Genomic DNA, 143,825 nt, shown 5'->3' with positions numbered 1-143,825 from the left:
TTTGTCGAGAACTCCTACCTGGCCGGCCTGACCCCCTCCGAGTTCTATTTCCACGCCATGGGAGGGAGGGAGGGGCTCATCGACACGGCGGTGAAGACGGCGGAGACAGGGTACATCCAGCGCCGTCTGATCAAGGCCATGGAGAGCGTGATGGTCAACTACGACGCGACGGTTCGGAACAGCGTCGGACAGGTGATCCAGCTGCGCTACGGAGAGGACGGACTGGCGGGGGAGTTCGTGGAGTTTCAGGTGAGGTTGGGTGAGTCTGCCAGGGCTTGGGGGGGCTGAGGGGGGTGAGAGGGGGGATTTCCGACACAAACCACGGCATTAGTTTTATTTTATTCGGGTCACCATCAGAATTTTATGAAGTTCAGGATGATATTTTTTGGTAATTTGGTGGGTTAAAAATCACCTCTAGTCACCTATCATCATTCTATCTTTATTCTGCTTAAAAACACGACTCGCTCAAAACCGTACATACATAACATCACCCCTTGTATAGTAAACACCCCAATTTATGTGGTTTATGAGGAAAACATCTGCTTACAAACACGACTCGCTCAAAACCATAAATACATAACATCACTTTATGTGGTTTATGTGGAAAATATCTGCTTAAAAACACGACTCGCTCAAAACCGTACATACATAACATCACATCTTGTATAGTAAACACCCCAATTTATGTGGTTCCTATCCCCCCCCCACCCCCCCCAACCCACCCACCACCCAGTCCCTGCCAGTGATCAAGCTCTCCCATCGACGCTTCGAGGACAACTACAGATTCGACCTGACCAACGAGCGCTACCTGCGGAAGGTCTACACCGAGGGGGTCGTCCGGGAGATCATCGGCTCCCCTGTGGCCATCAGCACCCTGGAGGAGGAGTGGCGGCAGCTGCAGGAGGATCGCGTGGCCCTCCGGCAGATCTTTCCGAAGGGTGACACTAAGGTTAGGAAGGGTGAGAGGTGCCAGGAGGGAAAGAAAGGGTGAGGGAAAGACTCGAGAGGGGTGTGGCAGAGGGAGGGAGGGGGAAGAAGGAAAGGAAAGGGTGAGGAGGTAGAGAGACTGAAGGAGGGAGATAAAAGGGAGGGATGGGAGAGAAAGGGAAAGGGAAGGAAAGGGTGAGGGAGAGAGAGACTAGAGAGGGGTGTGGTAGAGGGAGGAAGGGAGAGAAGAAGGAAAGAAAAGGTGAGAAAGTAGAAACTGAAGGAGAAAGAAGGAAGGGATGGGAGAGAAAGGGAGAGAGAAAGAAAGGTTAAGGAAGTGGAGAGAGGGAAGGAGAGAGAAAGAAGGAAGGGATGGGAGAGAAAGGGAGAGAGAAAGAAAGGTTAAGGAAGTGGAGAGAGGGAAGGAGGGAGAAGGAAGGGAGGGATGGGAGAGAAAGGGACCCCTCCAGCCCTTCTCCCTCCCCTTCCACCTCTCTATATCCCATCACATACTCCCACAACCTCTCCATGCCAATATAATCCCTCTCTCAACCCCTACAGCCCCTCTCTCACCCCCACGTAACCCCTTCTATCCTCCACACTCCCTAACTTATCTCCTATTCCCTCACAGCCCCCAACCTCTCAAACACTCCCTCGTACCTTTCCCAGCCCTTCACGCATCCCTCTCACAACCCCTTCTGATAACCTCGTCCGACCCCCATCAACAGGTCGTGCTTCCATGCAACCTCGAGCGCATGATCTGGAACGTGCAGAAAATCTTCCACATCAACAAACGCTCGCCCTCGGACCTGTCCCCGGTGAAGATCGTGCAGTCGGTTAACGAGATGCTGGCGAGGTGCGTGATTGTGTCAGGCGAGGACCCCATCAGCAGGCAGGCCAACGCTAATGCCACCCTGCTCTTCCAATGCCTGGTACGCTCCACCCTCTGCACCAAGAAAGTGGCCGAGGATCACAGGCTGTCCGCAGAGGCCTTCAACTGGCTCATCGGGGAGATCGAGACCAGGTTTTCCCACGCGTTAGTGAGTATTAGGGTTCTGGGGTTTTCTTGGGGGTCTTTTCTGCTGGGGTGAGGCTCGGGAAGGAGTAGAATGGGCTAGTTATGAGGAGGTGAGAGAGGGAAGGGAAGGGAAGGAAAGGAAAGGAAAGGAAAGGAAAGGCAAGGAGAGGAGAGGGAAGGGAAGGGAAGGGAAGGGAAGGAGGATGGATAGAAGAAAGGACAGGAGAGAAGCAAAAATAAAAGAGATGAGGAGTAGAAGAAAGAAACAAAAGAGGAAGAGTAGAAGGGAGAAAAGATAGAAGAAAAACTAGAGAAAGAGAAGGAAGGTAAAAAGAGATGAGGAGGAGGAGGAAGAAGAAGAGAAAGGATTAACAGGAGGTAGCTAAGAGAGGGAAGGAAGGAGAGAGAGATGAGGAGGAGAAGGAGGAGGAGAAAGAAATGAAAGGATTAACAGGAGGTAGCTAAAAGAGGGAAGGAAGGAGAGAGAGATGAGGAGGAGAAAGAGGAGGAGGAGAAGGAGGAGGAAACAATGGAGTAACAGGAGGAGGCTAAGAAAGGGAAGGAAGGAGAGTTGAAGAGGAGGAGGAGGAGGAGGAGGAGGAGGAGGAGGAAGAAAACAATGGAGTAACAGGAGGTAGATAAGAGAAGGAGGAAAATCAAGAAGAAAAAAAGACGAAGAGGAAGAGGAGGAAGAATAGAAGAGGAACCTAATCACAGTATCAACCACACTCATTCTTTCTCTTCCCCTTTTCACCCCTTGCATCATCCCCCTTATCTTCCCCGCCCCAGGCCAGCCCCGGGGAGATGGTGGGGGCCCTGGCAGCTCAGAGCCTCGGGGAACCAGCGACGCAGATGACGCTCAACACCTTCCACTTTGCCGGGGTGTCGTCGAAGAACGTCACCCTCGGCGTGCCAAGACTCAAGGAAATCATCAACATCTCCAAGCGGCCCAAGGCTCCCTCCCTGACTGTGTTCCTGACGGGCGCAGCGGCGAGGGATGCGGAGAAGGCGAAGAATGTGCTGTGTCGCCTGGAACATACCACTCTGAGGAAGGTATGTGTGTGTGTGTGTGTGTGTGTGTGGGTGGGTATGGAGGAGGGGGATTCTTAGGCTGGTATTATAAGGCACTTTCGCTTCTCATGTCAACTATTTCTAAAGGTCAAAGAGGGGATTGATCGGGTTCTAATGAGTGTTTTGTTAGGTTCATGCTACTGAAGAAGGGTCAGACTACCACCAGGGTCATAAAACTCCTCCTGGAAATGCCCTAAACTCATACGAAAGCCTTGTCAAATATGTGAACTTGGGCGACGAAATGTTTTAAAATACGACCCTATTAGTGTATTCTCAACCCATTCTCCCTTCACCGTGTATCCCCCCACCACTGACGCCTTGCCCTGCTCTCCGTCAATCCTCAGGTCACCTCCAACACGGCAATCTACTACGACCCAGACCCCCAGAACACCGTGGTATCCGAGGACCAGGAGTTCGTCAACGTGTACTACGAGATGCCGGACTTTGACGTGAGCCGCATTTCGCCCTGGTTGCTGAGGATTGAACTGGACAGGAAGAAAATGACAGGTAGGAGACACTCAGCATTCCTCACTTCTCCCTAGTTTCTAACCCTCCAGCGTATTATGTTAAAAATTCACCCTCTGTTGGGCTCCTTTGATCATGCCTCCGTTCATGTAGCTTGGTTTGGTGATGTCTTCTTGTAGGAAATCCGCAGTCTCCACCAATTAACCTTCCCCCCCAACAGACCGGAAGCTGACCATGGAACAGATATCACAGAAAATCAACAGCGGGTTCGGTGACGACCTCAACTGCATCTTCAACGACGATAACGCAGAGAAGCTGGTCTTGAGGATCAGGATAATTGTAGGCGACGACAAGCTGGGTGGCAGTGATGACCATGAAGAGCAGGTGGGTGATGGTGGTGGTGGTGGTGTGGGTGTAAGGGGGAAGGGGTGTGGAGGGGTGGGAAGGAGGGGTCTGAGGTGGTGGGAGGTGACAGGAAGGAAAGAACTGGATGGGTTTTGAGCATATGTGTGTGTGTGTGTGTGTGTGTGTGTGAGAGAGAGAGAGAGAGAGAGAGAGAGAGAGAGAGAGAGAGAGAGAGAGAGAGAGAGAACTAGTTTCTCTCTACATGGACAATAGACAAGAATCTAATCAATTAATATGTCCTCATCTTCCTCCACCTTCTCCTCTTCCCCAACCAAACTCTACCTTCCCTAACCCTTCACCCAACCTCAATCCACCCAAAACAGGTTGACAAGATGGAAGACGACACGTTCTTACGCTGCATCGAGGCTAACATGCTGAACGACCTGAGCCTGCAAGGGGTGGACAGCATTTCCAAGGTGTACATGCACTTGCCGCAGACCGACGAGAAGAAGAGAATCCTCATCAACGAGACGGGGGAGTTCAAGGCCGTGGCGGAGTGGCTGCTCGAGACCGACGGCACCGCGCTCATGACGGTGCTCAGCGAACGCCACGTCGACCCCATACGCACCACGTCCAATGACATCCTGGAGGTGTTCACCGTGCTGGGTATCGAGGCCGTCCGCAAGTGCATTGAGAAGGAGATGAATGCCGTCTTGATGTTCTATGGCCTGTACGTGAACTACCGACACCTGGCGCTGCTGTGTGACGTCATGACCAGCAAGGGGCATCTCATGGCCATCACGCGTCACGGGATTAACCGTCAGGACACCGGAGCGCTCATGAAGTGCTCGTTTGAGGAGTCCGTTGATGTCCTAATGGAGGCGGCAGCTGCGGCGGAAGTTGACCCAGTCCGGGGGGTGTCCGAGGCGATCATGCTTGGGAAGTTACCCCGCCTAGGGACAGGGGCGTTCCAGCTGCTTTTGGACGACGAGAAATGCAAGCTGGGGATGGAAGTGCCGCTCCCCGGAATGCTGATGTCCATGCCCGCCCTCCCCAGCGCCTCCCCAGCCACCTCCCCGACCACCCACACCCCCGCCCACACCCCCTGGACCTCTGCCTCTACCCCAGTTATGTCCCCATACGGCGGGTGGACTCCTGGGGGTGGGGGGATGACTCCAGGGGGGCCGGCCTTCTCCCCGACACCAACCCTAGACACCCCAGGGTATTCCCCAGCTTGGAGCCCCCAGCCAGGTTCCCCAGGTTCCCCAGCCCCGAGTCCCTATTACCCCTCTCCTTCCCCAGCTCTCTCCCCATCCTACTGCCCCTCCTCCCCAGCCTACCAGCCCACCTCTCCCAGCCTCACCCCAGCTAGTCCAGGATATTCCCCGACCTCCCCGACGTATTCCCCGACCTCCCCACAGTACTCCCCAACTTCCCCAAGCTATTCCCCGACATCTCCTTCATATTCCCCAACCTCACCTTCATATTCCCCGACCTCCCCATCGTATTCCCCAACGTCCCCATCCTATTCCCCGACGAGTCCTTCTTACTCCCCGACAAGCCCCTCCTATTCCCCAACCTCCCCAAGTTACTCCCCTACCTCTCCATCTTATTCCCCAACCTCACCTAGTTATTCCCCGACTTCCCCAAGTTATTCCCCAACATCCCCAAGCTATTCCCCAACTTCCCCTAGCTATTCCCCGACATCCCCGAGCTATTCTCCAACCTCCCCGAGCTATGCCCCGAATTACTCCCCGTCCTCCCCTGGATATTCCCCGACTTCCCCATCGTACTCCCCAACCAGCCCCTCCTACTCCCCCTCCTCCCCACAGTACTCCCCGGCATCCCCAACCTACTCCCCAACTTCCCCAAAATACTCCCCATCCCCTAAATACTCCCCAACCTCCCCGACATACTCCCCCACCTCCCCAAGCTATTCCCCAACCTCCCCAAAGTATTCCCCAACCTCCCCGACATACTCCCCCACCTCCCCAAGCTATTCCCCAACCTCCCCAAAATATTCTCCAACTTCCCCAACTTACTCCCCAACCAGTCCTTCTTACTCACCTACATCCCCGTCCTACTCCCCGACTTCCCCGACATACTCCCCAACTTCCCCAAAATATTCCCCGACCAGCCCATCGTATTCCCCAAGCACACCCGGTTACTCCCCCTCCTCCCCAACCTACTCCCCTAGTCTGAGAGGTGGGGAGGGGGAGGCAGAAGAGGGGGAAGAGGAGGCAGGGAGGAGGAAGATGAAGAGGAGGGGTAAGCGATAAAGGAGGAAGAGGAAAAAAGTAGGAGGAGGAGGAAAAGAGAGGGAAGAACGAAAAGAAAAATAAGATGAAGAAAAACAGGAGGAGGAGAAAGAGGATGGAGAAGAAAAAGTAAAATACGTAAAATAGAAGAACACTAAGAAGAGAAAAAACGGAAGGAGACAAAGATGATGATGATGATGATGATGATGAGGAGGAGGAGGAGGAGGAGTGTTTTACAGTGGAACTAAAAAGATTAAAAAAAAAAAAAAAAACCTGAACAGCTGACACAGAAAAAAATGTGTATATGTGTTTTTGTTTAGAAGAATGAGAGAAAAATCACACTGAAGTGGTCAGCATGTGGGCATGTCATTCTAGAGGACCCAGGTCCAAGTCCTGCCTGTTAATTGTTACAAGCTGACAATTTTTAATCATTGCTGAGTGGCCCAAGACTATCTACGTGATGTCTTGATGACCACCAATCAACCAAAACTCAAGTGAAACTCTTTAGAGGATAAAGTGGAGCTCTGGGGGGCAGCATGAGCCAAGCAAGATTGCCCGCACCATTAATGGGATGAGGCCAACCAGCATATGAACTAATAACTAAATAAGGAAGGGCGTAAGTTATTACAGAAACTCCTCCTTGACTTATGCGTGGGTTACACTGCCAAAATCTCTTGCTTATAAAACGATCAGAGAGAGAGAGAGAGAGACAGACAGAGAGAGAGAGCAGAGAGTAGAGAGAGAGTAGAGAGAGAGAGAGAGAGAGAGAGAGAGAGAGAGAGAGAGAGAGAGAGAGAGAGAGAGAGAGAGAGAGAGAGAGAGAGAGAGAGAGAGAGAGAGAGAGAGAGAGAGAGAGAGAGAGAGAGAGAGAGAGAGAGAGAGAGAGAGAGAGAGAGAGAGAGAGAGAGAGAGAGAGAGAGAGAGAGAGAGAGAGAGAGAGAGAGAGAGAGAGAGAGAGAGAGAGAGAGAGAGAGAGAGAGAGAGAATTGCAATATGTAAGATGTAAAAATAAAAAAAGGAGAGAGAGAGAGAGAGAGAGAGAGAGAGAGAGAGAGAGAGAGAGAGAGAGAGAGAGAGAGAGAGAGAGAGAGAGAGAGAGAGAGAGAGAGAGAGAGAGAGAGAGAGAGAGAGAGAGAATATTGCCTTATAGTGTAAATTCACTTTATAGTCTCCTTCAACATTTGGAATGTTGCCATGTTTGAAAAGTTGATTTAATCATTTTGTTTTCCTTATTTTGAAATTAATAAAGAGTTGTGTTAATTTGAGAGTTCACTTATCCTTGCCTTGATTAATTAGTCCTTCAGCATACCGATGACAGCTTTGGCCTTCATCAGCCTCTGAGGCTCAGACGTACCAATGACCAAGCAGCCAACCTGGCACACTTACATCCCCAGCCAATAGACAGGCCACCAGACCACAGTGACCTACTGACTCACGTAAGATGGATATCCAACAGACACTGAACCCAGATTGACAGCCCACCTATGACAGATTAACCTTGGACTTTATAGATGGATTTTAACCCCCCCCCCCCCCCAGCCATCCACTATACACACCCATCACCCGCCTGAGAATTGGACACATGCCTCAATGCTATCTTCACCACCTGAACATGGTACTGGACCCACACTGCCCATGGTGCCCCACAGAGCCTGACACACCAGAACACTTCCTGCTTCACTGCCCAAGATTCCACTCCCTCCACACCAACCTCAAAGCATCCCGGTAATACTTTACAAGAAGTCCGCCTCCCCCTCCGCCACTCCAGCCCCCCTACCCCCCAACACTGCTTTCCGAGCCCTCAAGTGTACGTGGACCTTCCTACTGTGGTCAGGTCAGCTCGACTGGATCTAATCCCTTCCCTGGTGACAAAACAACAAACTAACAACAACCACTAGCATTTAACGCTGGCAGGGCTCTGGAGGCCGTGGTCCCACAGCCTAACTAGACCCCTAAAGCACTCCAGAAGAACCTCATACAGGATGGCTACCCTTATTCCCTTATTAGCCCAGCACCCCGCCACAAGGAGACACACAAAGTCTCACGCAGTACCAACTTTGATCCTTATGATCATATTTGATATAACAAATTGGATAAATTTCCAGAACGTCACCCGTGAGACACTGTTAAACAAAACCTTTATTCTGGTAGTTTTTGGTATGTTATGAAATAATCTGCAAACTATTTGTCGCAAAACATTAAATCACTAAATGACAGACAGACTTTTGGTGCACTTGCCACCGCAGACGCAAAATAGCTTGCAAAGAGAGGTTCAACTTACTATAACGTACTGTTTCTATATTTCACTCACAGCTCACAAGTGGATAAACTAGAACAAAACCAGGCAAATTAATGTTTTTCCTGCTGTGTATTCCCTCAACACACATGCGCGGTGGAAGTCAGAGCGGGATCAAGTGAAGTCGGCACATCAACTCGTCGCAGTCCCATCCTGTGCTAGGTATTTCTGGCGCCCCACACTGCGTGCCGAATAAATTTCAACCAACCAAACCTAACTTAACTCCCCTCGACCCCCCTTCTACTTACCATGGATAAGCAATATGGCAGTGTTGTATGGACACAAAATACATTCATATAGCACCAAGGAGTTCTTTGCTGTGAGATGGGTGACGTTCTGGAATAATACCACAATGCTGTTAATACCACTACCACTGCTGCCCCGCCCCTAGCTCTTCACCACAACTGCCGGAGGAGGTTGTGAGTAGTGAAAGTGTTAATGCATTTAATAACAAATACGACCGGCATGATCATAGCCAATTGAGAAGAGGCAACCCTTATGAGAGATACTATGGCTGGTATTACAAGACACTTTGCATTCTCACATCAGCCATATCTAAAGATCAAAGGGAGGATCAGTCTGCTTCTAATGAGTGTTTTTTTATGCTCAGGGTACAGAGGAAGGACGAAACTACCACCAGGTTCATAAAACTACCCCTGGAAATGGCCACAACTCCTACGAAAGCCTAGTCAAATATGTGTTCTTGGACGGGGAAATGTCTTATAATTCGAGAAATGGCCACAACTCCTACGAAAGCCTAGTCAAATATGTGTTCTTGGACGGGGAAATGTCTTATAATTCGAGAAATGGCCACAACTCCTACGAAAGCCTAGTCAAATATGTGTTCTTGGACGGGGAAATGTCTTATAATTCGAGAAATGGCCACAACTCCTACGAAAGCCTAGTCAAATATGTGTTCATGGACGGGGAAATGTCTTATAATTCGAGAAATGGCCACAACTCCTACGAAAGCCTAGTCAAATATGTGTTCTTGGACGGGGAAATGTCTTATAATTCGAGAAATGGCCACAACTCCTACGAAAGCCTTGTCAAATATGTGTTCTTGGACGGGGAAATGTCTTATAATTCGAGAAATGGCCACAACTCCTACGAAAGCCTAGTCAAATATGTGTTCTTGGACGGGGAAATGTCTTAAAATTCGACCCTATCTCCCTTGCCTCTTATGCTATCACTAGGCAAGCAATGTTACTCTGCTAGGGCTGCACCACCATCACCACACCACTCTCAACAGGTTTTACCACGGCCACGATACCTTCCCCACCACTGCTTGAAGGGAAAACACAGGAAAAAAAAAAATCATGAACGTTCCTACCTTACCTTTTCGTGTTTGATGCATTGGAACCTCGGACTCCCACTGCAGGCTGCTCACGAGTGTTACTGTTTGTGATAATATTATGATGACGTGCCTCTGGAGTGGGGCCTAGAGTCTGCTGAGCCGGAAAGACTACTGTAGAGAGGGTTATGTGCTTCAGGGAGTGGAGGGCGAGGGAGCCGCTTCCTCCTCACCGCCGCCATGATGTGTTTTGAACCTTGACATATCTTGAAAACTTGAATCTTATTACTTGTTTATGTCACCAAGTGCGGCCTTTATAACGCTAACTCATGTGAAATAACAGATAAAGCATAAAAGATAGTCCTCTGTACATGAAATAAGATGCTACATTATTTCAAAGAGCTCGTTCACTGCTTCAGTCACTCCGAGTCCCGGGATATGCCTTTGCAACGGGTCCAGGATTTCTTTCAAGCAATCAATCAATCTTTTCACTCAATGTCAATGTTCTCGTGCTTTAACTCTTATTTTCTTTTTCAATATTCACTTGACATCGTTTTTTTTCACTGGTTTGCCACTTGTGTTTTAGCCTTCTGAATTCTTTGTCTTTCCTTCCAGAGTTTTTATTTAAGTAATTTTTCCATTCTTCTATTTTCTACTCGATCGTCCATTCATTCCGTGACTCGTCCCTCCACCCAGCCAGGCACCTATCAGCTCTACTCGGGCCCTCTCTTAATTAATTCCCACTCATCCCATTATCCCAACAAACACACGGCCGTAATTTCTGGGGGGCTAGGTGGGGGGGGGGGTATAGGCCGCCAAATGTGTTCTATATATCAATTTTTTTTTTTAGTTACCCCAGCTGCGCATCCTCTCTATCACCCTTGGAGGAAGAATGGAGTCTATTCTTCCTCCAAGGCTTCACCCGCCACCCCCAATCATGAACCTATGACGTCATCTAGCCCACCCCCAAAAAATAAAATTACCAAAATTGCGGGCCTGAAACAGATTGATTTCACAATCCCAGCCCAGTCAGAATCATCTGCATAATTTTTATTCTCCTATATATTTCTCACGTTCTAGCTAGCACATGCTCCACAATCTCATCCACACTGACCCCGGTCACACGTGCATGTGGGCTACCTATGTCGATCCTGCTCCCCAGGTTGTTTCTGTACGAGACAACCTTAAATGGAGGAGGCCAAGGGGACGCCCACGTAACTCATGGCTGGGGCAAGTCAGCCGATTCTGCCGGGACGGACAGATCCTCTCAAATCTTACGTTTTTTGCGTGTCTTACATAATTTCGGTGATTTTAAAGTCTTACGGCATAAGTTGAAGATCTTACATTACATGAACATGTTTCCTGATGATGACATAGAGCAATAGAAAATCCGGAGTCAGTGTATGAAATTACAAAGTATAAAAAATCAATAAGGAGTCATATATGGCAGGTGGAATTCAATGAAGAAAAGACCAAGTAATAAAATTTGTAAAAAATCTTGAGTGGCAGAGATTCATGAGTACCATAACAGGCTGCCACCAGACCATATAGATTAAAAAGTTGAGTAGCCTTTGCATACTTCAATGAAAAAATGGTAATTATATCATTCAGAAGACCAACACTTGAATATGCAGAATCAGTATGCACCCCACACTTAATTAAATGAGGGTTGAAGTCAAATGAGCGAATAACAAACATGAGATTTTTTATTATTTTTTTGCCATATAATACAACAGATTTGATAATAATAATAATAATAATAATAATAATAATAATAATAATAATATAAAAGTAACATCGCGAAACACTCCACAGTTGTTGTTGCTGTTTGTAATTTGTTATTGAAAGAAAAATATATAACTAAAAAATGTAATAATAATAATAATAGGTAAGTAGAAGGAAGCTAACAGTAGGATGTTAAAATATATTAAGACAAACTAATAATAATAATAAAAATGAGAGATAATGATAAGTGACGCAGCCTCCTCGGTGAGCCAACTCGAGGGAAAGTTAAGTAAAAACGCTTTACAGGGATATGTTTGTGGTCGAGCGAGGACCGATGGGAGGCTGGAAAAAAAATATATAAGTAAAAAAATATATATGTATTAATAGACAGAAGAATAATACCTACTTGTGAAAATAAATAAATTACTAAAATCCAGCCCGACAAAAAATACAAAAAATGACAATTGATAATAATAATTCTCTGTACCTGTATGTATAATATTTACAAGTCCTTTACACACACAAACCACTTAGACATACTCTGACTTGTGCTGAGAGAGAGAGAGAGAGAGAGAGAGAGAGAGAGAGAGAGAGAGAGAAACAGGTTGTAATACTGGTGAAGTTTGTCAATAGTAATAATAATAATAATAATAATACAACCTTTAGTCAATACAACATTTAACATCATTTCAGTTCTCTCCCTCTATCTCTCTCTCTTTCACTTTTCGCAAACCTACTTTCATTAACATTTATCATCATAATCATAATAATAATAATAATAATAATAATAATAATCATATCAAAACACTCCCTTCTGTTAGTGAGGAAAAATCATTTATATTATCTTTACCATGACCAAAAAAACACACAAGTCTTTTCATAACTTTCATTTTTTTTTCTTTGTTACATTCATGGCCACACACCAGCATTTGTTCTGGCATCCCTTGACGTTGTTCTGCCAGAGGAAGGATCTTTGGGTGACTGTGTAGAGTAGTGGTTCTTAAACTTTGGGGGTTGGCAAATTTTAGGGTGGGGGGAAGCCTTGGGGGAAAAGTTTAAATATCTTTTGGTGGAATATTCATCTTAAGAGCGTGGGGTAATATGCAAGAGGAAGGATCTTTGGGTGACTGTGTAGACCAGTGGTTCTTAAACTTTGGGGGTTAGCAAATTTTAGGGTGGGGGAAGCCTTGGGGGAAAAGTTTAAATTTCTTTTGGTGGAATATTTATAATCTTAGGAGCGTGAGGTAATATGCAAGAGGAAGGATCTTTGGGAGACTGTGTAGAGCAGTGGTTCTTAAACTTTGGGGGTTAGCAAATTTTAGGGAAGGGAGGGAGCAAGCCTTGGGGGAAAAGTTTAAATTTCTTTTGGTGGAATATTTATAATCTTAAGAGTGTGAGGTAATATGCAAGAGGAAGGATCTTTGGGAGACTGTGAAGAGCAGTGGTTCTTAAACTTTGGGGGTTAGCAAATTTTAGGGAAGGAAGGGAGCAAGCCTTGGGGGAAAAGTTTAAATTTCTTTTGGTGGAATATTTATAATCTTAAGAGTGTGAGGTAATATGCAAGAGGAAGGATCTTTGGGTGACTGTGTAGACCAGTGGTTCTTAAACTTGGTGGTTAGCAAATTTTAGGGAAGGGAGGGAGCAAGCCTTAGGGGAAGAGTTGAAATTTCTTTTGGTGGAATATTTATAATCTTAAGAGCGTGAGGTAATATGCAAGAGGAAGGATCTTTGGGTGACTGTGTATAGCAGTGGTTCTTAAACTTTAGGGAGGGGAGGGGGCAATCCTTGGGGGAAAAGTTTAAATTTCTTTTGGTGGAATATTTATAATCTTAAAGAGCGTGGGGTAATATGCAAGAGGGGCATGGAAGGGAAGACCCATTCCTGGAGGGGGCATGAAAAGGGGTGGTAAAAAGTTTAAGAACCAGTGGTGTAGAGTCACTGCATCACTCGCCTCTGTTATCGTATTGTTTCATGCCTCTAGTTTTGCCAATTTCAGGTCTATGGGCCAGTTCGACAGTCCAACACCGAGTGATTGTAAGCGCCCAAACCAAACTCTATTCTCCTCAATGATCCGTTATTTCCACTCAAAACTAGATACTAATAGAGGTTTCCTGATGTGTGGTTTCCTAAAATTTCCTCCTTTCTGTATCAACGCCAAACAAGGGATTTTCGTTGTATTTTGTGTTTGGTTGGGGAGCTCACAAACTTCCTGTATTGGACTGTGAAACTGGCCCACTGTCATTATGAAGTATGGCTCTGTGCATCTTTCGTTTCTCCCGCGACAATACACTTACTTCACCAGTGTCACAAATTGCTTCCTTTCTGTAATTTAAATCGTATAGTTACTCCACACTGTTGTCCTCTCTCCCATGATTATATCTACTTTATCAGTGTTATATATTGCTTCTTATTTCTAGATTAAATCGTGTGGTCACCGGACTTCTTTCCTCTCTCCGCTAATAATATTTACTTTACCAATATCACATACTGGTTACTTTAGTTTAAATTGTGTGTAGAGTTCCCCAGCACCTTCCTTTGCCTTACTTTGGTATTACTGGAGCCAGGCCCCACGAACGCAAACCACAGCATGTTTTACTATACTCTGGATATCATTAGATTAGACATCCTGGTAAACTTAAATAAGTGAAGCAATATATGACCGCCTGGTGAGAAAAATATCAATCTGAGATGGAGGGAAGAAGCAAGGAGCCATTCTTCATAAATGCTTGAACCTTAAACTGGTAAAATTATATAAGTGAAGTGTTATGCGACATTAAAGAAAGGCAAATAACATCGTGAGACAGAGGAATAGTGCAGAACTATTCTTTATGATTACAACAATTTGAAAAAGGTAAAATTGGAGATGTGAGGCGGTAGGAGACACTTTGGTAAGGTGAAGCTCAATATGAGGATGAAGTTCAGAGCGAGTCTTCAAAGCCACTCAAAACACCGTCAAGCTGGTCGAAACATACAGAGAGATGCCGTAATATGCAGCGATGAGGTCGTCTTTCAGGAAAAAAAAAGTATTAACAATAATGATAAAAATAAGTAATTTTTCACTATTTACAAAGGAACCACTCTTTATTTTTCTTGTTTCTTTTCTTCTACGACAACAAACGTCAACGAGCGAGTTCCTTTAGCGTTTCAAGTCCTGCATTTCGTTCCTTTAGGCCTTCGTCTCACAGCAAATGCCCACACACTTGTACACACTCACACGCACGCACACACAAATCATCTAACAAGCAAATCAAACAGACAAACAATTCACTTACGGCATTTAAACTTCAGGGAATAAACCGCTCTTCTTTGTCTCCCTCTGTCTTCCTATAAAACTCACACACGCACACACACAAACAAACCATCTCTTGATCAAAAAAGCAAAACAAAACAGACAATAATATCACTACTGCCGTTTAGAATAATGAGAAAAGTCGCCTTTCTTCACATCCCTACGATTTCCTACAACACAAATACACATAAACGCACATACAAACTATCTATCGGTCAAAGAAGCGAAACAAACAGACCGCTACTGCCTTTTAGAATACAGTCATCCCTCAAATAGTACGGTTTTGGTTTTATGTGGATTTTCTAAGAAGTTTTTAGGATTTTTAAATTTCCCGACAAGCAGGAAATTTTAAAATCCTGCAAGATCTTCCATGACAATCAGTATAAAACCGAAACCAGACTATTGGAAACCGTACTATTTGAGGGACGACTATAATCAATTTCCATCATATCACTCAAATTCTCTATAAGACAAACACAAACACTCATAAAGGTCCATTTCTTCAGGGTCTAGCTATCATGTTTTTTTCCGTCCCAGCAGAATTTGAGTTTTTCTTTTTTTTTCAAATGCAAACAATAAAATGCGAACACACACACACACACACACACATGCACACTCCGTTTTCTTTACTACTCAAATCACTTCCTCTGTTGTATTATTATTAATATTGTTATTATTATCATGAATGTGTTGTGTGTGTGTGTGTGTGTGGGTGTGTGTGTGTGTGTGTGTGGTCTGTGAAAATGTATGTATGTTGTGTTGGTATATATCCGTGAATGTGTTATAAATGCATGTGTTTGGTTCTGTAAGTATGTATGTATGTATATAACTGTGTGTGTGTGTGTGTGTGTGTATGAATAATATGTATATGCATGTGTGAATGTTGGTATAGTTGTTTAGGTTTTTGTACTGAGAACATTCCTTTGGACAACGTCTGTTTTCAAACACAATGTAGAGGGGAGAAAAAGGCAAAAAATCAAGCGATGCGTTGCTACTCTAGGCTAGGCTAAACACAAACCTCGGAGAAGATGCTAATAACCACAGTATTAGTAATGGCAATAATGATGATGCTAAGAGATAAATGACTAAAGGCTTGATTTCAATATGCATACAAGACATTAATATATGCAACAAATTCATGAAAAATACGAGAAAACAATTGTCTGGATTTTAACTTGCAGAAAAAATAATAAAACAAACAAAACTAATACAGCCGTCCCTCAAATAGTACGGTTTCCAATAGTTCGGTTCGGTTTTATACGGATTGTCATAGAATATTTTATTAGGATTTTTAAATTTCCGGCTCATTGGGAAATTCAAAAACCCTAAAAAAAATCTTCTATGAAAATCCACATAAAACTGAACTATTGGAAACCGTACTATTTGAGGGATGACTGTAATAATACTCTTCTTTTCTTTCCTTTCTTCTTCCAATCATCTCCGCATCATTTTCCCTCTTTTTCTTTAGTATATTTTGTACAATGAGCTCTCAACCCTCTATCCCCCGACCCTCCAACACCCCGCCCCCTCTCGAAAGCAAGCAACCACCACCACCACAATAATAATAATAATAATAATAATGATAATAGTAATAATAATAATAATATAATGATAACTGAATTTTATTATGAGAGCAGCAACAACAGGATTCAAGTTTGTCAGTTAAAGGAAGAAGAGAAGAAAAGAAATAAGGAGGGAAAAAATAGGGAAAGAAGGGAAGGGATTAAACAAGGAAAGGAATGTAAAGAAGGGAGGAAGGAGCGGACAGAGGGAAGGAATTGAGGAAGGAAGGATGGAGAGAAAATTGGGGGAGGGGGGGGAAGGATAGGAGAAAGGAAGGAAAGCAAAGGAAAAGGAAGTGATCAAAGAGAGAGAGAGAGAGAGAGAGAGAGAGAGAGAGAGAGAGAATTAGAAAAAAAATAAAATAAATAAAATCAATGATGATATTAGACTAAGAAAAAAAAAAGCATCACATCAACTTAGACACACACACACACACACAAACACACACACACACACAACCTATGTAGGGAAGAAGCTTTACAACCTTAAATTATTATTAATAGCAATAATAATAATGATAATGAAAATAATAATAATAATAATAATAATAATAATAATAATAATTTCTCTTGCTAATTACTTTGTTATTAATTCATTCCAAAAAAAGCAAAAAATTATATATATACAGAGAGAGAGAGAGAGAGAGAGAGAGACTTAAGTACACTCTGGTTTAGTATCATTAGGAGGAGGAGGAGGAGGTGAGAGGAAGGAAAGAAGGGAGGTGGTAGAGAGAGCAGAGGAGGAGGAGGAAGGAGAGAAGGGGGGATATGTAGGTACTGGTTAGCTACACACACACACACACACACACACACACACACACACACACACACACACATAAATGCTACTACCACCACCATCATCAACAACAACACAATCACTGCCATCATCATCGTCATATATCATCAATCATCTATCAATGCAAAAATATCATCATCATCATCATCAATATCAGCTGACGCGTAGCACAGACATACGTACACACGCACACATCATAAAATGCCTATGTCTAAAATCTTATGTACACAAATCATCATCTGCCACCGTGGGGGAAGGAGGGGGAGGGGGGCAGATGGGAGTGTGGGGGGGGGCTATGTTACAAAGGGGAAGGGGGTGGGGCAGTGAGTGAGTGAATGAGTAAGTTGAGGGGTTGGGGGGAGGGGGGATGAGTATGTATGTGAGGTGAGGGGGGTGGGGGCTGTGTCAGTGTTGGGGTGTGTGAGGGAGGGGGAACATATGAGTGAGGTGGGGGGTGGGGGGTGTAGGGGCAGTGTTGGGGGGTGGGAGGTAGCCCTTCCCCCCTATGAGACCATTACAGGTGGCTGCTTCTTGCTACCCTGTGGAGGAGAGAGAGAAGAGGTATTAGTGTTTACGTGCAACAAAGACCGCTTAGGCCTTAGAGGGACCATTAAGAAACATGATCCCTGCTGCTACCGGGTTAACCACTTTCTCTCCTTTCTCCAAACCCTTTCCATACTATTCCCATTCCCAACACTAATTAACTTTACCCCAATCTCTTATAACCCAAATTTTACTTTACACCTGCATCTATAGCTTACGAAATCCATCCTAACCTCTTGTCAGTCCATTTCCTCAACCCACTACACCTTCCTCAGCCATGCCCACTCACCGCACACAGGGCAGGGTGGACTATCATAAACCGTAACCCACATTTCCACTTAGAACACAACCTACACCTTGCCAAATGCACCCTATATACTTTTCCCTTCTTTTAACCTCTTTGTCAACTCCTCACACCTTGCCTAGCCATGCCCACTCACCAGACAGGGCAGGGTAAGCTACTATAAACTGTAACCCACATTTCCACTTAGAACACATCCTACACCTTGCCAAATGAACCCTATATACTTTTCCCTTCTTTTAACCTCTTCCACAACCCCTCACACCTTGCCTAGCCATGCCCACTCACCGCACACAGGGCAGGGTGGACTATCATAAACCATAACCCACATTTCCACTAAGAACACATCCTACACCTTGCCAAATGCACCCTATATACTTTTCCCTTCCTTTAACCTCTTCCACAACCCCTCATACCTTGCCTAGCCATGCCCACTCACCGCACACAGGGCAGGGTGGACTATCATAAACCATAACCCACATTTCCACTAAGAACACATCCTGCACCTTGCCAAATGTACCCTATACAGGGTGGACTACCATAAACCATAACCCACATTTCCACTAAGAACACATCCTGCACCTTGCCAAATGTACCCTATCTTCTTTTCCCTTCTTTTAACCTCTTCCTCCACCCCTCACACCTTGCCCAGCTGCAGCTACTCACCATGGGCAGGGCAGTGTAGGCTACCATAGGCGGTGGAGGTGGAGGTTCCTAGAGAGGACGGAGCGCACGTCGGCGGTGAACCTGAGGGCGTCCAGCACAGGCAGCAGGGACAGCAGGGAGGTGTCCAAGGGGTCGCTGAACCAGGACTTGATGGGCACCGCGTTGTCTGTAGTGGACAGGGGGAAAAATGTCAGGGTATTTCCAGGGGGTTCTCTTTTTCTCTTCATTCTCCTATCATTTTTTACTTTTCTTCTTAATGCCTCCCTTCTCTGTTGTTCCTGTGTTGCTTGGGGAGGCATGGGGGGTAGGGTGGTATTTTAGTTTCAAGGGCAGTTCTTGCATGGTGGGGTAATTGGTAAGTCTCCTAATTTCTTGTATTATTGTTTCCTTTCCCTCTCACTTCTCCCCTAGCAAGGTGTTGTCATCACCCTTCACTGGTCACAGGGAAGTGATGTGGGACTGGGGCTGCAAGTTCCCAGTGACCTCAAATTAGGGTTTTGCCTTATGGAGAAAATTAATCTTTATACCAACACACTAAATGGAAATTGTGGAGGTCGTACATTGTATACCTTGCAACTCAAGCTCCCTACTTTTCAGTCCAAGACCTCTCTCTGACAGCAGACCCCAGCAAGGCCACTATAGACAAGTGGGACAGAGTATTACTAGCCAGCCTCCACCCTGGACACCATTCATTTTAAGCACATAGATACCAAGAGTCTTGTAGATTCTCCCACTAACAAAAGTCCACACAACAACAACTATAAGATGCACCACACCTAATAGACAACTCAGACAGCTACACAACATCTCTCTTCAAGACCTGTGGCCTTCGTTGAGGGTGTTGGGGGCTTTTGAGGGGGCTGCTGGGTTACCATGGGAAAAGAGTAAAGCATGTCCACCTTATAGGCTGGAGAGTATATAATCTCCCTTCCTTGTCTTCCTACATTCCTTCTCTTACCACATCCATTACTTTCCATATATTTTTCCATACCTCACCAATATAGGCAAACATTTCCTTGACCATAAACCAACAACAACAGAAGTCCCTCTTACTGCCAAAACACTACAGAAATCACAGTCCCCCCCAAAATAAAACTCCCTGAACCAGCCCTTAAACAACCCACAACAAAACCACGCTCACACACACCAGGATACTGTCGGTAGGCCCCGGGGGAATTATCAAGGATGAAGATGGACGCCAGGTCGGGGCAGATGGCAGCCAGGTCCTTGGTGTAGCTGCCGTAGTCCAGCGTGCAGTGCTGGCGGTAGTACCTCCGCCGAAGGATCCCGCGCCCACCGTCCAGCTTGTCAGCCACCGCTGCGCCATAGATCTCCATGCTGGCTGTAAACACCACCAGGTCGTACCACTGCGACACCTGCCGACAGGGGATGTGTTAGGGACAGGTCTGGGACAATGCCTCAACACACAGGTACAGAGAAAAACTTAAGAAGGGAAAGAAAGAATAAAAATAAGAATGTAAGAAAAGGATAGTATTTTATTAAAGGTCACTCATAAGATTAAAATATTCTGACCTTAACGAGCAGAGTTACGAGCATCTTGTGACATCTGGTGTGTATAATACCACTCACAAATTCCTGATAAAGAAAGGACTATAACACATTGATGGAATGCCACAAGCTGCCGTGATGGCACTGCTGCAGGGTGGGAGTGGGTGTTAGGGTAGGCCAGGGGATGGCAACCCATAATGCTACAGGAGCCATATTTTTGTGTTTCAAAGGAAAATATTTCACACTGAGCCACAACACGGAACTTTGGCTTTCAAAAACAGAAATATGCCTCAGAAATGACAGAAAACTTCAAAACAACAAAACATGAATTTGCCTCTATGAAGCATCAAGATCTTTCCAAAGTTAAATAACACAAACTAATGTTCCCTGGAAGTGCTACAGTGTATGATGACCTCATTTTGAAGACTTAAATCACTTTAATGAATATCTGGGAGCAGCACAAGTGTCCTGAAAGATGCAGGTTGCCAACTGCTGGGCTAGGATTCTATGTGATGAGCCTACAGTTTAACTCATGGAAGATAAGTGACTCTTTACATGCGTTTAGGTTATTATCCTGGTTAGCTTAATTGGGATTAGTTCAAGTTGGATTAGTTTATTTGTTTTCCAAGATGCTGCAGCCCAGTGCTTTGTGGAGAGCAGCAAGCACGCGAGGATGAGCCGGTGCACTCATTCTTTTAACCAATAATCTTTATGTTTATTTGCGAGGGAAATGGTTTTCAGATTCTTTAGGATGTGTCAAAACTTCTCTCACCACTGTACTCACTGACCTCACGATAAAATAACCGACATGCTGGTGAGTGAGCTTCCGACTACAATTTCGATGAGTTTCCCGTGAAATGCAGCCGACTTTGAATCTCTGTACAAAATTTCCGAGAAACTAGCGGTTGGGTGACCGTGTTCACACATGCTGGGATGAGATTCACAGAGATGTGCACTAATGGCCCGCGGTAAAAGCTACGAACTAATGATTTAACTATCAACGTTAACTTCAGATTCACAAAGCTTTCATTTCGTCATGGTCAGAGGCCGCTGATTGGATGAGCGCCATCGATGACATCATTGGACTTGGCAAATCACAAGCGTGTTTTCAGAACTGTCAGCCAATCGTCAGGCAGCCAGCCGCCTTCAGCTGCGGCTTCAATACGACCCGTTCTCTCTTCACATTTTCTTCATTTTTACACAGTACATATTTTAAAATAGCAAGGGAGTAAAGTGGGAAAAAAAGTCAGCTTCTCCACAAGCCGGAACAAATTAGTACCTTGAGTTTCGCGATCCGCGAGTTTAGCGCTATACCTGCGGAACGAAGCAAGCGCGAAACTCGGGAGGGTACTGTAACTAACTAACTCACCAGCTACCTCACTAACTAAATAACACATGAACAAACAAATTAACTAACCGACCCACTAACCAACTCACTAACTAACCAGCTAACTAATTAACTCACCAACTAAATAACACACTAACTAACAAGCCAACTAACGAACAAAGTAACTCACACTGCACCCCCACACACACACACACACACACTCACGATGTCAAGGAAGAAGTCAACGTGCGGCCGCTTGTGTACGAAGAACCTGACGGGATGCCTGTCGATGGTGACCTTGAGCACGAAGTCTGGCGGCGTCCCTGGCTTCACCATTTGCCTGATCACCCCGTCATGGTGCGAGTGTATCAGGGTCTCGTCAAGGTCAAGCACTAGGACCTTGCGCTTCACCAGGCCTAGATGAAGGGGGAGGAATAGCAAGGGGTTAGCAAAGAGGGAAGAGGGGTAAAATGTGTGTTTCTTATCTTCTATTTTATCACTAGTATCTATTTTTTTCATATATTCCTATTTTTTTCTCTATTTAGCTTTACACAATATTTCAGCACTAACAAACTTTCTCTCTCCTTCCCCCCCATCCTCTATCTGTCTGTGTCTCTCTCTCTTCCACTTACTAAGGCGGTGTCTGGAGAGTGGGGAGAGGGGCAGCACCTCATACTTCACCGGCTGGTACTGCAAGACCTGTGGGGGAGAATAAAATGAATGGGTGCGTGAGTGAGGGAATGGACTAAGATTTAGGCCTCTCTTTCACTCCGTCACATGTGTCTAAGAGTAAACAAATTATCTTGTAAAATATTAATAAATAAATAACGATTCAGATGAAGAAAAAAGAAAGGACACGATGGCATGAATGAAGAATGTTAGCTCATCACTGTCATGCTGTTTGGTACCCACGCTGGACATCATATCTATGAAAATAAAGTTGCTCATCCATTACAATTGTATCTGTTTATCTAGTTAACCCCTAATGACCATGCACACAGTCCAGGCATTTTTGCTTAAACTAACATGTTTCCCACTTCTAATTATTTGAAAACTACTGAAGCAGTATAAATATGAAAAAAATGTCGCTTGAATCCTTCTGCATTGAACAGGAACAATCTGGTTTCCTAGGTGCCTTTGTTTCACCACAGTGAGGTGATGATATCAAGTGTTTTTTGCCCTGCTGCTGCTCTGAACCTCTGACTGATTGACAGGTGTTTGAGGGGTTTGTTTTCAACACCACAAATTTATCATCCAATTTGAAATCTATACACATATAATGACTGACTTACAATTTACACTACCTGGCCAAGTTTCATGAGTATAAATGCATAAAAAAAAAAATTATGAATTTGTTTAGCTAATTTCCTTACTTTAAGCTCTAATATTTCTCTTTTAACTGCCCTATCCAAAGCTACAAACAGATTGAAAAAGTGAAAATGTTTCAAATTTCTTACAAACTGCAATTATAAAGTTGGGAAAACATCATTTTGTGATACGAGTGGTTAAATGTATGAAGTAATGTACTGGTACTCTATTTCATATTACAGCATTGTACCATGTCCAGATATCAACATTATTTTCAAATGTTATTTACAATTACAATTATCTGAGCACCGCTGGCACTTAAATGCCTCCTGCTAAAACAATGCTATCCACCCTGTGGTAAGGGCGTAATGTGGTGCCATCACACTCGTTGCCATTTTTGCAGTGCCACATTGTGCCTTTGAGAGAAGAGGCATATTCATAATGAGCTTAGTTTTTTTTTAAGATTATAGGGCTTCATTACCTTCTACTGGGGTCATCAGTTGTAAAAGTTTTGAATTAGTTTCATGATGGCTGGCACGCTGGATGGGTGGAATGACCCGATATTACCTACTTGCTTGCGTGTTTGATATCCGACCAGCCTGCCTCTCCTGTCTCACCATTGGGTTAGTTGAGAAATAGTTCATTTGTACTTTATTAAGCAGTGACAGGTATCATTTTGTTAGAGGTCACTCAACAAATATGAATTTCTTGAACCACATTCAACACCACCACCTCACCAACTAATTTTTTTTTTCATGTGTTGAACCAATACAGTGGATGAAACTATTATCTATTAATATGCTTTGATGTGTTTTCATTATTCTGCTGTCTGTTTCCCTCAGATTTCACTAGACTTTTGGGATGCGAGAGGAATGAAAAAAAGTGAGTGATTTCTGAGAAAAAAAAAAAAAAATCAGAATATGACAAAACCGTTCAAGAAAAATACCTATTAGTTTCATTATAAAAATTATGACCTCAGCTAAAAATTGTTTTTTTTAAATCACTAGTTATGAATGCGGGGAGGCAAAGAAAAAAAAAGTGATTTCCAGGAAAACCTATTGCCTGAATGATTAAAAACTTATCAATATCTATCAGGAAAAAATAGTTCGCTAAAATTAGTAGGGAGGCAACATACAAATTTTTATCTGCATTTATTTACCCCAATAACACAGGGGGATCACTAGGGTAAGTAAAAGTTTCATGTTCATCGGGGTAATAAACAAATCGTGCTCATTAGGGTATTTACACCTTAGCATACACTGAAGTAAAAAGACATCACACACACACACACACACCAAAACATACATACAAACCCACATATACACACACTTGCCAGCCTATCCCAAGCCCTGTGACCCCTGACCCCAGAAGCTGTACACACACACAAGCCTATTCCTAAACACACTCACGCACGCACATAAGCCCTACCTACACACACACACACATACACGCAAACCCATACCTACACACACACAAACCCATACCTATACAAACACACATACCTACACATACACACACACATACCTACACATACACACACACACACAAACCCATACGTACACACACACAAACCCATACGTACACACACACAAACCCATACCTATACACACACACACACATACACGCAAACCCATACGTACACACACAAACCCATACACACACACGCATCCATACCTACACACACACATACCTACACACACACATACCTACACAAACACACACACACACGAACCCATACCAACACACACACACACACATACCTACACACACACACACACGCACACACACACACACACACCGCCCTCCCCACGCACCGTTCTGGCTTGTTTCCGCAGGACGTAACACACAAAACTCCATATCTTCTGAGCTAACAGAAGAAAAGCACGCAGGCCCATTTGGAGTTGCTTATACATCTGGCCCGTTTTTGTGTGTGTGCGGCTGTCTGGCGGGGCTTTGCGCGGGGCTGGGGGGAGCAGAGAACCAGGGGAGTCCGCCCGGCCTGCTCACACCATGGTGGAGGGGCGGAAAGGCGGAGTTTTTTTGCACTTTTTCGCCGAGACTTTTCCCTACTCTGCCGTCCACATACTCGCCGCCGCCATCGACCCGCGTGTTTACTCCCGCCGCCGCCAGAGGGCCCCGCGCCGCCGCCATCCCGCCTCGCCAACGGGATTACTTTTCGAGGATTTGTAACCGTTTTTTGCAATTATGTAACACGTTGATTCATTGATTGGTTGATTGATGGTTTATTGTTGCAAAAGACCACAACACCACAACAAAGAAGAAGGGAGGAGCATGGCAATTTGATATGAGTTACATTTTTTTCCCCCATTATATTTTTTTCGTATGTTCCTACCTTGTGGAATACATACATATCTGCTATCATTATAGATATGCCTTTCATAATTTCATTTATATATTTTTTTCTTTTATTTCAGTCTTTTATGCTATTGTGATACGATATAAATCTAAGCATCTCAACACTCTAGTTACCCCTATTATCTTTATTTTCATCGGTAACTAATTTTGTCTAAATCGACAGCTTTGCCAAGATTTATATAAATGTCCGCAAGTGTTCCGCTATCCCTTGTGGCTTGTATCCACCGGCCCGTTATCCCTTAATTCCTCTCACACTTGTCGGAAAAGAAGGAGGAAGATGAAGAAAAAGAAGAAAAATAACCTGTAAGTATTTGGAGGGACGTACCTCAGTTTCTATATATAAAGACATCTATATTAACAGATGCAACACTCCACGATGTCGATAAACAACCCACGAAGCTGATAAGTAAACCCACAGAACCGATAGAAAAATCAAGCAGCTGATTAATCCAACACGGCCGATAACCACCTCAGGGAGTTGATAAATAACGCTCAAAGCTGATAAAGAATCCACCAAGCCGATAAAGTGAAACCAGATCGAACGTTGTATGTGTCCTTGCCTTATCACCGTGGAGCATATGTTGGCAATACCCTGGCCCGGGTCACTGCCCCTAGCTGTTTTTGCCGATGATGCAATAATGCGCGGAGTCGCTGGAATTATATGATAGATCTCGAGGTACTGAATGAGGAAAGGAAGAAATATGCACTCATTATATAGTCGTCAAATCGAGGTTTTTACTGTACTAAACCGTGAACTATCGTCAGGAAACATGTCTATAGTGCGAAGAGTGGAAGATCATTGATAAGAGTAGGAAGAGAAGAACGGGAGTGCCTCGTTTGACACCGGAAGGTACAGATCGAGATGAAGACCCATTAGAGATAGGCGGTGGCTGAAGTGGTAACGTGCTGGGCCCACATTCACCACGTAATGAACGACACGAGTTCGAATCCCCACGCTACCACCTCGGATTTTTGAGTCACCGCCGAGTGGCTTAAAACTACCCACATTGCTGTCCTGAAGACCACCCATCAACCCGGACTCTAGAGGAAACCGTCCAAGAATCAAGGACGAGTTCCTGGGGGCAGCAAGCCTACCGGCACAATAGGCGGAGACGTAGAAAAAAAAAATCAAGAGGCACGCGTTGATCGAGCTGTCTGAGATACTAGATTCTGTGATCCAGTGAAAAATTGGTCCTGGAATATGCCTTCGTATTTTATTCAAAGAATAACTTGTTTGTGTGGGACTATACAAAGGTCCCACTCCTTTGACACCAAATGTTACACCACTGCCCGTGCTTGGAGTGTGGTGCGCGGGCAATGGTGTAACAATACTTTTCACTAAAAAAATACCTTCTAGACGTAACTGGGCACAGTACTATTCTAAAGTCTTGCAACAGGAAAATGAGCTTATGAGCAAATGGATGATTTATGACTGGTGCTACCGTGCTAGTATAGGTGCTGTGCACAACGAAGTATATTCAGAGTTGCCAGCCAGTGGGTAATGGGTCACGGCCCACGAAGCTTGAACTATTCTTTCAATTATCGTAAATTATCTGTCTTTCTCTGGGGCTTGTAACAATTATACTCCAATATAATAAGTGACACTATTGTTAATAAAAATGTAGCTGATCATTCTCGTTGTTTTATATTTTGATAAACGAGAGAAAATATAAATGCTGTCCGACAGCCTGTAGCTCCTCATATAAAATCGTTCTTGCATGAAAGACCTGTGAAATCAAGCAAAATTTGAGGTCTTTAAGAAAAAATTATGTTTACAGTATACAATATTTGTTGAGTAGGCTACCTGCCGTGGGTGTATCGATCAGTGTCGCCTTCGGTGATATTTATCAAAAACATTAGGGCGTCAGGTATTTCGACAACCCCCCCCCCCCCCCAACATTAGGAAAGCCAGGTAATTGTGTCTCAGTGAGGTCACCCGCTTCTGCTCCCAGCATATTATACCCCGCCCTCAACTGACTGCTGGTTGTTGTGTGAGATGAACCAAGACCTTGGGTGGACTCCTTCTGCTACAGGAGCGTGGGCAGGTCGAAGGTGATGACGTTTAAGACCGGGAGGTGGACGCTATTGGACGGAAGCCAATGTCGCACACGGACAAACAACAAAGGAGGCTCGCTTTCTGTCGAGATGCCTGACGCCCAAATTTTTTTATATGAATTTCGTCGAAGGCGATACTTATGCACCCACAGCAGGTAGCCTATACCCCACGAGTCAAGTTCATGCACGGGCCGAGCTCTGGAGGACCAACAAAACAATCCTCTCTTCTTCTTCTTTTGACCTGTTCCGCTTTGTATCTTCCTCCTCCTTATAATTGTGTGGTATGCTGGGATGTGGAAATATCTGGAACAAGTTCCCCGATAAGTCATTCTACAGACTACCAGCTGTGGACAAGAGACAGGGATTGAAAATAGTAGAGAAAATAACACAAGAACACTGAGGGCAATGGTTGACCAGCTGTCGAAAGGTCGCCAACCACTGCATGCCCTCAGTGTTCTCGTGTTCTTTTAAATTCTCGGTAAAGGTCCAGTATAACCCCGGCGCCTTAATTTTGGTCTATTTTCTTCCAAACCTTCACAAAACCCTTTGTATACATATAATACATTAGTAGAAAGTGGCGGACAAATGCCACCTACCCTCAATTAACCCCCACCAAGCTTGGGGACCTGTGGGAATGCGTGGTGGACCTGGCCTCACATGTGTGGGCTAATCGCTGACCAAGCGTACCATCGCTAACCCAGCGTACTGTCGCGCTAACCAAGCGTACCATCGCTAACCACCCCGAGCCCCGAGCCATGACTCAAGGTCATCCGGGGCTCGGGCTAAAAGGGCCGGGGTATACCCGGCCCTCAGCTCGGCAGCCGTTGGGCTGGGTGTTCTTAAAAAAAAAAAAAAAAAAAAAAAACACGCGTGCCGAACGTGGCACGCACGCGCGTGGTCTCACGTGCGTGGGCTAATCGCTAACTAAGCGTACGTACCATCGCTAACCACCCTAAAACAGCCCCGAGCCATGACTCAAGGTCATCCGGGGCCCCGGCCCTTTCAGCCCGAGCCCCGGGGAACTTGTTTCGTTTATTTCCACACCCTAACATGCCACACAAGGAGGAGGAAGCGATGCAAAGCGGAACAGGTCAAAAGAAGAAGAGCGGTTTGTTTTGTTTGTCCTCACTGGCAGAGCCCCGTTGCGATGTGTGAACAGTTACTCTCGTAACTCTCGATCGTGAACGACGGCTATAGCTGTTATTTCTGATATTAAATTTTGATCGTCAGATTATTCGCAGGATACTCGCATACTTTTCCCTTGAATTCGAATATACTTTGATTTATATCAATAATTATTCGAATACGAATACACCCAAATAAATACGGTATTCGATTGATTGATTGATAGTTTATTGTTAATGTATTCGAATAAGAATATACGTACCGAATACGAATTTAATACTCCATCCCTGTATATCCAAACATGTGCACAATATTCAAACGTGTACAAAACCCAAACATGTGCACAATAACCAAACACACGTGAGGGAGACGGTTTCCAAGCAGTCAGTTTTCCATCCATTTCTCCGGGCAACCAACCATCCGTTTCAAACACGCACAGAAACCCCCCAAAACCTTTACGACTTCTCTCAAAAACGTTATCTGCCCAATCACAGTGCTCATTACCACCACCCATCGCTCCAGACCTGACCTTTAACACCCCAAAAGAGGTCAGGTGAGTCATGCGTGGGTGGCGGTGACCCTGGGGGAGCAAGAGACAGGTGGGCAGGGAGCGAGGCGGCGGCGGCGGTCACAGTAATGGCTTTTTCCTGTTGATTCTTCGCCTGTTCGTGTGTCCCTTCTTGCCAGGTGGAGGTGATGGCTGCCACACTACCCACGGAGAGCGAGGCATCCCAGCAGGAGGCCGGCAGGAGAGGTGCACGCAAGCAATGGAGTGTGCACGGTGAGTGGTCAACCCGCACTGCCTGTCACCTTGCACACACACACACACATACACATACACACACACACCTGTCACCTCGTCCCCATCCCAACAGCCCTCAAGCCCCTGGTGACTCATTGCAAACCCAACCATCTTCAGCATTTTTACAGAAGTACACCCGTCTCGCTGCCAAGGACATGATGGTGCCATAGGAAGTATTATATTCACATGGGACACACTGATGTATTGCTTTACTGTTGGAAATCACTTGTTCATGAGATAATCTAACCATATGGTCTGGGGGGATGTATCAAGGGATTTGTTTGTGTTAATCGCATTTTGGCAGCAGAGAATGGGTCAGGTTGGGTTAGTTTAGATTGATTTATTTAAGTTAGGTTAGGTATTGTTAGATTTAGTTTAGCTAGATTTGATTGGGTAAAACTCCAGTCTTACACCCACCTCACTCAGATGGTTGGCACTTTTTTCCTATAGAATTAATATGTAATCTAATCATCTTTTGTTATAGCTGAAGTACATGTTTCTGAGATGATAATTGTTTTTACACTTAATCTTACTACTGTCTGACACTTCACACCATGTTTTGCTGAGTTACCAGTTCTCGCTCATCACCGCAGCAACACGTCGCTTCTACTTGCGATGGAACGAGTTACAATCAAGTATCAAAATTAATTAAATAACAAATCTAATCTAAACTTGACTAATTGGTGGGGGACTTCACTCCCCCTTGACCTCCCCAACATTTTAGTGAATGAAAAAGAGTTGCAGAAATGATTAGCTTGCGAAAGAATCAATTCAAAGAAATGTTGAAGAGCACATTGAGATCTATCAGGAAAAAAATTAGTATCAATCTCCTAAGTATGGTTGGTGTTTAACAAATAATACTTTTAGTTGTTTATAATAAGTATACAGTCATACCTTGGTGTACAAGCTTAATTCGTTCTGGAATTTTGCTCGCATGCCAAAAAACTCACAAAACAAAATGAACGTGCACTGTAGTGCTGAAAACACAAAGATTGCACACTAGAGTAGAAACGCAAATGGACTTGTGTATGCGGGTGCTACCTCTGCGAGTGTACAACGTGGAATGGGATCCCATGGGGCCCATTCCCATTGTTTTCTACTCAGAGCGCTCTCGTCTTGTGTTGAACATAGGGAACCCATGCTCGCGTCTTTAACTTGTACAAACAGGATGCTCATACACCAAGTCACCGCTTGTAAACCAAAGCATTTTTAATGATTTTGTTTTTGCTTGTAAATGAAAACACAGACCGCCGCCATGTTCCGTCCTGCGCTGCGTCTTTGCGCCGCCCCACACTGCATGCCAAATAAATTTTAACTAACCATACCTAACTTTACGTAGCCTACCTAACGGGTGGGCTTCGCCGACCTCGACCTACGCTCATGTCTTTGACTTGTACAAAGGGACACGCCAGCCCTTGTCGAAAGATTGACTTGATCGACCAGGCTGACATCAGCCGACAGAGTTGGTCTATCGGCATCCTCCCCTCCCCTTCATGAGCCGTTACCCAGCAAGTGTCTGTGGTCCCTCCTCGGAGGGACTGTATGCGCTTGACCCTGAGAGCCTCCATATAGCCCATGTCCCCACCCTTGAGATGGCGAAAAAAAAAAAGCGTCATGTCAGCATAAATTTTTGTTTGGGATTTGAGAGGTTTTTGGATTTTGGAATTTTGGATTAAGGATTCTCAACCTGTACTTAGATCTTATCATACTATTCACCCTTCAGTGCCTTTGAGTGTGTGGTCTGCTTTGCCATTTACACTTTAATGAGCAGTTTACCTGGCCATTTACACTCTGGCGTGTTGATTACTTCAGTGATATAAACTTCATCATCATAATCAAAATCATAATTAGATAATCATCACAGTAAAAGTATTGACAGTCAGAGCCTTCTTTGACAGCAAAGACTCAAGGACCATCAATTCTACTCCATGATTCCTTTTTTTGTGCATTTGTATCATCTGCAGAGAGAGGAGCAGTGTTACCATACAGTATTCTCCTACCATTGTATTTCTATTGATCAGTGATTCTTGCCTTGTCAATCTGAATGGGCTTATTGTTATTCCTAACCATCTCACTTTGTTAACGATAAAAAACAATGGCTCCAAACACCTCTCAGCACGTATTTTACCTGTCAGTTATATTTCTGGAAGTCGTCCCTGTTAGTCGCCCCTCCACGGTGAAGTATTTAGCATGCCTAACTATGAATCAGCTGGCATGTGTTTGATTCCTTCCCCAGGCAGTCAGTGTGCAGCTCACCCAGCTGCTCATCCTCCCATTTGGGCTGGTTGACAAATGGGTACCCAGGGAAACATGGGGAAGGTAAACTGTGGTGTCCCAAATGGTATGTTGACCCTGTGTCTCAGGGTAATGGGCTATTTTTCACTATGGGCTGAAGGGCCAATGCAATGGATATGAGTATGTAGGCCACATGGAGCTTTAGCATATGCTCCAAACTTTATTTCCAATGAGTATGTCCATTACTAAAAGGAACATCAGTTTTAAACGTTCACACAATCAGACTGCAGTGTAATTTTTTTGTTGATATCCATATAATGGAAAAATGGGCTTCCTTTCCAAACAGAACATGAAGTTTGGCTGCCCTTTTGAGGACAACAAAGTATGTACCTGTGCTCCTGACTCCTGTCATGCTTTCGCTTTTCTTGCATGACTTTTCCACAATGATGATAAAGGTCTGCTTATTGTGGTTGATCCAGAAGATTGTTTTCACATAAAAATGCAACTGCTGTTTCTTCTGTCAAAGTGACACATCTATAGAAATATTTTAACAGCATTGTAGTGGGTATATGTGTTACAGGTAACTCTCGATTTATGCGAGTATTGTGTCCTTGAAGAGGTCGCGTAAATAAAAAAACAATGTAAATCAAACAAGAGGTTGGTTTCTATCGAAAAATAAATATTCACTTCATTCAGTGGAGAGAGAGAGAGAGAGAGAGAGAGAGAGAGAGAGAGAGAGAGAGAGAGAGAGAGAATATCCATATCACCAAGATATCCACTCAGGCACTCAGCCTCACTCATATAAGGAAGAAATGAGGGACACCATGAGCGACTGGCTAGTATTGGTACTGGTACTGAGCCGTTTGGTACTGGTACCGAGCAGTCTGGTACTGGTACCGTACCGTATAGTTGGTACCGGTACCTGCCCACCCCTATTGTTGAGTAGCGTGGCAGCATGGGTACTGTATTGTTGTTCAAGTGGCGCACGGGAAGAACTGAGCTCAGCTGTGTGGCTGCGGCCCTGTGTGAGTCCAGTTGCGTGAGACATCTGGTGGCCACTCCATAAAATATTGCATATTAGTGAAAAAAACGTGTAAAATTAACATTTATTTGGATTTTTGACCCCGCGTTATTTAAAAAACGCGTAAACCAAATTCGCGTAAATCAAGAGTTACCTGTACGCTGATGTTATCAACTTCAATTTGAGGAGGGTTCTGGTGCGAGTGTTCGTTGATTGCTCTTTTATATCGACAGGTCAGGCGCACTCAGGTCTAAAGGGTAAAAAAGGTAAGCCATTTATAACCATCTATCTCTGCTGTAGTATACAGTCACTGTTATACCCTTAAGAACCATTTTCCCAGGACACAGGGCCGGTGTAAAAGCCGATTCACCACAGTTTACCTTCTCCGAATTTCCCCTGGTACCCATTTATCAACCATCCCACAAAGGAGGATGTACAGCTGGATGACCTGCATGCTATCTGCCCAAGCTGTGATTCACACTCAGGCCTTTGGTTTCATAGCTAGGCACGCTAAGAGCCTAAGTAGAATCATGTGATAACACTGGAATGACTTTGTGTCAAGCCAGTGATTATTCCATGAGACTGATTCAATTACCTGCATTGTCCACAAACATGAACTCTGGTTATACTGGTATGCAGCACGCTACCCAGAAGCTGATTCTGCTCACCGGGTTGTTTCTGTAAGAGGCAACCCTGAGTTTGTAGCTTGAGCAAGCTGATAGATCCTGCCATGAGATACTTTGGTTGGGAAGCGGACCTGCATGGAAATTTGCCTGGAGGGACCCTTGGTCTTGGCATCTTAGGGTGGGCACGGTGCATATGCCCCTTATTGATTCATTGATTACTCTTCTGAACTTGCTAACTGAATGCCTCCACCTATCCCTGACTTTCTACTTTTGATTATCCCTAAACTATCTAAATCCCTTTCACAAGAATTAACCAGCATCTTAATTCTTTCATTCTTTTGCTGGTAAACTCAGGAAAAGCCTTTGTCTGTATTTCCTCCTGCCTATGACTCAAGAGAGGAGTACGTATTAAGACGCCTCTCCAACCGATATTGACCCCATCTTTTTGCCACTCCAACTATCTGCTTTTTACAGTAGTGCCATGTAGTACCATGTAAGGTCACAAAGCTATAATATCAGCAGAGGTCTTGGTAGACAGGTCAGGTCATTGCAAAGCATAGACTGAACACTGGTAAACTGCACACTTAAATAGCACTCATGTTTGTTTATACATTATTTCTGTTGAAAATGACTCGTTTGTGAGATTTTAACGGCTAATTTAGTGCTGACAGGTTATCATATCAGCTGTTATTACTTATTAGTTTAACAGCAACAGATTCCTATCCTTAATAGTGAAATGTTATTTTAGTAGCGATAGGTTACTATCTGCTAGGTTCAGGTGGGGCTCTGCTAGTATGAGAAAGGTTACAGCACACAGATTCAGTGGTGGTGAGGTTTGTCATCTTGAACTGGGTGTAGTTCTGAATATATACCAAAATGGCTACTTTGTGATTCTGCTGTGTTGTATTTCCTCTTACCTTCGACTTGAACTCTTTCAAGAGGGGGGTATCAGGACACCTCTCCTCCCGAAATTGATCTCTCTTTTTGGCCACTCCTCTGTACTCTATTCAGGAGCAGTAAGTAGCGGGCTTTTTTATTTTTCATTATAGTTTTATTTTTGTTTATGCCCTTGAGCTGTCTCCTTTGCTGTAAAAAAAAAAAAGCTCATCACTTTTGTAACTTTTTTCAGTTCATAAGAAAACTCAGTATGTACAAGAATCATGTTTAACCAAAAATTATTTGTCCGTCTTTCTAAAATAGAGCACTCAGGTCAGCCAAATTTTTATTGTTGGGCCTAGGTTGATGATTTGGTGGGGCTAGTTTAATAATCTGGTGAGGTTTGGTTAATGCTATGGCGGTGATAAGGAACTATTTGGTAGCTACAGGTTGCTGACTTACTGCTCTCTGTTACTAATTCAGTGATCCTCGGTTACTATCCATTAGGCCATGTTAGGCACTCAAGTTTGGGAACTTTAAAAACTTCTTACTCTCAAAGGCAAGGGAATTCATAGTCTCTCAAAACACACACACACACACACACACAAAGAAAAAATCATCATTAAAAAAAATATAGAATTTGTGATGGGATGACTTTCCAAAACTAACAACCAGCTAAGATAAATGAATAATTGAGAAAATTGTAATAATTAAAAAATTACAGAATATAGTTCAAAAACTAAATTCCTCCCTTGATGCAATGCTTGGAGATGATGCTTATATACTTATTTACTTTCCAGCCGGGGGACCGAGGGGCTTACTGAGACGGATGCGGAGTCAGCTGGCAGAAGATGGATGTCCGGACAGCCAGCTGGTGATGGGACGCACCCTCCTTGAGCAGCTGGGCCAGGGTGAGGCGATGCGTGGGGTGCAGATAAGAGAGAGGTGTTGGAGAGGTGTGGGTGATTGGTGCAGGTGATGTGCTGATGGGGAAGTGGCAAGGGACCATGAGAGAGAGAGAGAAGAGAAGAGAAGAGAGAAGAGAGAGAGAGAGAGAGAGAGAGAGAGAGAGAGAGAGAGAGAGAGAGAGAGCACTGATGAAAAGCTAATATTAGTAACAACAGTAACATGTGTTTCTCTCGCCATCCATGCAGACGGGGATGGCGGGGGCGGTGATGAAGAGGAGGACGGACGTCTGGCGGTGTTCTGGCTCACCCGCGCCTCCCTCCAGGGCAGTGCAGAGGCCACACACCTCCTGGAGCAGTGTCTCAACAACAACATCGGTGAGCTAGAGTTTAGTCTTGCCTTAATCTTTTTTTATTATTATTTGTGTATTGTATATGGCTAAAGTTTGTTAATCCTTTTTTTTTTCTCTTCACACCGGAGTTCAGAGCTTTATTTCAGGTTATAGACAGTCCTCACGTTACAACATATCGTCACCCTCATAAAATAATCGCCTAAGTCATTTTTCAGCAATTTCCAGGTTTTTCTCTACATCAATTTTTTAACATGCGACTGACATTTTTGTGTAGTTGCCTTCGTCATTCAGGGTTTGAGTGTTCTAGAATTGGCCTTTTCGTTTCTGCCCAAATCTTAAATGACAGTTCTTTTCTGATTTCCTGTAAAGTAGAAAATAATGACAGGCGGTTTGTTTACGTAGGTGACGATATATGACTTATGACCGCTTTTAGTTATGACAACACCAGTAATATTAGTAATTCTTGGTAAAGTAATATGTTGATGTCTCAAATATCCCGCCACAAGTAGAGCAGCTGTTTGTTCGCACAGCACTCCAGCACCTCCCCTCCCACCCCCACCCTGCCGCCATCCTCAGTCCTCAAGTGCTGGTCCCACCGTAGCCGGCCTTGGGTAAGGCAGGAGGGGGGAAGGGTGGGTGCAGTATGCCCTCATATAGTGATTGATTGATAATTTCCCACCTTCAGGAATTCAGGCTTCTTTTTAAGTTTAATTTCCTACCTTCAAAAACTTAGACTTGTTTTTAAAGTTAATTTCCTACCTTCAAGAATTCAGACTTGTTTTTAAGTTTAATTTCCTACCTTCAAGAATTCAGGCTTGTTTTTTGGGGGATTTATTTCTTCTTTGCTTGAATTCAGAATGTGTATTTTTCTAACATGAATTTATTTCTCTCTCTCTCTCTCTCTCTCTCTCTCTCTCTCTCTCTCTCTCTCTCTCTCTCTCTCTCTCTCTCTCTCTCTCTCTCTTTTTCCCCCCCTCTCCCCCTTTTGTTCCCGGGTCAGGTATCTGCGAACACAACTACCACGAGGTCCAGGAGTGTTTGTCTATGGACCTGCAGGAGAAGCTAGCAAGAAGGGCCGCCCGATTACTATTCGCCAGGTAGGTGATAATTGCAGCAGTAGTAATAGTGGTAGACAGGAGCTGCCTTGTATAGCCCAGCTGGCCTCTTGCAGACTCCTTACGTTCTTATGTTCTTATGTTCTAATGCTTGGTGCCAGGGTGGTTGGTATAGTGAAATCAGATTGCCGAGACCGTCTTAGCGTTAGCTCTGGCTCCTGCGGTCCCTTTCCTTCTCGCCGGTCTGCCACACAGTCCCAACACCTATCCCATCTTCTCATATGTTACTTATAGCGTGGTGGGACTGTGTAGCTGAGCGTCAGGGAAGGACAGAACCACCGGGAGACACTGCAAAAACAATCCCGCCAACCTGGTTTCGCGATAGAGGCGGTATAAGTGAGAGAGAAAGAGAGATTCATTTACCTCCTGACCCACCTCCCCACCCACCTATCTACCTGTCTCTTGTTTTTCCAGTATAAACGACGGGAACGAAGCTGTGACCTCCAATGCCCTCGTTAAGAAGGTGAAACAGGTGCTGAGGAAAGATGACGAGGGGTGCCAGGAGAGCAAGGAAGAGGTGAGGGTGAGGAGAAGAGAGGAGGGGGGGGGATGAGAATGAAGGAATGGGAGGAAAAAGAAGAAAGGAAGGGAGGAGGTGGAGGGAATGGGATGAAGAAGAGAAGAAAGGAAGGAGGAGGAGGAGGAGGAAGGAAAGGGAGGCAAAAGAGAAGAAAGGAAGGAAGGAGAGAAGATGAGGAGGAAGGAATGGGAAGAGAAAGAGAAGAAATGGAGGAGGAGGAGGAAGAAAGGAAGGAAAGAAGGAGAGAGGAGGAGGAAGGAATGGGAGGACGATGAGAAGAAAGGAAGGAAGGAGAGAGGGAAGAGGAAGAAGGGAAGGAAAGGAGGAGGAAGAAGGGAAGAAACCAAGGAAGGAAGGAGGAAGAAGGGAAGAAACCAAGGAAGGAAGGAGGAAGAAGGGAAGAAACCAAGGAAGGAAGGAGGAAGAGAAGGGGAGAGGAGGAGGAGACAAAGAAGTGTACCAAATCATAAGTCAAAGAAGGAAAAATAACGTATATAATAAAAGTAATAACAATAATAACAATAATTATAATGATAGGATTTTTTTATGAATGATTCCTCACCACCAAGAAACCTGAGCCAAGAAGCAGCGGCAAACAGAAATGACAATAATGGCGTACAATTTACACGCATAAACGTACCCCCATCTCCCCCACCCACTCTAGCCGTGATACATTTGACTGAAGAATACACTTATGCCCCCAAAAAGGTAGTTAGCATCCATGTCAAAGTCAACCTCTTAGTAAACCTGTCAGGAGAAAAATAGCTGGAAGAAATTAGACAAGAGTATTAAATGGTATCGATAATGAATTTCTTTCCAACAGAAGTCCGACAGTAGCAGCGGCAGCACCCTGGAGGAGCTGTATGGGGGCGAGCGATTCTTAGAGGACCACATCATCTCTGCAGCTGTTCTCTACCACCAGGGCCACATCCCCCCCCTCCATCACCTTCTGGACCTGCCCCTCACCTTCACATGCACTCCTACCCCGCAAGGCACTCTGGCCAGGGCGGTCCGCTGGCCACTCGACCTACTCTCGGCTCTTTACATCGCTTGGTTACGCTTTATTGCCATTTCGTTGGCTAAGCACAGCAGGAAATGTGTGGCGACGTGTGGTCCAGTGGCCTTAGTGCTCACGTTTGTGCTGTGTTATGTGTCCGGTCCTTATGTGTTGGCTTGTGGCCGTGCACTGCCTGTTGTGATATTCTGTGGGTCATTTGCTGTCATGGTTACCTCAACAGCCCTCGTTCTACTTGACCGACAGAGACTTGGGTGCCTAAGGGTGTGGTCAGCTGTCTTCTCACACTTCTGCCCTGAGCTGGATGTGGCAGGGGCTGAGAGGAGGTTTGAGTCTCGCTGTTGGCGGCCTTACGTTCTTTTATGTGCGTCTGTTCTCGTGTACGTAAGTGCCACGCCGCTGGTGCCACACACGCTCACGGTTGCCTTTATGCCAGTCATGTGCCTGTGTAGCGGCCTCATGTTCTTCTTGGGTGTTGAATGTGTCGCTGTCTGGCACTTCATCTCCCTTGCGCTGTACCTTATGGCTCTCAGGCCGGAGGTGTATGGGTGGGTGGGTGCGGCACTGCAGGGCGTGGGTCTTGGTGGGTGGTGGGTAGAGGGGGCAGCCATGCAGGTGTGGGGGGCAGTGAATCTCCACTTGGGTATTGGCACACTTCTACACCTGCTCTGGCTCAGTTTGCAGGTGTGTGTAGGAGTGGTCAGAGGCCCCAAACACTTGCCCTCACACCTGGCCAGCCTCATGTGGGCTCACCTGGCATTTGTAGGCTCAGTTGAGGTCACGGAGCCACAAGATCTCATTTACCCGGTGGTCTCATGGCTGGCACTCATTTTGGTGCCAGCATGTGTGTCTGTGGGTGTCGTTGTCCTGCCAGTGTTGCTCTGTGTTGCGTTGGCCAAACTCGGTGTTGGTCAGGACACATTAATGCTGGCGTTCATTTTGGGTGCTTGTGTCACGGCCCTGGCGCAGCGCATGTGGCCTAGGGTGGTTGGTGGAGTGCTCCGTGTTGTGGTGGTGTGTGCTGGCGTTGTGGTGCTGCTCAGACCCAGTGCTGTGTTGGCCCCAGTCTCCACACCATCACAGCACTCCCCCCTTCTCTGGGATGCGTACAAGAATGTGTGTCTGCCCTCCAACAACGCTCAGGCTGAAAACGTGCATGTGTGTGCGCCTCTGCTGGGCACTGCGGTGAGGTGGCGAGGCTCAATTATACAGACAGATGTAACACAGGTCAGAAACTTGCCCCAAACAATGATCTTATACTTACCGTCATTCCTGGAGGTCCCAGTGAAATGCTACCTAGGCCAGAGAGCACCCGAGTGTCCAACTAAGGTTAAGGAAGACAGAACAGAACTAGACGAGAGGTGTGAGGTGATTCGCACTGCTCTCGGTCCGAGTGGCTGCTCCCTGCATGAGTGGAATGAGTATGAGTTTGTCATCGCACTCAAAATGCAGTCATCCTATTGGAAGTTCGGTAGAGGCGAGGGAGAGGTGAGCCTACGCGCAGATGACACCTTTACGCATTTTGTTCTGGGTCTACGAGAGGGTGACATGGTGGAATTTACAGCAACCATGTCAGCTGGCATAGGGACCAGCCGCCTCACCCTCACGTTATCAGCCATCAAGTGCATAACCTGTAAACTTGCCCCTGTTGATGCCGCCACCGCCTCCACGACCAACACAGCCCTTCACTCCGACAGCCTAAGAAAAGCTGGGAAATACGCCTTCAACTTCTTCCTCGCTCCAACACTCACTGTCTGAGGTACCTGATCATGTTTGTGTTGTGCAGTCCTGTTTGGGTTAGGGTGTGTTCTGTAGTTTGCACTCTCCATCTGACTAGTACTTACATTGGGAAGGACTAGAAAACTGAAGTATCTGTCTGTGTATCTATACTCTGATGCCCAATCCTTCAGCTTCTTCAGTAGGGGTGGTGATGACAGAAGTCTTTCCATTTGCTCTTATCTCTACACTCAGTCCTTGCATTCTCCAGTTCTCTCATTCTCCCATCCCCTCCTTCTCTCTACTTATTCCTCCCTTTTTACTGTGAACTGTCCTCTGGCACTCACAATATCAATCTTACTCTCGGAGACTTCATTCTTTTCCACAGACTCCACCTTTGTATTCTTCAGTTCTTGCATTCTTTCATCCTCTCTCAAGTATTTCATCCCCATATCCTCACTGGGGGTCATGCTGGACCAGCCCAGGTTGAGAAACACTGCTTCAGAGAATTAGATAGGGGAGACAGGACAGGGTTTGTGTTCGTGGATGATTTACTTGTATCTTCACGGAGCTGGTGTGTTGAAGAGCTGTAGAGAATGGTTCTGTGTGTGTGTGTGTGTGTGTGTGTGTGTGTGTGTGTGTGTGTGTCATACTAACTAACACAAGTGATATATGTCACAGGCTTACCTTTTGTAATGAAGGTAACTTGTATGTGTATATAAAAAAGCTTTAATACGCTTCACTAAATAACAAAATAACCCCTTTACTGGAGGGACTGGTGCAAAATAGAGCTTTAACAAAAACTCAAAGAACCACTTCAACAGCCACACCATCAGTTACCTGCCTCAAGGCACAAACAGACTAATGCTGTAGAACCATGTGAATTATGGCTAAACTTTAGTCTTTGAGTGTTGGACCAGAAAAAAGGGGAAGGAAAACTGGCAAACAAACCTGAAAGGATCTTAGTTTGCAAAATCGAGTCCTATATGTATATTTATAAATTTGATGTGATGATTTTCCTCTATGTCCCACCAGAAGGAAAGAAATCATGGGCTACAGAGACGTGGAGAATGAGAGCACAGCACAAGATGTTGATACAGAGAGATGAGCAAGGGGTCTAAAGAGCATATGAGAGATAGTGGTCTGTCCCACAGGTCTTGGATGGAAGTCATGCTGTAGGAAGGTGGGAACCCAATTTGCCGTGCCATTTCCAGTTATAGAGTCATCCCTATGTATGTAGAGGTTTGGTTCTAAGCAGTCACTCGCAAGTCCAGGATATATACATGTAAGGTGGAACAATTCATGTTGTACAAATTGGTGACATTCACTATCTTTTCACCTTGCTCTGCTTTCTCTATTATGTCTACATGTTTTTCCGTTGTGAGGGCCGGCACTTCTTACCACTACCACCTGTACTTAACATCAGACATATCGGGGGTATAATAATCACAAATAACACTGAATTTGTGGAGTGAGCAGAAGCACAGGTATGAATGATGCCACTAGAGTAATGTACTGTTGTTCACAACTCGGCGCTGCCCGTGCTACATTGTCGCCACCACGCCGTGGACTGCAATCTAAACCTTAAGCCCCAAATTTCAACGTCAGGGCAAATTGTTTGTATTAACGAAAGTTCACAACACAAATGTTTGTATATAAGGGAGTCTGTACCTTCTGTCATGTGATAAAAAAAAAAATGCCTCCGAGTCTTCTTGTGTGTTCGAAAACTACCTCTCAAAAACTGGCTCTATTTTGTCTTATTCTGAAAATTATCTCGTGTTATTATATGAGGCGGTGGGTGGAGGAAAGTCGCACAAACCCGTTGTGAGAATTTCGTTTTCTGTGTTCCAGAAGTCCTCACTCTTTGGTCTGTGGTCACTGGACACTACATTTCTTCACTGAGAAAATCACAGCCAAAACTTGTCACGTCAGAGCCACAGACTCTTGCTTAACTCTACCCCCTTTCAGAGGAGAATCGTATGAGGCTTCTCATGTGTGTAAAACGTGGCTGCGTTCAAAACCTCCACCTTCTGAAAATATAAAGCTTTCTGCAGCTTTTGACAACAAAATGAAGGAAACATCATGACTGGCTCCTGAGTAATGGCTGAACAAAAATGAATAACTGGTGACTAGAAATGAAGGACAAGTGATCGGAAATGCAACTGTAGTGTGTGTTCCTATAAATGTCACTTTGCCTCTCATGTCACTCCTTTGCCCTCTGTCTCATATGTAGACTAAAAAAGTGCCATCATTCACCTTATGCTCAAAACTGCCTTATAGTATAGTTTGCTTGTATCCTCAAATCTGTCTTTTACTTGAGCCCTGAGAAAATTGGCTGCATTCTAACTCACTCTTAAAACTAATTCACAGACCCAGGCACCACAAACGCAGACCACGCCATCAGTTTAATTTCATTCTGGGTACCATTAGAGGATTTTATTTAGTGTGTAGTGTGACTGTCCTCATAATCAAACACTTAAAAGTCATATCTATCTAGTTACTCATCCACTGCTATGATACCTTTATTTATTGTATTGTGGCTAGCAGCAAATGATCTTACGAGTTTTGCCAGAATGAAGTAAATAAAGATATGATGGTAGTGGAGCTCTTTGCCTCTGAATAACAGCTTCCTTCCCTTCTGTCGCTGCCACACACCCCTTTCCCTCCATGCACCTTGTCCCTCCCTCCCTCCTCTCACCCTCCTTCCCCCTTATTCCCCCCATTCATCTCATCTTCAGGACAGAATGTAGGTAGTTTTAAGCCACTCAGCGATGATTGAGAAAACACGTGATTCACTTAAACAAACTCATCAGCCATTTCCTCTGCCTTGACGTTCGCCGAGACAGAGATGCAATGTCATGGCGGCTGTTTGGTGATGTTTCACTTAGATTTAGGTTCCGAGCATCTAGTCTGGTCAAGAGTCTGTGGTCTGATCATTTTTCTTATCCTTCCCTTCCTCCATCTTCATTTCCTCATCTTCCTCCTCCTCCTTCTCTTCCTTCTTCTCCTCCTCTTCCTTCTCCTGCTTCTCCTCGGCCTCCTTCTCCTCCTCTTACCCTCTGCAAACTCAAACGCTTACCGGTATATTATTCTTATTTGTATGATAAAAAAACGCATTGTGTTTTGCTTGTGTGCTCAAAACTAGCTTAATTTTACTTGTATATCCTCATAATTGCAGCTTATATTTTCAAAACCATCTAGAATTAAAATTTGTGAGCTCAAAAACTAACATCACACTAACATATGCTCAAATACTATCTTCTATTTTTTGCTTGTAGTACTATGCTCAAACTGGCCCAATTTTACCTGTGTTCTCTAAAATCTGCCTTTACTCAACTTTCATTCCCAGTGTTATCTAGTATTATAGATTTTGTAAGCTTGTACACTCTAAGCTGCCTTGCAATATGTATTTTATAACTTCTTTGTCTTAGGTTTATGCAACGACTGAGTTGTTATCCTTATTGGTGCTTTGTGTGTGTGTGTGTGTGTGTGTGTTCTGCCTTTCTGTGTGTCTGTCTTTGTTTCTGTCTCTGCCTGTCTGTCTCTTTTCGTTTCAGTGATAGGTTGTCGACTTCGGTAAAAGTGGATGTTTTTTGGTCTCAAAGCGCACACACTCAAATACATACACAAACATGCAATCACTTGTGTCCATACCAACCTAACGTACAAATTCAGGAGCTCGGAGACGAAGGTAATCTCGGAATACTCTCGACGCTGATGTATCTTATCTCACGGCACGATGTATTGGTGGTTGTGTGTGGCTTGGTGATGTAGTGTTCACGATCTTTGATACTGAAGTAATTGTAGGTAGTGGCTGTTTTTTGTTTCCTTTACTTGATATTTTTCTTTTATGTTCATTTTATTTTTTACATTCATTTTTTTATTTATTTTTGGTTCAGTGGCATTGTTTTCCTTCATCACTATTTATCATGAACATTTTTTCTATATACCCTTTTTTTTCCCTCGTCGTGTTCTAAATCAATGACGTTTTTGCAGTTTGAAGTTTTGCTTTGTTTAGTAAAGTCTTGGAATGCGCATTGTTTTCCTTCCACATTTTTTCTTGATGTTTTGCTTCAGTGAATTTTTGCTCTGCTTTATTTTTCTCTTTACAGTCTCTTTTGTGTCTCGGTTTAGTGAAGTCTTGGTCTGTGCACTGTTTTCATTCCTTCATATTTCTCCTTCACTTGACATATTTCTCTTTAGGTATACATTTTCAAATTTTACTTATTTTTTTGCTTTGTTTTTTTTTGGGTTGGTTTTGGTGTGACATTGTTTTTCATTCATCACTATTTATCGTGGAATTTTTTTAAATATATAGTACATTATTATTATTATCATTTTTTTTTTTTTACATTTTCTCATCATGTTCCATTGATCTCGTTTCTTCTGCAGCTCGGCCTTGTTTTAGTATATCAACAGTCTGGTCTGTGTACTGTTTTTCCGTCTACAGTTTTGTCATATTGGGTTTTACTAACATCTTGGTCTGTGGTGTATTTCCTTCCTTTATATTTCACACATAATTTTCTGCTGTTTATTTAATTTTCCATATTCTGTTTTGTCATGTTTTGGCTAAGTTATATCTTGTGGTCTTTGCACTGTTTTTTCCTATCAACTTTTATATTTTATTTTTTTATTTTTTCAGTAATGTGTCAAGCTAACTGCATATATTTGTTTTACCTTTGTCAAAATTATTATATACTTATGTTTTGGTTTTGTGAGGTTGATATATGCACAGTTTTTCCTTCTTATGTTGATTTTCCATATTTTTCCTGTCTGTGTCAAGGCCAGCGTCACCCAGCACATGTTCTGGCATCTCTTAGTGCTCTGCCAGTAGGAGAGCATTTTTGGGTGATGTGTCGGGTCACTCTGCACCTCATTCCTTTGACTCACCATGATACTCACCTTACAAAAGTGTGTCACAATTAATCATACTTTCCCTGTTTACTCACCTTACAAAAGTGTGTCACAATTAACCATACTTTCCCTGTTTACTCACCTTACAAAAGTGTGTCACAATTAACCATACTTTCCCTGTTTACTCACCTTACAAAAGTGTGTCACAATTAACCATACTTTCCCTGTTTACTCACCTTACAAAAGTGTGTCACAATTAACCTTATTTTCCTTGTTTACTCACCTTACAAAAGTGTGTCACAATTAACCTTACTTTCCTTGTTTACTCACCTTACAAAAGTGTGTCACAACCATACTTTCCCTGTTTACTCACCTTACAAAAGTGTGTCACAATTAACCTTACTTCCCTAGTTTTACCATTTTCAGGTCATCAAGATTATGAAGAATAACTGCATTTTTCTGGTTCTCACTAAGACATTTAGCCAACCTCAGTGTCACATAATACCTTAGTCCTCTTGTTTAAATTGTATAGTCACTGCACATCTCTTTCTTTTGTCCCATCTTGATACTTACCCGACCAAAGTGTCACAGATTACTAAGACACAGTATGAAGAACATGCCCATAGAACTAGACAAATGAAGCAAAATTCAAGTAATACATGACACCTCAGCAAGGCGAGTATCACTGTGAGTCATGAAATAAAGAAAAGGGGCACAGACAGACTAACAGACATACACACAACAGACAGATAGATAGACAAGAAAGCATATTCATTGGTCTGCACATTTATCTTAACCCGGTAGCTGCGGGGATCATGTTTCTTAAAGGCTCCTCTAAGCGAATTAATGAGAGAAATCATCACTCATGTAAATCATTATATAACATATCAGCACATACGTTAGCAGTTTATGCATCCTCTATTTTGGGGGTTTATGCCAAGCCAATAATTTGCCCTGTCGCTGGTACACACTAAAGTCACAAATTTGGCCCGTTGCTGCTACCGGGTTAAGAAGCGTCTGCAGGCATAAAAATACCAAGAGAGGCCAGAAAATGTTCTTGTGTGAAACTGGCTTTACTATTTTCAACCTTACTAAAATGTCTTGTGTGGATAATTATTATTATTATTATTATTATTATTATTATTATTATTATTATTATTATTATTATTATTATTATTATTATTATTATTATTATTATTATTACTTCTAATTATTACCATGTACAAATGTGATATATTTCTACTTTCTAACAGGGGATCACTAAATGTTTCAATAGAATAGTAAGTCATATTTTTATAAACAATATGAAAGAGTGATAATATTACTGTTGACGCAGGTATAATCTCATCAACGCTGAAAAATCTTGCTAGTGTCCAATCATAGTTTGGCAGCTTGTATTGTAAGTCCATCTGTGCTCGGAAGTTTCGCCGATACTCAAGTGACGTTTCAATTTTTTTCTTGTAAGTTTACTTGCTTCTTCACACCTTGTAATGTGTGTTCATCAGTTCGTATGCAGCCATCAAGTTTGCACTCGTATCAAGAGAAAAAGTACTCTGGAAAACTTGAGCTGAGGTGTATAAATTGACTAACATCAAAATCATTATCATCATCATTCAGTATGATTTCACAGCAAGACAAAGGGCCTTTCTCAACACCTATCTGGTTCGCTTGTCTCATGTTAACCTCTAAAGTATAATTTGGAAACTTCAACTTTTTGTATGAGAACTGACTGGAAAATGGCATACAAACTGACAAACACACCCCATTAACCTTGTGTTTCAGTGTGTGTCCCTGTAGCCTACGTGCCAGGGGGTTTCCGTATGGGTGTCATTGTTCCCTACACCCACCTCTGTCATCCTAACCCAGCTAGTCAGTCGCCCAACGCTGCCTCTGTAACAACCAAATAACAGCGAAGAGAGAGAAAGGTTAGTTTTTTCTTTATCCTGTCGAGAGAGAGAGAGAGAGAGAGAGAGAGAGAGAGAGAGAGAGAGAGAGAGAGAGAGAGAGAGAGAGAGAGAGAGAGAGAGAGAGAGAGAGAAAAGTTTGAATTTGTTTAAGTAGGAAAATATTTTAGTCCCCCAAACTAGGTGTACTCTTGAAGGCAGGAAATTATACGACGATTTGTTGGGTCATTTTATTATTGGCTTTACTGATTATTATGTACAGGGCCTTCTCACTCATCACTGCTCTTCCTCGACCTCAGTTCATTTACTTGTCCTCTCATTACTTTCATATTTTCAAAAGATTCCTCAAACATTTTCTGTATATATATATTATTTTCAATTGTTTACATTCACACAGGCTTTTCTTCATTATTGTTTTTCTTTTTCTTTTTGCCCTTGAACTGTTTCCTTTGCTGTAAAAAAAACAAAACACCCAGGAACATATACAGACATAGTATACAAAATTATATATGCATGAAAGGAAGAGAAATGCTTAACAATAATGAGTGTACAGTACCCAGACAGTCATATTTAACCCGGTAGCTGCAGAGATCATGTTTCTTAAAGGCCCCTCTAACCGAATTAATGAGAAAAATCATCACTCACGTAAATCATTATTTAATATATATCGGTGCATTTGTGTTCAGTTTATGCATCCTCAATTTTGGGGGATTTATGTCAGGGCAAAAATCTGGCCCGTCACTGATACGCGGTAAAGCCACAAATTTGGCCCGTCGCTGCTACCGGGTTAAGAGTGCACAGCAAAAAAAATATAATAAACAAGGTTGAGGAGTGATGTCGGAAAACTCGGCTTTCTAGACGGAACAAGGTCTGGAATATGTTGCTGGAAGAAGTCATGTGTGCCAAAATATTCACAGTTTTAAAGAGAATATAATAAAATAGTTCAGAGATGACCAGCTTGACTCAGTCACGTAAAAATACAATTAGGTAAGAACTCACACAAACAAGGCAGAAGGCACTGTTTGTAACACACACACACACACACACACACTAGAGAATCAACAGTTGGTTTTCAAGTGTAACAAGCGAAAAAACAAACAAACAAATTGCTTTACACTTCATTACCACAATAGAGAAACTTGCAAACAACCCTAGCACCCCCCCCCCCTCCCTTACCCTCAGCCCTACTTATCAACAATTACAATCACATTAGTTTGTCTACACACTGAGGTCCGTAAACAAACTCATCCTTTCTGAAAGTCAAAATCACACTTTTTTTTTTTTTACCCCATTACCTGTCAACAACTGCACCTTTTCCTTTCCAAAATTGTCAAACCCACCCTTGTCTACACACTAAGATCTGTCAACAATCACTTAATCCTTTCCTGGATCATCAGAATCATCCTTCTTAACACTTAACCCTGTAGCAGTGGGGATCATGTTTCTGTATGGTCCCTCTAAATGAGAAAATGAGAAAAAATCATCACTCACACAAACCATTTCATAATATATATCAAAGCATTTGTGATCAGTTTATGTATCGTCTATTTTGGGGGGTTTATATCATAGCACAAATTTGGCCCGTCGCTGCTACACAGTAAAGCCACAAATTTGGCTCGACGCTGCTACCGGGTTAAGATTTGTAAACCTGCATCTGTTTTTCTTTCCTAAATCCAGCCAAAGCCTTTCACGCCTACACTAAGATGTGTCAACAACGATATTGATCTTTCCCAAAATCATAATCATTCATGTCTACAGTAAGATCTGTAAGCAACCTGATATGTTTTTCTTTTCACTAAAGAAGTCAGTCAGCCTCATTTACAGTAAGGGCCTGGCAGACAACCTTCCTTGACACCTCTATCCCTAAACCTGGTTAAAATCACTTGCCGGGACACTAATATCTGCGAATAGCCACATTTCTCCTTTCTTACAGACATCTTTGTATACATTGGGATCAGTAAACAATGTACTTTTTCTTTCCTTAACCTGGTAGCAGCGGGGATCATGTTTCTTAATGGTCCCTCCAAGCGAGAAAATGAGAAAAAATCACCCCTCACACAGACCATTTCATAATATATATCAAAGCATTTGTGATCAGATTATGTATCATCTATTTTGGGGGGTTTATATCATGGCACAAATTTGGCCTGTCGCTGCTACGTGGTAAACCCACAAATTTGGCCCGTCGCTGCTACCGGGTTAAAAGTAAATAAAAATTTGTTTATGCCATAATACATCCTTACAAACTCCACTTTTCTTTTAAATATCATCAAAATCACTCTTATTGATGTTGAGATTTGAAAACTTTCCTTTTTCTAGATCCAGCCAAAATCACAATTACTTACACTCTCAAATCTGTAAACACTTTCCTCCTTTCCCAAAGTCAAAATCATACTTGTTTTCACTAGTCTGTAAACAACCTCTTCTCTCCTTTTCTAAATCATCAAAATCACTTATTTACATCAAAATCCATAAACATCATCTTCTTTCTTAAATAATAAAAATTCCTTGTTTACACTATATCTATAAACAACCTCATCTTTCCTAAATTAAAATCACTTGTTTACATTAGATCTACAAACAACCTCATCTTTCTTAAATTATCATTTGCTTACATTAAGATGTGTAAACAACTTCTTTTTCACCATCTTAAATAGTCACAATCATTCTTGTTTACTCTGGACATCTGTAAACACAACCCTTTCCCTAGTGGTGACACAAGAGTCTTAATTGTTTACAATCAGACTTCTAAGGAATCCCTGCTTCTGCTGCTGATAATTAAGTTTAATTTATCTATTTACAGTAATTATAGTATGCAAGTTTGAATACGTAATTATAAGCTTTCTACGGCTATTCTTCTTTCTCCTTCTCCTCCTCCTCCTTCTCTGCCAAACTAATTGCAGTCACTGATGTACATTAACCCTTTCCATACATGACGCAGACATCGGCATCACAGTATAGAAAGGGTTAAGAGGAAATGGAAGATGATTAATCCTCTTCTAAACCTCTTAATCCTCTTCCATTTCCTCTTCAGGGGTTAAGAAGAGGATTAAGAGGAAATGGAAGGGGATTAAGAGGTTTAGAAGAGGATTAACCCTTTCCTTATGGTGACGGTGACGCCGACGTCAGTGTCACCGTATTGAAGGGGTTAATAAGCCATCTGATTACAGTATTGATGCACAGACCTCTTCATCCATAGATTCACCCCCTGCTCCTTCAATCCGTCCATCAACAGTTAGCAGTATGGATGATGAAACCTCTTCTACACTCACAAATCTTTCTCCTCCTTATCCAAATAACAGTTCTGTTTTAAATCTTTTCTTTAATCACCATCAAAATTATTTCAACTTTTTAACTTTTTGCTCAAACTGTTACTCAGTCCAATGGTGCAGTGTAGGGCGGGCACGTGAGGGGGCCCTGAGGCATCACTGGCCATTCAAGATTATACGCTTATCTACATCACAGTGAATTGCCTTTTTTTATCAGAATTTTATTTAAGGGCCCCTCATTCCCTGGCACCTTTATAACCATGTCACTAAATCAGTCATGCTGTATATGCTCATGTACACAGTGGCAGCAGCAACCAGTTAATTTTGAAGCTAATTACTGTTCCTATCTCTTGGCACAGCCTCTCCAAGAAAGATACACGTACATGTAAAAAAGATTAAATTTTGTAGGTCAATTTTTCCATGGATACTACTGTTGTGGGGCTTCAGTTTATTGTTCAGTCCAACACGTGACAACCTTTAGGGAGTCACCTTGCACACAAATATATACAGGGGTTATTCTCCTCTTGCTTATTGTACAGCAGCAACAAACACCTTCATTCCACTATTAACATTTCCTTCAGTCAGTCGCTGTACATAGTCACACACCATCATTCCACTTTTAACATTTCCTTCAATCACAGTCACTTAAAATTCTTCACATCCAATCACTTGTAATCATTCTTTGTTTATTTTAAAGATGAATAGACCATCTATGAATAATACCAATTACAGTTGCTATTTTTACTTATTTAGTAATTGACTTTCAAATAATTTATCTTAGTTTTCTTGATTTGTTTTTGTTTAAATACATAAGCTTTTTATTAATTCATGTATAAGTATTTTCAATCAGTCCGTGGTGCAGTGGTTAGCATGCCTATCTGAATCCTCAGGCCCAGGTTTGAATCCCAGCCCAGGGAGTTGGTGTGCAGATCACCCAGCTGTTTATACTCCCTCTTGGGCTGGTTGATAAATGAGTACCTGGGGAAACCTGGGGAAGGTAAACTGTGGCAACCCAGACGTCACACTGTCCTGTGTCCCGGGGTAATGGGTTACTGTTACTCCCACCATGGGCTCAAAGGGCCAGTGTGAAGGAGATGAGCACAACAGCCATATGCAGTTATAGCATGTCCCCAACTATACCTTTACTTTTAGTCATCAGTCAAGCAAGCAATAGGGGCATACACTGAGAGAGCACGTCACCTCACCCACCTACAATGCCAACTCTAGGGGTCCCTCTGATGAAGTCTCCATGCAGGTCCACTTCCCATTCTAAGTACCTTATGGCAGGATCTGTTGACTTGCTCAATCCACAAGCATTGTGGGCGGAATATTCCCTTGGCTTTATCCACTTGGGGTTACCTCTTATAGAAACAACCTGGTGTGCAGGGTTGGCCATCTCCAGCTTTGAGCAGCTCCAGTGATGTTACAAATACTAGCTGCCTTTCCATCTCTCAACCTTGCCTCCTTGACCTCGTCAAGAGGGGGCGGGCATTTGTCAATGGGTGGATCAACATCCACTATTTGTAACCCAGCTACTGGGAGCTGCCTGCTCAGAGGGTCTGCCATGAACATCTGCTCAAGTACTCAGCCCAACGAGCCTTCTGTCCATCTGTAGCAGGTTAGAGATCATATGCTTTGAAATGGCCCTTGACATCATCAAGACTCCTGACATTTTATCTCTCCTCAAGGGAGTTCTTGTCCCCCCCGAATATTAGTCCTACTTTCCAGCAAGCCTGGCGGCCTCAGTATTCTCCAGCATTTCCCAAGGAAACCACTCCTTGGCTACAAGTGTTCTCTAATACACTTCTTTGCATCTTACAGTCATGTCACACTTAGCCAAACTTGTTCCTGAATCAGCTGAATGTCAAATTCGGGCATCATCTGGTTGAATCAGTGAGACAGCCAAATGTAAGCATTAAACACGAACGTCAGATGCATGACTTACGAATATGTACATACAATGGAAGTGTGCCACACGCATATAATGAATGCAACACACATTTTTAAATGCATCAAAGATGATTAATCCACATACAAGACAACCCAAATACCCGCGCTGTGTGTAGGTGACATGCACCAGGTGAGCCACACACGCAAGCGTCAAAAATACTCACCTGTCAACCTGCTGCCCTCGGCCCAATATATAAAAGGGCGGACCTTCCTTCACAACACCAGTCCCCTTCTTGCCCCTACCAGAGGAACATTTACAACATGGAGCTTCACAACCTCCTAACCACAGAAGAGGTTGAGGCTATGGTTATACTCACCCAGTTTCAAACAGTGATTACTTTTTTAATCATAAATTACCTGAAATTGATGCATCTGCATAGATGCCGGCTGGATTTGGGAACAAGTAATAGCTACCATTCCTCAACCTGACTTGCCTGGCCTTCAACATCCTGGCCATGTGCCATATGTATCTTGTACATTTTCTATCAACCTCGTACACACAAACACGCTGAACGCAAAAAATAATTCATGAGCTAGCCAAAAAGATATTGCACTCAATATTTTTTCGGCAGCCTCCATGAATTCTGCTGCATTCGGCAAAACACCCCAAGTTGCACCAGATTCTTTTCTGAACTTGAGCTACATTATAATTTTTGTAATTCTCTGAACTTGAGCTGCATTGTAATTTGGCTGGATTTGGGAACAAATTCGGCTGTGACACTGCCCATAGAGAACTTCGCATTTGAGGTTTCCCACAACTATACAGAGTTTTCAAAGGTGCTGAGCACATTAAACTGATTTGAGACGGTCACTGCATTTTCATGGGCACATATTTTGCGCCAAGTCTCTCAGCCTCAAGATGAAACATAATATGGTTACATCTTGAGTTATCATTCTTAAACTATTAAAATTTGGTTTCATTTAGAATTCTGTTCTATAGAAAAAAATCCTTTGTTCATTCTATGAATGCATAATTTTTTCTCATATCATTTACAAATATTACAAGTCAGAGTCAGTTAGTATCTTTATATATATATTTATTTAGAATCATTTATAATCATTATTCTTTTGTTTATTGCTTGGGGGCATAAACCTTAATTCATCCATAAATTTTCCATTCCTCCTTTACTGCCAACTGTTTCTCTCCTTTATTACTCCTACATTGACAAAAAAAAGTTATCCTCTAGATGCATAAACCTCATTAAATTCATCTATAACTTTCTCATTCCTATACGCCAACCTTCTTTCTCCATTAATTCTTCTGTATAAAAATCTTCCTTTTATTCATAGATGCATAACCTTTCCATAACTCATCAATAAATCTCTCATTCCTATACTGCCAACATTTCCTCTCTTATAAATCTCCTTAAATTCTCCTACATAGATAAGAGAAGTTGCAGGCAAGTAAAGGAAGCAACAAGAATAAGAGAAAACGAACTGACACTCATCATACGGAAACAACTTTACGAAACTGGCATACCAATGTTATTTATTTCCAGCACCAGGCATCAAAACAAACCATGGCACTAGTTCATTTTTATTCTGGACACCATTAGAGGATTTTATAAATTTCAGAATGATATTTTTTGTAGCCAGCAGTTAAAAATCATGTTATTTATTCATTACATTATATCCATCTATTCTATTCTAACAAACATCATAAAATCATCTATTGTTGTTTGCCAGAATAGAATAACTAAAGATATAATTGCAGTGGATGATTAACCAGACAAGACTGTTAACTCCTGAGCAACAAAAAAATATCATCCTGAACTTCATGAAATCCTCTAATGGTATCCGGAAAAATATAATCTTGTGTTGTGGTTTGCGTATGCCGTGCCTAGCTTTGGTTATTTAAAAAGCAGCAGATTTTTAAACTCTCGATTAGCGAAGGAAAGAATCAATCACTCAGCACCAATTGTGGAGAAGAAAGAAATGAACAGTAATAATAATAATAATAATAATGATTCTCAGAGGGGGTGGAGGTGGGGGGTTATGTAGAAAAAAAAAATTATGCATCAGAAAAAGAGGGAGATAAATGATGTAGGGAAAAGGGAGGGAAAACAAAAGGGGGAGAGAAGGAAGGGAAGAGGAAGATGTCAATCTCTCTCTCTCTCTCACACACACACACACACACACACACACACACACACACACATATTTATACAGGACTCCCTCCAAGTTTGTGAGAATTCAGTCGACATTGTGGGTCGCAAAATATGAATTTGCAGAATTGGAACAACTAACAAGTAATATGATATGGTTATGCACCTAGTTTGAAAATAAATGGCCGAGACTTCATGACTGCCACCAACAAACACAGCCTAGCCTGACACCTAGGCCCTGCCACCCCTTACCCTAAAAACTAGTGCGGAAAACCCCACTCCCTTATGGCACCACCCGGAAAACTCAAGTTACATCACAAAATTAGGTTTTCGTCAAAAATGGCATTTTGGGGGGCTGTCACAAAACTGCAAAACCTGAACACGCAAAATTACAGGGAGTACTGTACATATGGACAGACACATAAAGACAAACAGAACTGCACACACACACACACACACATAGGCCTATCATGTGCGTTATTTACTTGCGTACATGCGGAAGGGGAAAATGCATACATTGCAATTAGTGTGCGTTAAATTTGGAGCACAGAGAGAGAGAGAGAGAGAGAGAGAGAGAGAGAGGACAGTAAACATAACTATATATATAAATCTATCTTTCTTAACGTTATAATGGTAAACAAATGCTCGCCGTCACATGATTCTATATACACAACAACAACCACGAAGAGGAGGAAGTTATAATTACACAAAAAATGGAAGAAAAGAGATGAGAGGAAGAAAGAGCTGTGGATATTTATAATAATAAAAATAAAAAAAAACAGGACCTCGCATTTGTTCCAGGGATATTCTGAAGACCAGAGTATGGGGAGTCAATCAAGAGCGAGAAAACCGTGTTGATATCAGTGAAAAAACAAAACAAAAATAATTACATATGAAAATAAACTGAGAATATGTAATTAAACAGCATGGGTGGGTATCATAGAAAACCAGGACTTGGCTATACTTGGAAGGGGAGACTATGAGCTTATACTAACATATGGAAAATGCTACAAATTGGTGGAGTCCCCTGTTGAGAGATTGTCGGACTCCTCTGTAGCAGTAGTAGTAGTAGTATCAGTGGTAGTCGTTGGAGTTGGAGGAGTAGTGGTAGTGGGGTCAGTAGTCTGCGGCGGCGGCCAACAGAATTTCGCTGATCCGCTCCCACTGCTGCCGCTGCTGCTGGGTCGAGGTGCGGTGCCTAGGGGAGGAAGGGTGTGTTAGGGTGTGGTGTTAAGTTAGGGTTAGTTGGTTGGTTGGTCTGTTGGATGCACTTCTTTTCCAGACTTACTTAAACGAATTTTCACAACAGCAAAAATCTACACTATCTGATATATTGACTGAACAATTTCTTTGCTCACTAACTGACTGACAAACTAATTACCTGACTAACTTATGAACTAGCTGCCTGACTGACTAACAACAGCAAATTTCTCGACTGAAGATTGACTGACTAATTGCCTGACTAACAAAACAAAAAACATTGATTGACTGACTTACTAATTACCTCATGGACTAACTATTGCTTGACTGGGTGACTGACTAACAACTTGCCTGCCTGACTGATTAACTGACTGACTAATTACCAAACTAACTAATTGCTTAACTGATAACTGACAGATTGGAAAGTACTGACTAAAAAGACAAAAATAGATGAGCAATAATAATATAAAAAATATATATACATTTGAGTAGTGGAATGAGTTTGAATAAAGGGTTTTTATCTGCACCATACTTATTAATATCTCTTAACATGTGTGGTGATTGTGTTAGCGCGTCTTTAACTTAAAATATATAGAGAAAGTAATTAGTTTTATCATGGATGTGGGTTATAATGAAGGTAATCTGTCAATACTGAAGTTATTATTATGGTTATTTTTAGTATTATTAGTATTAGTTTTGTAATATAAAGCTTGGGTATTAGTATAATGTACACACACACACACACATACACACACACACGGATATACAGGGTACACACACGCATGGACTTGCGGACGCAGAGACACATGCATGCACGTACACACACGCTTATGCACAGACACACATGTTCTCTCTCTCTCACTCTCATGTAAGGATTAGTTACCCCAGACTAAGATATACTATTCCACCATCATCCCCACCACCACTACAAATAACAAACATGAAGGAGATCAAATTGTAACCAACTGAATCAAACACCATTACCATCACCAGTTAAGGAAACATATATTCACTAATCTGTACGACCACTCCATTCCGTACCCACGTCAGGAAAAACCTACTCTGGGAAACTACACTCAAGGGCAAGGAATGCGCTAGGAAGAGTCTGTATAGGTAAGGGTGATGCTGTGAGGGCCAGAGGACAACAGGGTGGGGAAATGCTTGAGAGAAAGAGGGAACGGAAGAATGGGAGGACCGGAGTTTGCAAGGATGGAGTGTTTGGATAGGAGCAGATGGTGACTCTTTTCTTATGGTCATCCCCTCACGGAACGATAGACAGACAGAGTAGATAAGATGGCTAGACAGTACAGAATGACAGATACACAGACAGATAGAGTAGATAAGATGGCTGGACAGTACAGAATGACAGATAAAGTAGATAAGATAGCTAGACAGTACAGAATAACAGATACAAAAACAGAGTAGATGAGCACGGACTGAAGTGACACGTACAAACCCCATAAACCAAACGAATCAGGTAAACGAAGCCAAAGATTCCCACCACCAATTAACACCACCACCACCACCACAGTAATCCTAGTGGGGCGGGACCAGACCTGTTCCGGCGCCAGGGCTGGGTATTCTAAGGGCATCGAGGGCTTCGGGGCTTAAAGAAACAGGTCTTGGTAACACGGATGGCTTCTCTGGCTTGGCTGGCTTGGTGGGGCGGAGGGCGGGGCAGGCTGGGGCGGGGGTAGGGGGGTCTGGGGCAGGGCAGGTGATTGTGACTGTGTCTGATGAGGAGGTAGGGGGTGGGTGGAGAATAGGGATGGAAGGGTAAAGGGATGGGGGATGGGGAGGTAGGGTGTGTGTGGCTATAGAAAAGGATGGGTAAAAGAGGGTGAAGGGTGAGGGAGGCAGGGGGTAGGTAGGGAGTAGGGAAGGTAATGGGAAAAGAAGGGAAAAAATAGAGGGGAAGGTAGGTGAAGGGAAGAGGAAGGGGGGGTGGTAGGGTGAGGGGGAGGAGTAGGGAGTGGTGGGAGTGGGGAAAGGAAAGGAGGGTGAGGGGAGGGGAGGGGGGAGGAAGTGCAATTGATGAGAATACTACAATCAACCAGACAACCGAAACACACACACACACATACACACACAGGAACTACATTAACCGATTTAACCTAAACAATGCAAATTTTTAACATTTTCAACCTATTATATATATGATAGTGCTTTTGAGGAAGAAAGGAAGGGAAGGGTAGAGGAGGTAGAGAAGAGGAAGGGAAAGTATGGTAAAGGAAGGGAAGGGATAGCAAATACATTATCACAAATCTCTCTCTCTCTCTCTCTCTCACCTGCCGACGGATTACTCCCAACGTGGATGACTGTCGGCTGTTGTTTATCCACCGTGTACAAGTGAATAGTGTCCACCTGCACCACTCCTCCTCCTTCCTCCTCTCTTTTGTTCTCTGCCACCACTGTTGCTGTCACTACCCCTGATGATGTTGTTGCTGTTGCTGTTGTTGTTGATGTTGTTGTTGTTGACTCTTGTTCTAGAGAGAAAGGAAAGGTAGTGGGTTTTGTGCACATGACTGAACTGTTATAGATGTTCTCACACACACACATACACACTCCTCCTGTTTGGGCATCCTCTATTAACTCCTTGACGGAGGATTTCCTACAAGAAGACATCACCAAGCTACAGGAATGGAACAAAAAGTGGCTTCTACAATTCAATGAAGAAAAATGTAGTCATTCACCTTGGGAGGGGATATCCAGCATACCAATACTACGTGGGAAACAGTCCACTATCCACCACAGAGGCAGAGAAAGACCTGGGAGTATATGTAACCAGGCTAACAGTGAAACCCAAATCTGTGCCAGTTGCAGCGGACGGGTTAATCAGACTAAGCAGCGCCAACCACAGAGTCCAAAAACGGGCTTGCAGGCAGATTCTGGGCACCACATACAATGTCTACGAAGGAGCACTCGCTCAGCTGAATCTGCCCAACCTTCAGAACCGGTATCATTTAAATCTGATGAGATTTGGCAAGTCCCTCCTCTGTAATCCATGCCACTGACACCTGCTGCAAATTTTATGTATATACAAGCATTGAATGATAAAGCATATGTTGACGCATATGTCCGGCTATGACGCAACAGCGCAGGACATTTAAAAATACCCCGTAGCCGCCTGCCTTAAAAATACCCTGTAGCTGCCTGCCTTAATTTACCCAATCCCCTTTCCTCATCCCCCCATGCTTATACCTTTAAAAAATAATAATTCAAAGGAACCATCACTAAAGAAACATTTCCATTCAATGGTGTGGTGATGTAATGACAGTCTGTGAGTGAGTGTAGTGTGTCTGTGGGGATAGGGAAGGCAGTGATGCTCTACCATGTGTCATCAGCCCATTGACATGATTGAGGACACACCTGCTCCCTAATCCTGCTGCTGCCATTGGTTGGTCCAGAGATAGTGTAGGAGTCTCCATAAACAAGTTACATGTGCAATCTTCCAGCTGTTCATTAGTCTCCCCCCCTCCACACTGTACTGTGCTGGGCAAGGGAACCTGTGTGGCCCAACAACCTGCCTCTATGTGCACCTCACCACTGGAAATCACAGAACCCCAAGGACTGACTCAAGGATTCGCACCTTGCTGCCATTCAGAGGATATCTGTCCACCCCCGACCTGACATGACACACTTAACTCCATGAAGACCCCGATCCCCATTTCCCCAACACAAACTAACTTGTTTAATTTTCATTTGGTTTGTAGCACGCAAATTGTAAACCTAACAGGTAAAGGAAAAGTTGAGGGCACTTGAGATAGCTATGCATGGCCTCGGTGCTCATCTCTGTTGCATTGGCCCTTGAGCTTATAATGGATAAGAACCCATTACCCCAAAACACAGGGCCAGTGTGATATCCAGACTACCACAGTTTACATTCCTCATGTTTCTCCAGGTACCTGTTTATTGGCCTGCTTGAAAAGAAGGATGAACAGTTGGGTGGGCTGCACGCCAACTGCCTGGACCAGGATTCCAACCCAGGTCTGCAGATTCATAGCTAGGCATGCTAACCACTGCACCATGGAGGCACATTCAGGTGCCAAACACTAAATATACCATTTAGTTTTATCATCACTCTATACACACTTGTCTTACCTTGTGTCTGTGGGACATTGGGCGGAGGTAAGTGATAGCTCTGAGGGGGCGGGTTGAAGGTAGAAACAGTCCGTTGCTGAGTGGCTGGGGTAGTGCTAGGGGCTACTGTTGGGGCAGGACGCTCTGGGACAAGTGGGCGGGGCAAGGTGCCGGTGGGTGGAGCAGCAGAGTGGTCCACTGGGCGGGATTTAATGGTAGGCTTCTCCTTTATGGCAGGCTTCTCTGTTTTCTGTTGATAGAACAAAGGCTTAGGGCGAAGGTGGCAAACTTTTCATAGTACTGCCAGATGAGGCTTTCAAGAGCAATCTACAGGGCAGAGTAACAAACAGGAACTCAAATGCAACTATATACAAGAATTTTATTGAAAAACACTTCCATCTAGTATATGAAAATGTAGAATTCACTTTCAATGGTAGCCTCTGTTCCAACATTATGCCAGTGGTATTACATCATGTTTGATATTCATCAAAATATGGATGCACACACGGAGGAACCTTGCACTGAGTGCATCTGCCGACCACTTGCAGCTAAACAGGGTGGCAGGCCAGACACTAGGCCTTTGTGGGCTGGATCTGGCCTGCCCTTGGGTTAAAGTGTGTGTGTGTGTGTGTGTGTGTGTGTGTGTGTGTGTGTGTGTATAATTCACCATGACCTGATCAAGTGTCAGACTCATCATTTCCAGCAAGTATTCTCCTGATTAGAGTATGCTCATTATAGTCGATCTCTCGGTACTGCTAGGACCTCACACACCACACTCCCCATCCCCCCTTGCTCAAAGGAAGACAGAAACCGAGACAGCCATAACCTGTTCGAATAGTGCTCACCACAGAGGGGGACATGGAGCTGAGCTTCTTCAGGGCTCGGTAAGCAGGTCAGAGGTCATTCGCTTTTAAATGGCCCTTGACATCCTCAGCGAGACCCTTGACATACCTCTCCTTGTCTCTCCTCAGGAGAGCTCTAGTCTTACATGACAGAGCCCTATGTTGGTTCTGATTCCCAGCAAGTCTGGCAGTGCAACTCTCCTCAGTATTCTCCAGTGTCTCCACCGAGGCTAAGCCACTCCTAGATCTCAGGCGCTCTCCAATGCACTCCTTGGCACCTTGCAGAGTCTCACGTTTGAAGGTATCCTACAGTGTGTGCTTCACCCTCACTCACATTATACGTTGATCAACCGGAGCAACCGCAACCACAAATGGCAGCAGTTGGCTGGAGATGCCCATAGCTACCCCCTCAAGATGAGAGCCATTGCTCATGCTGGACCAGTAGGTGTACCCCCTTTACTGACCTTGCCACTGCCAGGCCTCCTTGTCTCAGAGAGTACCACTATGTCCAACCTCAGCCTTCTGAGGTCATCGAGCATCATCCGAGAGGCTCCGGACGTTCCAAGAGCCCACACACAGAGCCCTCCGAAGGTTAATCCTGGACCTGGTTCTACAGGCAGGTGCAGCCTCTGCACCCCCCTGGCCACCCCCAACAAAAAGAGGGGCTAGGGGGCTCTTCCTCCTTTGAGGTGCAAAGGTCCCAAAGGCTTTGCTTACGGCAGGCTCCCCGGATGTGGATGCATCAGGGAAGCCAGCCACGCAGTCGAGCACCCCAGCGAGACCGGATCGGGGTTGAGGCTTGCGCTCCAACCCCGACCCCTACTTTTAATTTTGTTTTTGGCTAGGATAATTTTTTATAATTTTTTTTTTATAGGGGATGGGGGTGCAAACCCCTCCCCCAACCACCCCAGATCAGGGGCTGGCTGACTGCTCACCATAGGGTAGGGATGCAGGACCCTTGGGAGGATTAATCCCCCGGTTACCCAAAGAAAGAAGCATGAACAGGAGAGAGAGAAAGAGGGAAAGACAGCTCGAGGAGGTTGAGGACGCTGCATTTCTCATCCAAATAGACCTGCCCCTACCTACTTCCAAAGAATGAAGATGCTGGTTAATTCTTGTATAAGGTATTTGGACAGTATAGGGATGAACTAGTGTGTGTTTGTGTGTGTGTTAGTGCGTGTCTGCACAGACAGTAAATGAGAGGGGAGGGGTTACTTACAGGCTCTGGGGGGCGGGCAGAGGTTTGAGTGGCCGCTGTCCCAGGGATGGTGGTGCGCTGGGCTGGAGTTGGGGGCATGACAGCAGCTGGTGCAGCAGGGCGGGGGGGTGGGGCAGCCTCCCCTTCCTGGCCATGGCGGGGCAGGGTGAGGGGATGGCCAGCCGCCTGATGCTGCAACACATTCTCCAAGGACTGTCTGAATGCCTGCACACTGCGCCCTGCCCCAGCTGCCCTGTCCTCCTCCGTGATGAAGCCTATGGGTGCCGCCTCCTCCCCTGTTTTCCTGCTCCGTATTACCACCTCCTCCTCCTCTGCAGAGTCACTCTCCCGGGGTACATGCATCTGCTCAAAGCCAAGCGGGGCGCGTGGCGGAGCTGGGGCAGGACCTAGGTCAGATCGCGGTTCCAGCATGTCTGCCAGAGGAGGACTGGGGCGTGGTGGTTTGGCTGGGGCTCCTGGGGGCTTGGGAGGCTCAGCGGTGGGGCGCCGCAGGCTGTTGGTATGATGTAGACGGGTGGCAGGGGTGGGTGTGTCCCGGGGTGGGGTGCCGCTGCGGATGGTTTCGGGGGACTCGGAGGTCTCAGAGGTGGTGGTTTGGGAAGCCTCCTGTCCATTGTGGCCAAGCGCTCCATAGGTGCTGACAGGGCGCACCTGAGGGGGCCGAGGGGCCTGCTTCTTCTTGGTGCGCTGGGGCTGCTTGGGGCTATCAGAGGGGTCAACCAGGGGAGGCGCCTCACTAATCCGGCCTGTTATGTCAGCACTAACATTGCGGCGATGGGCATTAGGGGCAGGACGGGCCTGGGCAGGGGTGGGGGCCGTGGCATTTGGCAGTGGCAGGGCCCCATTAGGTTCATGGTGGGTGCGCTGTGGTGATGGGGGCGGGGGAGGTATGGCCCCCAGATCCAACTTCTCCTTAAAGAAGTAGTCGCAGTATTCCACGAAGTGCTCCACTATGCCCCGGTAGTCCCCTGCCAAGGAGACGCTGCGCCCCAGGGAGAGGGCCTCCAGGGACTCTGCCCCATCATCCCGCTGGTCCCACAGCAGGTTGGGGGCGACCACTGTGGCAAGGTTGCCGGGTGTCATCTTGTTGTGCGCTACGTTGGCTGCAACCAGAGCCAGGAACTGGACCAGGAAGGACAGGTTTTTCTGGTGTGTCTTGGGCAGGCGGCTGGACACCAGCCACAGGGCTTTCAGGCGCTGGTGGTGGTCAGGCTGCCGCACAGCCTCCAGCCAGTCAGCATGCAGCATGTGTGTCAGCAATGGCTCAGGAAGCTCCCTGAGGTAACACTTGAGGGCACCAGCGACCACATGGACGTCATACTCATCCCCCACTGCCAGGCTCTCTGGGGTCACCTGACCAGCATCAAAGGCACTCTTGAGGCGCCGCACTTTGAGGGCACTGCCGGCCACACGCAGCAGACCCTCCTCGTACAGGCCCGCCTCCACCAGCCGGCGCACACACATACGAATCACCACTGCCACATCCTGCACAGACATCATGCAGTGGTTAGCCCCACACAGACACACACTTTCCTAACATAACATGAAGACACAGACACTACACACCCAAACAAACAACAATAATTTAACATTACATAACTTTACCCAGCTTAATAACCTTGATTAACAAACATACTCCCTGCATTCTTCTGATGACCATATGCACAAACAAACATGAACACTAACCTAATGTATGCTAACTCAATATGAATCATCGCCTTGCTGTTCCAGTCACCATAAACAGGTGGACAGTCAAGAGTTGAAGAGGAAGAGAAAAAAATAAAGGTAAGAGACAAAACAGACTGAGGTCAAAGTCTAAAATAAACCATCATCTTACAAAAGGTGACCTTTCCTAAGAATACTCAACTGTAAGCTTATGCCACCACTATTACTACTAAGAGGTCCCCTTTCATTAAGTTCAGGATGGTATTTCTATTAATGAAGGAGGTTTTAGTAAGTCGAAGAATAGATTAGGCATGATTCCGGGCAGAAATATAAAGATCATGGCTAGCAGGAGTGTGAAGACTCTGGTGCCTTTTGTGAGCTGCCTCTCTATCTTTGACAGCACGAGAACAAGCATGATTAAACCAAGGCTTTTAAGCATGAGGAGTAGAGAAAGTACATGGAATGTATGCCTCCATTCCAGAGACAATCACCTCTGTGATGCGCTGGGCACACACAGAGGGGTCTCTCTCCTGGAAGCAGTAATCATTCCACGCGAAATCAGAAAAGTACAGGTCATCCCACCGAGCTGAAGCAAAATGCCAGAAGCATCGCCTCTTCGGTTTTATTTTATTATTCCATTCTAGCTGACAAATGGTGATTTTATAAAGTTAGCCAGAACACAGTAAATAAAGATGTAATTACAGTGAACAAGCAACTAGAGATGACTTAACTCTTTGACCATGAAAATATCATCCTGAACATCATAAAACTTTCTTGTGGAACCCAGAATATTCCAAAACTGATGCTGTGGCTTACGTGTGTGGTGGCCAGATCTGACCACTACCTCAACTATTACAACAACAACTACTACTACTATTACTACAACTACTACCCCTAACACAGCAACCTCCTCACCACTACAAACCTGCCGTGCAATCTTGAGGTGATCATGAAGTGGCACCCCATACACAGGACTAAGTGCGGAGGCCTGCAACAGCGCCTCTACATCAGGCTGCACCCGGTCCAGCTTTTCCAGGGCTCTCTCGTAGTGGGCTCGCTGCAGGGTGATGTACGAACACACATACTGCGACACCTCTCTCTCCCGCGCTAGTAGGCTGTAGATGTCACACGCGTAGGAGTCCTGGGGGTTGGTGGGTGCATTAAGGGGTTGTAGAGTGCGTTATGGAGGGTTGTATGGCGCATTAAAGACAGAAGGGTACATTAGGGGGGGGATGTGATAGAAGGGTAGGGGAATGAAAGGGTGAATGTAAGGTGCATTTATATGGCATAGGGTGACAGGGTGTGAAAAAATGTTGGCAAGAGTGAAAAAGAGGTGTTAGGCTGCAATTCAATGGTGACAGTGTGTGTTTAGATTGTACGAGAGTAAAACGGCTGTGGCAGGGTGGGTTAGCATGGCTAACCCCTTCACTCCGGCGACGCCGACGTCAGCGTCACCGTTAGTCCTCTTCTAAACCTCTTAATCCTCTTCCATTTCCTCTTAATCCTCTTCTAAACCTCTTAAGAGGAAATGGAAGAGGATTAAAAGGAATTTAGAGGAGGATTGAAAGGTTTAGAAAAGGATTAATCCTCTTCCATTTCCTCTTGACCCTTTCCATACTGTGACGCCGACGTCTGCATCACGGATGGAAAGGGTTAAGGTATGATACAGGGGATGACAGGATGACAAGGAGATGGTAGGGTGCTGGCAGGGGGTAAGTGTGTTGACAGGATGAGGGAGGAGAGAGAGGCTGGTGGGAAGCATCAAATATATATTTATAAAAAAAAATCAAAATATTTGAAAAATCTTGTGTTTTCCAGAGCACTTCAGTTATCATACTACGTAGATGATGAAAGCCGCTGTACCTAAACCTGAGAAAACATTTGATAGGAAGGACATAATTTTAGAACACAAACTCCAGGCATTGGTTTTAGGGCTGAGGTGTCCTGTATGTGGTGTGGAGGCAATGTAGGTGGTGCCTTCTGTTACCCTCGCCTTTGAGTGATTAATATGCCTTGCAATAAGGGGTGACCAGGTACCAGCTATACACATCCAGAATAAATTCAGACAAACTAATACTTAATAAAAGGTTGATGTTGTTACAGTCAATTAGTAGGTAAATAAATGAATGGATGAGTAAACGGATGTACTAAAGATGATGAAATAAATAAAGGAAAATTCCCCAGTAAATACAAGCCATGGAAGAACCAACAAACTGAAGTAAATCAAGTAAGGACGGGAGAAACTGAAAATAGATGTTTTCATTTATCAAGCATGGCAAACATACAAACAACCATGGGCAAGGGGAGACTCAAAACGTGCCAGAAAGAGATTACAGATGAAAACACAAACAAAACAAGCATATGCAAACAAAACACACACACACACATACAAACACATACATGAAGGGCCTCAAAACAGTGGATTCTGCATGTATGAGTGAAGAAACAAGAGTTTAAGTCACAATACCCCAAAGTGTACTGTGTGGCCTCTGACCAGCATTGCCAGGTTATCGTATTCTCCACATTGTATTTATCATTTTTAAGCCTCAAACTCTCGTACCTACACAAATAACAAAAGAATATTAAAGTTAGCGTTAAAACTGTTATTTACTGATGTTTGTTTTTGCTATAGATATCAGTAAGAAACTACGAAAATGCAATACGGTGTGTACGATAATTTGGCATCGCTGCCTTGGACCCTTGGAAAGAAAGAAACAGACTCAAATGAGTGGACTATCATGGCCAGGACAGTGTGAAGGCCAGCACTCCACCATGAGCCACCGAGATCTCCTCCATCCCTGGGGAATCTGAGGCCTTTTCTGCATGTGTGTGGTCACTACACTGGTGAGGGATTGTTGAGTTTATAGCAAGTTTTGAAAATTGTGTTATAGTTGTACAATCACTTTTCAATCCAATGAACTTAACAAAATTTGCCTCACTTGAGATGAATCCCTCTCACCTGTGGCTGGATTCCTGGCTGAGCAAATACGGGCAATGCTGCTTGACTTGGCACCTCCACTGGCCAATACAGTCATGTGGGTTCAGAAAATATTTATATTTCTTTACTTAGCTCATCTGTTACACAAGTTGGGCAAATTTTGTTCAGTTCATTGGATTGAGAAGTGATTGTACAACTATAACATGATTTTCAAAACTTGATATGGTATAAACTAAATTAAAATAAGTATAGTGACTATAACTCAAGGAGTAACAATTAATACTTCTAGCATTTTTCACAAATGCTTCCTTGTCATCTATAATGCATTTCATATAAAAACTGAAAGTATCACCATCATATTCTGGAGGATTTTAAGTATGAGAACAAGTGTTTTATTCTAAAATTGATTCCATAATTGCTGGAAATATCTATTACAGTATAAGTAAAGCTTGGTATAAACAGTGAATACTATTCTCTGACTTCTGCTGACCGTAATTACTTTTTTACCTTATCAAGTTTTGAAAATCATGAAATAGTTGTAAAATTACTGCTAATGCCAATAATGTCAACATAATTTACCTATCTTGTGTAAGAGATGAGCTAAATAAGGAAATATGAATATCTTCTAAACCCAGGCTGGTGTGTTGGGCGACGGAGACGTCAGCCACCCCTCGCACCAACAGCCAATCAGCAGCATCCTTATTTACTTACCTGGGAGCTAGGGATCCAGCTTAAGTGAATGGACTATAGTTCCAATCCTCCCACTGAAGGGTGGCGTTGCAACAGTCATTATGTCAACCATCGTGGCTTCTCCCCAAAAGACCAAAGTCATGTGTGTTTTCAACATCAATGGATGGCCCACAAACTAAAAAATGTTACTACCAAAAATAAAACAATTTTTCATGTGATCTGATAAGCAGTCAACAGTCCTGGTACACTAGTGGTGTGAACTAAGTGTGCAGAGCAGCCTGGGGTTTAGCCCACATGTCCTGACGGCCATGTGGGGTGGAAGGGGTTCAGAATACAGGCCTGTACACTACAAAACACACACTTTTATAAGCACAAATTAAGCATGCACATTAACACTATGAAAAGCAAACTATATAGATGCATAATAATAATAACAACAACAACAATAATAATCATAATAATAATCATAATAATAACAATAATAAATAACATGCAAAAATAAACACACAACCCCCATCCCCCCCTCTCTCTCTCTCTTACACACACACACACACACACACACACACACAAGCGTGCATACCTTCGTCTGGTCCAGCCTGGCCTCGGCCTCCTCCAGCTCCTCTCGGTACAGGTCCACCTTTGCGTTTGGCCCTGGGTTGGCCATGGCACTCTTCAGTCTGGTCTTGCCCGCGTCCACGTCCAGACCGACCTATGGGGGGTGGCGGCATTGGGATAATGGAGTGGGGGTGTCGGAAGGGGCTTGTGTGCATAGGGGGGTGATGGAGTGCTGGTGGGGTGAGGGTAGGCTGTGGGGTAAGGATGGACTGTGGGGTGTTGAGGGATGTGATTAGGTGGTGATGGGGTGTGGGGAGGTGATGGGGTGCTCTCTCTCTCTCTCTCTCTCTCTCTCTCTCTCTCTCTCTCTCTCTCTCTCTCTCTCTCTCTCTCTCTCTCTCAGTCCATTTCTCCTCCCATCAGTCTCAACTTATTTGTCAATCCATTACCTATCCATCAGTCTATTTATCTATCAACTCATCTCTCTTCATCTGTCTATTTCAATCTTTATTCATTAACCCTGCGGTACCCATACTTTTCAGGCAGCGCACCACCCTCCAGGCTGTGACCAGTGTTGCCAGATTGTCGTACTCAGCCACTTAGGTATATTTCCCGACTTCCTACCCCAAAATTGTCTTCTGGGCTATTCATAGTTATCGTTAAAAGAGTTAGATCCTGATGTTTCTTGGCAATAATTAGGCGTCAGAAACCGGCAAATACTATGCTCTGAGTACGACAATCTGGCAACAGTGGCTGTGACCGAGTCCACGCACCCCCGCCAAGATTCAAGGAGTGCTAAGGTCCCGTCAGCTCCTTTAACCCCCCCACCCCCTTCATTCTCTCTATTAAATTACTCATCCCCCCCACACCCACCAACTAGCTCCCCCTCTCACCCTCCCATCATTCAGCAGCTTCCCCCTCTCATTCCCCACTACACCCAACAGCTCTCCCCTTCCTTGTCCCCCCCCCCCACTAGCTTCCCCCTTCATTCTCTCGACTACACCACTCATCCCCCCACACCCACACCCACTAGCTTCCCCCGACACCTTTTTATCTATCTGTCAACCTTGAATCTTTCTCTAATCACCTATCCCCTAATCAACCATTCATCTATATGTCTTGGCTACTTATCTCTCAGTCTGTTAACATTTCCACCTATTTTGCATCATAAACACTCAAAAAAATCATTAACCCAAATCTTCAATGAAAGAACTGAAGAAAGAAATAATAATAAGAGTAATAATAATAAAAATAACATCCACATCCAGACAATTCTAACATTAAAAGCTTATGATTATGACGCACTACTCAATCCTGTTCCACCAACTCCGACATAAGCAGTGATCGCAGCGTGGTAGAAGCTTAGGGTCAGCATTACAAGACACCTTTACTTCTCACATCGACTATTTCTAAAAGTCAAAGAATGGATGAATCAGTTTCTAATGAGTGTTTTTTTAGGTTCATGCTACCGAAGAAGGATCAAACTACCACCAGGGTCAAAAAACTACTCCTGGAAATGCCCTAAACTCATACGAAAGCTTTGTCAAATATGTGTACTACTTGGGCGGCGATATGTTTTAAAATACGACCCTATGCCTTGTCCTTCCTCACAGACATGTTCTCTTGGTACAAATTTCTCGCCCACGCCAGAAAGACCAAGAACATAAGGAGTGTGCAGGAGGCTGGTAGAATGCCATCAAATAGTGTAATTCTTCCATTTAGATGTTTATTGACGGTTACCAAAGTCAGTGATGGAACTGTCCGCTTCATGCAGTCAGAAGAAGCAGGGGAGGCGGTAAAAGAACAAGGATACTGCCGTGGGGTGAACGCTGCTTTTGAAGGTTGATGGAACAGAAATTTCTGCGACTGAACATTTCCGACAAGTCAGGAAATACGGAGTGGATGCTAAGCTGTGAACATGCCATAAACAAGTTGCATGTCACAGGAGAATGATGCAAACAACTAGAAATATTGGAACAGTGAACATCGTAACCATGCAAACAGCCAATAGTGTAAAAAGTCTTCTAAATTTATGTAAACACAGATGTATATAGAGCAACCTTCAAAATTAGTTAAATAAACATGTAAATATGGTACGAGCATAAATAAGGATTCGTCATTCAAATATATCTATGGGACACACATTCATACTTGCCAGAAAATAATAATAACAAAAATAAAAATAGTTCCAAAATTGAGGCAACTGTTTGCATGAGCTAAGGCTTTAAAATTCCCAAATCCAGAATACATGATTAAAAAAATAAAATAAATAAATAAACATGAAAAAAATGAATGAGTGGTGGAATAAGTACTGTGATGTGAAATGAGGAACAACTAGGCAGTTTTAACCTTGAAAAATGTATTCTTTTCAACATAGAAAAATCTGATAGGGCAAAAAATTGAAAATATACTGCATATGCTGATTTACACACACACACACACACACACCTTACTGAGTTGTTTTTCTAGTTTAGCAATGACACACACACACACACACCTTAATGAGTTGTTTTTCTAGTTTAGCAATGACACACACACACACACACACACACAGACACCTTACCGAGTTGTTTTCTAGTTAGCAATGACACACACACACACACACACACACACACACACACACACACACACACACACACACACACACACACAAAACGTTAAGGCCGTCGGATGAAAACAGACAATAATATAAGACAAGTTCTAATCCCGTGTACTTCAACTCTGTAAACACACACACACACACACACACACCTGCTTGAGTTGCTTCTTCTGCTTGAATATGGAGGGGAAGTCATCCTTAACCAGGTGGGTGAGCGGACCGAGCACCTGCTTCTCCAACGAATCCTCGAACTCCAGCTGGTTCAACCCCAACGCCTGATGTAGCTCAACCAAGCGACCGATCAAAGTCCTGTGTGTGGTGGTGAGTAGGTGGTGAGGTGGCAGTGGTGTGTTTAATAATAATAATAATAATAATAATAATAATAATACAGTTGTCCCTCAAATAGTACGGTTTCCAATAGTTCTGTTTTGGTTTTATGTGGATTTTCTAAGAAGAATTTTTAGGATTTTTAAATTTCCCAACAACCAGGAAATTTAAAAATCCTAAAAGATCTTCCATGACAATCCGTATAAAACCGACACCAAACTATTGGAAACCATACTATTTGAGGGATGACTGTAATTTTTTTTCACCCAGCGGCATATACGTATATATAAAAAAAAACAGGACAAGTAAACGAATGAGATCAATCGAGATACATATACGCTTAAATACGCTGCATGTGTGTGTGTGTGTGTGTGTGTGTGTGTGTGTGTTCCGTACCTAAAAAGATCCTGTTCTGGGTCCTCTTGGGGGGTCATTTGGGTGAGCGCCTCCTTCAGCAGTTCCGCCGCCTGGAACTCCGGCACCTTCCTCTGCAGGGTGACAAGGGTGATGAGGGTGAGAAATGAGAAAAGTGAAGGGTGAAGGTTGCCAGGTGAAAAGGGTGAGAAAGGTGATGGGGAAAGGGTGGTATGAGGTAGGATTAGTGTTAGGGTGTAGATAGGGTGAGGAGAGGTGGAAGGGTGTGGAGAGAGTGAAGGAAAGGTGTCAGGGTGAGAAGGGTGTGGGAGGTCAGGGTGAAGGGTGAAATGAAGGGGAGGAAGGGGCAACAGGGTGAGGTTATGTGAGAGAGAGAGAGAGAGAGAGAGAGAGAGAGAGAGAGAGAGAGAGAGAGAGAAAAAAAATCTATGATAATGTATTCCCTATCCATTCCCTTCCTTTACCATACTTTTCCTACCTCTTCTCTACCTCCTCTACCCTTCCCTTCCTTTCTGCCTCAAAAGCACTATCACTATCATCACTTATAGGTCGGTATTGTAAGACTTTCGCTTCCCGCATCAGCTAATTCTAAAGGTCAAAGAGGGGGTCAGTCGGGTTCTAATGAGTGTTTGTTCGGGTTCATGGTACAGAAGAAGGGTCAAACTACCACCAGGGTCATCAAGCTACTCCTGGAAATGCCCACAAACTCTTATGAAAGCCTTGTCAAATATGTGTGCATGGGCAGCGAAATGTCTTATAATATGCCCGATAATCTCCCTTCCCTTCTTTCTTTCCCTTCTTCCCTTACTATTACTACTCCTATTTCTCCTCCCCACACCAACTATGGTCAGTATTATAAGACATTTTTGCATCTCATATCAGCTAATTCTAAAGGTCAAAGAGGGGGTTAGTTGGGTTCTAATGAGTGCTTCTTTAGGTTCACGGTACAGAAGAAGGGTCAAACTACCACCAGGGTCATCAAGCTACTCCTGGAAATGCCCACAAACTCCTACGAAAGCCTTGTCAAATATGTGTACGTGGGCAGCGAAATGTCTTATAATATGCCTGATAATCTCCCTTCCCTTCTTCCCGTACTATTACTCCTACTATTCCTCCTCCCCACACCAATACGCTATAACTCCCCCCTCATCTTCCCTTACACTCATTAGCCTCCCCCTCATCCCCCCTCCACCCCTTAGCTGTCTCCTCCTCCCCCTCCTTCACCCACCAGTTCCCTTTACCCCTATACACAAACACCAGCTTTCCCCACTCTTACTCTCCCATTACCACATCACCCATCCCCCCCAACACCCCCCCTCACCCCCCTACACACACCAGCTTCCCCCTCTCATTTCCAACTACACCCACCAGCTCTGCCCTTCGCTGCCCCCCCCCCCCCCCACTAATCTATCCCCCTTCTTTCTCTCTACAATATCACACATTCACCCACACCCACATTCATGAGCTCCCCCCACACCCACCACCACCTTCCCCCCTCATCCCCCCCCCCACACACCCACCTGCTTCTTCTCGTCCGACAGGGAGTGGGTGTGGAGGCATTTTTCCAGGCTGCGGGCATACCCTTCACATAGGATCCGCAAGTCCTCCACCTGCTCCTCGGGGGTCTTGAGCTCACCCACCACATCTGTGCGGTCACTCCTGTGGGGGGGAGAAATGGGGTGGAGGTGAGAGAGGGGTGGAGGTGAGAGGGGTGGAGGGGAGAGAGGGGGTGGAGGTGAGAAGGGTGGAGGGGAGGGGTGGAGAAGAGGGGTGAGGGAGTGGAGGTGAGAGGGGTGGAGATAAGAGGAAGGAGGTGAGAGATTCCTTTTAATTTGTGAAGGCTACTGACACAGCTACATCTGGTATTGGATTCCACTGATCAACCTCTCTTTCGGCCACCTCTTTGGATTCTTTTTAGGAGCAGCGAGTAGCGGGCTTTTTTTATTACAGTGTCCTTTTTTTGTGCCCTAGAGCTGTCTCCTTTGTTGTAAAAAAAGAGAAAAAAAAAGAAAAGAAAAAAAAAATGCTCTATTTGGAAAACTGAATTGCCTTACATCCTTACTGCCTCAAATATTTCTCTACTGTGTTCTCTTGATCTTAATTTCACACATGATATACATCCATTTATATCTGTCTTATCTTCTCTTGTGGCACACTTATGCAACAACATCCTGTCTCCTCTTATCTCCTCCAGGATTGGCAGATTCAACTCCTGTCATCATCATCATCATCATCATCATCATCATCGTTTAACGTCCATTTATTTCCTATGGTGGGGTTGGACAGGAGATGAGCCTCCTCCACTGTTGCCGGTCCAAAGCCATTTCTTCTGTGATGTTCAGCCTCCTCATATCTTCCTCCACCACCTTTCTCCACTTCTCCCTTGGCCTTCCTAGCTGGTGGTCTTCTGCCCTCTACCTCAAAGTTCAGTGCATGTCTCAGGATGTGTTCTCCTCTTCTCCTCACATGTCCAAACCACCTTAATCTCCTGTCTTTCTTTTTAAGTTAAATTTTTCAAGCCAGGATGCCATCACATAGCAGCCCCTTGTACTCCCTCAACAGTTAATTCTAGACTGCTGCTGGATCCTCTAGTTTGCCTTATGTATGATATAATTACCTTCCTCATCATAGCCTCATTTATACATGTCAAGGCCACTCAGGTTTGCTAATAATTTTAATATCTTCATATTCATTGCTTTTTCATTTAAATGATTTGTTAATGTTAATTTGTTGTTATCACACCAAAGCTTCTTCCCTTTCTGATATTTGGAAGTTTGAATTTCCTAACCTATATTCCCAATCTGGTCTCATCACTTTTCCCAAACTTTGTTACATGATATTTATCCACACTGAAATCCATCTGCCACTTGATACAGTGTTCAAAGAGCTTCTTTAGATCTGGCAAGTTTTCTCAAGTTATTTTTCCTTGGATTTTTCCATCATAAACAAACATGTTTAAGAAGCTTTTATCTCCAAAATTGATATATATATATATATATATATATATATATATATATATATATATATATATATATATATATATATATATATATATATATATATATATATATATATATATATATATATATATATATATATATATATATATATACTAGAAAAATAGAATAAGTATGTGTGTGTGTGTGTGTTGGTGGACATGTGTGCGTGTTGGACATTCAACAATAATCTACTAATTACAGTTGATTAGATGCTGCCCACCACCACACTACAGTCACCACCACCACTACCACTAACATGACTAGTAACACTGATACTACTACTATTACAACTCTTACTATTACTACCACTATCACTAACACTACTACCATTACTACTACCACCACTACAACTACTACTACTACTATAGCTACTACAAGAACTACAACTACTGCTATTACCACTACTACTTTTACTACTAGTACAACGAGTAATACAAACAAACAAAAGAAGGTAGGGAACAAGGCACAAACGATTTAATTACTCTATTGTCGTTTTTATCATCGAATTCCTTTAAAAACTCCACTTCCTTCCCTCTTATCTTATCAGCTGAGAGAGAGAGAGAGAGAGAGAGAGAGAGAGTGTTTGTAATAACCTTAGTGTGAAAAAGAAGAAGAAGAAGAAGAAAAAGAAGAAATACAACAAAATAGAGGATGAAGAAAAAGAAGAAGAAGCAGGAGAGGAAAATGAACAAGAAAAACAACACAAAAAAAGAGGATGATGAAGAAGAAAAGAAGAGGATGAGGATGAGGAGAGGGTATCAAGACCTTTGGTACTGAAACATCTGCATCCTGTGTGTGTGTGTGTGTGTGTGTGTGTGTGTGTGTGTGTGTGTGTGTCCCTGCCCAACTCGAACATCCTTACTTTTTTTTTTTTGTGTGTGTGTGTGTGTGTGTGTGTTTCCATTCAATATCTGTATGTCTGTCTGTCTATTTATCTATTCATGCATCTGTCTCCATATGTCAGTGTTTTTTTTGTGTGTCTGTCTGTCTGTATGTATGTGTGTATGTATGTATGTCACTGCCTGTCTGTGTCTGTCTATGTATCTATGTGTGTATGTATATGTTACTCTGCCTGTCTGTGTCTGTCTGTTTGTCCGATTTCCTCTCTGTCTGTCTGTCCACCACTGCATCCTGTCTCCAATAACTTGCTTTTGGACATGATGTGTGAGAGAGAGAGAGAGAGAGAGAGAGAGAGAGAGAGAGAGAGAGAGAGAGAGAGAGAGAGAGAGAGAGAGAGAGAGAGATTTTTCCCAGCAAAGAAGCCAGTGAAAGGGATGAAAGAATGAGGATATACTTGTTTACATTACATTAGGAAGTTGGACAGCACAGGATTAAGCTAGAGGAGAAAGATGTATGCATTCACCCAACTCCCACGAATATATGAGATCAAATTCTCTATAAGGAAGGTTAAACAGGATCAAAACCTCTTCACACACAATAAGAGGGTCAGAACACATACTATAATACTCTTGATTCCTTCTTTAGACCCATGGAAGGTACGTTCTGAACACTTTTGCACTAGGGTATTAGGACAACTCTCCTCCCGAAACTGACCCCTCTTTCGGCCACTCCACTAACTCTTTATAGGAGCAGTGAGTAGCGGGCTTTTTTTCACATTTGTTACCTTTTTTTATGCCCTTGAACTGACTCCTCTGCTGTAACAAAAACAAGAGGAGAAATAGGAGAGAAAGAGGAAAAATATAAGAGGAGGACAGTAAGGAAGGAGAGAATAAAGACACAACATAAGGAGTCTGCAAGGGGCCAGTTAGACAGTCGGCCTACACGGGGCAGCCACTGTAGCCTAAGCCAGTCACCACCCATCCTCCCTCGCCATGAATGTGTGTAGCCTTTCCTTGAAGGTGTCCGTCATTCTGGCACTTACCACACGACTGCCTAGCCTGTTCTACTCATCCACCAGTCTATTTTTAACCAATTTTTGCCTTTGCCTTTATTGAATCTAGCATGCACTTTACAGCAAGTCTTGTTACCAGCAGAATTTTTTTTGACATGGCCCTCATTAACCCAGTAGCAGTGGGGATCATGTTTCTTAATGGTCCCTCCAAGCGAGAAAAATGAGAAAAAATCACCCCTCACAAACCATTTCATAATATATATCGAAGCATTTGTGATCAGTTTATGTATCATCTATTTGGGGGGGGGGTTAAATCATGGCACAAATTTGGCCCATCACTGCTACACAGTAAGCCACAAATTTGGCCCGTCGCTGCTACCGGGTTAAAGCTCTTCATTCACTTATAAACCCATTGCTACATGTCCAGCTGTGCTCTCTTACCACCAGAACCCATTGAAAGCCCTTCATTTACATATAAACCCATTACTGCATGCCTTTCCCTTCTCTTTTGCCACCAGTACCTTATTAAAGCCCTTCATTCACTTAAAAGTTCTATCGAGTCTCCACACTCCCTTTGCCCTTCTAAGAAATGCATATTTAGGCATCCTTATGAAGTGGGATAAATAGATGTAAATATAATTCGAGAAAGCCAGCAATTCACGTCCATAAGTTTTCTTTGCTCCCAAAACGGTAATCGAAGAATAAAAATTTCGGAAGACGTCTGTGTTGCTATTTATATCTAACTTTCTGTCACTATTTTCTCAAACTGACTCATTGCTTGATCCTCTTAGTCTGCCAGACCTTGTCCATTTCAATTCACTTTATCATCCTTAATTCTCCGTGTCTCGGGTGTGTCGGGGCTCCAGGCTCTGCAACTTAGTGTTTGCACTCCTCCGCCTCTGCCTGCTGCACTGCCTTTAACCCGTACAGTGTCAATGAAGCAGACACCAGTATAGACAGCAGATTATTTTGTCACAGAACTGTATAATTTGATATACCTAAACTATATCACTCTTACTCTATGCACCACAGATGTAGACTTAACAAATGTCTCTTTTGTTTTACTTTAGGAGCAGCGAGTAGCGGGCTTTTTTTTTATTATTGTTTTCTTTTTTTGTGTGCCCTTGAGCTGCCTCCTTTGTTGTAAAAAAAAAAAAAAAAAAAAAAAAAAAAACTGTGATACATATTGTGATTAAAAATTAAGAAAATGAAGAAAATATTGAGTCTTGGGAGGTAGTAGCACCTTCCCAGTACACAGGAAATGTTCTCAATTCTTTTATCTCTATGACAATGCTAGTGACAGGCTGACAGCATAGACAGCAGGAAACAGATCTGAATTGGATGCAGCTTCCTTTACCTTAACACAAGCGTTTTTCAAAGGTTGTGGCAATTTTGCTGGTCTGGATCAATCATTTTTAGATCACATTTTTTCGCCTCTACCCACGAAAGGGCTAATACTCCTGGAGCCATGATTGTAAATAAAAATAAGTGACTGCAGTGTGTTTAAATGTGCAAACATAAGTATGTACTGAACACTTCAATGTGAGGTGCATGCGTATGTAATGTAGGTAATAAACACTTCACTTAATTATGATATGCTTATTACCAAAACTGATGCCATATTCACTTGCCCCCCAGTACAAGAGGTTGCCCTCCCCATCTGCTGACATTAGTACAGCAGCGGCACAATAACAGTGACGCTCCTTCTATGTCTGCCATGACTTCACTACTCTTGAGAGGGCAAGTTAATGGAAGAGATATTGATGTTAGGCAGTTCTCTATTTTGCATTGTCATCAGTCACGTCAAGAACCTCTGACCATGGTTGGCGTGAGGAGAAGTGGGCACAGTAAAGTCCTTGAAGTGTTTTGTATATGAATGCCAGTGTTACTATGCTTATGAGGTGAAGGGAAAGGAGACAACTGGGATTCATGTTCAGGGGTAGACATGTAGGTATCAGGGAAATGTGCACTCACAACACTATGAACTGAACAAGGTGCACTCTCATTGTTGCAAAAAATAAATAAATAAACAAATAAATAAATAAATAAATAAAATAAAAATAAAAAATAGCCAAGTCTCCTCGTAGTCATTGATAAGTTTGTGAATTCATCGTAACAATGCTTGGGGACTTGTGACATGACAGCAGTGGCAGCAAACTCGGCTGCTGAATAAAAGGATGATCACGACCCAAACACTCGGTGGTGGTCTTGTGCAGTCTGGAGTTCTCTACTAAGATTATAACAGATAATGTGAGGCAGCCAATGAAAAGGGGCAACCTGCAATTTTTATAGTTCAGAGTAAATTGTGTTTTAACATCTCACACCACCGTAGTCTGAGATTATTGCAACTTTAGGCCTGTGAATCACCCGCTTTGATGATGTTTTCCTTAATTTGCTTCACCACACGATGCAGCAAGGATTTACCCCAGATGCTGTCGCCCCTTTTATACTCAACGTCTCATATGCTTTCTTCACAAAGAGTTGATGGACTAGTAAGTTGTGAATACATTGCCAGGTGTCAAGATAATGCCACAGACGTACTCGCTTCTCACAGCAACAAATTGTGCTGCAGAACGCATTAAAGTATCTTCAACCTTTGTCTGTTCACTAATGAATGATACTTGCTTCTTACACTAAGCATTTTTCTCCCCATTCCTCTTGGTGCACTTCTTTGCATTCTCTCTTAATCCTTTGTATAAAAAATAAATAAATAAATAAATAAAAAAATAGATACTGTATTTACTTTACCGTGGCTAGCTACAACTGGCACCTTGAGGCAGACTTATTGTTAATGCTAAATGTATCATAGTATGTTAATCTAATTCAACTTTTTTCAGTTTTTTTTTTAAGATAACAACAGTCTCAGAAGCATGGAAAGATAACAAATATCATAGAGATAGAGGAAGAGATGAACAGGGAAAAGAATTAGTTGTAGTAAAGGAAATTCTTATTAACAATTTTTAAACTCACTATTAGTTCTACTATTACTATTAGTACTGTAATCAAGACCTAACTTCTACAAATCACAGACTAACATGGAAAGTAGAAAAAGAAAGAGAGGGCAAAGGAGAAAATTAGAAAAAGATGAAGAATAAAAAGATAAAGTAAAAATAAATCAATAATTTGAGTGTTTCCATACAACCAGTCTTAATTGTGTTTGATTATTAGTGGTCTTGTAAAAGTAGTAGTAGTGGTAACTGTAGCTGAGAAGCAACAGTGGAGATTGCTTTTTATTTCTGGCCAAAATATGATGCTTTTTGTTATGGAGATAGCTTATTTTCTGGAGATCACTAAATGATTAACTTTTCAATGCCTGAGGTGCACCCACCACTGCCCCGCTCTCACAGATTATCACCAGCCAGCATAGTGGACCCACCCCTGCCACTGCCCTGCCCCATCCTGCGCTGTGTATTTCCGCCGGCCACACCGCATGCCTAATAAATTTACACTAACCTAACCTAACTTAACCTACTTGACCCCCTCAACCACCCCTTCTATTTTCAAGAAGTTATTCATTACTGCACTGCATTCAGGGACCCCCCAAAAATCCATAATGACAGTATAAATTTCACAAGAGGTGGCTACCCCTTCTTCAAGATAAGCTGCAGCAATTATAGTTGTGGCATCAGTAGTAGTAAAAAGTAAAAGTAATAGTTGAAGTTACAATAGTAGTAGTAGATGTATGCTTTGTCTTTTCCCCTGCTACTTAAATTGTGTGTGTGTGGTGTGTGTGTGTGTTGTGTGTGTTGTGTATGTGTGTGTGTGTGTGTGTGTGTCGCGCGGCGCGCGTTTGTGTCCGTCTGTCAGTCAAGGTCGCCCCAGGTGGAATCAATTACACCTCCACAAAACCCTTAATATTACGCCCCCTGGAGAAGGTGGCGCCCCCACATTCCCCCAGGGGCGGCGTGAGGCACAGGGCCACAGGGTGCAGGGGGAGCAGGGTGGAGGGGGGCGCCAGGGCCGAGAAAATAGCCAATAAATGAGTCACCGTCTTGAGGGCCTGGGAAGTGGGAGGGGTTGACAGATAGACGTCTTGCCACGACCCTTCCCCCCGGGGCCACGCGGGGCAGGGCGGCGAGGCGGAGGGGCGGGCAGTGGGTGGCAGCGTCCAGGGCAGGGCAGGGCAGGACGGCCAGGCAGGGGAGGAATAAGAGGAACATGAAGGGGAGAGGCGAGCTGCCCACCTGAGGAATAAGTGGTCTGCCTGCTGCTTCACGCGCTTCAACTGCCTCCCGAAGTTCATGGCGTCTCAGTTATGGTCCTTGCCTCTCCCCGCCACGCATCGGGCTGGGAATGGCGGCCGCGGAGGGGATAAAGGAGGAATAATGTGACGGAGATGGGCGAGCGGGTGACTCCCTCCACACATCCCTCGCCCGAGACTGTCATGTTTACCTCAAGCAACTATCGTATTCACCTCCCTCAGCGGCTTTTTCTCCTCTACTATGTCTCGCTTCAATGTAGAATATCCATTACTTCTTGCTGTAATTTTGGTGGTTTTCTCTATTTTTTGCGTTAGGGGTTTATGTTATATGCTGAATTGACTTGACACAGAGAGGAACAGCGGTGCCAGATTGTCGTTCTCACCATATCGTATTTCCCAATTTCTGACCTGTAACCATTGCAAAAAAACACCGATGATTAACCATTTTAATTATAACTATAAATGAATCTAGTTACTAAGATGAAGAAGGCAGTTATGGGGTCTGGAAACGATTTATTCAATGGTCCGAGTATGACAATCTGGCACCGCTGGAGAGGAAGAGAAATGTCACGGGGTATTCTGGCCGCTGATTGGTCATTGGGTGGACGCCTCAGCCAATCAGAGGCGGGTTGTGGCAGGGAAGGGAGCGCCGGCCTTGACAATTAACGCGGGCATATCAAATTATCAACATGGCACTATTTCCTGTTTAGCATACGACACCAGTCATGCGCTTAGGATCAATGGACGCTTTCTTTGCCTTGCTTTAAGCTATTCATGGAGGAAAAGCCATCAAACGAGCTCCGTGGCTAACTAAACGAGACAGCATGGGTATTCTAAAATTACAAATAGCTTACACTCGTGATATTAACCCCAAAAAAACTACGTAAATAAGGATAATAATGAAAAGAGGATATAAAAGGCAGCTACTGCGGTGATATCATTATTTGTGCTAGAGGGATGATGGTAGAAAGTAATAACCCAGGTCTCTCTACCCGCGCGCATTCCTGCCTCCGTAAAACCAGTGTCACGTTGCTTAGCTTTGGGCCTGAGCAGTCCCCGCCACTCACACGCCCACATTCATCTTGTATTAAAAGGAGACAGGAAGGCCGACGTCAGCGGCGCTCCAGTGTGATTACAAGGAAAGAAAGGAAACATAATATTACATCATCTCCGGTATTGATAAACAGCAAAATTAAAGACCTACCATCAAGGAAAGATTAAAAATGCCAAGAAGGTGGGAATTTGAAAAGGGGTAGAAAGTGTTGTTTGTTGATGTATATATATTATTTTTTGTTTGTTTGTTTGTTTGTTTGTTTTCGTGATATGCTTATGTGTGTCATGGTTGTTATGTTTTATCATTTGTTTATCTCTTATCGGTATTATCATTATTATATTATTATTATTATTATTATTATTATTATTTTTATCATCATCACTATTATTGTCATTATTATTATCAGTATCATTATTATTATTATTATTATTATTATTATTATTATTATTATTATTTTTATTACACAAAAGAAAGAAATGCTAGAGAGAGAGAGAGAGAGAGAGACATCGATATCTGAACACTTGTCTGGTATAGGGGAAAAAGTGGGGGAGGAGGAAGAGGAGGGAAAGGGGGAGAGGGAGGGAGATTCATGCAGTCTTCCCCTTTTTCTGTTGCCTTCTACAACAACAACTACTAATATACTACTACTACTACTACTACTACTACTTCTACTTCTAATACTACTACTTTCCTAACAGTTCCGCGGCACTGGCACAAATCTGCTTTCTATACTATCCTTCTACTGTTTCTATCCGGGACTATCCCTCTCTCTGTACTTTCATAACCAGTTTCCTATCTTTGCTGTGGTAAACGCCTAAATGGTCCCTGTTCTTCCCCTATAAACTTACCAGCAGTGGTGTCCCGCAAGGCTGTCCTATCTCCCATGCACTCTTTCTGTTGTTCGTTGATGATATTATTTCTAAAACAAATTGCCCTATCCACTCTTACGTCGATGGCTCTACTCTGTGTAACTCAACGGCTGGTATTACAAGACACTTTGCCATCTCACATGTTATTTCTAAAGGTCAAAGAGGGGATCAATCGGGTTCTAATGAGTGTTTCTTTAGGTTCATGGTACAGGGGAAGGGTCACACTACCACCAGGGTCATACAACTACCCCTGGAAATGCCCACAACTCCTACGAAAGTCTTGTCAAATATGTGTTCTTGGGCGGCGAAATGTCTCATAATAAAAATGTCCTGCCTGGGGTTGGATAAACTATCAATCAATCAATCAATCATAATACGACCCGTTGTTTTGACAGAAGACCCTCCAACAGGAACTACACGATTCTAAGATGGAGGCCGCAGAACGCTTAACGTACCTCAGACCTTACTATCATTCCCGACTGATGTCTTCAACGCCGCAAAAACTCAATTTCTCTACCTGTCAACTCAACACAATCTTCCAATCACCTATCCCCCATTTTTCGATAACACTCAGTTGTCACCTTCTTCTACACTAAACATCCTCGATCAGGCTATCCTTAATTAACTCAAAATCTTAGCTGGAAACTTCACATCTCCACTCACGTACTATACCATGCTTCCACGAGGTTGGGCGTTCTGTATCGTCTTCGCCAGTTCTTTTCTCCCGCACAGATGCTATCCATTACAGAGGCCTTGTTCGCCCTCGTATAGAGTATATGCATCTCATGTGTGAGGAGATCCACAGATCGAGTCCACACACACAGACAGCTCTCTTGGGTCTGAGTAGAGTCGTCTCATCAACTTCACTCCTCTTAATGACAGTCTTCTATCTCTTAAATACGCCGCCATGTTGCCTCTCTATCTTCAATCAGTGTTTGCATGTTGGCTGCCCTTGTGAACTTGCGTGCAGTGATTAGCGTTTTTTTTTCTTTTTTTTTTTCTCCCTTGAGCTGCTTTCTTTGCTGTAAAAAATAAACAACAACTACTACTACTACTACTACTACAACTAGGCTACTACTACAATAACAACAACAATAACAGCTTCTACAACTACTACTACTACTAGGCTACTACTACAATAACAACAATAACAACAACAGCTTTTACAACTACTACTACTACTACTACTACTACAAGGCTACTACTACAATAACAACAACAGCTTCTACAATTACTACTACAAGGCTACTACTACAATAACAACAACAACAATAACAACAACAGCTTCTACAACTACTACTATTACTACTACTACTACAAGGCTACTACCACAATAACAACAACAGCTTCTACAACTACTACTACAAGGCTACTACTACAATAACAACAATAACAACATCAGCTTTTACAACTACTACTACTACTACTATTACTACTACTTTTCTAACAGTGCCGTGGGTAGCACCAGGGCCAGCAGCAGTCACAGCACTAGAGCGGCAAGCAGCAGGAGTGAAGGAAGACAAGGAGGGGGAGGAGGAGGAGGCGGAGGGGTGAGCATATGGGATGTGGCTGTCAACGAAGGGAGGAAGAGAAGACAGGACCTCGTCAACGACACTGAGAGAACATCAAGGGAGGCAACGGTGATGCTGGTGGGGACACGGGGAGCGGTAAGTAGTAATAGTAGTAGTAGTGGTAGTAGTAGTGGTAGTAGTAGTAGTAGTAGAAGTAGAAGTAGTAGTAGTAGTAGTATAGTAAAAGTAGCAGCAGTAGTAGTAGTAGTAGTAGTGGTAGTAGTAGTAGTAGTAGACCCACACTATGAACCATATAAAGATAGATTTGGAATAATATAAAAAAAAGAAATTACATAAAAAGAAATAAAAAAAATATATCAACTATAATAATAATCAAAATAATAATAATAATAACAACAATAACATCAATAATAACACTTCCACAGGGCAAGACAACACTCCTGCAGAAGTTCCTGGACAGGGAGGAGACGGCGAGGCACACGCTGGCCCTGGAGTATACCTATGGACGCAAGACTGGCCGGACCCTGGTGTGTGTGTGTGTGTGTGTGTGTAGTATTAGTATAGCTACAGAGCCTGAGATACATGCGTGGGGTTCAGTGTCCATCATATCTGTATTTGTCCATTTTTTCCCTTAAAGTTCTGTATGCTCTTTGCCTTCACTATATAGCTTCTTTTTATTTATTCCATGTGTGTGTGTGTGTGTGTGTGTGTGTGTTTACCTAGTATTAGTAACAGAGCCTGAGATATATGCGTGTGGTTCAGTGTCCATATCTGTATTTGTCCATTTTTTTCCCTTAAAGTTCAGTATGCTCTTTGCCTTCACTATATAACTTCTTTTTATTTATTCCATGTGTGTGTGTGTGTGTGTGTGTGTGTGTGTGTGTGTGTGTCCAGTGCATATGTGCGTGTGTTTTAATTTCGATACGTATTAATGCCAGGATGGTCCTAAAACTGGTCTGAAGATGCTGTTTAACTAACATCAAATATATCTTGCAATGTCTGTGAATATTTTGTGTGAGTTCAGTTAATAAGGTCGGTTAGGACACGTGCATTGATCACGTTCCAAGCTTTCCTTCACTAAGAGGTACCAGTCATCACCAACTCAAAAACTAACAGCAGCGTGCGATGTAGGTCGGTAAAACTGTTCCTCACCTCCACCTCCACTCTTCCCGTGTGTTCAGGTAAAGGATGTCTGTCACCTGTGGGAGCTTGGAGGCGGGTCACTCTTCACGCCCCTCCTGTCCACTCCCCTCACCCCGAGGATACTCCCCAGACTCTCCTTCGTCCTCGTCCTCGACTTGTCTCACCCTCAAACCCTCTGGACTGACCTCGTCACCCTCCTCGCAGCACTGAAGGTGAGGATCGAGCAAGTGATTGGGTGTGGGAAATTTTGGTCTGTTGACACTACTTTCGATCAGGTGTTCCTACTACAACCGCTGCTACTGCTATTAATGTTACTACTGTAGGAGTTAGCGCATAAGTGGTGGCTAGCATGCGTAGCTACGAATCCTGCTGAGCATTCGACGCACAGCTCACCCAATTGTTCATCCTTCCAGTACTACACGCTGAAGTGGCGCGGATGAAAGAGGAGAGAGTAGTATACATGAGTGGTGACAATCTTATTATTTATTACTATTACTACTACTACTACTACTACTATTACCACCTACTACTACTACTATTACCACCTACAACTACTACTACTACTACTACTACTGTGACTACGAGTACTATTTTTACTACTACTGCGACTATTATTATCATTACTACATCTACTACCGCAGGAGGAGGTGGGGAAGGCTGCCTCGTCTGTGCCTGGCCTGCGAGCGTCTCTGGAAGCTGCGGCTGTCAAGAGGTTACAGGCCGGCGCCAACACTGTGCGTATGTCTCTTGGTCTGTCTGTGTCTGTGTATGGTTGTATGAATGCTGTTTATATGTATGGCTGTTGATCTGTCCGTGCCTGTATGAATGGTCTGTGTGTATGGCTGTTGGTCTGTCTGTGGCTGTCTGTATGGCTGTATGGTTTGTTTGTATGTCTGTATTAGTATGGCTGTTGGTCTGTCTGTGGCTGCATGAGTGTCTATGGATGTATGAATGAACCGTGTTTGTGTGTATAGCTGTTCGGTTATTTGTATGTCTGTATGGCTGGATGAGTATGGCTGTATCAATGGCTGTGTTTGTCAATGGCTATATGTCTATCTATGTATTTTAGTGCACGGCTGTTTAGTAATGTCTGTCCATCTGTCTACCTGCCTGTCTTACTTCTTTCCTTCCTTCCCTCCCATCTTCATTTTCCTTCCTCTTCTTCTGTTTTAAATCCCTCCTTCCTTTCTTCCTTTCTCACATTTTATATTACACTTCTTTCTTCCTCTTCTCCTCCTCCTCCATTCTCTCTCTCCCTCCCAACAGCTTGAGGCGGAGGTCAAACCCTTTCTTGTGCCGTTGGTCATAGTCGGAGGGAAATATGACGTCTTCCAGAACCTTGAACCCGAGGGAAAGAAGATGATTTGCAGGGCCTTGAGGTGAGAGGCTGTCCAAACTAACATGGCGAATAAGTCCCTCCCCACGTCACCAAAGCATTCACCAATAAGAGTCAACCTTTACCAGCATTAACCAATAAGTGTCAACCTCTCCAAGCATTCACCAACAAGATTCAACCTCTCCCTGCATCCACCAATAAGATTTGACCTTTACCAGCATTCACCAATAAGTGTCAACCTCTCCCTGCATCCACCAATAAGATTCAACTTTTCCCAGCATTCACCAATAAGTGTCAACCTCTCCAAGCATCCACCAATAAGATTTAACCTTTTCCAGCATCCACCAATAAGATTTAACCTTTCCCAGCATCCACCAGTAAGATTTAACCTTTTCCAGCATTCACCAATAAGATTCAGCCTTTCCCAGCATCAACCAGTCACATGCAGCCTGAGTTGGGGAGGGGGCGTGGCTTGTTTGTTGAATGGCCAATGATACACACTTGATAGGAAAGGGGGAGGGGCTAATTTGCCAAGGTAATTTGAACAAAGACATCACTACTACTACTGCTACTACTACTACTACTACTACTACTACTACTACTACTACTACTACTACTACCACTATTACTACTACTACTACTACTACAGGTTCGTGGCACACACACACGGCGCGTCACTTCAGTTCTTCTCAGCGCGTGATCCTGGCTTAGTGAAGAAGGCGAAGGAGCTGTTGAGCCACCTTGCGTTTGGTACAGCAGAAAGGTGAGAGAGAGAGAGAGAGAGAGAGAGAGAGAGAGAGAGAGAGAGAGAGATTTATGATAATGTATTCCCTATCTGTTCCCTTCCTTTATCCCCCTTTTTTTCTTCCCCTTCTCTACCTCCTCCACCCTTCCCTTCCTTTACCCCCCCTTAATTTCCTTCCCCAATTTTTAAGAAAGGAGACGAAAAGAACCAGGTAATTACAGGCCCGTTAGTCTAACTTCAGTCGTCGTTAAGCTACTCGAGAGCATAATTAGAGACAAAATTGTGAGTTACCTTGAAAACCACTCATTAATTGGGGATTCACAACATGGCTTCCGTAACAAAAGATCCTGCCTATCAAACCTATTGACCTTTTATAATGACCTCTTCTCAGTTTATGACGTAACCAAATCACTGGACATAGTCTATCTTGATTTCCAGAAAGCGTTTGATAAAGTCCCACATCATAAATTACTATATAAATTAAAGCAAATAGATATTGACAGTCGATTACACCAATGGATCGCGAATTGGTTGAGCAACAGACAACAAAGAGTGGTGATTGACGGATTTAACTCAGAGTGGGCGCCGGTCACTAGTGGCGTCCCTCAGGGCTCAGTTCTTGGCCCAGTACTCTTCATTATTTACATTAACGACGTGGATGTTGGACTCAATAATCGCATTAGTAAATTTGTAACTCCCTTCCGCTTCTCTCCTTCTTCCCTTCCGAACCATTACCACTACTACTTTTTTTTCCCTTCCATTCCCTTTTTTATTCCTTCTTCCTTATCCCTATTTTCTTGTTCTTTCCTCTTTCTTATCCTTTCTCCCTTCCTTTCCTTTCTTATCCATTCTTTCTTAATTGTTCTTTCCCTTCCTTCCTTTACTTTCCTATTCCTTCCTCCCCCTTATCCATCCTCTCCCTCCCCTCCCTTCCCCTACCAACACCCTAACACCCTGCCGTCCCCTCCGCCATCCAGCCGTAACCTCGCCCAAGACTACAACAAACCGCTCATCATCCCAGCCGCCAGTGACACTCTCGCCGCCATCAACCTGAACGAGGACCTCACCCTGGACACCTGGGGGCACAAGTTCACCGCCAAGTACCCACAGGTGCGGAAGGAAGGGGTTGGCGGGGGTCGATGTAAAGTTGGGTGGTGGGGTTAGGTAGGGTGGTAGTGGTTAGCCGCAGGAGCTGAGTGAGTGAGTTTGTGCAAGTCCGTCGAGGGGTTTGTTTATGACGTTGTTTTTTGGGTGTATCTCTCCAGTCAGTCAGTAACCCAGCCAGTTAGTCTTTTGGTTAGTTAGTTAGTTGATCAGTTAGTCAGTCAATCAATCAGCCAGCAAGCCAGTTTTTCAGTCAGTCAGTCAGTCAGCCAGCCACCCAGTTTTTCAGTCAGTCAACCAGTTTTTCAGTCAGTCATTTGTCAAGCAAGTCAGTCAGTTAAGTAGTCTAAGCCAATCAGTCAATTAGTAAGTCAGCTGTCCAGTCAATCAGTTAGTAAGTTAGTCAATTAGTCAGCCAGTCCATTATCCAGTAAGTCAATTAGGCAGTCAGACAGTAAATTATTCAGCCAATCAGTTAGTTAATTAGTCAGTCAGTCAATCATTGAGTCAGTTAGTTAGTCAGCAGTTTTGTTAATTATTCAGCCAGCTAGTCAGTTGTCCAGCCAATTAGCCAGTCAGTCATTCAACCAATCAGTTAGTTTGTCAGTCAATCAGCCAATAAGTTATCCAACCAGCCAGTCAGTCATTCAACCAATCAGTTAGTTTGTCAGTCAGTCAGCCAATAAGTTATCCAACCAGCCAGTCAGTCATTCAACCAATCAGTTAGTTTGTCAGTCAGTCAGCCAATAAGTTATCAGTCAGTTATCCAGTTAATCCCTCTCCCCCCTCACCCCCTAGGAGAGGCAAGAGGGTTCGTCAGCCATGCCCGAGGACCCAGCGCGTGACCCCACCTACGCCGAGCCTGACGTGGACAACCTCAGGGCACAGAAGGACGAGGTCAGGTCACGATGATGATGATGATGATGATGATGAGAGAGAGAGAGAGAGAGAGAGAGAGAGAGAGAGAGAGAGAGAGAGAGAGAGAGTAAGGTTTGTTTCTTCCCTACAGGAGCTGGAGAGAATCAGGAGGGAGGTTGGGAGGAATGCTGCTCGGTGGGCTGACCTTGACCTGACCTAAGGAATGGAGGGAGGAGATGAAGAAGGAGGAGGAGAAGATGAAGGAAGAGGAGGAAGAGAGGATGAAGACACAGAATAAGGAGAAAGAAATGAAGATGAAGGAGAAGATGGAGGAGGAGGAGGAGGAGGAGAAGGAGGAGGAGGAGGAGATGAAGATGATGAAGAAACTGATGATATTGTTGGAGGTGATCTCAAGGGAGTGACCTAGGACGGGAGAGCTATCAATAAGGGCATTTTACACTACTAACCTTAGGACTAGTATGGCATTTACGAGCAAAATCATCACACAGAATAAAGCTGAACCAATCTTTTATTATTATTGTGATTATTTGGGCACATTAAAAAGAGTAAAAAATATATATGAACATGAAATAATCCCGAATACAAAACAGGAAAAGAAAAGAAAAAGGGAAGAGTGAACATCTGAGCACACACACACACACACACACACACACACACACACACACACACACACACACACACACACACACACACACACACACACACACACACACACAGGTAACAGTCACATATGGTTATTTACTAGGTCATTTGTATTACCTGATGTATGACCTTGTAATTCTGTATTTGTGAACTTTTAAAGGTCCTAAATGATGTGTGACTGTTCAGCCTGCCTTGGTAGATAAGCCCCGCCCACACCAGCCAAAGATTTGACCTTTCTTAGCCTCCACCAATCACCTGCAGCCTGAGATGGGGAGGAGCCTGGCTTGCTGGTGGATTGGCCAATGAGACACACTTAACGGGGAAGGGGGAGGGGCTTACTTGCCAAGTTTGTGTGAATGGAGAATAGTATTTCTTACAAGTTTGTGTATAGAGAGCAAACGTGACATAGCAGCTCTTTATGTATGGAATGTGGGATCTATACACACATACATACATACACCCACACACTTCAGGAATGGCACACATGAATACGTGAAATCATAGAGGAATATTGCAATGAAATACACATAAATACAAATATACAACTAGTGATAATGAAATATGGGTTTATATAGACTTGTATACATAAATGCATAGATATACGCAAAGACAGGCAGGGAAGCAAACATATACACACACACACACACACACACACACACACACACACACACAATGTACTGGCAGTGAAATCTAGCCTAAATATACATAGCTTGAATACTGGAAACATGAGATTATGCATAAGCCACTGACTGTTACCTATGGCTGGCTGATGAAATACTATACATATACATATATACACGCGGAATGATGGGTATGCTTGCCGACACCTAGCCAGCTGTACCAAAGATCTGCCCTCGCCTAACACGTCCCTTGAGCCCGACTTCCTTTTCTTACCATCAAAATTTACTGTCAACATCAACCTACTTTTCACATTGATCAATGAGGTTATCAGTACGTGCTCCCCCTGTCTCCCCCCCCACCAAAGACGACAGGAACAATGGTTGGTCAGGGATGTCTTCAGGAAAAGTGGGGAAGGAAGGAAGGAAGAAAAAGATTAAAGGATTGAAAGGAAAGAAAGAACAGGAATGAAGGAAAGAAAAAAGGAAGGAAGGAAGGAAGAAAAAGATGAAAAAATAATGAAAGGAAGGGAAGAAAGGGAAGAGGGAAAGAAAAAAGGAAGGAAGGAAGAAAACTAAGAGAAAATAATGAAAGGACTGCAGGAAGGAAAGGAAGAAAGGGAAGAGGGAAAGAAAAATGGAAGGAAGAAAGGAAGAAAAAGATGAAAGAATTGAGAAAGGATTGGAGGAAGGAAGAACAGGAAAAAAAAGGAAGGAAGGAAAAAAAAGATGAAAGAATTGAGAAAGGATTGGAGGAAGGGAGAACAGAAAAAAAAAGGAAGGAAGGAAGAAATGATTGAAAGGAAAAAAAGAAGACGAAGAGGGAAAGAAAAAAGGAGAAAAGTAAGGAAGGAAGGAACAAAAACACATCACCAACAATTACTACTATACGTCACGTCAAATTCCCACCGTAGCTTCAATGTACGGGAACTGACGGAGCCACCCTCGCTAAATTACTTACGGCAGGGATACGCAAGGGCGGGTGGCGATGGAGGATGCACTTGGTCAGAGGCGAACATTAATACTTTGAGCAGATCGCAGTTATGGTCCAAGAGAATGCGGAAAAGTTGTGATTGTCTGAATTTTTTTTTTTGAGGTTATGGTGGGATATGTAAACAGCACCACACACACACACACACACACACACATACATACACCATTTTGAGTACATTTAGGGGTACACACACACTTGTCATCCCTCAATAATTTCTTGAACACTCACACTCTCTCCTGCCTTCACCTCTCCTTTCCCCCTCTGTCTCTAGGTCTAGCTGCCTGAAAATGAGAAAAACTTATTATTATTGTTATTATCATCATTATCATCATAGTAAGTGGGAGAGATCAAGGGATAAACAAAAAATATATATACATAAGAGACTTGCAAACATTCCTTTCACAAATCAAAACAGTTCTTGAAAAATAATGATGAATGAAAGGAAGGGAGAAGGGAAAAAGAAGGGGAATAAATAAGATAAAATAGAAGGGTATGGAAGCGAACACACACAAACAAACACAGACACAAACACATATACCAACCTTCCTACCCCATCGATCACCCCATCAGACAAAGACAGGAAAGGAGTGAAAGAAAGGGAGAAGGGAAAAAAGGAAGGGGCACAAGAGAACATAAACAGAAGGGAATGGAAGAGAATAGCCCATCAACCAGTCTGTCAGAGAGCCAGGAAAGGAATGAAAGGGAGAGAGAAAAAAGGGATGGGCATAAGAGAACAGACACAACACATATACCAACCTCCCTACCCCATCAATTACCCCATCAGAGAAAGCCAGGAAGGGAAGAAAGGAAGGGAGAAGGGCAAAAAGAGAACCAAACACAAACACACGTACCAATCACCCTACACCCCTTCAATCAGCCCTTCAGGAGAGGATGGTCAAGCAGCTCCTCCATGGAAGGGCGCTTTTGGGGGTCATATTGCAGGCACAGACGCATCACATCCAGGAGGTGCTTATTCTTGTTGTCCGGGAAGTCGATGCGAGTGTTGGCGTTCGAAATGGCCGCCAGCTTCTGTAGTGGGTTCGTGATGTGCTGGAACGGAGTGCGGCCATACACCAGGTTGTAGAGTATGCATCCGAGCGACCAGACATCTGACTTCACCCGGATCTGTGCGGATGAGTGAGTGAATGAGTGGAGGGATATCCTTTTTTTTTTCACAACAAAGGAGGCAGCTCAAGGGCGTAAAGAAAAATACATAAAAAAAAAAAGCCCGCTACTTACTGCTCCTGAATAGAGGTCAAAGGAGTGGCCAAAAAGAGAGGTCAATTTCAGGAGGGATGGGTGATTGATGGGTTTAGTTATGTAGGGTTAATATGATGAGTTTATTATGTGGATGCTGGTGGCTGAGTGGATGGATGAATAAGCAGATAATGAGGTTGAGTAAATGGATGAATGGTTGACTTAGTTGCTATGACTCATTGATACGATGAATTTTTGTGTGTTTCTGTGATGATGAATGAGTATGTGGATGAGTGGATGATTTGTTGGGTAAGAAAATGGATGAATAAGTGGATGAGTGGTTAGGTGTGTGTGTGTGTGTGTTAATGTTTATTTTACTGGACCATTTTATAATTTTGTTTACGTTCATCATAGTTGTGGTCAGTAAAATATAATAATAATAATAATGTGTGTGTGTGTGTGTGTGTGTGTGTTAATGTTTATTTTTACTGGACCTTTTATAATTTTGTTTACATTCATCATAGTTGTGGTAATAATAATAATAACAATAATAATAATGTGTGTGTGTGTGTGTGTTTACCTTGATCGTGGGTCTTCCGCCGCTGCCCAGGTTGTTGATGATGGGGCCGGAGTGGATATCCAGGAGAGACTCGGGACTCATGTAGTTGTATGTGCCAGCCTGACCAGGAGAAAGAGAATGATCAAATATTGGTACTCTACTTGTATTATTCACTATTTATCTATGAACCAATTTCAAACATCTGTTCCTTGCACTCCTTCACTAATCATTCATTCATTTTGTCACCTATTAGGATTCTACTTATTTGACCCGGTAGCAGCGGGGATCTTGTTTCCTAATGGTCCCTCTAAGCGAGAAAAATGAGAAAAAATCACCCCTCACACAAACCATTACATAATACATATCAAAGCATTTGTGATCAGATTATGTATCATCTATTTTGGGGGGTTTATATCATGGCACAAATTTGGCCCGTCGCTGCTACACGGTAAAGCCACAAATTTGGCCCGTCATTGCTACCAGGTTAATAGGAAATTATCATCCTATACTTAATTAAAATTCTCTAATGATACCAGAATAAAATGAAACTGGTGCTTTGGTTTGCGTTTGTGGTACATTGTGTGCAGTGAATTTTTTGCTTGTGGTGCTGCTCTGCTTATGACCATACTGTACACTTTCGCTTCAACAAACTAATTGGGGGGAAGGTGGTGACGTCATGACTGAGGGATCCAAACTTTGTTCATTATACGAGCTGAAAGTTTGCTATTTTCAACCATTTCCTTATATAATAGATTGTTCGTTATATCAGATGAGTTTGTATACCTCCAAACATGCAGTCATCACAAATACTACACCCACACAGGGAAATTAACCCGGTAGCAGCGGGGATCATGTTTCTTAATGGTCCCCCCAAGCGAGAAAAATGAGAAAAAATCACCCCTCACATAAACCATTTCATAATATATATCAAAGCATTTGTGATCAGACTATGTATCATCTATTTTGGGGGGTTTAAATCATGGCACAAATTTGTCCCGTCGCTGCTACACGGTAAAGCCACAGATTTGGCCCGTCGCTGCTACCGGGTTAAAACAATAATTACACATCAGACACTTTGTTATGCTGAACGACGTGTCTCCATGCTCACCAGCCCACCACCGAACATAACCTCACAATTACCGAACTTGTTCAGTAAAACCTTGCACACACCGGTAAGGCAAGAAAAGTTCCTTAAAAGCCAAATTCATTATATCAAGGTCCGTAAAAGTAAGGGTTTACTGTGCTCCCAAACAACCTCGAATTAGACAACTCCATTACAAAGAAGGGAAACGAAAGGATAAAGAAAAACAATAGTAATGGAAATAACACTCATCAGATCATGCCTACCCCCCTTTCCTGCCAACTACATCTGCTATCATTCCTTACCCTACTGAATGCACTTCCCCTTCCCCCCAGTACACCCCATACCTCACACCATTCCTCACTGCCTCTAACTTATAACCTTACCCCTCTTTCCCATTACTCCTTTCCCGTGTTCACCCATTCACCCGCCATCCGTGTCACCCACCTGGCTGTCTTTGATAACGCTGGTCATGTCATTCTGGATGGATGACGATATGCCGAAGTCGATCAGCTTGACCGTGCCATCCACCAGCAGGAAGTTTGCCGGCTTGAGGTCCGAGTGGATGATGCCTGGCGGATGATGAACGGGTGAAAGATGGACGATGAGGTATGGATAAGAGAGTGAGGTGATATGTGTGTAAGGGAAGGAGAATGTGTAGAGATGGTTGTGTGGATGTGAGATGGGTGACATGGATGGGTGATGTGTAGATAATGGAAGGAGAATGTGTAGAGAAATGGATGGCAGTGAAGATGAAATGGATGATGTGTAGATAATGAAAGGATGATGTGTGGATGAGAGGTGGATGTTGAGTGGATTACAGAAGGATGAATAATTATGTGTGAATAAGTTCTTGTGATAGCAGTAGTGGAAGGGAAGAGAGGAAGGGGGGCACGGTGTAAGATATATAGAAAATTTTGGTAGAGCAACTGATTAAAAAAACTCAAGAGAAAAGTAATTCTGATAAACTATATGAAAACAAAGCCAGCGCATCCACAGCCCATACCGTGGTTATGGATCTGCTGTACGGCTTGCAGCATGCCGGCCCAGTAGTGCTGAATGGTGAAGAACGGGATGGGGCAGCCCTTGGTGCGCGCCTCGTTCAGGATGGCAGTGAAGTCCAGGTTTCCCTTCTCCATCACCAACACCAGCTTGTTACCCATCACCTCGCTGGGAGTGGAAGGTGAGGGGTGTGAATAGACAGACTCACTGTTATATTGAATTTATAAGAATCGTGGTGCCAAACCAGCTGGTCAAGCAGTAGCATACCTATGAAAATGTATATTAAATGAGGCTGATGTTTAAGAGAAAGATGTGTGTAATTCACTATCACCATGTTATGACTGCGATATTTGCAATAGCCAGGGAGCACCCTCACTGACTGAGCTTGCTCACAAGTGATAGGATCTCTGAGTATGGCTGAAGCCCCACACCCACACACACTCGGGAGATGAGACACAAGTCACACAACCCCTGACTGACACCCAGTACCAGGGCAAAGGGGACATGGATTGATGGAGACTGCCCATCTGTCTCCACTCTGCCCAATAATGGAACTCAGGACCTCTCCATTGTGAGGTGAGTGCATTAGCCACCACACTACAGAGCTGTGTTAGAACTGACTGAGAAGTGGGAATGTTAACAACTTGCAGGAATGGGAACAAGGATAAATTCAAGTCCAAGAGGATAGGCAACATATATAATGAAAAGTGATACAAACTAGTGGCAACAATACTGGTGGGGAACTTTAACTGTACGGAAGTTAGCTGGGAGGGGTGGGACACAGTGGGCCTCTGTAAACCCAGTACGGAATGGGTACCTGGTGTCAGTTGGGAGTTGTGTGCTGCCCCCCGGGGTGATGGTCTGACACCACCGAAGGAGAAATCAAGGCCTTCAGACCTGGGACACATGAACTTGTGGCTCAGTTAAAAAAATATACATGTAGCTAAATTACAAGTACGTACGTATGCAGGTGGATTAAACACACACACACACACACACACACACACACACACTCACTGGTCATAGAGATGGATGACGCGGTCGCAGTCCTTCAGCTTCTCAAGGATGCTGATCTCATTCTTGTAGGAGTTCAGCGTGTCCTCGTCCACATTCTCCAGGTTAACGACCTTCACCGCCCTCACCTGTAAGCTGTCCTTGTCCAACACCTGGGAAAATAATAATAATAATAATAATAATAATAATAATAACAATAACAAAATCAACTACAATAACAATGATGATAATGAAACTAATAAAAATAAATGAGAGCAAAACAAACACTGGCCTCGTAAACTCTGCTGGAGCCACCACGTCCAAGGAGCTTCAGCTTGAGGTACTGCTTGCTGCCAACCTTCATGATCTCCGAGGGGCTGATGGCTCCAGAGGGAGGTCCAAGTGGGGCTGGGGCAGCTTGTGGTGGTGGTGCTGGTGGAGGTGGTTCTCTGTGGGTATTGTTGTTGTTAGTAGCTCCTGCCTCCGCTGTTGTATTGGTGTGAGTGTTTGTGTTTGTATGCGCACTTGTGTGAGTGGCTGTGTGCGTATTAACGTGTGCGCGTACTTTGGGTTGATGTGCGTCAGAGGGTGGATGTGTACCAACCACATGTGCATCTGCGGTCTGTGGTGGGCTGTGTGAGTCCACGGCATCTGGGCTGTGTTTGCGTGACACTGACAGTGCTGAGTTGACCTCTGTTGCTGTGTGTGACCTGCTGTATGGCTGATGTGCCCTAGTCAGCAGGCTACCCACTTCTGAAGATGTGTTTGACCTGCTATATGTCTGCTGTGCCCTACTTAGCAGCTTTTCAATCTCTCCTGCTGTGTTGGATCTGCTGTTAGTCTGCTGTGGGCCATGTAATAGTTTATCAGACCCTCGTGCTGTGTTAGAATGGCCGTGTGTCTGCTCTGGCCCATGTAGCAGTTTATTAACCTCTCCCGCTGTGTTTGAACAGTTGTACGCATGGTGAGGGAAGATGCTGTGCTGGGGTGTGTGTCGCGATTTGACCAGAGGTGTGCCGCGTTGTGCGACCACGGAGGGGGTGGGTGGGTCAGGAGACGGGGTAGTAGCAGCAGTGGTGGTAGTGGTGGTAGTAGTGGTTATCGCTTCCTGTGGTGGTGATGGGGTGGTAGCAGTGACGGAGGTGGTGGTGATGCTGGGGGTGAAGGGGCACTGGCGCAGCAACATCCTCCTTCTTTGACGAGGGGGGATCGGGGAGGGGGAGGGGAGATCTGTCAGTCCCCCCTCCTTTTTGGGGGGTTGAGGGGGTTTCCAGGGGGTGACTAACTCTCGGAAGGGTTGGCGGAGGGCGGAAAAGGAAGAGGAGGAGGAGGATGGTTGGGAGAGAGACAAAGATGAGGAGGAAGAGGAGGAGGAGGGGATGGTGTGGAGATGTGAGAGAGATGAGGAGGAAGTTAGCTTATGTGAGGAAGAGGAGGAGGAAGAGGAGGAGTTAGGATGTAGAAGAGAAGAAGGAGAGATGAAAGGCCGTACGAAAGAGGAGGAGGAGGAAGCGGATGACTGGCCGTGGGTGTTTCCTGGATGTGCATTCTCCTTCTCAAGTGGATGAGCGAGGAAATCCACTTCTCTGGCGGCTCTTGGCTTCACACCTCCGTCTTTGCTTCCACCCTCCCCTCCGCCTAACATGGTCTTAGTGTGGAGCTCCGGAGTGGATATGGAGTGATTTTTTCGGAGCTTTCTTGTGGAGAAGTGGCAGTGCTGGAGTGGAGGTGATGCTGGTGGTACGGAGGGATTCGTAGTGGTGGTGGAGGAGGTGTAGTTTTGTCTGTCATTACTTTCAGCTCTCCTCTCCTTCAGGTGGTCTAGTTTTGGTCTGAAGAATGACCTGGTGTTCCCCTCTGGTCTTGGCTGGAAGGGGAAGAAAGATGGGAAAGGTGAGTGACTGAGTGAGTGAGAGTGAAAGGAATGAGATGAGAGAAAGAAAGACAGAAATAGAAAGGGGGAGATAAGAGAGTGAAGGAAAGGAATGAGATGAGGGAAATAAATAAGGAAAGAATGAAAGAATGAAAAATAAAGGAAGGGAGAGATGAGTGAGTTAGTGGAGGGAAGGAGAAGAATAGATGAGAGGCAGAAGGACAGAAAAGAAAGAAAGGGAGGGATAAGTGAGTGAGAGCAGGAAAAGAAAGGAATGGATGAGAGAAATAAATAAATAAAGAAAGAAAGGGAGAGATGAGTAAGTGAGTTAGTGAAGGGAAGGAAAGGAATGAGATGAGAGGAAGGACAGAAAAAGAAAGACAGACAGAGAGCAAAGGAAAGAAAGGAGAGGACCACAAAGGATAGGTAGAAAAATAAGGAGGAAAGCAAGAGGTCAGGTCAGAGAAGAAGAATAAAGAAAAATAGCAGTGGGAAGAAACAATGTGTATACAGAAAGGAGGAGGAGGAGGAGGAGGAAGAGGAGGAGGAAGACTTACCTCACTTGCACAGAGGGAGGAGGAGGGTGTTTGTCTGTTTTTTTGCCCCAACCGAGAGCTCCGAGAAAGACGGCTGAAAACAAACAAACGTATATAAGCAAATAAATCAATAAATATACAATGATGCCAATTTTAAAGAAGGTGAAAATGAAGTAGTTACAATTATAGTAGTATTGGTAGCAGTAGTAGTAGTAGTAGTAGTAGTAGCAAGTAAATGTAATAGGGTAATAGGTGTAGTAGAAAAAAAAAAAAAATCATAATAATAATAATAATAATAATAATAATAATAATAGGAAAAAGAAAAACATGCAGAGAGAAAAGAGGAAAAAGATGAACAAAAAATTACAAAAAATAACAACAGTAACAATAACTATAATAACCAAAAAAAAAAAAAAATAAATAAAATAAAATAACAACAATAATAAAAATAATCACAACAACAAAACTGGGCCAAAGAAAATGACTCACCAGCCAGACTTTGAGTTGAGGACCGAGAAAAACACATCCTCGAGGGTATTCTGCTGCAAACAATTCTCGTCCTCCATCCTGCCTCGCCCTCACTGGTGCTGGGGGGAGGGGGGGAGGGGGAGCTGGGAGGGAGGGAGGGGGAAGTATGGGGAAGGTTGCTAAGGATGGTAGGCCTGTGGTGGGGTGAAGGGTAGGGGAGAAATGGGGGAAGGGAAGTGGTAGGATGAGGGGGTTGTGGGAAAAGTGGGGAGGTGGGGATGATGAAGATTAAAGGAGAGAGTAGTGGTGGTAGGGGTGTGTTGGGGAAGAGGAGGAGGAGGAAGAGGAATGGATAAAAGTTATATTCCCTGTAAAAAAAATAGACATAAAAGTGATTAGTGTAGGTTTGAATTACAAGTTAAGATAAAATGTATGTTAGGATAAAATATACACTTGGAATAAATGGTAAATTTAGATAAAATGTAAAAGTTGGGATAAAATTTAAGTTAGGATAAAATGTGTCGAGAAAAGTTTGGATATATTGTATAATTAGGTTAGGATAGTGTATAAGTTTGGATAAAATGTATACCTATGTTAAGATACAATGCTTATTTATTCTCTCATGACTACATAATATGATGATGAGTCTTTTCTGATACCGATAAGTTTTAATGTGTTTTTTATTCACTTCCTTTCTTTCTTTAATGGGGAAGGGGGGACTTAATTTCAGCAGTCTAAATATTTGTGACAGGAAGAGTTAGCAGATTGAAAACACACCAAAACTTGAAAAAAAGAGAAAAAAAAGGTGAGTGCCATTGTGGGTTTAGGGTAAATTTGGATATCTACCAAATTCTCTGCCTGAAAATTATAATGTTATATATAGTCCATTCAAGTCAGTAAAGACAATAGAGTAACAACTGGACAGCAAAGTGTGTGATTAATCAGAAAGGATGATCAAGAGGAGGAGGCCCTATGATGCAGTACAAAGCAACAGGTCAAAAGAAGTCACTGAAAAAGGATCTCTGGTATTGCTGAAGTGTTTGTATCATAACGCCTTGGACTGATTATTGTTTCAGTTTGATGGATATTAAGTGTTATTGTTTACAAGCTGCATGTGGTGTGACATATATCAAGTATGGTAATACCACAGCTGGGCGTTATCGCGAAAAGTTATCGCGATACATCATCGCTGATAACAAAATTGGGTTATCGGCCATCCGCTACTTATTTATATAAATATTGGTATCTTCGTTACTTTTGTAACCAAACTAGCGATAATCGCTACTTTTGTTCCGCCTCTCAGAAAAACACTGTTGTCTCCTCCCTACTGCGCATGCGTGGCCCGGGCGCCCAGTGTTGTATGAAATATGTTCGGTGAAGATATTTCATACTTAGATCACAACATTAAAACACTAGGTTACTTTTTTTTGGTTAGACTAAAAAAACACTATATCAGAGAGAAAAATCATTTAACTTTGTCCAAAAAATTATTATTCACTGCATGAAATCTGTGATCCCGTTATAAGGAGCGCAAACAGAGACCAGCGGCTTGTGTTATCACATTGCGGCGTGGCGAGTGGCCTCTCAGCTGAGTCTCGAGTGACGGAGTGAGTGCCAGTGCTCCGGTTCCCAGTGCTTCAGTGCTTCTTTACTGAAGTGACTGTTAAAGTGTTAATGGTGATAAGTAACAATAAATGAATAAGTAGAGATGGGCCAGTTCACGAGAGACCAGTGTTTGTAAACAAAAGCTCCAGCTTTTGACGGTGGGAACGCCAAATAACACAACACTGGCTCAGGCGTTTCTAGTATTACCGTCCATATGTACGAGTCAACGTGTGGTTTTCAGGTTTTGTAAGTTTTGAAAAATATAGATAATGAAAATTTGAATTCATCTATGTTTTTTTTTATTTGAAATATCAATATAGTATCGTTTTCGCCTATCGGATTTATCGCTAGCTAGTATCGGATTTGTGGATTTATATCGGGTATCGGTTATCACCTATATTTGTGTCTCCAGTTAACGAATATCGGTTATCACCGATAGTAAGGTTTTCCATTATCAGTTATCGGGTATCGGGAATAAGGTTTTCTGTTATCGTGCCCACCTATGGGTAATACTATCTCTTAAGTCACACTATCCATAATAATAATAACAATAATAATAATAATAATAATAATAATAATAATAATAATAATAATAGCAATAATTAGTTTTATATCACCCAGCAGCATATATACAAGAAACAAAACCCCAAAAATAGGTCAACGGAATAACTTACATATTACAGTATATATAATCATTATGAATACTAATACTAAATACTGAATACTTGATGACCTGCCATGTGTTTTATTGGGGTATCAGAAAGCCAACCAGTCAAGTCAACCACAACCACATCAGTCACCCAGGCAAATCAACCACATCAGTCAACCAGATAAGTCATCCACATAAATCAACTAGGCAATTAACCCAACCACATCAGTCAACCAGATGTCATCCACATAAATCAACCAGGCAGGCCAACCAGGCAACCCAACCACAGCAGTCAATCAGGCAAATCAACCACATAAAGCAACCAAACAAGTCAACCACATCAGTCAAACAGGCTAATCATCCACATCGATAGTCAACCAGGCAAGCCAACCACAACAGTCATGCAGGCAAGTCAACCACATCAATCAACCAGACAAATCATCCACACAAATCAACCAGACAAGCCAACCACATCAGTCAACCATAGAAATCAACCAAACAAGTCACATGCAGAAAACAGACAAAGCAACCACATCAGTCAACCAAGCAAGCAACCCAAACAAGCCAATAACTTATGTCAATCAGGCAAATCAACCACATCAGTCAACCAGGTAAGGCAACCACATCAGTCAACCAAATTAATCAACCAAATTAATCAACCACATCAGAAATATTATATAAGGCAAGGACTAACAACCTAAAATTAAGTGACAGGAATAGGCACAAGAATGGTGACATAAAATGCATCATCTGCAATAGTGAAATAGAAAATTTAACCCATTTCTTAATCCAGTGCCCAGCTTATGCAAATGAAAGAAAGAAGATATTGCAAATAGAAAGACGCACTACAGAGGAAGAAGAGACATAATTGGAGAATTATTATTTAAAGAAGAGCTGATCGAAGAAACCAAGCCAGTGATATATGAAATGTGGAGCAAGAGAGAACAACAAAGACAAACTCTAGACACGAACAACTGAAGAGCTGAAAACTGACCAGTGAAGATCATCAGGGAAGCGCCGATACAAAGGCCAAGCTTCCCGAACGACACCTGACCTGACCTGACCTGACCAGGGGCGCCTCCATAGTCCTCCCCTTCAGAACGAACCCACACACTCCCCTATTTAGGCCATTTTATCCTCCCGCAAGACCGACCGCCCTTCTTCGTCCTACCCAAAATGTCCACCAAGCCTTAATTAACACATATATATCAAAACCTCACCCAAATTAAGCATATTTAAGGAGTATTACCTAAAAATATGACTTGAGACACACGTCCGGCCGCAGCTCCCAAGATTTAAACGGCATCAAAACAAAGTCGGGCTGGGCGCTGATTGGCTGACGGCGGCTCCTCCTCGACGCTGATTGGCTGAGCTCGTGGCCTTCTTAACGCTGATTGGTGCAAAGTTTCAGGGTTTACGTGGTCTTGGTCTGGGTCAGGGGCAACATAATAGGGATTTTTAACGGGACGGAAGAGAAGAGAAAGGAGAGGAGAAACAGGGAAACTAAAGGAGAGGGACGGAAGAGAAGAGAAACAAGATGAAAGGAGACTGGAAGAACGGAAGAGAGGAGAAAGGAGAGGAGAAACAGGGAAACAAAAGGAGAGGGACGGAAGAGAAGAGAAACAAGATGAAAGGAGACTGGAAGAACGGAAGAGAAGAGAAAGGAGAGGAGAAACAGGGAAACAAAAGGAGAGGGACGGAAGAGAAGAGAAACAAGATGAAAGGAGACTGGAAGAACGGAAGAGAAAGGAGAGGAGAAACAGGGAAACAAAAGGAGAGGGACGGAAGAGAAGAGAAACAAGATGAAAGGAGACTGGAAGAACGGAAGAGAAGAGAAAGGAGAGGAGAAACAGGGAAAAAAAGGAAACTGGAGGGATGGAGAAGAGAAAAAGAGGAGAAACCGGAAAAAAAGAAACTGGAGAAATGAGAGAGATTAAGATCGAGAGAAGAGGAGGAACAGGAAAAAAAGGAAAGATGAGGAGAAACAGAAGAAAATGAGAGGAGAGGAGAAACAGGAAAAAATTAAAGGAGAAGAGAAACAAAAAAAAAATGGAAAGGAGAGAAGAAACATGAAAAAAATCTGAAGGAACGGAAGAGAAGAGAAAGAAGAGGAGAAACAGGGAAACAAAAAGTGGATCGATCGGACAGAAGAGAAGAGAAAAACGAAAATGGATCGAGGGAGGGAAGGAAAAGAAGAGAAACGGAAAAAAAGGAAACTGGAAGAACGAAAGAGAAGAGAAAGGAAAGAAACAGGTTGAAAAGGAAACAAGAAGGATGGAGAAGAGAAAAAGAGTAGAAAAAGGAAACTGTAGGAACCGAAGAGAAAGGAGAGGAAAAACAGGGGAAAAAAGGAAACTGGAGGGATGGAGAAGAGAAAAAGAGGAGAAACAGGAAAAAAAGGAACTGAAAGGATCGATCGAGAAAAGAGGGGAAACAGGGAAGAGAAACGATCGAAAGAGGAAAAACTGGGAAAAAAGGAAACTGGAGGGATGGAGAAGAGAAAAAAAGAAACTGAAAGGACCGAAGAGAAGCGAAATAAGAGGAAAAAAAGAAACTGGAGGGATGGAGAAGAGAAAAACAGGAGAAACAGGAAAAAAAGAAAACTGAAGGAACTGAAGAGAAGAGAAAGGAGAGGAAAAACAGGGGGAAAAAGGGAAACTGGCTCGAGGGACGGATTAAGAGGAGAAAATGGAAATAAAAAGAAAGCATGGAGATGGAAAAGAAGATAAAGTAAAGAAATAAAGAGAACTCGGCAGCGGTCATACATCATGCGCGGGCGTGGTGAATTGACCCATATAGCCCAAGGTTCGAGTCCCCCCGAACCGAAACATATGCTGATTTTTCAAAGCATTACCGACGAGTGGCGGAAGATATACCCAAACCGTGCCAAACGCTGCCCAATTTGTTAGAGCACTGGCAACTAGGCCTGATAAGGGAGCCTCCCATAACCCTCTTGGCGAGTGGGGTATAAACTTGCCTGAATGGTGATTATACACACAGAAATCTCGCAGAGTGCCCAGTTAACATGTCCACCCATAAAATAAGTGCAGGAATAAGACTAATAGACCTCAAATCACCATATAACTAAGAATACAAGGACGATAGAAATGTTTTAGTGTACCGCTTTGGCCGGCGCGGTAAGGAGTGGCTCTCCCGTCACGCTGGTCGCGGGTTCAATCCCAGGCAGCCGGCGAACCTACCCTCTCCTTGTCTTGATTAATTTCTCGTGTGTTTCGATACACGCAGAGGACGTGTGGGGATTATTGAGTAGTAGAATAGTAGAAAATCAAATCTCGGGGCATGATAACATGTCATATATTCACTTGTTTTCCCTTTCTATAGCCCCTCCCTTCACTCATTCAAGCATTTTCACCTAACTTTTTTTTCCCTGCACTGTTACTCGTTAATTTTAGGTCTTTGTATCGTTTTTGTCTCCATATACCGCCATATCGTCTTCCTCTGACCTCCCTTCCCATTCCTCTTTCCCTTTTGTGGTGCTGGAAAAATTATCCCACCTAAAATGTTATCAGTGTAGGCTATCTAATGAAGCAAATCAACAACTGGAACAATGGTTAACTAAATGATTACTGATGATTTAACAAAGTTTGCTACCACCAATTTGGGATCAGAATTAAAACTCATTCATGCAGCTATATACTGAAGCTAATTACTTTTATCTCCATTTTTCATAGCGACTAAATTGTTCTTCACTTTCTTTCTCTCTTTCCCAAAAAGCTATACAACTCTATCCCTGCTCCTTCCATTTATTTCTACGGTGTCTGTTCTTGTTTCAACCTCTTCGATGCAGTGACATATATCTGTACATCATATATCTAGTGTAATTTGTCAACCATAGAAGAAAATATGTTTGTATAGCTGTTTTCTGTGGTTTGACATCTCCATAAAATTGTTGTGAAGGATCAATCTGTGCTGAAGCCTGAGATAAATCCAGGAGACGAGTGTGTGGCTGTGCAAGTGCGAGACTCATTTTTATACTAAATTATCACCCAAGTAAACAGGTCCATTCAACAGGAAGCTGGTACTATGAATGAATGCTGTTGTAAGGACAGAAAGGGGTCAAGTCAGGTCAGGGCAGTCATATCCATTCTACCACTACCATCATGGCCGCTACTTGACCTGACCAGCTTCAATTTTTCTCTGTGAAGGCATCTCCTCCCATGCTACCTCTATGATCTGTATGAAGAAATTTAGAGTATACAAAACCCTGGATGTGTGCTGTCCTATAGTTAGAGAGAGAGAGAGAGAGAGAGAGAGAGAGAGAGAGAGAGAGAGAGAGAGAGAGAGAGAGAGAGAAAATATAAACTCACCTTCAAAGTAGTTAATGAGTTGCTCCGTGTAACCATTTTTCTGAGGTTTGCACGAGGAAGCTACCGATGGCAGTGTTCCCGTGACACCCTCTCACTTCCATCAACACATCATCAAACCCATCAAAACCAGCTTACAACTATCGGTGACAGAGGCAAAAATGTCACACAACAGCACACACAATTTTCACCCACAGAGCATGAGAATTCCTTAGCAATGGTTGACTGGACTGCAACCAAGTACAAGAGACAATAAGAACAGAAGTCACGCAGTGGTTCAGAAGTTATTGCGCTATGTGGATTAACTTAACCCAGTAGCAGCGGGGATCATGTTTCTTAATGGTCCCTCTAAACGAGAAAAATGAGTAAAAATCATCCCTCACACAAACCATTTCATAATATATATCAAAGCATTTGTGATCAGATTATGTATTATCTATTTTGGGGGGTTTATATCATGACACAAATTTGGCCCGTCGCTGCTATACGGTAAAGCCACAAATTTGGCCCGTTGCTGCTACCGGGTTAAGGTGTGCTCTTGTGTGATATTTTTGCTGCTAATCAGTAACTGATAAGGTTGGCTTTGATGAGTCTGATGAAGTGTAGAGGGAAGTGGGTGAGCCAGGTGAGGGGGGACAGCATGGGGACAGGACAAATGGTATGCCAGTCTCCTCTGTGAGCAAGCCTTGGTATAATCACATCAGACATCTCACTGACTCATTTAAGGTGTTTTACATTACTCATATTGATCAGGCTGCTTATTTAAACTAAAAATGTAGTAAAAGGAAGGTCTCAAGTGAAAAGAATGGGTGAAAGTCCAAGTGGAGGCACCAATCAATCCTTAATGACATGACTGTAGTGCCAAGGTTATGAAGGAAGTAGACAGAATTGATAGAGGATGTTCATATGGGATGGGGAGCAACTAGAGGACATGAAAGGGAGCTAAAAAGAGATGATGTTTCAAAGTTATCAAGAATTACAGCTTTTCTAACAGATGCTTTGATGAGTAGAACACCCTGGACAAATAAGCTGTCCTATCCAGAACCAAAATGAGTTTAAAGCTAAGTTTGACCAATTGAAACTGACAGGACCCCATCATCTGTGATCCCACAAGAATAACTTATTATTGCTTAGATCTCTCCCTCACACATTGGGTGTAATGAAACTTGGCACAAAGACGAACACGATTTATATTTTCAGTACAATGTTAATCGTCACGAAACAGCTCGACCGACCGACACATGGAACAGCAGCCATACGCGCTTTGTGTGTGTACGCACTGTCGTCACTTACTTATTCATATGTATATATGTATATATATACATACATACATATATATATATATATATATATATATATATATATATATATATATATATATATAATATATATAGATATATATTAATATATATATATATATATATATATATATATATATACCAGTCTGTATTCATTTACTTATACTGTAAAAAAGTTTCAAAAGTATAAAAGTCTTCCTCTCAGTCCCTTACAATTTTAATGCGAAATGCAGAATACAATTGAACAGTGGCGTGGTGGGTCATCCAATTGGCTCCTGATAACTGAAGAGGGAGTCTGCTTACTGGTGCTACGAGGCAAGCAGGAGGAAGAGAGGGAAGGAAGCAGTAGAGCGAGGAAAGATGGAAGAGAAGGAGAGGAAAGGAGCGGCAATTAATCAGAGAGGGAAGGGAGACTGAGTGGTGAAAGAAAAAAGTAGTGAGAGGGGGAGGGACATGAGGGAGATGGAGGAGAGGGAAAAGTGAGAGAAAGGGAAGGAAGCTGCAAGTATCTTTGAGAGGGGATGCTGCTGCTGATGATGAAGATGATTACTATAATGAAACTGAGTAAAATAATACCATTTTATAAACACTCAAATATGAAGACTGAGATTCTTTCAGCTTTAAACACACACACACACACACACACACACACACACACACACACACACTCCTAATCTCAATATGTTCCTTTCTCTTTTTCTGAGGATATTTCTTGCTGCCTTGAACATTTGCACGAGATGCCAACGACATTATCTGACATGATGGCAAAATCTTCCGCCAATCCTGCACTACAAGAAAGTTACTGCCAGGAGTTAGAACTGATATGAAAGGAAAGTGAAATTGGACCGACGTTCCTTCCACTGACTTTGGCTTGAGAGGTCCACCCGAGAATTGTTTGGAAAGAAACTGAGACTGCCACTCTGCTAATCCTGGCCTTGGGTGATGAGATGTCTGCCATAAAGCTATCCTTCAAAGTACAGACAGTCGAGATGTAAGATAAACAAACAACAAAGTAGGACTGCCCTTCTTTCACCCAATACAGGACTTTGGTATCACACATCAGCCACAGAGTCAACATAACTCCAACCTGAGAGTAAACGAAAACAAGCTGCCAGTCTCACCTAACCTGAACTTGGATACCAAATGTCCATCAGGAAGATATTATCACAAGTCTAGACTGATATGACAAAAGATAAGCAAACCTGGATTACCATTCCCTGTGCTAGTCCTTTAGATATTAAGCCTTCAGATAATGTACTAATCCTGAACCAACTAGGAAAGGCAGAGTCAGGACACACACTGCAGACAGCGACACACAGGCAAAGCACAGCAGTCATGCGCAGGCAGTAAACTCTTAATTTAGTGACTATTTGAGCCTCCCCTTCCTCTAAATTGATATTGTACACCAGGTATTCGTTATATGTGAGGTTTACGTTCTGCAAAAAGCCCGCATAATGTGAATTCGCATATATCGAACCTATCATCCCATTAATTATAGGGGGTTATGTTCCACGACCTGTTTTCGAACCCTCTAACTATTTATTAACTTCTCCGAGTCTGACAGCCCAGAGCTGCTGATTGCTTCCGGGGAGAGACACCTAAAGTCTATGATTTAGGCTGATAATTAGCTACCTGAGGATTAACTTTAGGATCAGAGGGAGGAAAAGGTTAATTATAGGCGAGGAAAGTGCGGGAAAACATTTGCACCCGCCGCCCTCTAGTGCGAGTCGGCCACCATACCTCACCAACCAGTCACACCGGCGCCGCTACTCGCATAATAGCGAATTTTTCTCGCATAAAACGAATACTTGGCACATTTAGGTTGGTCGCATATGAGCGAATTCGCATATTTCAAACTCACATATATCGAATACCCGGTGTATTTTCCTCTCGTGTAAAATTCCACGGCACTGAATGTGACCCCATTAAAAAAATTCTAGTATATTGAGTTCACTGTAAAATAATAATGACACACACACACACACACACACACACACACACACACACACACACACACACGAGCCCCATTACTTACACCTGAGCCTGAACTGGGAATGACTACACCAGGTATACTAGGTAGGAATACAGGTAACCTAGCCACTGGGCAAACATTATTTTCAGTCGTTTTTGAATGAACTGCATCAGCCACACTGAACGAACACAAATTAACACAAAACTTCTTTGAACAGGAGTGAAATAAAAGAATTAATAATAATTATTTATAAATAATAATAATAATAATAATAATAATAATAATATCAATAATAATGAATTTGATATACATATATATATTTTTGAGATACAAGTAGTTAATACCAATCAGGTATTCCCCCCATCCCCCCGCCCCCTCTCTCTCTCTCTCTCTCTCTCTCTCTCTCTCTCTCTCTCTCTCTCTCTCTCATTCTTCTTACCATTTTGTTTTATTAAATACATATAAAAAACAAGGAAATGTGTGTGTGTGTGTATGAGAGAGAGAGAGAGAGAGAGAGAGAGAGAGAGAGAGAGAGAGAGAGAGAGAGAGAGAGAGAGAGAGAGAGAGAGAGAGAGAGAGAGAGAGAGAGAGAGAGAGAGAGAGAGAGAGAGAGAGAGAGAGAGAGAGAGAGAGAGAGAGAGAGAGAACCAGGCAAAGGACTAAGCAAACATTTAAGCAATAAAGGGAGGAGGAGGAGGAAGAGGGGGAAAAGAGAAGGAAGAGGAAGAGAATGAGGCGACTTAAAGCATCTCTTCAATGTGTCAAAAAGTTCAATAATTTTTTCCCTGACTAGTGACCGCTGGGCAGGGCGCGGACGTTAGTGCATTCGCCAGTTAGTACTCCACCGACGCTTCATTTAGCACTCACAACGAAATAAATAAATAAATAAATAAAACTTAAAAATCGTAGCCTGGACATGTTTTCTGCTGCAGTGTCTGAACCATCACATTAACTTTCCTAGGCCGAGCGAATTCCCAGACGCCCACCTCAGTCACGGCCTTGAGGGGGTTCACAAATTGACATGCACATAACTTTTCTGTGCCGTAAGTATCACCAGGTTACGATTCCCTGCCGGCAAGAATTTAGACTGGTGCCAATATTTGAACATAAGAATTTGGGCTACTGGCATTTTCCGATTATAAGAATTTGGACAAGTGCAATTTTTTGACCACAAGAATTTTGACTACTGGTATTTTCTGATTATAAGAATTTGGACAACTGCAATTTTTTGACCACAAGAATTTTGACTACTGGTATTTTCCAATTATAAGAATTTGGACAACTGCAATTTTTTGACCACAAGAATTTGGACTACTGGTATTTTCTGATTATAAGAATTTGGACAAGTGCAATTTTTTGACCACAAGAATTTGGACTACTGGTATTTTCTGATTATAAGAATTTGGACAACTGCAATTTTTTGACCACAAGAATTTGGGCTACTGGCATTTTCCGATTATAAGAATTTGGACAACTGCAATTTATAGACCACAAGAATTTGGACTACTGGCATTTTCCGATTATAAGAATTTGGACAACTGCAATTTTTTGACCACAAGAATTTGGACTACTGGCATTTTCCGATTATAAGAATTTGGACAAGTGCAATTTTTTGACCATAAGAATTTGAACTACTGGCATTTTCCGATTATAAGAATTTGGACAACTGCAATTTTTTGACCACACGAATTTGAATGAATGGCCTTTTTTTTTTAAGCGAGAATGAGTGCTGCCTCGAAGGGTTGGTGTTTACAGACTGGCGAATGAGAGGTAACGCCGCCTCGACCAACGCGTCAATACCACTGTTATGAACACTTTAACTGCTGCCACTGCTGCTGCTGCTACCCCTCTGACTCGGTAACACTATGGCTCATGTTATTACTATTATAGCACCGCCCGTCACTAAGATAACACAAAGTAACATTACCAGCATATCTAAGAGTACATGCTATTACTACTATTATTATTATTATTACTATTATTATCATTAATACTAAAGAGGGATATTATAGCCACGCCAGCAAAGTAGTTCTGTAAGACTTGCCCCTTTCCCAGAGCAAGAGAGGGAGAGAGACTTCCTGCTGGTTGGCTGCAGCTGCCCTACAAACTATCATTGAAGTCAAATCTTTTTAATTTAGGGTCAAGTTTTGAGAATTAATTTGAGCATAGACACTACTTTTAATGGAGGTTACATTCACTTCTTAAATGCCTTGAGGGGATAGAAGTCAAATTTGATATAAAACGGACTATAAACTGCAAATCTGCTTCATCATTACGCTGTCTCTGGTTGAAAAGATTATATAACCCACAAAATAATTTGATGGTAATGATGCTAAAAAGATGAATTCAGGTAAGAAGGGGCCTGAGATGAAGTCAGAGGCTGAGCGACCACCTAAACTAACCTCACCTGACCTGCCCCCACTACCATGGATCTAAGGGGAGGAACTGGGTGACATTCGAGGGACTACTAAATGAGATGAATTAATTAAGAAGAGGCCTCAGTTTAAGTATAGTTTTGTGACCACTTAAAATGACCTGACCCTCACTACTCTGGATATAAGGTCAGATACTGGGTGAGATTCAAGGGACTTCTAAATGAGATGAAGTAATGTAAGACGAGGCCTGATATGAAGTCTACAGCTAAGCGACCACGTAACCTAACCTAACGTGACATGACCTTACTTTGGATATGTGAAGGTCATGAAGGGGGTGAGACTCGAGTGACTACTAAATGAGATGAACAAGCGTAAGAAAAGGCTTTTGAGTTGAGGTCCACGGTGAAGTGACCACCTATCCTAACCTGACCTGACCTGACCACTACTACTCTGGGTGTAAGGTGAGGAAAAGGGTTAGACTCGAGGGACTAGTTGGCTGGCCATGGCTATAACATCGCTACTAACACTGCTATAACTGCTACTACTAATAACAATGTGCTGAGCAATATAAACAACTGAACGTATTTTGAACTTCCTTGTAGAGATTCTTCCTTCTCTGATGCGGCCACACACACACACACACACACACACACACACACACACACACACACAAATTGACTGCACCAAAACTAGACACAAGATGAGGAATTATGATAAGATGAGATAAAATAACGGAAATTATGAGTCTGAGTCAGCCCTATGAAAATGCAGATAGGTTCACACACACACACACACACACACCTAATGCAGATATGTGGATGCCAAACGTATTAATAAATGGAAAGCTACGGAAGGCAAGAAAGTTTTATGAACACAACTTATGCAAAAAATTAATTAATGTAAAACACATTGAATAATCAAATAAATAATAACTGAACACATGAAGATTATGACTCTCTTACAAACATAGGAAAGTCAAATTAACATGAATATTGCATAGAGTAGTAGCAGTAGTAGTAGCAGTAGTAGTTGTAGTAGCAGCAGTAGAAGTAGGAGTGGCAGCAGTGTTACAGTGGTGGTGGTGGTGGTGGTGGGGATGCAACTAACACCACACCACACCACCGACCTGGACACGATAACAACTCGACATAAAACTTAATTATGTATTCTGTTACTTGCAAAGCTGATTCTTCTTTATTCAACTATTTTCCTTTGTTTTTGAGCACCAATTATTGTGTGTGGATGTGTGTGTGTGTGTGTGTATGTATGTATGTATATGTGTGTGTGTGTGTGTGTGTGTGTGTGTGTGTGTTGGCTGGAATAGGAATGGGCTCAGCCAGGCTTACTTTCTAATTTATATACAGAGCAAGTGAGCGTAGGAAACAGAGAGAGAGAGAGAGAGGGAGTGAGAGAAAGTGAGTGAGAGAAATAGAAAGAAGACAAAATTAAAGATGAATTTGAAGCACATTTCATTTAAGAGGAAAAGCGCTAACATGGCGGGTGAGAAAGGTGTCAGTTAGGGACGATGTTCAAGTGGTAGCAACAATTGGGAAGCCTTGGGTGTGGGCGAGTTTACAGCCCCTTCCAGCATCTCCGCCAATAACACTGCTCACCTTCTGGCAACAGCTTGAGTTCTTTATCGCCATAGTCTGTTCTCTTAAGTCCGACCCAAGCTGACAACATAAACCTAAGCGTGTTTGCAAGCTGAGTGCTGATTGGCTACTGCTATGGCTTCCAAGTTTTCTTTAACCTCTGTTTGTGTTTATCTCACGCAGCACTTTCTACTAATCTGCACTGTGCTTATGAACACGCTTAGGTTTATGTTGTCAGCTTGGGTCAGACTTAAGCTAACAGACTTTAGTCAGCTCATTGTGACGCCAAATAGACAGTTGCAGCTGCGTTGTTCACCTTTCAGCAACCACCAATCAATCATAATGTGTTTGTCTCTCTAATTTCAGTCTTTTTCTCTTCCTTCTCCTTCGTGCACTTCTTAGCTTTCTCTCTAAATATTTTGTGAGATGCCAATTTTCTGGCTGTAAGTGGATGAGTAACAAAGAGATGAGTTTTAACCCTTTGAAAAATATCATCCTAAATTAAGTAGATCCATTAGACTCATTGATGTCAAGGTTCGCTTTTGCATTTGTGGTGTTTGATAGCATTCTTCATTATCAGTAGACAAAAGTATATAAAGAGGATGCGTGCGACAAACAATGTTGCCAGACTGTCGTACTCAGCCTCCAATGTTTGCCTATTTCTGACCCCAAAACTGCCTCCTCGACCCCAATAACTGCCTTCATATATAGTTATCGTTAGAATGGTCAATTGCTGGTGTTTTTTGGCAATAGCTATGGCTCAGAAACCGGTATGTATGAGGCTCTGTGTACGATAATCTGGCAATGGTGGCGACAAACCAAGACGGAACATTTTGGTGGAGCGGTTGTCATAGTGCGAGCAGCGTTTTTGTCAGAATCGCCAGATCGGACTACAGCAGCAGTTACGATGGGACATTTTCAAGTTGAGAGAGAAATGTATAGCTTGTAAAAAAGAAATAAAAAAACAAATAAAAAATGAAATGTTACTATTACTATCAGATCAAGTTGTCCCTGACTAGAGGGTCATTCAGAATACTAGGTAAAAATGGTCGGTGGAGGAGTTATAGCTGAGTGTTTATCAGTGGCCCTTGTCTTGTGTGTTACGAGTGAGTAGTAGCAGCATGTCGGGAAGGTGGTTTGCGTATCAGTGTTAGTTTGCGACAAGTTTGCGACAAGTTTGCGACAGTGACGACGGGACGTTATGGAAACATACATTGTCGAACTCTAAAAAAACAACAACAACAGAGGGTGAAAATATATAAAAAGGTTATCATTATTATTATCAGATGAACTTTTCCTGACTAGAGGATGAGGGAAGTGTTTGTGCACGACGTCCATTCACTACGAACAGACAGGAAGAGAGAGTGGGAGGGAGAGTGAGTGAGTGTGACGGCGTAGTAACAGCGTCACCAGTATTGTAACTTGTAACGTCACCATGCTATGTATAACTACACGTACATGTCGGTACAGTGCTGTGTATAAAACTTATGACCCAGCGACAATGTTATCAGACCCTAACCTGCCCACAAACAGTCCCTTACAGCAGGCTTCTTGAAAATGCACGGCCCAGCACTTAGTCATCGTCCTCCTCCTCCTCCTCCTCCTCCTCCTCCGCGTGGGACTGTTGCATGTACATGTCAGCGAGAGCTTTGGTAAACAGGACCTTAGAGCTACACGGCTAGTTTAGGGTCATCTGGAAAACTTTAAAGCATAGACACAAGATGATAGAAAATGTTGTGGGGTGTGTGTGTGCCCACTGGCCAACACACCCCACCATGCACACCATGCCACGCTAGCACAGGACAGTGTGTGTGTGTGTGTGTGTGTGTGTGTGTGTGTGTGTGAATGTGTGTGTTTACCTAGTTGTAGTTTTACAGGGCCTGGGCTTTACGCTCCTGTGGTCCCATCTCCGTATCTGCATTTATCCAACTTGTGTGTGTGTGTGTGTGTGTGTGTGTGTGTGTGTGTGTGTGTGTGTTTGTAAGCAGGCATGCAAACACTTGTCTTGGTATGTATGCACACACATACATACATACAGTGGCCACCTATACTATACTTTCCTGTCCTTTTTAAAGTATTGTAGGCTGAGTTGTAACATTTATATATATATATACAGTGTGTGTGTGTGTGTGTGTGTGTGTGTGTGTGTGTGTGTGTGTGTGTGTGTGTGTGTGTGTGTGTGTGTATGTGTGTGTGTATGTGTGTGTGTGTGTGTGTGTGTGTGTGTGTGTGTGTATGTATAACGCACACATAAATAGTGGTGTGTGCCAGTCTATACACACAATGCCGATCAGTTCTCACATTGAGGAATATAACAAGGTAGTTTGGTCACATTTTACAGTTACATTTAAGGGAAGGTCACACAAAATCAATTTCATATAACTTTAACTTAATGCCCCCACAAGGAATAATGGTAATAGGTGCTGCTGAATTCTGTGAGCACTTTAAATGTACAACAACAATGAAATTTAAACAAAACACCTTGTGAGTAAAGCAACACAGCAATAACCAGCCTCGGCAGTGTTCATTGTGGTGTAAAGTGCGCCAACACTTAGCTGCCAGTTTGTCGCTGTTACTGTAACTAACACTCACGGCTTACTGACTTCTCACATTTAGCAGATGGGTTCACACTTCACCCTTCTAGATGCTGGCTTGCCATGGTGCATACACTATTCACTGATATTATAATCAACACAATAATCACCTTGTTCAAAGCAGACAGAATGAGAGCCTGAGGACGTGATAGCTTTCCCTGCCGTGAGCGCTGACTGAAACAGTGTGTATGTACAAGTTGACGAACACAGCACACACTCATGCATGCTGTCTTAGGTAGTGGTGAGGACACACACACACACACACACACACAGTACATCATTACTTATAGCCACACACTTGAGTAGCAATTCAAATCACCTCTGCAGTTCATATATATTTACATTGCACACACACACACACACACACATACACATACACATACATATGCACATGCACACACACACACACACATGCACGCACGTTTCTCATTATCCTGTTTGGGGAAGGGGCAACTGTACGCACTCAGTCACTGTCTGTCTGCACTGTTGCGTAATAGTTTGTTGTATCAATTTGACACACGCTGTTTACACTATCAGATCTATTTTCATTGTTTGCTTTTTTATATCTTAAGTCTTTCAAACAATTTTCATGTCAGATAACTTTTTTTCCTTATCTCTTCTTCTTGTTTCCTTACTTTCTTTTCTATTTCCTCACTTCCTCTGAATGTATTTTGCTTATCAATTCATTTTTTCACACGACTTTTACATGAGGTTTTATTTTTCCATTCTTCTTCTTCCCTTGCTTCCTGTTTCCTCACTTTGTTTTCTATTTCCTCACTTCCTCTGAATATATTTTGCTTATCAATTCATTTTTTCACACGTCTTTTACATCAGGTTTTATTTTTCCATTATTTTTCTTCCCTTGCTTCCTGTTTCCTCACTTTGTTTTCTATTTCCTCACTTCCTCTGAATATATTTTGCTTATCAATTCATTTTTTCACACGACTTTTACATGAGGTCTTATTTTCCGTTCTTCTTCTTCCCTTGCTTCCTGTTTCATCACTTTGTTTTCTACTTTCTATCTCCGTCCTTCTTCTTAAAATTGTCTGTTTCTCAATTGCTTCTTTCATATTGTTTTTAGTTTTACATCAGATTATTTTTTTCTATTAGTCTCCTCTTTCTCCTCACTGTGTTTTCTAGACCCCAGACTGTTCTTTGTACCGTCACGCTGTCATGGAATAATATAACTTGCATTTATTTGGTTCTTGTATGTGTTCTCGCTGCCATATTACTTTTCCATTCCTTTTCTCTCCTGCCTTCTTGTTGTTGCTTATTTAATTTTTCCATTCAGTTTTCAGGTCAAGTAATTTTTTTCCCTTGTTTTCCTCATCCTGTTTCTCTTCTTCTCACCCCAATCTTCATGTCATCAAGTAATTTTTCTTGTTTTCCTTTTCCTTTTTCTTCTTCTCTCGTCACTGTCTTCATGTCATCGTCATTTTTCTTCTTCCGTTTTCACTTCTCACCCCAATTTTCATGTCATCAAGTAATTTTTCTGTTTGCCTTTTCCTTTTTCTTCTTCTCTCGTCACTGTCTTCATGTCATCGTCATTTTTCTTCTTCCGTTTTCACTTCTCACCCCAATTTTCATGTCATCAAGTAATTTTTCTGTTTTACTTTTCCTTTTTCTTCTTCTCTCGTCACTGTCTTCACGTCATCATCATTTTTCTTCTTCCCTTTTCACCTCTATTCATCACAGTTTTCATGTTATCCGGCCATTTTTCTTCTATTGTCCTCCTCTTCTTCCTTCTTCTCTCCTTACAGGCTTTATGTCAAGTAATTTTTCAGTCATTATCAATTGAATGGTTGACTTGAATTGATTTGTGCTCATCCATTAGACTCATTCATGTAGACAGTAAGTACCTATTTCTTGTGTTGCTATATTTTTCTTGCGACTAAATACACATCTTTCCTTTCCTTATGAGCACCTATTTCCCCCAAAAGTCCTTCATAAACAAACTGTGCATGTATTTACTTTCACGATATTTCCTCTTTTTCCTTTCTAAAGACTTGACATATATTTTCCGGTAACATATTTTCCACCACTGAATGCTCATCTTCCCCTTTTTAAACACCATTATGATTTCACAATTATTAGCACGTGTTCCCCAAATATTTCTTCAATAACAAACTGTCTATACATCCATTTTCTTTCACTGTAGTTTCTCCCCGTAGTATACACCATTTCACTTTCTAAACACTTCACACTCATTTCTGATTCATAATTATTTGCACTCGCTCCCCAGGTGTTCCTTTGCAAACGAAGTGTCGTCGGCGTTCTCTGTCCCTCTGTGTATCGTAAGTAGGAATGTGATGCGTTGAAATCTTTGTCAAGGCATTTGGTTTCAACGTATTTCTTGGCCATTTGTGTTGCAGTGACTATTGGTGAGTTAGGTTTTATACATATATATTCTTTATCACTAATATCAGAATTTGACCTCACTATATGATACATTTGGCTGGCTGTGTTAAGTATTCATTGAGTATGGGCGATATCCACACTTGTCTTGTTTTCCATCCATCTTTCTCTCTTCCTCTTTGTTATACACTTAGTTACCTCTTTATTCTGTTTTTAATATCTTCTGTATGTCATTTTTCTTCTTGCGTGTCTTCGGTAACACGTATCACATTGTTAAGTATTGATTCTATCCAACTTCCTCTTGTTCCTCATCCATCACTTTCTTTTCCTCTTTGATGTACACTCCAGTATCTTCTTTCTTCTTTTTTCAATATCTCCTGTCTGTCCTTCTTCTCCCTGTCTTTTCGGTAACTTGTATTTGATAAGTATCAGCTGAAATCATCTTTCTCCTCACAGCTATTCTTAATGTTTACAATCATAGTTTTGCTTCACATATGCAGTTTTTGTTTCCTGTTTTGGTACAATTATCTCCAATTTTTCTTGTATCTACGTCCTAGTGGTTCATAATGTGTTTTTCGCCTTACAAATATATATTAAAAGGTCATTCATCTGTGTAGCATCTGGCCTGTGCCCCTTCAGATTAAGACATTTTGGACTATCAAGCAGCAAGCCAATTAACCATAGTAAGTATTAGCATGTTTTTGTTCCCTGTCTTCAACAATTTGGACTACTGGGGTGTCAAATTTGGATTCCTGGTCTGTTTCAGTAACTTTCCTGCTTCCGTTTTGTTCAACCTCAGTAGTTATTTTGATCATATTTTCACACAGCCAGTAAGTTCAGTTTAGCACAAATCTCACTCCCACACCTGACCACTTCAATTCCTTTCCCCACGTCACACGTAATGGCCACTTTTGTCATGTTAAAACATCATCAATGCACACAATACCACCATTCACCCTTCCCCCCATACACGCATGCACACACACACTTAGTAAATTCAATAGAAGAGCCATTACAGACATATGACCTTCATCTCTGTGAGTGAAGGACAGACAAGAAGAGATGGCATGACAGCATTCTCTCTCTCTCTCTAACTCTACAGTTTGGACCACTACCTGAATCACTGCCACCCCCTAACGCATGGCATCCACCAGTCCGTGATCGATGACTTGTGCCTATGCCCACATCAGTGAAAACGTGAACGAGTGGGTAAGGGCGGAAAGGCACCCATTGATCCTACTACCTGCACTGTGACTTTGGTAGTGGCTGCAACACTTGTCGTCACTTCAACGTCGCACGGTTTCAAAAGTTCGGTAAATTGAGCTTAAAAACAAACTTGATGCACGGCTAAAGACTACGCCCGAGACACGGATCACAGACCAGTGGGTGCTTGCTAACATAATTTTTCTTAGTGTAGGCAGTTCCAGCTCACCACTTGGGTATCCCTGTCATTTTTTCCCGGTTTGTTGCACTCTATACATGACAATGGATGGGAAGGGAAGGGAAGGGTTAAGTGTAGGTTATTTGTACAAAGACTACATTATATTTACAGCATATGCTAACACCTTCATCGTCTTCTTTATACAGCATATGCTAACACCATCCTCCACTCTCAACAACATATGTGAACACCATCCTCCAGTCCTCCTTTAAACAGCATATACTAACACCATCCTCCATTCTCCTTTATACAGAATATGCTGAGTGCGAACTGGCAAACACACACACACACACACACACACACACACACACACACACACAGATCTCTTGTTGCAACCTACAGGAGAGCCCTTGAGGTGGTGGAGGTCGCGGTAGGACTAGTTTTGGAGTCACCCAGCACCATCCCATGAGGCGGTGGTGGCGGTGGTGGTGGTGTGCCGTTGGTTGGCGAAGATTCTGGTAACACAGGCATCGTTTCTTCTCTTGGTCATCCCTGCGGAAATTATACGAGGTCAGAGAAAGAGAGAGAGAGTAATAATATTTTGCATCCTAAATTTTGAGCTGGACTTTAGTTAGCATGAAAATATAAGAAGTTTCCAAGAGGTCAGCAGCTGGTCAACCTACAGGGGACAACTCATGTAATCCTAACACACCTTCCCTCCTTACCAATGAATATACCTAACCTATTTTTTTAATGTTCATCGTACTGCTATTCACCACAAGACTGCCAAACCTATTCCACTCATTCATCACTTTTTCTAGTAATCAAGTTCTTGCGCATGTCTTTACTAAGTCTGATTTTATCCAACTTAAATGCTAATGTCTCTTGGGGTCCATATGCAACGTTTTTTTTTTATACTCTAATATCTAACACCTGCCTCTCACCATAGTAACTCAAGGCTACACAAGAATAAAAGGAGACTACAACAGGCCAGTCAGCCTACACGTGGCAAGCTTCACTCTTACTGCAAAGCCTCATCAAGGTCCCCCTATGCCTTCAAGTACAGTTTACTACTCTCACTGCATTGCTATCTCACAAATGCACATTAATATGATCTGCCCAAGTGACTCTGAAAACAAGTGTTCACAATAAGGCAGCAGCTGCATCTGGTCATCTATTTGGGCAATGTTATGGCAAGTTCCCCCGGTATGTTTTTACCTAGGCTATGAGGGATAAGGAGTACAATCAACAAAGAGGGTAGAGGTAAAGAAATAAAGCTAGAAAGAAGTGCAGGCAACCATTCTGATCTATCTGTGCAGTGCCTGGACCCGCCTGATGGGCAACCTCCCGTAACTCACTCTTCAAGTAGGCTACCCCCTTTGGCTGACTGGTTAAGGAGTGGCTTTCTCATCTTGACGGTCTCGGGTTCAATGCCCCAGAGCCAGTAAAACCCTTTCCTGGTCTGGATGAATTTCTCGTGTGTTTCGTGACATGCTGTGGTAGTGTGGAGATGTAGGGAAGTGAAATTCGGGAAATAAATCTAAAGTGCAAAGACAGTGGCAGAATGGGTCGTCAACTCATTGATGGAGTTTCCTGTAAACTTATTCCCATATAACAACTTATCCCTTCCTAAGCCATTCCCTGTTGTCCAAATTGCAAGCTTTCCCTTCCTGTCCCATTCCCTTATAACAATATTGAAAAGCTTCCCCTTCCTAGGCAATTCACTTACATCAATATTAAAAGCTCTTCTTTCTCAGCCATTCCTTTCTGCCTATATTCCAAGCTCTCCTCTCTAAGGCCTTCCCTTGCACCAGAAGTTAGCAACCTGCAGCTCGTTTGGGACATTTTGTGGATACCAAATCTTCACAAATAATTATTTACCTCTTCAAAATGAGGATATCATACCCCAAAACACTATTTGAATCAACATTATATTAATTGACATTAGAAAGATCTTGAGGCATCAAAGGAACAAATCCATATATTTTGTTTTAGAGTTTAAGAGTATTCCATTATTTCTGAGGTAGATTTATGTTTCTGAGCCAAATCTTTGCATTACAGTTAATAGAATATTTTTTTATGAAATATAAATAAATGACTCCTCTAGAATTATGGGTTGCTGACCCCTCCCTGGCTTACACTCCTATTGCATGCTCTCCCTGTCCAAGCTTTATTCCTTCTTAGGCATTCTCTGAAGCTCATATCTCAAGTTCTACCTTCCTAGGCCATTCCCTTACACCTATGATTCAAATTTTTCTTTCCTAGGCCATTCCCTTATGCCCATATCCAGAGTTCTCCCTTCCTAGGCTATTTCCTTATACCTAGCTATATATTACAGGCTCTCCTTTCCAAGGTCATTCCTTTGAGGTCAGTTCCAACAATATCAGTCAGCCAATCACCTCCGTACAAGCTTTCTATTAACTACTTTTACATGTAACAGCTATATGAACATTTATTTTTCACTGCTAGTAATAGTCTGGTGCAAATACGCCAAAAAAAGTAATTGAAAGTGAATTATGTGGAGTTCAGCAAAGAAAAATTAGTATAAAAGTTGTTGTTTTTTGAGTTGGTAATAATTGCCACATCCTAGTAGTGGAGAGCTTTGAATGCAACTGATGCACACCAAAAACAGGCCAATACAGTTCAACACGAGATCAACGTTAATGTACATATGTCCTCGAAAAATATGTGCACTGCTACTGAGATCTACAGAACTAAATGTTATTAGCATTTTAGAAAACATGAATTTGGGGCATAGAAGACATGAAATAAAAAAACAAAATCCACAACCTGCAGCCTATAATTATTTTGGCAAAATCTCTCAAAAATATGTGTGTGTGTGTGTGTGTGTGTGTGTGTGTGTGTGTGTGTGTGTGTGTGTGTGTGTGTGGGTGGGTGGGGGGTGGGGGGGCAGGACTTTGTTGACTTTGATTCAGGCAATTTCAATGACTCAAAAAACAATGCTAAAAATAAAGCAGCAGCTTCATGTTGTTCTGAGTACCTTACAACATGCCATTGTGACACATTTCTGTCCACAAGGGAAAGAGAGTGGAATCAAGTGTACTACTTTTCACCAACACACTATATCTGAGTAACGGTGACTGAGAAGGCAGAGTACCTTGCAATGTTACATGGCACTCAAATGACAAAAAGTTATAAACAGACTCTTTTCAATTAACTCATCTTACATCAAAATTATTTTGCATTTCCAGCTATTCATTTTAAGACTACCACATGTCAGTAAACAAGAACTTTTATTAATAACATTGTGAATGCTGAGAAACTACAGCTGTTTCAGAGTGGGGTGAATAGCTTCTTACTTAAGTGATGTTTTTATCTAAATCAATTTTTTTTTTTTCTTTTCATGGCTACATGACTTCTCTCCTGGGAGCCAGATGGGTATATAGAACGTTAAACTTTCCAGAGTGGCTGATATTCCTGGCCTATAATAATAAAGATAATAATTAAAATTTAGTAACCTTTGTTGACCTTGAAATATCCTAGCCTTGCCAAGCCAACAGTGAAGACTATGTGAATGATAACCCTATTAAACTCTAACAAAAGTTTAATTTTCAATTTTTTAAACTTGATTGCCTACATTCCAAGCTCTCCCTTCCTAGGCCCTCCCCTTTAGATTAGTTCCAACAATACCAGTCAAACAGATGCCACCCCCCATGAGCTTTCTATGAATCACTTTTAACCCGGTAGCAACGGGGATCATATTTTTTAAAATGAGAAAAAAATCACCATTCACACAAACCATTTCATAATATATATCAAAGCATTTGTGATCAGATTATGTATCATCTATTTTGGGGGGTTTATATCATGGCACAAATTTGGCCCGTCGCTGCTACCGGGTTAAGGGTTAATGGCCTTGTCCAACATATCAATTTTTCCTGTTAATAATAATGTGGCCCAAATTCATAAAAAAAAAGTAATTGGAAGTGATGTATGTTGAATTCAGCAAAAAAACAACAACTTTAGAAGCTGCTGCTGGTTTCTGAATTGGTAATGACTGACACTTTTAAGTAGAGGAGAGCTGGCAGATCATCTATGTATAACTTCTGTGGTACTAACACCTCTATGTTTCTATCTATCAATATATGTTTACCTGTCTACCTATCTATCTATTTATGTAGTATCTGTCATCCCTATGTGAATGTGCTGAATGTGTCTATATATAATTTTTCCCTGTTTACCTACCTATTTATCTACTACCTATCTGTCTATCTATTTATCCTTAAGTGAATGTAGTAAATGTGTCCCTATAACATTTTTCTTTACTCAGTCTGCACCATCTGATTAATAGGGGAGTTTCCAAGCAGCTTTTACATAAAGGGCAGCGTTGTATTTACTTGTCCTTATGTCTGGAACAAGTGACTTCACCCCAGACAGAGGGAAAGATAAGAATTGTACTGCCCTCTATGTAGCCATACCTTGAAAAGTCTCTCATTGCCATTCAACATATCAGTAAAAGAAATCAGAGTAAACCCCTTTCTAGCTATGGATATCCTTCCTGATGGACTGATTGGGGTATATACTCATGACATCACAACTGCAACTGCTTATAAGGGCTGACTAAACAAATCTTTATGTAAACAGCTTTAACTTATATTTACATTGGGTTGCTGTTTAGTGGTTGTGGCCTGGGGTTTAAGATTGGACGTCCTTCCTGACATAACGCAGCAGAACTGGGGTTCAAATCGCCTAGCCCCGACTTGTCAATTCCAAGGCTTGACGCTCTAACTAACTAAGCAACTGCACCCCACACAGACAACACAAATAATGCATAAAATTAAAGGTGCCTAATAAATTTCATATAATCATCCTTCCTGGAAAACTACTGAAGACATTTTGCGGGGTATGTGTGCCAAGCCATACATGCACACATAGGCACCATTCCAGTGAGAGCTTGCATCAGGGAAAACAATTATAATTCAAAGTTGGTCCACGGGCTGTTGCTATAATGAAGAATTCTCATTAATCTTAACATTGACAGCAGTTCATTAAACCTCAACTTCATTTTCAAAGGTGCAGTACAGTCACAAATAACCTAGATTACACACTCTGATTCCTGACCCAAGCCAGGCAAGATGACCATAAACAACGGCTCCAGTTTCATTATGTTAGAGAATTTCATTGTTTACGCTGATTCCTGCCCCGAGCCAGGCAAGATGAATGCAAATAACGGCTCCAGTTTCATTATGTTAGAGAATTTCATTAAGTTTATGATGATATTTTTCTAATCCATGGGTTAAAATTTCTCTCAGATTTGAAGCAACACAAACCAGAGATTGAAATGAGAAGCCAAGTTACTTAAGAACTGAAACACCACAGCTGTGTTGAATGGTGTGAGTTCAAACATTCAAGGTAGTGTAGGGACCAAATTATACAAAATTCAAGGCCACATTGCAACTTATTCCTGACATGAGTACACACTGGAATGGTGCGAGCAAGCTGGCAAACATGACCTCCATAAAAAAGCAGCAATGTCATATATTAATCAGTGACTATAAGAAAAAAAATCAATGGAAACAGTTAGAGAGAGTAATATATAAAGAAATCATCACATATTTAGAACCAGATATGTATGCAGTGACTAGGCAAAAAGAATGTTTGTGTGAGTGTGAGTGTGTGTACATGTGTGTGTGTAAACATCTGCTCAGTGCAAGGATGGGGTAGGTAGGTTGAGGATAAGGTGACATAAATGACTCAAATGGTATATGTGAGCATGTGTGTGTGTACATAATATGTGCGTGTGTGTGTGTGTGTGTGTGTGTATGTATGTGTGTAATTCACCACGGCCTGATCACATGCTCGACTTGTGATTGCCAACAAGAACCCTTCCGGTGAGAGCTTTTGGGGCTCATTTGCCGATGTCTGGGTACTGCTGGGACCTTCACACACCACACACACTCACCCCCCTTGCTCAAGGGAGGACACTAACTGCTCCTTGTCAGCAGAAAATTCTTTCGGCCTGAGCACGGCATGAACCTCAGTCTGACAGGGCAGAGCCTTCGTCCGCTGAGCCGCTGGAGGTGTGTATGTGTGTGGGTATGTGTGTGTGTGTGTGTGTGTGTGTGTGTGTGTGTGTGTGTGTGTGTGTGTGTGTGTGTGTGTGTGTGTGTTTGTGTGTGTGTGTGTGTGTGTGTGTGTGTGTGTGTGTGTGTGTGTGTGTGTGTGTGTGCAAGGGAACTATCACTCAAGTCTGGTCTCCTTGGACTAGTTCCAGACTATTCTTAATGTACAAATGGACTTAGACTAGCCATAAATAATAGTCTCTTAGTCTTAGCTGCACACACCCAACCATTCGGAACCAGGAATAGTAATAGTAGTAGTAGCTGTAATAGTACTAGTTGTAATAATAATAGAAGCAGTAGTAGTAGTAGTAGTAGTAGTAGTAGTAGTAGCAGTGGTAGAAGTTGTAATAGTCATAGTAGTAGTAGTGGTAGTAGTAGTAGTGGTACTAGTAGTAGTAATGGTACTAGTAATAGTAGTGGTAGTAGTAGTAGTAGTAGTAGTAGTACTAGTAGTAGTAGTAGTAGTAGTAGTAAAATTAAGTTGAAATAAGACAACAAATAATAATGGCAATAATAATAATAATGATAATAATAATAATAATAATGATGATGATAATAATAATAATAATAATAATAATAATAATAATAATAATAATAATAATAATAATAATAATAATAATAATAATAATAATAATAATAATAATAATAATAATAATAATATTAATAATAAAAATAATAACAACAACAGAAGCAAAACAAACATGAATAGACACACACATAACGGCACTAAAAAGAATATCTATCAGGCAGATTTTAGGGGAATATCTATTAAGTCTATTAAAGAAGATTTTGGACAATAGAGGCAACTGTCATCCATTAAGCCACTCATTCACCCATTAACAAACCATTCACTCAAGGGGAACTTACAGACAAATTTTCCAGTGGAGGTGGTGGTGGTGGTGGTAGTTGTGGTTTTGTGGTGGTGGTTGTGGTGGTGGTGATGGTATGCAGTTCAAGGGTGGTAGGGAGGTTAGGTTAGGTTAGGTAGGGCATGGAGTGTGCGTGTGCCTGTGTGTGTTCATATGTGTGTGTGTGTGTGTATGTGTGTGAAGAAGGATAAGGAGGTAGAATTTCATTAATTGATAATAGTAGTAGTAGTAGTAGTAGTTAGTAATGATGGTGCTGGTTTGTAGTAGTAGTAGAGCAGTAGTAGTAGTAAATGAAACAGTAGTTGTAGTAGTAGTAGTAGTAGTTGCAGCAGTAGTAGAAGTAGCAGCAACAGTTGAGGTGACAGGAGTGGTGGCTGTGGTAAGCCTAATCGTGTAGTAGTTACTGTACTGGTGGAACTGGAATAGTAGTAATAGTAGAAGTAGTAGTAGTAGTAGTAGCAGAAGAGGTGGCGGTGATAACAGTAGTGGTGGTGGAGGTGGTGGTGGTGGTGGTAGCAGTGATGGTAGTGGTCAAGAAGTAATGGTAGTGGTAGTGGTCTGTCTAATCGTGGATGTCGCGATATGGCACCTCGGACGAGACTTGGAAATCGTCAAAGAAGTGATGGAGGAAGTCGAAGGTTGGTCGCATGTCAGGGTCCTTGTTCCAGCAGTGAAGCATGGCCTTGTACAGCTCGTCCGGGCAGCGCGGCGGCTTGGCCATGCGATAACCAGCCTGCACCCTCTCGATGACCTCCCTGTTGTTCATGCCTGTGGGGAAGATGAGTGGGAATGAGTGGGGGGAAGGGAGAGGGAAGGTGGAAAAGAGCATACAAGGAGTAAATATGCAAATGAATGAAGGGCGTCGTTCATAGCTGCAAGGAGTTGGAGTGAGAATGAGTGACTGAGAGGAAGGGAAGAAGGGAAGAAAGGAGGTAGGAAGGAAGGAAGAATTAAACAGTAAACATATTCCAAAGAGTACATACTACCTTCCATACTGGCCAAAATCAAGGAAAAAGGAAAAATTGAAGTTAAAACATTTATACCTGCATGAAAATGAAAATGAGTGAATGATTCTGAGGAAAGGGAGGGCATGAGAGAGAAGGGAAGGGAAGGGAAGGAGGGAAAAGATGAAGGTAACGGAGAAGGATGAAGAAAGTGAGGAGTCATGGAATGAGTTTGTGATCTAAGAGGATCAAACATCACTCACATTTTTACTCATCTTGGGTTAAATTCTCCTGCCATAACAGAGATGCAAAGGAAGCAAAATAAGGGCAACTAGACTCTCACATGAAATTCCAAGAGCAAAATGGTATCAGGGGAAGACTATCGCTGGTATTGTCAGATGCCTTTGCCTCTCACATCAACTAATTCCAAAGGCCAAAAAGGAGCTCAGTCGGGTTCTAATGAGTGTTTTTTAGATTCATGGTACAGAAGAGGGATCAAATTACCACCAGGGTCTTTAAGCCACCCCTGAAATTACCCCATACTCTTACGAAAGCCTTGTCAAATGTGTGTTCTTGGGCGCCGATCTGTTTGAGAAAATGGCCCTACATGTGAGAAAGATCAAGAGTGGATGAGGACTGGAGAGAGGTTAGCAGGTGAGGGATTCTATGTGGTGACAGGATATGCTGGTCAAGGAAAAATTTGGAGACTTTTCTGCTATGGTAATTCCTTTTGAGGGAGATTGCTGCTGTAAGGGGCTGAGAACTGGCGATATAATTAGATTTAAAGACCTCATTTTTCAAACACCATTTCAATTTCGAAGGGCAGTTTTTCCCTCATACAAGTACTTACAGGGACATGCGTATGAAAAGCCAAATGTGACCGAAGTACACTGAAGGGTAAATATTCACAAGCTGACGTACCTGGGTAAGGATTGGCCCCATAGGTAATGACTTCCATGAGGAGGACGCCAAACGACCACACGTCCGACTTGATTGTGAAGCGATTGTACAGCATGGCCTCGGGGGCTGTCCACTTCACCGGGAACTTGTTACCTGCGGAGTATTGTGGTGACGTGGTGGTGATTGTGGCGGTAGAGGGGAAGGATGGTGGGGGATGTGAGGGAGATAAATTTTAATAGGTTAGCAGAGGTTATGTCATGTTTGGTAAAGTTAGGTCAGGTTAGCAGGTTATGTGAGGTTAGATTATGGGGTTATGGGAATTTTACTGTTGACTTTAACTCAAACCTCCTTATGCATGAATTAATGTCTTTCAACACCATTACTATGAGTTTATTCCATGATAGATACTTTACTCCATTAACCCTTAGACACAATGGAACTATATATAGATGGTCCAAAATTCAGTCAGTCAGTTTTGTATGGCAGATATATAACAACATTTCCAGATTGCAGTAGAATCTATATATAGACGATGGTTAAAGCATCCATTATGTGGCTTAACTATATTCATGCTGTGGTCCTAAGATTGGCAGTGACTATAAATAATATTCATTTTTCGGGGAGCAACTCTTCAAATACTGCCTCCATCTAAGGGTTAACAACTTGAATACCCTCGGCCATGTAGCGGGGACTTGAAAAAGGGGGCGGAGATGGCCTTAGGGGCTTAGAGTTTTCCCTCTTTTTGGGTTTCTAAGGTTCGGATTCACAAACACTTCAGGTTCTCACTATGAATAATTTCCAAGGCCACAGGGGAAGAGTCAAGTTACCATGAGGTGGTTTCTGCATTCATGGTACAGCTACCAACACTAGCCTCATACAACTGCCCAGGAAAGTCCCTACAACATGCACATGAGTATTTTCAAACAGTGTACTTATGGGCATAAATGTTTGTGAATATGGGCACAAAATCCCTGAGTCTTCCTCCTCTAACACCCAACATGTTTCAGTCTTTTGATTCTCTGCACTATGTGGCTTCTGCTGCAGTTCACTTTTTATCACCATTTGTTTATTTATATTTCTAGCTAGCTGGTTGCGACTTAAAACACACACACACACACACACACACACACACACACACACCACACACACACACACACACACACTTGCCCAGAAACGTAAACAAACACTCACAGGTACTCGGGCAGTAGTCCTCCCCTTCAACTATTCTCGCAAGACCAAAATCGGCAACTTTGCAGAGCAGCGACTCCCCAACCAAAACATTCCGTGCCGCCAAGTCGCGATGCAGCAGCAGCAAGCTCTCCAAGTATGCCATGCCAGCAGCCACCTGGGAGAGGGAGAGAGAGATAAAGAGTACAGCAACACACAATATAATGAGATGTGTATAATTCTTGAGTTGTCACAGTTATCTCAACTTTCTGGCTGTTATCTGTCCTACACGAAGCACGACCTGCCCAATGAACTTTTCCCCCTATTCATCATTAAAACAACTAATTTGATATAACTTGCACTGCATCAAAAATTAAGTTGTTTAGCTCAACTGTACTTGACTGTTATGAAGCAGAGCAGGTCTGGAGGGGTGCAATGACCCTACCCAGGCACCACAAATGCAAACCACAACAATATAATTTTATGCTGGATACCATTTGAGGATTTTATCAAGCTTAAGATATTATTTTTTTCAATCTAGTTACTAATCCACTACAAATACATCTCTGTTTATTCTAGCAAACAAAAATGGGTGATTTTGTGGAGTCTGCCAGAATAAATAAAAGATATAATTATAGTAGATAACCAGAGATAAAAACTATCATCCTAAATTTATTAAAATCATCTAACTGTATTCAGAATAAAATTAAACTGATGCTGTGGCTTGCATTTGAGGTGTCCGGCCCTGGCAATCAAGGTGTGTTATTTAATGTTATTCGTGATCGTGATGCACCTTGGAAAATTAAGCAAAATGAAACTGGTGCCGTGGTTTGTGTTTGTGGTGCCTGGCCCTGGTCAGAATTCATGCTGTGTATTTCATGGAATTTTTAACCATAATGCACCTTAGAAAATGAAGCAGAATGAAACTGGAGTTGCGGTTTGTGTTTGCTGTGACTGTCTCTGACCACAACACAGTGCAACAGACCTAACCTGACACTTTCATCATTCTCAATAATAATATTAATAACAATACCTGTGTCGCCACATATATGAGGTCGTTCAGCTTGAGTGTCCTCTCCCCCTCGTTCCGCAGGAGGTCCAGTAGGGCGCCGTTGCACATGTACTCCGTCACGATGAGTATCGGCTCCTCTTTGGTGCAGACGGCGTACAGGACCAGGATGTTGCGGTGCCGGAGCTGCTTCATGATCCGCGCCTCCTCCAGGAATGCCTCGGGGCTCATCGCACCTTGCTTCAGGGTCTTGATGGCTACCTCGTTTGAATTGTTCCACATGCCTAGATGGAGAGGAGAGAGAGTGAGTTGGAGAGAGAGAGAGATGACAAAAGGGAGGGATGGTGTGAGGAAAGGTGTCAGGAATGAAGGTATCTGTTATGGAAAAAGGGAGGAAGGAAAGGAGGGAAAGATGGAGGGAAAGATAGAGAGAAGAATAAAGGGATGGAGATGGTGTGGGCAATGAAGATATCTGTTATGGAGAAAGGGAGGAAGGAACGGAAGGAAATATAGAGGGAAGGAGAAAAGATTGGAGAGGCATTGTGAGAGAAGGACGGATGGAGGGAAAGAGAGGAAGGGAGGAGTTGTGGGAAAGGAGAGCAAGGAGGGAGAGTGAGGGAAAGCAATTATGTGTATTATGGCACAAATATCAATACAAATAGGTAAAGCACACACACACACACACACACACACACACACACATACTTACCATACCACACTTCACCAAATGAGCCCTGCCCCAGTTTCTTGATCATGGTGAGCGCTGTACGGTCAATCTCCCACTGGTCTTTGGTTTCGCGTGACAAGTCCCATTTCTGTGGCTGAGGCCTGGGACACGGGTACTGCAGCAGACACGCCAGGCCATAGTTATTTTCTGTGGCAGGGAAAGTTGGGGAGCTTTAGAAAATGGGTTTGCATGTTGGAATTCACTTATGTTTGAGTTTAGACTAATTCATATGTCCCTAAGAAGATTACCTCTCAAGTCTTGTATCTCTGAGGACTAGAAGATTGCCTCTCAACTCCTATATCTTTAAGAACTACTTCCTCTTGTATGGACAGATTTCAACTCTTATATCCCTAAGGAATAGATTAATGTTCAACTCATGTATTTTTAGGAACTCATATATCTATGTATCTCTGAGAACTAATATATTAATCCTCAACTCTTTTAGAAGACTGATCATAACTCATCAATTAGCTTCCAAATCCTGTATCCCATGAGTCCTCGCTCTCGTAGGAAGCAGGTTATAGCTTATGTAGCCCTGCGAACTTAAGACATTAACTTTTAACGCTTGTGTCTCTAGGAACTACTCACTCTTGTAGGCGTCCACAAGGTCGTTGAGTGTCCTGAAGGCCTGCGTGGAGGTGATGAAGTAGCTGCCGCCGTCGGTCACCTTGATGCGGTAATGCTTCACGTGCTCACCCTTGTTTGTGTCCCAATCCTGGGGGTGGAGGAGGAGAGGGAGCGTCAGGAGAGGTGGAGCAGCCGGGAGAAAAATGATAAAGGACACACTCACACACTCTTTGTTGAAGTCACTGTTATTTTCCTACAACTTGGCATGAAAAGTAGCCAGTCTCCCTTGCTGTCTATATCATCTTGCGTCTGGTAACATTGCTGTATAAAGGGTGACTTTCCCTGCTGCACGTCATATCAAGTTTTACAGTAGCTCAATAATTCTATATAAAAAAATATAAAAAATCATATGTTCTAGTCCTAAACCTATAAACAGTTGTGTTCCACAGTACTTCTCAATCTCTCACTTTCTTTCTAATGTTCATTAATGATCTTTCCAAAACAAACTGTTCTATCCACTCCTAAGCCAAAGACTGCGAGCATTCTGCATTACTTAACATCTTTCAACAAAAGACCTTCAAGACAGGAATTACACAACTCAAGCCACTTAACACTTACCTCTGACCTTGCTATTATTTATGAAAGAGGCTGAGCGAACTTGATGTCCTTCAATGCCTCCAAAATTCAATTTTTTCTCCTGACAATTCAACATAACCTTCCAAACATATATCCTTTATTCTTTGATAACACACAGCACAGCTGTTCCCTTTTCCTAAACTAAACATTCTTGGTGTATCCTTAACTCAATATCTCAACTGGAAACTTTATATTTCATTTCTTGCTAAATTAGTTTCCTCAAGAATAAACATTTTATATTGCCTCCATTTCTTTTCCTACTCCCAGATGCTCCATATGAAAGGGCCTTGAGGCCTTGTTGTGCAAGACTTTCTGCCCTAGCTCACCAATGTCTAAATTACTAATGCAAGAGTTAACTAAAATCTTTATTCTTTCACTCCTTTCACTAGTAAGTTCTGGAGCAGTTTTCTTTCATATGTATTTCCTCTTGCTTTTGACTTGAAAACTTGCAGGAAGGAAGGATCAAGATAATTTTAACCTACATTGATTAATCTTTTGGAACCCCTCCTGGCCCACTTGCTTGTTGGAGCAAAGCTTTGCAAGCTTTTTATGTTTGTTTTGCCCTTGAGCTCTCTCCTTTGAGGTAGAAAGAAAAAGTAAGATAGACATTTGTATTTCTCTTCTGTAATTTGGTCAGCTTGAACTTTTCTATAGCACCACTAATCCACAACCATCTATGTGCAATGATGGGAGTTAGTTTTATGCAACATCAATGAACTACAGAGAACAGAGGTAAAACATAAGTGAGGAGAGGCTAGTTTCAGGGACATGTGAGAAGCACGCTGATTGAACTTACTGCCCAATCAGTGACAAATTTCAAGAAAGTGGCTCAGACTCCAACTACAAACTAAAGACAAAGTTCAGTGCCGGCAACGTACAGGCAACACGTACTCCACTCACCCTTATGCTGAGAGAATACCCGTGACTGGTCTGCTCGGACATGCGGATCAGGAAGGTGCCCCGAAGGTTTCCGCGTGCCATTAATAGCTTCTCGGCCTCCTTGCGCGCTATCTTGCCAAAGTACCAGCTGCAAGAGATGACCGGTGAGTGTGGGATGCACATACAGATGAACAAACAAACACACACACACACACACACTCTAGACATTCCAGTAAGAATAGACAAACAGACAGGAACACACACACATACACACACTCTAGATATTCCAGTAAGAACAGACATACACACAAACACTTACTCTTGGCACTCTAGGGATGATGCTGAGGCCACATAGTTCTTGGGTATGTATCCCTCGATGTGCCTTGTTAAGTGTCGAGCCAACCACCAGTCAGCGTCCCTGAAATAAAGAAAATATCAACGCAGTATTAGCAGTGAGACTTGAGAGGTGTAAAACAGACAGACAGAGGACCAGGTGTAGAGATAAATTCAGAACCTCCTCCATGTCCTCAGTAATCCAGGCATAAAGAAAACAACTTACGCATCATTGATAATCTCCATCCTGTCGCCCTTCTCAAAGGAGAGCTCGCCATTGCTGCGCCCCTGGAACTTGTACATGGCTAGGACAATACGGCCGCCACGCGAGGGAGTCGATGGCGTGCCGGGCTCTGGGGAAATAAAATATAAATTACTGATCTCTTCTTATAGACTCCTTGGCTGGCTGATGGATGAGTTACAGGAAGGGATGGATGACTAGACGATTGAGGGGATCTCTTCTTACTTATAGACCCCTTGGCTGGCTGGCTGGCTGACTGAATACTTAAAGAAAGGGATGGCTGACTGGATGGGTGGGGGTTGTCTGAATTGGTGGCTGGACGAGTTATATAAAACACTTAACAGCTGACTATCTCTTTGATTTGCTGACAGACTAAGTGATCAGACACTTGAAATGCTGACTGATTGATTGAATTGCTGATTGACTGACTAGCTGACTACTGACTGAATAGCTGTCTGACTTACCTGACTCTTTCCTCATGCGCATATGACTACTGTGTTGAGTCCATCCATGAGCGGGAAGACCTGAAAAAGGATATCATTATAATTAGTATTATTATTAGAGCCTGGCAAGCAGACACCCCAACCCAAATAATCTCTCACACACTCACTCCCTCACACACACACACACACACACACACACACTTAAAGTTATCGAACATGGCAGAAAAATGGTTATCCTTCGTAATGATAACAATAATTCTAATACTAATAACAATAATACTAACAACAATAATAATAATAACAATAATAATAATAATAATAATGATAATAAAGATAACAATAATGACAATAATAATAAGGAACATAAGAAGGCCAACTTTGGATAGCTTGAGTGTGTATAACTAAACAGAAATATAGTTACGCATACTACTACTACTACTGTCATTTTACACACACACACACACACACACACACACACGCACACACACAAGCACGCACACACACGCACCCTGGCTAGAGTTTGAGCGTATAACATCGACGCCGTGCTGCTGTGAGTTGTAGGGCGCCCGGCCACCCCCGCGTGCTGGCTCCGGGTAGTACCGAGGGTTTGGCCCGCCGCCGGTGGTGCCATGGGGCGGGGTCATGGCCGCCCCGTCAGTCTTACCTGGGTGGTGGTGGTAATGATGGTAATAATAATAATAATAATAATAATAATAATAATAATAATAATAATAATAATTATAATACAGTGGCCTTGCATCCGTTGTGTGAATTTCGTCAAAGATTGTGTCACATTGGACAAAACAAAAGAACTAATGGGAAAAAATAATTTTGTCAAGAGAATTTCCGAAAAATACCTTGATAACACAATAAATAAAAATCAATAAAGATCCATCCTGGGTGTGGAGGCAGGCAGACTGGTCTACCCAAGCTACTCAGATGTTCTATGCATCACAGGATTGCCTCTGCTTATATCACTGGCTGGCTGAGAGTGACAAGTGCAGTGTGCCATGGATGTTTTCCCATGTTACAGATTTGGGCCACTTGTCAACCAGGGTTTGTCGCATGCTGGACCATTTAAAATTCTTAAAAGAAATAATAATAATAATAAATAAATAAAATAAAAATTATTTTTTTAAAAAGTCCAAAAACAAAATCCACATTGGACATAAAACACACTGGACAAACACACATTAGACGCGAGGCCACTATAATAATAAATAATTATAAAAGTAAATAATAATAATAATAATAATAATAATAACGATACACACCTTTAGTCCACCATTACAGTATTACCATAAAAAAATAGCAGCAGCAGCAGCAGCAGTAGTAGTAGTAGTAGTAATAGTAGTAGTAGCAGTAATGATGACAACAATAATTATAGTAGTAGTAATAATAATAATAATAATAATAATAATAATAATAATAATAACAACAACAACAACAATAATAACTGTATACACTCATAATCCATCCCAGCGACTGTCGTAAGCAGTGTTCACCTTACAGCAACACCTTTGTCCCTTTAACTCTAATAACCTGCTTATCGTGACAACATGACATGTGGACAGCTTCGTCACAGGCTTTCCAGCAATCCTCAACCAGTTATAGTGTGTAGGTGAACAATTTATACGTGACTACATCTTTCATTCCCTGTGTGAGGAAATATACCGACGCTACAAGCTTCAGCACAGTTTAACAGAGTAGTTTCTTAACATGAGTACTAATTGGGATGGTTTGTATCAACTGGTGAACACACACTGGTAGTAGTATTCACATATTCCAAGCTCTCCCTTCCTTGGCCATTCCCTTGAGATCAGTTCTCACAATACCAATCAGTCAGATGCCATTCCTGACAAGCTCTTAATGAATCACTTTAAAGGGTCAATGGCTATGTCCAATGCATTAATATCTCTGTTACTAACAATATAGCATAAAGAGGCAAAGGAAAAAGTAATTTGAGGTGCAGTATGTGGAATTATGCAAAAGTGAAAAAGTTTAAAAACTGTTGATTCCTGAGTTGGCAATGGCTGATATCTCCTGGTGAGGTAGAATGTAGAATATGGAATACTAATAAATTCTGGCTATTCAACAGGCTAAGGTTCCATGGGAAATGTTTGAAAAACAACTGTAAATTAGCTCTCCTATTTTTTCCCATAGATTACATATAAGGAGGGTTAGACTCCTGATTACCTTAACCCAAGAAAAATTAAAGAAAAATTTAAAATACAGGTTATCTTGAATGATTCTGGAAAGCTCCTGGCAGCTGTATATATATATATATATATATATATATATATATATATATATATATATATATATATATATATATATATATATATATATATATATATATATATATATATATATATATATATATATATATATATATATATATATATATATATATATATATATATATATATATATATATATATATATATATATATATATATATATATATTAGGTAATCTCTAGGAGGGCAGACAAACTTAATCTCACTCCATTTGGTCATGTAGCGGGAGAATCAGTCACATCCCCTCCTCTGCTGTCATTAACAGATGGAGGAAAGAAAATCTTTCCAACTATTCAATCCCTACATCTGTTAGAGAGCAAGGGACGGGATGTGGTCTGACCCAATCACCAACGTGACCTCACAGACCCACACAGTGTGGCAGTTCTTAAAATGAGGAGGAGCCCAGGTGATAAAGCATCCACACATCAAATAAATACTGCCACACTATCATGTGCTGCCATATTGTCACTAAAAATTCAATAGAGTCTAATACATAAATATGTAATGAACAGACATTGCATTGTAATATACATATCCAGTCGAAACATACCACCAGCTGGTAGTCGGCAGGAGGTCTGGCACATGATTTGATAAGTAAATGTTACAGTGGCAGGGGATGCATTTCAAAACTATGAAAATGAGTATGTATTCACAAATGCCAAAACAACAGTGTTGAATAACAGGGTGTTCTTGTGCAATGAAGGTAAAAAGTAGTTTAGAAGCTGCAGTTATTTTTAGTGTTACCAATGACTGACATCTCTTATGACAGTGTACTCACCTAAGTCCATAAATGGCTGGTGAGGGGGGGCCGGGTGGCCCTTCTTGGGGCAACACAAGTTCTGGCCCATTGTGACGATGCTCTGTTGTGTTGCTACACCACCACCTGTGCCAACCACTCCTGTCCTCTCCCTCACTCCTCCTCCTCCTCCTCCTGCCTCCTGTCTCCCTCCCTGCTTCCTCTTCTTCAGGCACCTGTATATAAAATGACAATAATGATATTAATAATAATAATAATAATAATAATAATAATAATAATAATAATAATAATAACAACAATAATAATAATAATAATTGTTATACAGGAAACCCCCACTCTATGAATGGGTCGAGTTCCTCCACAGCTGGTAGCTAAGCAAAAGTTTTGCTGTGTGAACCCATTATAACATGTAGAGTGGAGGAAAAAAGGATGGTCGGGTAGAAGGCCGGCCATCTCATTTTTCCTTCGTTGACACCATCCGTTTCTCGTAAAAGAAAAATGCCCCGCGGGAAATTGACTACATAGTAACTTTCCTCAAGCACTTGCTCATCACTTGCTAATGACATCGTGTCTCAGTAGCACTCAAGACGTCATAGGGGATCTATTGCTAGCCCGTGACTGCCTTCGCATGCCCTCTAGAGAGTATTCGTGTCTGCTTTGCATCATCGTGTGTGACATTCATACCTCATGAATAGGAAGCCTCTTGATCGTGATACAAGGGTCAGAGTGATTCAATGTCATGAATTAGGCCTACAAACAAAGGATATAGTTCAGGAAACACGTGTCTGTGCATGAAGTGTTCGGCGCCTTCTTGCTAAGTTCAGAGCGTCTGCCAGTGCTCGTGTACCTACCCCAGCTAAAAGTACTGGGAGGCCAACAAAAATCGGTGAAACTTCGCTCAGACTTTTGAAGTGGTGCGTGGATGTCACGCCCACCCTTACGGCGAGGAAAACCCCAGGCTACTTGGTGATGTGACGATTAGAACGGTGTCTGGAGCTCTCCACAGGTGCCTCGGTTATAAGAAAGTTGCTGCGCGCCGTAAACCCGCTTTAAATGAACACTAAAGGAAAACTCGTAAGGCATTTGCTGAAAAATACTTGGAGTGGCCATTAGAAAAGTGGCGCAGTGTCCTCTAGACTGACAAGTCGTTATTCCTAGTGAGTGACACGAAAGGAAAGACGGTGTGGGTGAGGAAGGGTTTTGATAGGAATGACCCCAAGTATTGCGCCCTTACAGTAAAACACCCTCCATTGCTTATGGTATAGGGTGCTTTCGGTTATGGGGGTAAGGGGCCGTTAGTGGTGTTCCAGAAGAATGTTATGGTAAACCAGCAAGTGTATCTTAAGATCTTGAAAGATCACTTGGGGGAGTGTTTTGCCAATAGTGGTGCCGAGATTCTCCAGCACGACGGGGCACCAGCACACAGAGCAAACTCCGTCAAAAATTGGCTTCAGGCTAATGAGGTCGAGTATATTCCCGACTGGCCAAGCAACAGTCCGTACCTGTACCCTATAGAGAACTTGTGGAGTATCTTAAAAAGGGAGTTGAGGGAAACAGACACATCTACAGTGGAGAAATTAGAGGCTGAGTTGTGTGCCACCCGGGAAAGGATTTCTGCCTCTACACTTCAGCCAAATCTGTTCCAACATGTCTAGGCAAGATGAGAAGGACTGGTCTTTCTCAAATAAGTAGCCAGATGTTTGTGAGTATTCTATGATATTATTGTTATGCTGTTTATAAGTTTGTGAACCATCTTGGGTGCTGGGGAAGGAGTAAAGGTTTGCGCCGTTATTACGAAGGTAGAAAATGGTGACCCGGCCAGCCTTTTTTTCCTCCACTGTATTAAATAGAATTTGGCTCCAGGACTCTGATTCTTCCCCTCATTCAGCCTTTAACCTTTTTTTTTGCCCGATCTGTATAAATATTTGCACATTTTATGACTAATAATAATTGTAACTCAGTTAACTCCCACTTTATGAAAGGGTTACATTAGCCAACTGTCCGTGTACTGCCCCAACACGCCATGTACAGCATGAAGATTAAGGTGGAGCAATCTGAGAACTCCATTATCACTCCATCAGACAGAGGTCTGCCCATGTGTGTGGATCTATGCAGTGTGAGTGGCTGGGCCTTCTGTACGTGTGGAATGTGACCAGAGTTGTTTCATACATATACACTGTATTTAAGACTGTAAATAATTAATTAGGTTTAGTCACAATTTATTATTTACATGCAGCATTATATCTCTGCACTCCTTTTCTGTATCCCTAACCTAACCTGGCAGCAATGGGGTCCTTGACCACTCACTCTTCTCCAACTTCCCCTGGGTATCATTCCACAAAGATAAGGCCTTGGCAGTGACCCAGGCAGTAGAGAAAAAACATTTGCTGGCTTCTGAGGAAGCAGTTTCGGCAGTATGATAACCACAAATGTTGTAACGAGTTGGTGAGGCAATGTACCGCGTTGGCAATGTGAGAGTACATAGCCTTTACATACATCAATGAGGAAATGGCAAAGATAATTACTTCATTCATAAGACCAACAACACTTGAATAAGCAGAAGTAGTAGACAACCTACACTTAATAAAGAATGCTGAAAAGATTGCGAAGGTACACAATGCAGTCACAAGATGGCTGCTAAGCCAGAAGATTGCAATTACCAAGAAAGACTTAAAAGCTATAACTACCAACACTAGTGAAAAGAGATTAATGACAATAATGAATATATAAGAATGTATGGTACAAAGACAATCTTCTTTAAGAGAGCACAGCAAGACATTATATAAGAAAAGATTATAGGAAGCTGAGAAGGTTCTGGCTTCCTGACTGGAATGAATCAATTGAATATGTTACCAAAGAAGAAAAATATGATAAAACACTTTCAAAAGACAAGACATTACAGGCTTGACTTTATCTTATTAAAATAAAATTAGGGAGCAACACACACACACACAAACACACACACACACACACACACACACACACACACACACACACACACGCATGCATGCACACACACATACACATTACCTGGGCCCACCACAGGAAACACCATGCCAGCAACACAAGAGTTCCCTAGTGGTTTCATCTTATCTGAAACACAACAGAAACAACATCAATTATAATGCATTACCCACACATCTATTTGTCAATCTGTCTACTCTGACACCTACTCTATGGAGGTTCCTTTGGGTGGAGAACGGCAGATGTGTCTCCATATTCACCTATTTATACAATGAGGCCTTGCATACTCCAGTCCTTTCATTCTCTTTCTCAAGTATATCCTCACTGTGTTTCTGCCTTTGGTACCTACAACATCACTCATACTCATCCTGACTCTTTTTGTCCGCCCGTGTCTTCCTGTTCTCTGTCCCATTCACACTTCATTTATGGGAGACAAAACTCGGTACTCAGGAAAATTGCGCAGAAGTGTGAAAATGAATGATGGTCAGAGCAATCATGAAAATCCTATATATAGGTAGTTTGCCAAGTTCATGTTCACATCTCAGCTGAACAACACACCTGAAGGTAAGTTAGGCAGGTTGAGATAGACTTGTCACAAGTGGTATGGGGCTGGCTACTATAATTTAAAAACATCTGCTTTCCAAAGAAATTAAAGGCCACTTTAATTTCTGACACACAAAACTAGACACAAGAAAGTAGGTTAGACTGTGCTGAGATTGTAGGTTGGCTAGTAAGCATTGGAAAACTGGTCATTACTTGAGAATTCCTGCTTTCCAAGAATACTGCAGGTTAGTTTCGGTTTGAACACAGAAAACCAGACACATGAAGGTGAGTAAGTTGGGATGTGTTAAGAAGTTGTGTTAGCCTACTAATGTCATAAGTGGTATAGCTAGGCAAATTGCTATTACAAAATTAGGCACAATTTACATACATCTGCTTTCCTAAGAGATTTAAGCCCACATTCTTTTCTGACAAACAAAGCTAGACACAAGAAAGAAGGTTAGACTAATCTAAAAGTGTGGTGGAATAATGTCACACAAGGATTTGCTTATATATGTACATATGAAAAGTCATAACTTAAAAAATTCTGCTTTCCAAGAATACTGAAGGCTAGTTTCAGACTGAACACAGAAAACTAGACACATGATGGTAAGATGGGATGTGCTAGAGGTTGTGTTAGCCTATTAATGTCACAAGTGCTATGGAAGAGGCAGATGGATATTTTAAAATTGGTAATAATTTGAAAAAATATTTTCCAAAGAGATTGAAGGCCATATTCATGCCTGATACATGAAACTAGACACAAGAGAGTAGGTTAGACTAAGCTAAGAGGTCATGGTGGAATAATGTCATATGAAGATAGGCTGGTATACACATGACAACTGATTAAAACAATAATTTCTGCTTTCCAAGAATAATGAAGGTTAGTTTCAATCCAAACACTGAAAACAAGATGCATGAAGGTAAGTTGGGATGTGTTTAGAGGTTGAGTTAGCCTATTAATGTCACAAGTGGTATGGGGTATGCATATTGTTATCACAAAATTGGACATAATTTAAAAACATCTGCTTCCCAGAGAGACTGAAGCCCACAGTCATGCCTGACACACAAAACTAGAGAGAAGATAGTAGGTTAGACTGTGCCAAAGGATTATGGTGGAAAAATAAAGACAAGAGGCAAGAGGTTAGTCAACAAGCATTACAAAATGGATGATTTAAAATTATATGCTTTGCAAGAGTAATTAAGGCTAGAATCTCTAAACACACTAAGCTAGATGTGATAAAAAGGGCGTGGCTGGGTCGAGGGATCAAGTTGGCAGGGAAATGTCATATCATGTCAACTCACACACTCATGTCAACGCACCTCCTTCACCACTCCCGCACCAGGTTTCTCTGTAAATTAATAACCACCATAACCACCAATTCCCCAGTACTCCCCACTCCCTCCCAGCTCCTCCCTCGCCCGGAGAAATAAGAAAAAGGAAATCCCGCAACCACACTCATGTCAACGCACCTCCTTCACCACTCCCGCACCAGGTTTCTCTGTAAATTAATAACCACCATAACCACCAATTCCCCAGTACTACCCACTCCCTCCCAGCTCCTCCCTCGCCCGGAGAAATAAGAAAAAGGAAATCCCGCAACCACACTCACGTCAACTCACCCACTGACCCCACCCCCCCTAACCACTCACCCACCTGGCTACCCCGCAAACTAATAACCACCACAACCACCAATTTCCCAGTACCACCCACTCCCTCACAGCTCCTCCCTCACCCATGTAAAAAAGAAAAAGAAAACCCCGCTGGTGATTCGATTTATGCAGCGGTGAAGAAGACCCTTATCAACAAATAACGTTTAATGGCGCTATTTGAGGGACTAGTGGGTTGTTAATGGACCAGGAGCTGCGCCAAGGGTCCCTGCATCGCTTACCATCACTAGGGCGAGCGGGGAGGGCGTGGCGGGGCTTAGAGGGCCATTAAGGTGGACACGTCACTCTCATAGCTCACAGTAAACAAGTACGCCATGATGGGCTGGCGCGCGAGCCTCAGCCTCCCTCTCCCCGGGTGACGCAGCGAGACTCGTCACCTCCCGCTCACTACAAACTACAAATACATATATCTTATTTTTTATTTAACTGTCACGTGTATGCATGTAGGAGCAGTGTTATTTATAATGTTTCTCTATATTATCGTTCTCCCTCTCTACTGCAACAACAATGAAAAATAAAAAGGGTGAGGCAACGATCGAGATTCGAGCTCTCCCTTACTACAAATTTAAATGTGTGTGTGTTTGTGTTATCTTTTATTTTACTAATATAGCCTGTGTGGATGTAAGAGCAATATATGTTATCTAGATTATATTTCTATATTTTCATTATTCCTCTCTACTGTAAAAAAAATATGCGTGACGCAGAGAAACTATATATGTCATTGATTATGCCTACTTGTGTAAATTATGGCCTCGATTCATTATAGTCCCTATATATACAATACTACAGCTGCATGCTCATTCTGGAACATACGGCAAATTAATTCATCATATATATACCCTGCAGCGGAGTCTTAAAGCAGGGCCGCGGACCCAGCTGTAATTAAAGGGGGCCGGAGGTCTTTTAAATTTCTATTAGTGTGGAGCTTTGTATAGGTATATATAGCCACTTGAAGAGGAGCGACCGATCTCATGCAGTGACGAGCGAATTGAGACAAAAAAAATCAGTTGGGAGTCGGGGTTTTGAAAATTTGACATTTCTGGCATTTCCTGCTGTCAAAACGAAAAACTGAGACTTTTCGTCCCAGTTTTTCGTTTTGACCTTCTCAGGATATCGAAGTGCATGGACCTTTTGGGAGGGGGCGGGGCCAGGGAGTCGTCCGCCCCACCCCCCACCCCCCACACCACGACCCCCCCCCCTCCTGGATACGGCCGGAAATTCTCTATTCTCTTTCTAAATCACGCCCATAATTAAGGCTCTCCCTATCTGCCCTTCTCAGGAAATTTATCAATATTACAATTAAGCATCTATATATAGAGCTCTAGCTATATATATGACAAATTTCCTCTCCCTTAATTTTTCCTAGATCAAGCTCTTACGATTACAAACTCCTCCTTCCTAGGCAACTCCCGTACGCCGATAATTCATTAAAGCATATCTCCATTTTTAAAAGAGAGAGAGAGGGATCGAGAGAGAGGAGAGAGAGAATGGCAGCCTACACTCGCTTCGTTTGCAGGTACGGAAAATTTCTCATTAAATTCCAGACATTTTGATAAGTGTCTGAAGCCACCAGCCATGCCCTCAGCCGAGCCTGTAGCCTGTGTGTTCTGAAGTGTTCATGGGTAATCCTAAGTGCTGTCATGTATGATATTTGGGCTTTTATCCTCTTTTTGTGTCTTCCTCCCTCGTGACCTGTTGAAGAAAGGCCAGTCAGTAGAGCAGCCAGGTGGATAATCATTCCTAGTCTCTCTCAGTACATTTTGCATCCAGTAAAAAGACAAACAAAAGCCGGAATTTACTCATAAGCCATCTTGGTGAAAATGTAAACAATCAATTAGCTTCTTCGGCCTCGGTCCTGGTGAAAATTCGCCTTTATTGCATCTAAGCTTGACTATATTATCATAAGGATTTAGTGCTCTCTAATAATAGCCAAGAAATGATATGGAGGATACGCAAGAAAGAGGAGGAAGGTGGTAAACATAAATGGAGCCGAAAGAAGCCGAGAGCAGCGAAAACGTCAAGTGTTGTTTACTATTTATTATTTTTATTATTATTATCGTTGTTGTTCTTATTGGTAACGTTATTGTTGTTACTGATTTTATTATTACTATTGCCATTATCACTTCCTATCACCAGTATCATCATTTATAGAGTCCTAATTTCCCCCTGTAAACTCATTATTTTTTACTATATCATTGTTACTCGTTGTTGTTGGATGGATTATTGCCTACTTCTGCCATAATCAGTACTCTTATCCCCATTATCATTAATTACCACCATTAGGCTATCATTTTTAACAAAGTCTCCCCTGCATATCTCATTTTATTATTGTTGTTGTTGTTGTTGCTCCTACTATTGTTAACGTTTTTTTTCTTCTTGTTGATAGCATTATATTAGTCTTGCAGTCATCATTGCTGTTACCCCTATTATCATTATTATCATTATCATTAATATTAACAAAGTCTCCCCTGCTTACCTATTTATCATTTTAATTGTTGTGGTTATTGTTGTTACTCCTGCCATCATCATATCATTGTTCTTATCCCTATTACCATATTACTCTTACTCCTATATATCATCATTGCTCTGATCTCCATTATATCATTATTATTTTTAACAAAGTCTCCCCTGCTTACTACCTATTTATCATTTTGTTGTGGTTATTGCTGTTACTCCTGCCATTATCATATCATTGTTCTTATCCCTGTTACCATATTACTCTTACTCCTATATATCATCATTGCTCTGATCTCCATTATATATCATTATTATTTTTAACAGAGTCTCCCCTGCTGCATTTCCCGCGCCATTATCGACCTTCCAACTTGTGGCGCCGAGAACCATTACCACAAACAAGAAGAGGAAGGTAAATATAAATAGAGAGAGAGAGAGAGAGAGAGAGAGAGAGAGAGAGAGAGAGAGAGAGAATAGCCTTAGGACACTACTCAAGGACACAAAATAA

General features: G+C 42.7%; 7 protein-coding genes and 2 long non-coding RNA genes across 16 annotated transcripts in view; 4 read left to right on the top strand and 5 right to left on the bottom strand.

Annotated features, from left to right (window-relative positions):
- Positions 1–6,330, top strand: part of LOC127006180 (DNA-directed RNA polymerase II subunit RPB1-like) — an 8,526-nt gene extending 2,196 nt beyond the window's left edge. Inside the window, exons 4-10 of the mRNA XM_050875732.1 lie at positions 1–249; positions 734–949; positions 1,656–1,967; positions 2,735–2,998; positions 3,361–3,523; positions 3,702–3,865; positions 4,210–6,330. The exon at positions 1–249 is cut by the window's left edge and continues 114 nt beyond it. Of these exons, the coding sequence (XP_050731689.1) occupies positions 1–249; positions 734–949; positions 1,656–1,967; positions 2,735–2,998; positions 3,361–3,523; positions 3,702–3,865; positions 4,210–6,105 (3,264 nt within the window). The 3' untranslated portion in view covers positions 6,106–6,330. The remainder of the gene's footprint in view (positions 250–733; positions 950–1,655; positions 1,968–2,734; positions 2,999–3,360; positions 3,524–3,701; positions 3,866–4,209) is intronic.
- Positions 6,331–12,353: 6,023 nt separating this feature from the next.
- LOC127006179 (uncharacterized) lies at positions 12,354–17,086 on the top strand. Of its 2 annotated transcripts, XR_007759139.1 has the most exons (3): positions 12,354–12,495; positions 12,644–12,951; positions 13,105–17,086. It is a non-coding gene; the product is annotated as an uncharacterized LOC127006179 (long non-coding RNA). The 2 variants fall into 2 exon arrangements; XR_007759138.1 differs by having other exon boundaries at positions 12,644–17,086.
- Positions 15,377–24,824, bottom strand: LOC127006178 (CTD nuclear envelope phosphatase 1 homolog). Its single transcript, XM_050875730.1, has 6 exons — positions 24,515–24,824; positions 22,025–22,091; positions 21,618–21,808; positions 19,704–19,932; positions 18,557–18,722; positions 15,377–17,585 (listed from the first exon to the last, which is right to left on the bottom strand). The coding sequence occupies exons 1-5, from the start codon at positions 24,611–24,613 to the stop codon at positions 18,577–18,579; spliced, it is 732 nt and encodes a 243-aa protein (XP_050731687.1). The 5' UTR covers positions 24,614–24,824; the 3' UTR covers positions 15,377–17,585; positions 18,557–18,576.
- A 3,269-nt stretch (positions 24,825–28,093) lies between these two features.
- On the top strand, positions 28,094–46,219 carry LOC127006176 (wolframin-like). Of its 2 annotated transcripts, XM_050875728.1 has the most exons (8): positions 28,094–29,037; positions 32,548–32,580; positions 34,617–34,727; positions 34,971–35,099; positions 36,075–36,171; positions 36,604–36,706; positions 37,533–39,483; positions 46,077–46,219. In XM_050875728.1, exons 1-7 carry the CDS (start codon positions 28,953–28,955, stop codon positions 39,480–39,482), a joined length of 2,508 nt encoding a protein of 835 aa, XP_050731685.1. In that variant the 5' UTR covers positions 28,094–28,952; the 3' UTR covers position 39,483; positions 46,077–46,219. The 2 variants fall into 2 exon arrangements, with proteins under 2 accessions (XP_050731685.1, XP_050731686.1); XM_050875729.1 differs by lacking the exons at positions 32,548–32,580; positions 46,077–46,219 and having other exon boundaries at positions 28,097–29,037; positions 37,533–43,752.
- On the bottom strand, positions 43,788–46,095 carry LOC127006177 (uncharacterized). Its single transcript, XR_007759137.1, has 3 exons — positions 44,646–46,095; positions 44,390–44,555; positions 43,788–44,342 (listed from the first exon to the last, which is right to left on the bottom strand). It is a non-coding gene; the product is annotated as an uncharacterized LOC127006177 (long non-coding RNA).
- Positions 46,220–49,900: 3,681 nt separating the features above from the next.
- Positions 49,901–79,255, bottom strand: LOC127006173 (SH3 domain-binding protein 1-like). Of its 2 annotated transcripts, XM_050875723.1 has the most exons (11): positions 79,048–79,255; positions 71,533–71,671; positions 70,034–70,125; positions 69,463–69,619; positions 66,737–66,865; positions 63,454–63,669; positions 60,864–62,348; positions 58,824–59,052; positions 57,011–57,208; positions 56,279–56,536; positions 49,901–54,720 (listed from the first exon to the last, which is right to left on the bottom strand). In XM_050875723.1, the coding sequence occupies exons 1-11, from the start codon at positions 79,104–79,106 to the stop codon at positions 54,530–54,532; spliced, it is 3,153 nt and encodes a 1,050-aa protein (XP_050731680.1). In that variant the 5' UTR covers positions 79,107–79,255; the 3' UTR covers positions 49,901–54,529. The 2 variants fall into 2 exon arrangements, with proteins under 2 accessions (XP_050731680.1, XP_050731681.1); XM_050875724.1 differs by lacking the exon at positions 56,279–56,536.
- An 815-nt stretch (positions 79,256–80,070) lies between these two features.
- Positions 80,071–88,426, top strand: LOC127006175 (cytoplasmic dynein 2 light intermediate chain 1-like). Its single transcript, XM_050875727.1, has 10 exons — positions 80,071–80,298; positions 82,438–82,654; positions 82,945–83,046; positions 83,701–83,874; positions 84,304–84,396; positions 84,929–85,041; positions 85,648–85,761; positions 86,721–86,853; positions 87,646–87,744; positions 87,857–88,426. The coding sequence occupies exons 1-10, from the start codon at positions 80,288–80,290 to the stop codon at positions 87,923–87,925; spliced, it is 1,125 nt and encodes a 374-aa protein (XP_050731684.1). The 5' UTR covers positions 80,071–80,287; the 3' UTR covers positions 87,926–88,426.
- On the bottom strand, positions 88,217–101,414 carry LOC127006174 (uncharacterized). Its single transcript, XM_050875726.1, has 10 exons — positions 101,192–101,414; positions 97,710–98,056; positions 97,242–97,314; positions 95,104–96,678; positions 94,836–94,984; positions 93,823–93,986; positions 93,264–93,388; positions 91,757–91,855; positions 90,831–91,104; positions 88,217–90,260 (listed from the first exon to the last, which is right to left on the bottom strand). The coding sequence occupies exons 2-9, from the start codon at positions 97,784–97,786 to the stop codon at positions 90,853–90,855; spliced, it is 2,514 nt and encodes an 837-aa protein (XP_050731683.1). The 5' UTR covers positions 97,787–98,056; positions 101,192–101,414; the 3' UTR covers positions 88,217–90,260; positions 90,831–90,852.
- Positions 101,415–113,624: 12,210 nt separating this feature from the next.
- On the bottom strand, positions 113,625–141,216 carry LOC127006172 (tyrosine-protein kinase SRK2-like). 5 transcript variants are annotated; one of them, XM_050875719.1, is made up of 16 exons: positions 141,085–141,214; positions 138,719–138,781; positions 135,710–135,903; positions 133,141–133,296; positions 132,654–132,713; positions 132,175–132,301; positions 131,935–132,033; positions 131,628–131,763; positions 130,122–130,248; positions 129,516–129,680; positions 128,831–129,090; positions 127,822–127,975; positions 126,652–126,783; positions 124,785–125,554; positions 114,980–118,386; positions 113,625–114,732 (listed from the first exon to the last, which is right to left on the bottom strand). In XM_050875719.1, exons 3-14 carry the CDS (start codon positions 135,777–135,779, stop codon positions 125,349–125,351), a joined length of 1,692 nt encoding a protein of 563 aa, XP_050731676.1. In that variant the 5' UTR covers positions 135,780–135,903; positions 138,719–138,781; positions 141,085–141,214; the 3' UTR covers positions 113,625–114,732; positions 114,980–118,386; positions 124,785–125,348. The 5 variants fall into 5 exon arrangements, with proteins under 5 accessions (XP_050731676.1, XP_050731678.1, XP_050731675.1 ...); XM_050875721.1 differs by having other exon boundaries at positions 113,625–118,386; positions 125,376–125,554; positions 141,085–141,215; XM_050875718.1 differs by having other exon boundaries at positions 113,625–118,386.
- Positions 141,217–143,825: the final 2,609 nt, after the last annotated feature.

Source organism: Eriocheir sinensis, chromosome 32, assembly GCF_024679095.1.
Source record: "Eriocheir sinensis breed Jianghai 21 chromosome 32, ASM2467909v1, whole genome shotgun sequence".
Taxonomy (NCBI): domain Eukaryota; kingdom Metazoa; phylum Arthropoda; class Malacostraca; order Decapoda; family Varunidae; genus Eriocheir; species Eriocheir sinensis.
This window is presented reverse-complemented; position numbering and strand designations above follow the sequence as displayed.

What these genes read in the sequence shown, in the direction of transcription:
- LOC127006178 (XM_050875730.1), bottom strand. Translation starts at nt 24,613, where the DNA reads ATGTATAAGCAACTCCAAATGGGCCTGCGTGCTTTTCTTCTGTTAGCT. An exon ending in ACTCTCCAGACACCGCCTTA is followed by an intron (nt 21,809 to 22,024) that starts GTAAGTGGAAGA and finishes CCCTTCATCTAG; the next exon opens with GCCTGGTGAAGCGCAAGGTC. An exon ending in GGCCTACCGACAGTATCCTG is followed by an intron (nt 18,723 to 19,703) that starts GTGTGTGTGAGC and finishes TGTCCACTACAG; the next exon opens with ACAACGCGGTGCCCATCAAG.
- LOC127006176 (XM_050875728.1), top strand. Translation starts at nt 28,953, where the DNA reads ATGGCTGCCACACTACCCACGGAGAGCGAGGCATCCCAGCAGGAGGCC. An exon ending in GTGTCTCAACAACAACATCG is followed by an intron (nt 35,100 to 36,074) that starts GTGAGCTAGAGT and finishes TTCCCGGGTCAG; the next exon opens with GTATCTGCGAACACAACTAC. An exon ending in GCCCGATTACTATTCGCCAG is followed by an intron (nt 36,172 to 36,603) that starts GTAGGTGATAAT and finishes TTGTTTTTCCAG; the next exon opens with TATAAACGACGGGAACGAAG.
- LOC127006173 (XM_050875723.1), bottom strand. Translation starts at nt 79,106, where the DNA reads ATGAACTTCGGGAGGCAGTTGAAGCGCGTGAAGCAGCAGGCAGACCAC. An exon ending in GCAGACCACTTATTCCTCAG is followed by an intron (nt 71,672 to 79,047) that starts GTGGGCAGCTCG and finishes TCCCCCCCACAG; the next exon opens with GAGTGACCGCACAGATGTGG. An exon ending in CCAGAACAGGATCTTTTTAG is followed by an intron (nt 69,620 to 70,033) that starts GTACGGAACACA and finishes CACCACACACAG; the next exon opens with GACTTTGATCGGTCGCTTGG.
- LOC127006175 (XM_050875727.1), top strand. An exon ending in GCAAGACTGGCCGGACCCTG is followed by an intron (nt 83,047 to 83,700) that starts GTGTGTGTGTGT and finishes CCGTGTGTTCAG; the next exon opens with GTAAAGGATGTCTGTCACCT. An exon ending in TACAGGCCGGCGCCAACACT is followed by an intron (nt 84,397 to 84,928) that starts GTGCGTATGTCT and finishes CCCTCCCAACAG; the next exon opens with CTTGAGGCGGAGGTCAAACC.
- LOC127006174 (XM_050875726.1), bottom strand. Translation starts at nt 97,786, where the DNA reads ATGGAGGACGAGAATTGTTTGCAGCAGAATACCCTCGAGGATGTGTTT. An exon ending in GCGTTATCAAAGACAGCCAG is followed by an intron (nt 91,856 to 93,263) that starts GTGGGTGACACG and finishes TCTCCTGGTCAG; the next exon opens with GCTGGCACATACAACTACAT. An exon ending in GCGGAAGACCCACGATCAAG is followed by an intron (nt 91,105 to 91,756) that starts GTAAACACACAC and finishes TCATCCGCACAG; the next exon opens with ATCCGGGTGAAGTCAGATGT.
- LOC127006172 (XM_050875718.1), bottom strand. Translation starts at nt 135,779, where the DNA reads ATGGGCCAGAACTTGTGTTGCCCCAAGAAGGGCCACCCGGCCCCCCCT. An exon ending in TCATCCCTAGAGTGCCAAGA is followed by an intron (nt 131,764 to 131,934) that starts GTAAGTGTTTGT and finishes CATCTCTTGCAG; the next exon opens with CTGGTACTTTGGCAAGATAG. An exon ending in TCATATATGTGGCGACACAG is followed by an intron (nt 127,976 to 128,830) that starts GTATTGTTATTA and finishes TCCCTCTCCCAG; the next exon opens with GTGGCTGCTGGCATGGCATA.